Source organism: Haliotis rufescens, unplaced genomic scaffold, assembly GCF_023055435.1.
Source record: "Haliotis rufescens isolate VD_foot unplaced genomic scaffold, xgHalRufe1.0.p SCAF_1, whole genome shotgun sequence".
In the NCBI taxonomy this organism is placed as follows: Eukaryota; Metazoa; Mollusca; class Gastropoda; order Lepetellida; family Haliotidae; genus Haliotis; species Haliotis rufescens.
In genome coordinates, this window is record NW_025963779.1 from 57283754 (window position 1) to 57427293 (window position 143540).

Sequence of the window (143540 nt, forward strand, 5' to 3'; positions counted from 1 at the left end):
AATGGTTCGAGCCACTCCTTCATGTCGCTAGGATACCGTGTTTGTGCAAATGCTGAGCATTCACTGATAATGTGTTTGGCAGTCTCATTAAGTTCATTCCATCATCTACATTTCATATTTACATTTTGATGCAAAATCACTCATTGATGGTTTCGAGTGGGAAGTGACTGGTCCTGAGCAGCATAAAGAAAGCCTTCTGTTGCACTTATCAGGCCAGCCGACTTCATTCAAGCGATGTAATGTGCAGGGTTGTACGTCTCAACACACTGTACCTAAACTCGATGCAGTGGTCGTTCAGATAGCCTCTCCTTGAACAGCTCAGTCTGGGTTGATTTGATATGGCGCTTCGCTTGGTTGAATCTCAGTATAGAACCATCAACAAATTATGTTATGTCCCACATCCTTAGCTCGTTTAAGAAAACTGTTGAATGTCTTGTTCTCATCATGAGTCATGACATGCTTCACAAGAAAATCATCAGACAAATAAATGTGTCAAGAAGAGCCTCCACATTAATCTAACCACGCCAATTATAATTGGTAAATATACGCGATTGATGGGAGAGCGAGAGTGGTGGCAGCTATTGTCGGACATGATTTTTCGTGTGAGGTTGTCAAACCCTGAATCTTTTCTTTTGTCTAATCAACAACACCAAAAGAATACGAATACGGCGGGTACAGTATTTGTGGCTTTGACTTTATAGCGAACGTTCAGCTCTTAACTCCACATTTTTTACTCTGTACTACATTTGTACTCTGCCCAAAGTTTTCCTTGACATGGGTATTCTGAAGTTTGTCTCTAACCTGCATATTTAAGTCAGATGGTCACTAACTCTTCCTCGTAGTAAACTGACTGATGCTCCTAAATATGTATGTATGTATGTGTGTGTGTGTGTGTGTGTGTGTGTGTATGTGTGCGTGCGTGCGTGCGTGCGTGCGTGCGTGCGTGCGTGCGTGCGTGCGTGTGTGTGTGTGTGTGTGTGTGTGTGTGTGTGTGTTCACAAGGATAGCTTTAAACATGTATCGGTGTTTGGGGAATGTCTGGGGTTTTGGCCCATGTGTTTGCTTGGCGACCCAGCTTCACTTCCCATTCAGTGCAGGTTAGCGCCCTATCTTATGGACAAAGGAATATATCCCCAGTTTTGTTCAATGACATTTTTCCTTCCATGTCGGGGTAAGCACTTCCTTCTATTATACGATTGGGTTATCTACTACTGCAGGTCGATTTACTTAGGGCGACCATCGAATCTATTCATAACGGCCCCGTCTTTTTGACGCCATGCATGTTCGTAGAAGGAGCCGAAAGTATTAAGATGTATCTACTACAGTAAAATACGTTTATAACAAACACGCTTATAACGAACTGTCGGATATTACGAACTTAATTTTTGGTCCCGGCCATTTGCTGTATAGATGTATAGATGTGTATAACGAACTACGGTTATAACGAACTAAAATTAGTGGTCCATTTGAGTTCGTTATGAACGTAGTTTACTGTAACACGATACTTGTAAGCTCTTGCAAAAATAAGGGACATTGGTGTCTGGCAACAAGCGGGTATATTTTACACAAAAAAAGGAATGTGGTGAGTTAGCGATTCCTGTTAGATTGGTTATCTGTGTCCTGTCTATGTCGAGACATTAAGTAATAATCCGAACGTATGGCTCAGGGTAAGAATTAAGGTCTCCAGCAAGTTATATGCTTGTTGTAAGAGGACACTAAATAGATCGTGTTTTCAGGTTCTCTAATCTGGTTGATGCATGCCATCGTATCCAAGTTGCGTAGATCGCTGCACGCGATTATTTACAGACTGTCAAACCACACACAAATGCACACATGAACGACATGCCAGCATGATTTAGCAAATATGTAACTGAATAAGAATACTTTGCTCAAATGCGTTTTGTTACAAATCGTGTTGATTGTGTTATTGACTAGAATATACCATCAGCCTGGACACATAGGAAAGTGATATTTTGTACAAGTGGATAATTGTAGGTACAGCCAACTACGGTTATACCGAACTCAAATGGACCACTAGTTTTAGTTCGTTATAACCGTATATACAACATCTATACAGCAAATGGCCGGGACAAAAAATTAAGTTCGTAATATCCGTCAGTTCGTTATAAACGTATTTTACTGTAGTTTTAATAGGTAGTTCCCCTGAACCCGATACAAGTGTTTTCCAACTTGAGTTGCAATGTATGTATGTTTTCGCCTATATATCTACCAGTTTATGAATGTTATCGATCCCAATTTGCGTGGTTCGATGCTCATGATATCAATCACTGGATTGTCTAGTCCAGACTCGATTATTTACCGGCCGCCGTCATATAGATGGAACGTTGCTGAGTGCGGCGTAAAACAACCTACCAAATAACCAACCAGTTTGTGGAGAGTGTTGGTAAGGAAAGTTATTCTGTATCAGCCATTGATTGCACTGTCGATCATTCATACCCACCTACAGTGAGGCTGATAACAAATTAAACAGGAACTTTAATCCCCTGGTAATTTAAGTAGGTCAGACAGGGTTGACAGATAGTGGTCGCGACATAAGACGACGGAGTCGGATACTTGTAGCTAGTCCCTATAGGTTGCATGTGTAAGTGTTGTGACATTGCTTTGGGGATCGTGTCGGTTATTGGACATATGTATACGTCCTAGTGTTATATGCAGTCTTGTATTGTGTTGACTTTAGGACAAAAGAACAAACAGTGTCATTGAGGTAAGAAACATGGTTTATACTTCCTCGTGTCTGAAAATGATATTTCTTTGATATTATGTGTTGTTATATGAGGTTCTTATTATGAGGTTGTTTTCATATCATTTATTTGTGTACATACCATGCTCATTGGCGCGACAGTCATGCTAAGATAATGTCACAGGAACTCGTTATTAGTCAGCAAATACAAATATGCACCCCCATATACAAGTAGAGAAAAGGAGCGTCACTCGATCGCCATCTTGCCGTGTGTTTTATATCGACAACCAGGTCTTTTATCGACAACCATTTTTCATTTGTTCATGTAAAAACATTTCTGGCCGTAGATCGATAAATTTCTACACGTGTACAAGCCATCTAATGGATTAATGTCCATTTCTTTCCGAAATATCAAAATTGTAGACTTCTGCAGCGGGCAGAATCGAACGAGTCATCTCATTCGATGACCTATTTCAATACAATCAGTATCAAAACAACAACACTCATCCGACCCGTGTTTTATAATGATAGTCAAACAATGATATGATAATGACAAACAGGTGTCTCCATGGGATTTGAAAAAAGATGGATATAAAAATCTAATCATTGGCCAGGCTGGCACAGGACAAACTGTTCTCATTAAGGAAATAGCGGAGCGATAAAGGAGAAATTGAAAAAGGATCTCGACAAGCACTTGCATGGCTTCTAAAAGTATGGCCTGACGCCGCTTTTAACAGTATTTGAGTTATATCACGGCGCTTCAGCTTAAAGTGGGAAGAACTCTTCGTGATTGGGATAGGTTTGGTGATGGACGATACAAAAGTCCTGACTTATATACTGAACAGCATTGAAAACGCATCAGCAATAAATCTTGAAATATTACAAAAACAACTTGAGCAATGACCGATTTTGATTAGAACAGACATAAACGGATAATAAAGAAAGACGACAAAGGAAACAGGAATATCACACAGCAAGTACAATTACATCATCAGTGTAAGGAAGACACATAGGGTTAAAATGAAAAGTCAATATCTGGTATGTCCGCCATTGACAGCAACACACTCCATGCAACGTCTTCTCATTAATCGAATAAGTCTGCGAATAGTGTTCTTGGGCATTCCACTCTTGACGTAGTGTATCTTCAAGTTCTCTCAGGTTCTGTACTTGCGGACGACGTGACAGGGCTGGCCATGGAAACAGAGGCACATTATTGTTCGCTAGGTACTGTGTTGAAACACGTGCTGTGTGCGCTCTTGCATTCTCTTGCTGGAAGATGTGCATATCCTGGTGCTGATGAAAGAATGGGATGACGTGATTTGCCAAAATGTTATTCCTGTAGTAAAGGGCATTAACTCTTAACACGACAAACATTGAGCTCTGTTCGATGGTTATGTCTGATGCCGCCCAACACCATGACACCAACGCCAGACAGGGTAACAACAAGTACCATCTTTAAACATATTTGGGTATGACGCTGCCGGGGATCGAACCCCGACCTTCCGCTCTCCGGGTGTACGCTCTACCGCTAGACCACGGAGGGGGTCTTATCGTTGATGAGATGCGCTTGACTGGTATATGTATTAATAATCTAATTTAAGGCATCTTTGCAATTCCATCACATAAACATAATGTTAAGACACCGGACATTCAATAATCAAAGGATACCGTTAACATGTTAATTGGTAGGAATTATTCTGAAGAATATCTTGATGTACCAACAGTCACAAGATTAATTCACTTTTAAATCTTAAAGTTGTATTCTCTGAAACAATTATTTTTTTAAGTGTGATATCATTACAGTTATAGACTGGCGCAATACAAAATAATCTTTTGGTAACTTTTTGACGTATTGCTGCAACTTCAATATTTGGAATTTTTTCACTTCTCTCTTTGATGCCACGGTAAGCTGTTATATTTTTGGTCGAAATACTAGCTTTTCTGTGCCTGGTTGTTGTACTATCTTTGACACATCTTCCAACAACACTTCACCTCCAACATCTATCACCAAAGTTGTCAAATCCGTATGTGTAATATCTTGTACTTGAACAGTGCCTTCTCTATCTTCAGTACAATTTTCATGTAACCAGTAATGATGTTTTAAGAAATTAAAATTGCTGCATATGGATTTATTGTAAAATCATAATCACGATCATTTGAAAGAATAAAGAAAAGTTCATATTGCAATTATCATAAGTGCAGATGCTAGGATTGGGAAGGGTCTAGGAGGCCCATATGATCCTGTCATGGGTTTTTTTAGTTTATAAGAATATGCGGCATAATTTTATGTTACAAACTCGGTGTCCAATTTGTGTTTATCGATGTTCATGATGTCAATCACTGTCCAGAATGTCTGGTTTAAACTCACTTGTTTACAGACCGCACTCATTTAGCTTGAATATCGCAACATAATAAACAATATTAACATATAAACAACCAACAAATAACAATTTAACAAACAAACAATATAATTTCAGCTACCACGACAGTGATGGCGTCAATAGTAAGCAACCAAACTATCCCTGCCTGTGCGGACATCATTGATGTATGGGCATTCCAACATTACATCAACCTCCTTGCGGTGAGTTCAGCAATACCTACAGCATCCAAGGCAGGGCGGGACAACTTCAGAATGGCCAGCAGTCCGAACTTGAACACACAGAAGGAAGCGAGCTACAAAAACATATTTTATATCACTGGAAAGATCTCGAGGAGATACATAATCTGTGTCCCAGTGTGTTCACATGTTCATAAGCTCAAAAAATGGCTCAGAAAATTCATCACTGCAGAAAAAATTCTGGCAGAATTTCTTTTCTGGAGAAAAATCGGGCAGAAGTCTTTTTCTGCAGAAATAACTGGCAGAACTTTTTTTCTGCAGGACCAACTGGCAGAACTTTTTTTTTTGCACGAATATCTGGCATAATTATTTCAATTCAGGAGAAATTAGGTTCAATCATTTGGATTTGCTTTAAATGACCTCTTTTTCCCAAAAAACTTTTTAGTTTAAATGATTACAAGCAAAAAATATATAAATGAGTGCAAATAGTCTGCTTTACTTACCTTTTCTTTTACAATATGAATTTTTTTTTTTTATCTGGTCATTGAAGGGCTATGTGCACATATTCTGAAACGATATGAAAAACACATTAAAATTCTTTTCACTGAAGTAATAAACACATTCCACATGCTTTAGAAACATGAACAATGTAAGATAGATTTAATCAATTTGAATCCTAGCATATTTAAAGTTCTAGGTCACATAGCATACTTACAATATATGAGCTTTATAGGTTATGAGCTATTTAAATATTCTTAGAATTACCTCCATCAATGCACTCCACACAAGCAGGGTACCGATCTGCTCTATGCTCCAGCCATTGGGCCTCAACTTCGTCATCTTTCTATAACTAAATCAGATATACATGTATATTAATTCTTGTAACATGTACATTAATTATTGTAGGCTTAAAAAAAGTCAATGGCAATGCAAATATGTATAAAGTGATCAGCTCTGAAGATAAATGAGATGTAAAATTTCAGATTAAAAGCTATGAGAAATACAATTTGTATTGATGGTAAGTAAGAAAATCATCAATCGTGTTTTTTGTAATCTGTGTGGAAATTATTATAACTGATTATGTTGATGCTGTATCTTTGTATGCTCTAAGAAAAAGATTCTCCTTACCTCCAACCTGATCTTGTTTGTTGATAGCCTTTCATCAAAGTTATAGCCAGTCCAATGTATGTTTACCTTCTAATTTGGGACAGATAATACTTTGGCTTTATACGTGTATTTTTGTATTAAAGATTAATCATGATTTAGGCAAAAAATGAAGGCTAAAATGAATTTCTATTTGTACTGTTTTGTAAATAATTTTAAACATGCTCCACTGACGTTTTCCAATAATCGACCATTAGCAGACAGAAAACACATCAGTACCAGAATACAAAGCGTATACAAGTTCTCAACTCATACCACTATGCACTTCCTGCCCGAAAACATTTAACTGCAACCTAATGTCGATAATACAATATCAAGTACTTAATACTTACAATAACCATAACCATAAACTGGGCTTCAATAGAGAATATCGAATTACAAGAGGTCCATAGGGCCGGTATCGCTCACCTGGATATTTACGCAATCGTGACAAAATATATATCTGCATTGTATACGTGTATAATACTGTAAATATTTCGTAATTTTAACTCTGTGAGCATTTAAAAGGAGTGGATGGCAAATCTGAACATGTATTTTTCCAGAAACAAATGTAGTATAAAGATCTGAACCGTTTCCACGTGATGATCCAGGATTTATCACATAAAGGGTATTATTCTCTTCATAACAAACAAATGTATGCAATGTATCTGATTATTATAGGGTGGGGATAATATCGGTTGCATGTTATGGTCAAGGTTATGGTCAACTCCTTTGGGAGTGCCGGACAGATGAACAGAAGGCCTGGTAGCATATGTGCATTCCTCTCATTATACTCAGCAGTTGTACATATGGTTATACGGTTATAAACTCTTTTTGGACCCGCCCCTCAGTCCCCGGGGGTGGGGGTGGGGTTCAACTCCTCCATTTCTCCAGTTTTAATCCCCACCAATGGAGAATGCTTCCAACCAAATATAGTTGATATCTATCTCTTAGTTCCAGAGAAGAAGTCGTTTAAAACGATAACGCAAAATTACCCCTTTCCCTCGGCCCCTTGGTGGGTCAGACCCTCCATTTGTACAATTTTGAATCCGCACCACCGGAGCATGCCTCCAACCAAATATGGTTCATATCTATCTCTTAGTTCCAGAGAAGAAGTCGTTTAAAACGATAATGCCAAATTACCCCTATCCCTCAGCCCCTTGGGGGGTCAGACCCTCCATTTGTACAATGTTGAATCCTCACCTCCGGAGCATGCTTCCAACTAAATATGGTTGATATCTAACACTTAGTTCCAGAGAAGAAGTCGCTAAAAGCAATATAGCCCAATTACCCCTATTTGGCCCCGCCCCTCAGCCCCTTGGGGGAAACAGCCCAACATTTGTAAAAGTTTTGAATCCTCACTACCTAGGGATGTTTCCAACCAAGTGGTTGATATCTATCTCTTAGTTCCTGAGAAGAAGTCGCTTAAAACAATATAGCCCAATTACCCCTATTTGGCCCCGCCCCTCAGTCCCTTGGCGGAAACAGCCCAACATTTGTAAAATATTTGAATCCTCACCACCTAGGGATGTTTCTAACCAAGTGGTTGATATCTATCTCTTAGTTCCAGAGAAGAAGTCGCTTAAAGCAATATAGCCAAATTACCCCTATTTGGCCCCGCCCCCCAGCCCCTTTAGGGGTCAGCCCCTCCATTTGTAAACGTTTTCGATCCTCACCACCTAGGGATGTTTCCAACCAAATATGGTTGCCATGTATCTCTTAGTTCCAGAGAAGAAGTCGCTAAAAGCAATATAGCCCAATTACCCCTTTTTGGCCCCGCCCCTCAGCCCCTTGGGGGAATCAGCCCCACCATTTGTAAAAGTTTTTAATCCTCACAGCCCGAGAATGCTTCCAACCAAATATGGTTGATATCTATCTCTTAGTTCCAGAGAAGAAATGTTTAAAGCAGTGTAGCCAAATTACCCCTAATTGTCCCCGCCGCTCAGCCCCTTGGGGGAATCAGCCCAACCATTTGTACAATTTTAAATGTTCTCCACCCGAGAATGCTTCCAACCAAATATGGTTGATATCTATCTCTAAGTTGCAGAGAAGAAGTTGTTTAAAGTAATACAACCATATTACCCCTATTTGGCCCCGCCCCTCAGCCCCTTTGGGGTCAGCCCCCTCCATTTGTACAATGTTGAATCCTCACCTCCGGAGAATGCTTCCAACCAAATATGGTTGATATCTACGTCTTAGTTCCAGAGAAGAAGTCGCTAAAAGCAATATAGCCCAATTACCCCTATTTGGCCCCGCCCCTCAGCCCCTTGGGGGAATCAGCCCCACCATTTGTAAAAGTTTTTAATCCTCACAACCCGAGAATGCTTCCAACCAAATATGGTTGATATCTATCTCTAAGTTGCAGAGAAGAAGTTGTTTAAAGTAATACAACCATATTACCCCTATTTGGCCCCGCCCCTCAGCCCCTTTGGGGTCAGCCCCCTCCATTTGTACAATGTTGAATCCTCACCTCCGGAGAATGCTTCCAACCAAATATGGTTGATATCTACGTCTTAGTTCCAGAGAAGAAGTCGCTAAAAGCAATATAGCCCAATTACCCCTATTTGGTCCCGCCCCTCAGCCCCTTGGGGGATCAGCCCAACCATTTGTACAATTCTGAATCCCCACCTAATCCCAACACGTATGCGTTTCCCCCACCAACCTTGATCCCACGGATACTACAAAGATCCTAAACACGAGCTGTTGGTAGAATCTTCTGACCGACAAGAACTTATATTCCAGATCTCGGCAAACAAACAGGGATTCCACTACTAAAGACTTCCAAACTGGTCACATCTACTGCTACATCCTCCCTCCAATCAGGTCCACCCAAGACCAGAATTATACGAACTTCGCATATGGAGCAAATCAAGAGCAGTTTCGTGTTTAAGAGGATATTCTACAGAGCAGCTAAGGCAGTCTACTTAGCACTTCGTCAATCAACGAAAATCTCTATGACGAAAAATGGAAAAGTTTTCACCAGTTCGCGAGATCCAAGGTTCTCCGCAGCCAAGCTACTTTACCACAAGTAGCAGATAACCTATCACTAATGAAGTACAACGCATCTTAAGGTTCTACACTTGGCACTTACTGGGCAGCGATCAGTTCTGTACCGACTACTCACTAATGGGAAATATTATATAGTTCCCGAACCTATAGACCTCTCAGACTGCGAGTAGTTCAGGTGTTACCATGACTTCGGGCTCCAAGATTTCCGCTGTCGTTGACCTTCGGACATTGATTCGATCATACCGCCTTATGAACCAATCTTCCAGACTTTGCCCTCCAGCATGGGATCTCACCGTATTCTTACGTCACTTCTTTTGGCTGAGTATGAACCACTTGTGGATGAGACCTCGAACTCTTACGTTCATGTCAGTCTTCCTCCTTACGCTGGCTCTTGCAACTCGTGTCCGGTTCCAGCGTCTTCAGCAAGGTAAGTATTCAAGGACAACCGGGTCGTCTTTTCATCCTCCGGCGCTCTCTGTGATTGGAAGCTGATGCCGTGGAAGACGTCTCACTTTACCCAGCCCGAGCCTTCAAGATCTTCTTGAAGGCATCTCAGACCATCCAACTTTGTCGCAAGCATATTTTTCATCCACTTGTTGAGGCTGCAACTTCTGTGGTATCTCGGAAAAAAACATCTCCACTGGCTGCATTCTATCATCCTCAGGGTCTACACCGTTGAGGGACTACCACCCCAGCTGCTTCCAATCCTCATGAGACGAGGGCAGTGACTTCCACCTTGGCGTTGCATAGTATTGGACACTTTCAGCCATCATGGAGGGATGTTTCGGGCGTTCTGATATAGTCTTTGCCTTCTACTTCTACTCGGAATCTCAGTCACCGACGTCCAAGGTCATAGCAGCCACAAAGCGCAGCCCAGCGGACTTCAAGTCCCAAGTCTGGTTTCCTGTATATAGTGCAATAATTCCATTTATATTGCTTATGTTAATCGGGTCCCACAGACAAGCTCCCAGAAGGAGGGTATATAAGCTTGTATGTTTGGACTTCGGTCTACGTCAATAGAAGTCACCATCCGGTGCGTCCATTGGTTAAATGATGTCCAAATCTTCTACCTTCTCACCTCTGTCTTTTGCGCATGTGATGTCTCAATAGTTGATTGAAGACCTGTGTGAAAAACGGGTATCATCATTCGTTTCCTCTTCTCGTTCTCACTTTATTCAATCTCAGCGTGAGTTTGATAGGTTGACGAAGCGAAAAAGGAGATGCCAAGCTGGTCCGCCTTACGTCCTTGGGAGCGTATGCGTGAGTTCTGTCTTGTAGAACCTGCTGGCCGGGGACGGGGTGTTTGTACAAAACACCTCCTCCTATCCGGGGTGAGGTTGAAGTCGTGACCGAGAAAGTTTAACCTGGCTCTTAGTTACGCGGTCGTTTCTTGGAACGGCGTCCTGTGTGAAACCATGGAACACATGATTCCCCGATGTCATGATGTTATCTCTTGGTAGCAAAAAAAGTTTTTTTTGTTAGCAACCCTTACACGAGTTTTTCACTAATCCTTGTTAAATCCTTTGAATTTTTCCTGATTTGTTCCAACTTCCTCGTGTACGTCTCACGGTTGCAGTCCTTACAGGCTAGGATATCTGCGCCCCACCATCCATCCGTGGTATAAATGCATAGTGTGAGATAGGATAAGTTTAAATATTTGTAAATTTTCTAATAAAGTGTATATTATTTATATACTTATCCTATCTCACACGCTAAATGCCCACCCAACCATCCCCGCATCACAGTTACACCAGCCTGTACGCTCTTGATTGACGATGAGGGTGCTGGATATGTCAGGCGATCAGGTCGCTGGGGTCGTGTCACACGGGATTTTAGTGGTGCGTAAACCATGATCACAGTGGTGATTTGGTGATGTATGGGATGTGTTGGGGTGATTGATGTTTTTTTAAGCTGGAAACTTTGTTCTTGGACGTTTCACGCCAAGATCGAAGAATAAGAAGAAATGCATAGGATAAGTATATAAATATACAATTTTGTGCAAAGAGATTTATTTTCAAAGTGATAATACTAGTTTAAATTTTATTTTTTTAGGTGAAAACACGCATGAAGATGTGGATCAACTGTTCATTGTTTTTGCAAGGAGAATTAGACAGAATCCTGCAACAACCCAAGATGTCCTCCTTCAAGACAGTGCCAGTAGAAATGACACAAGACCGACAACAACTGCACTGGAAGGTGTTTGGCGCACTAGACAATTCTTTGTGGACTCGGATTCCCCAAAAGGCAACAAGGAGGCACATGTAGTTGTGTTTAGGATTGATGGATTCGAGGTCTTCATGTTTTATAGAGATTAGCCATTGGAAGTGAACACTACAGGAAGGTAATATTAGATGTCAATGTGGACCCATCAACACTGACACCAGTCAGACTGGACAGGGAAAGATAGACGACTCCATGGAAATAGACTAGGCCAAATGGTTGTTGTCTACCAGGTTGTCAGCAGAGGATAAACGTGTGGTGGATGTCCTACCTTAGAAAGATGGGGGACAGTCGGACACGATCAAGCTATCAGACTTCAAGCCCTTCATGCCTGCCGCGGGGAGGTCGGCTAGCCTAGTAGTTAAAGCGTTCGCTCGTCACGCCGAAGACCCTGGTTCGATTCCCGACATGGGTACAATGTGCGAAGCCTATTTCTGGTGTCCCCCGCCGTGATATTGCTGGAATATTCCTAAAAGCGGCCGAAAACCACTCACTCACTCATGCCTGCCACAAGGGAAGGGACAATCCTTCATTACTTTCATATTTCACTGACAAAGCACCGCAAGACAAGCCTCCGTATCATAACAATAAAGAAGGAGCAGCAAGTATTAATAACATGTGGAGTGTTGCGGAAATGTACATATTTTATGTCTGAGCAAGATTATGTGCACAGTCGCTGTGTGGCTGAGATATTGCCGATTCTTATGCAATGGGGGCGTTTTGTACTTTGTATGTATATTTTTGTATGTAAGTAAAGCTGTGTATTTAGAATTGTACGATGAGTAACTGTAATGTGGACTATGAAATTTATGAAACAATATATGCAGTCATGTTATAAAATCTTGGTTGTGTTATATTTTTATTCCATATCTTTCAGTTATGAGTATATCTCATTTTGGTTGTTTCTTTGAATTCCAACCAGGTTTGGTTAGCCCCATGAAAATAATTATGAAATTTATTTTTTGAGAATCACATTAACGTCAATGTTGTACACTATAAAGTGGTAAAAGGGCCATTAAAGATGGTCACTGAAATTCGCACTCTGAAAGTAATTAAGATTTAAGCTCAAAGTTCAAGGATTTGCATCTGTCTGGAATGCAAAGGTATGAGACCAATTTATTGTTCCATTGTCTATTAGCAGTAGATATAATACCCACAGAAAAAATGTCTTCTGTTGCTGAATAATCTCTCCAAAGATTGACGATGGATATTGCTGCAGAAAAAAATATTTCTGCCAGTTATTTCTGCAGAAAAACAATTCTGCCAGAATTTTCTGCAGAAAAGCTATTCTGCCAGAATTTTCTGCAGAAAAACAATTCTGCCAGAATTTTCTGCAGAAAAACAATTCTGAGCCAATTTTGAACCAGTTACTGTTACTTATGGACATGTGAACACACTGGGACGCACACAATTTAGACAAAATATGTTTTTGTAGTTTGCTTCCTTCTTTGTGGTCAAGTTCGGACTGCTGGCCATTACGAAGTTGTCCCACGATGCCTTATCCCCGTATGGAAAGTGGTTAACCGATTTACTTATAGCAGTAATTCATTTAATTAATTCAGTATTCATTGAATGATATTAGTTATGTTCTACTGATATCAAGACATTAATTATTATCAGTAACTGTGTAATGTTATCGTGAAATAAATTGATAATATAAATCAAAACATTAATGATATTCAAAAAATAAATAATATTTTGCAGTGTATCAATGATTTCAGTTACTGTTACCATACTTACAATGAATAATGATATCGTTTATCCAGTAACTGATACAATTAAACCAGTCAACAAAATACTAACACTGAATTATTGATATCAATAAATGAAATTAATATCTCAGTTAATAAATAACTGATATCATAAACATGAAAACATTACTTCAAATCATAATTTCAAATTATACATTGTTATACAAAACCGTGTAAATGCTCTAGAAAAATAATTTCAAACTCGGATATCATGAAAATATATTCGGGATATCAATAAATAGGGTTTATCAGTAATGATATGAGCTGTGTTTATGGTATTAATGATATCAATAACCTTAAACCCTTTTTCTGAGGGAAGGGTCGAAATGAAATGCTTTAAGAGATTTTTTTTAATAAATTCTCATTGAACAGTTCTCATTGACTTTTTCAAAGTCGACTGTAATGATCAATCCAGGAATTTGATTAAAATAGCAATGATTCAACAAATTCTGCTATTATCACCTAAAACTCTGTTTTTCAAAAACCCTGTTTGAGTTTATTATACCGGTTAATACTTGTTAGACTCAATTCCCCCGGAGGCGATTGTATAATCGACGTTGAACAGACGTAATGGTCGCAAATTCTTCGTAAATCTTCTTCACGGTCATCTTTTGGGATACATATTACTATTGAATGGCTTTGAAATCGTCTCAACCCCGTTACGTTGACCGTGTCCACCATTTTGACACTGTACTTTAAGTAAATATATATCACGACGCATTGTCACTGTCACAAAGTCACTGAGGTAAGTTCTTAACGGACATTGCTCATCGAATGATCATAGTATTTAGATCTATTCGTTGCAATCAAACCTAAAAATATGTTACTGTAAAGCAATTTGAGCATACAATCTTTCATGTCATCTCTTTTCCCCCCGCGATACCGTTTGTTGTTGTTTGTCGGTCTGTGTAAACATGTAGTCACACGTGCAAACTGAAGTTAATCGAGGAACAAAATAAGGATATAAAAAATATGAAATTTTGTGTGAGTTCATTTGGGTATGAACCTTTATAGAGTGAGGGCCAAACTGTATGAACGTCGGAGATTTCGACGACGTTCACAACATATCTGGCCCTGGCTCTATGAAGATTCATACTCCAACTGACTTCACACAAAGTAAATCTCAATTCTCAATGCATTTAAGAAACAAGAAGCATTTCGTTCCAGGCTGGCATGATCTTCATTCTAGCGCTTCTGCAGAAGCGAAGATTCCGACCCGAGGTATGCGGAGGGAGACCGGCATTGATTGTGTGAGTACCATTAACTGTGCTGCTCTGTGTATATATCATCTTCATCACACATATACATGTATAATTGCAGAATGTAATGACTAAAACTATCAACACAAGGCCATCTCTTAGGATTAATGGTGTTTGGGGCCTGGAACTAGGGCACCCCATGGGTAGTATCAAGTTATGTGATGAAGTGCTTACCTTACATGTCTGTTTTAAGGATTAGAGAGGACCCATTAGTCCAATATATTGGTATTTTGTCTTTCCAGTCCTCTTCCTCTACTAGATGGCTACGACAACCGTGTCTCATACGCCGCAGCCTTCGGGGCCGTCACCAACATCGTCACAAATTTGATTTTGAACTTGGATGCACCCAACTACATCAACGTTCCTTTCTGGGCTAGGAGTAGGTCTCCCCAATAAGTTTCTTTATGTACAGGTAGATCCCGGGAAGTGTGGCGGCTCTTCTGGCCTCTCATACCCGTCATCATTTCCCGGTATGGAGCTTACATTAGCAGTCAATTCGTAACATTCAAAATCATAAGTTGTCAAAATAACAAGCACAATCGCATCGGCGTGACAACATAAAGCAGTCATATGACACAAGAAGCACATCGATATGACGGCAATAGGACAGCGGCATGAGAACCAGAAGCACAATGACATGACGGCGAGAAGCAATGCCATAAGGGCTAGCGTACTAGTATTATGACAGGAAAAAGCACAGTGGCATCGAATGAGGTTATTATAGCGGCACGGATCACTTAATTATGACTATGTACAGAAAGTAACTGTCTCACATAATATGGAAGCACCAAACAACACAATGCCACGATAGTAAAGAAAAAGAAGAATGGCATGACAACGAGAAGCACAATGAAATTGCAACGAAAGGAAAACTATCATGACAAAAAGAAGCACAATTCCATAACTGTAAGAGTGTCAATGTCATGACATCAAGATTCACATGAAACATAAAACATATAGAGTCATAATGCAATGCTCACTATGGCACCTGCCTCAACTGTCATCCCACGTACGTTTATCATCTATTTTGTTATGATACTATTGAACTTTTCGGACGTTCAGTAAAAGCTTATAGTGTATGGATCTGTTCAATTCCAGCACTGGTGCTGCAGTTTCGAATTCTGGAGGCCTGCATCACATGTTTTCCACTGTTCGCCTGTATTTCGACACGACACAAGCTGGCTGGGGCAGTTCTCGGTGTCACATATAGTTCGATAATGTAAGTTATCTGTTGTTAACATCCGTCGATGTGCTGAAATCACAAGATATATCCCCTGAACACTTTATACTGATCTACTGATAAATGTGAACCATAAATTGTAGAAACCTGTTTTAAGATAAATGCAATTAAGTACTATCCATGAAGCCCTAAAGATCTAGCTCTTAGTATGTATGTATGTATGTGTGTGTGTGTGTGTGTGTGTGTGTGTGTGTGTGTGTGTGTGTGTTTGTGTGTGGTTTTGTGTGTGTATGTATGGTTTCGTGTGTGTGTATGTGTGTGTGTATGTATGTGTGTATGTATGTAAGTATAATAATACTTATCATCTTCACCATCAACATCACCGTCGTCGTCGTCGTCATCATCGTTGCCATTATCATCATATAGATTATAAGAGATAATTGTAGCAACGATCAGGTCTAACTGGCACAGTCAGGCTGATAAGGCTCATCGTCATCTCAGGGTGCAAGATTCCTCTACACGCAGCCAAGACAGACCAAGAAGCGCTGCCTAGTCGAACCCACCAAGAGTTTTTCGGAGATTCCCTATCACTTCACCCTTCTGCATTACCCAGAGTGTTGGAAGGGATGTGTCAATCACATTGGTGTTAAAAGGGACGGAGAATTCAATGATACAAATGATTTCATTGGATTTATCAAAAAGAGCAAAGGTCACCACCATCATGTGCTGCATGGCTCACACACTTGTTTACTATTGCAGCTTAGGCAGTACGTTCGCTAAGGCCGTACAGTACTACTGCCAGGTTTCACAGTACAGTGCTACTGACCCAGCACTAACGGTAAGAATCATACCGATTTGCAAACAAATCACGATTGTCCAAGTGTCATGTTCATATAATATTCAGATTAGTTACATACCCGTGTCCTTAGATTTAACCAAGTCAAATGTGTTACTTTACCAACCAGATTAAGCATATATGCCATGCGAAACGATATGCTGTTGACACGTTAACAATAACCCAAAGGCTGAAAGTCATGTAGTTAAAACTACCTCTACAAAAACTTGATGGAACAAACCTCTAAAACCCATCGACTATTTTAAGTCTCGTTTGGCATAAAGCAGCGCCTTGAACGAATGATCGATGACTGACTTTAAACCCTACGTCACTCTATAGCAAAAATGACTTGTCACGAATATCAGATACATCTTTAAATAACTGGCATCGTTTAAAGGTATTTCGAGCGGTATCGGTTCTCACCTACATCCCGGTTGTGCTGTGCTTCTTCTATCTTATCTTCAAGTTCCTTCTTACCATCACGAAGTGCATCAGGTCAAGCACATACGTCATAACAGTGAGTACTATTGGATTTTCCATTAACTCTATATAATACCTGGGGCTTTTAAGCGTCCGGCGTTAGGTTATACCACTACCAGCAGGCAAGTGAATAAAACCCAACAAGCGACGCATAAACCCTATGTACCTCGAGTGATCCTCCTACAACGAATGTATGTTACCGACATGTTTTTATATGACATTGTAAAAGAATAAAAATAAATTCGAATTTAATAGAAAAGAGCTGTCCGATTGAGCTGAGTTTAACTTGTGCTATGTCGCGTCATTGTCGCGTCATTGATTCGGAAAAAGCATGCAGCTCTTTGCTTCGAAGCGAGGTATGAGGGAATTATTCTGGCTCTCATAAATCCACGTGCAGCCTGATTTAATAACGTAGTTTAACTGAACGTTCATCGGCTGTCGGTGAACGAATTGCAAATTCAATTTCTTTAAATATTCCTTTAAAAATGTCGATATTATTAAGCATTTCGGTGTGATTATGCTATTAGCAAAACTATTTTATATACTTACTTCAAAAGGAGCCGCTGAAACGGGTGTACACTCACCAGCAGCAGTATGTGCGTCTAGTTCTACACAGAGGCTATGACCCAAGGTATCGTAATGTTGGGAAGAACACATACACGGAGCGGCATGCAGGATACTACATAGTCAGCGATGTGGTTGCATGGAGACTTGTAGAATCCTCTTTGAAGAGTAATTCCTCCACTATAGTAGGGCGAAACTGTAGTATTATAAAGGCATGGTAAACTGTAATATTATTATGGCATGTAGGACCGTAGCATTGTAGTTACATAATGAACTTATAGCAACATGTAGGATTGAAGCACGATAGTTGCATGTTGGACTGTAGCATTTTGGGAACCATGTGTGACTTGTAGGACTGATTACAGTGACATGTAGTAATGTAGCATTATAATAACACGTAGGACTGTGGCATATAGGGCTTTATCAGTATAGTGGCATGTATGACTAGCATGATAGTGACATGTATGACTGAAGCATTATCGAATCATGTATATGACAAGCATTATAATGGGATGTTGGTAGCAGTATATTGACATGTAAGACTGTAGCGTTATAATGGTACGTAGGACTGGCATTAGAGTGAAATAAAGGACTGTATCCTTACTATATAATGGCATGCATGACTGTAGCACTTTTGTGGTATGTAGGACTGTAGCATTATATTGGTACGAAGGACGGTAGCATTATATTATTGTGGCATGTAAGACTGTAGCATTATAGTGGCATGTAGGGCTTAACAGTATCGTGGCATGTAGGACTGTAGCAGCATAGTGGCATGTGCTAGCATTATAGTGACACGTAGGACTGTAGCATTAAATGTAGTGACATGTAGGACTGTAGCAATATAGTAACATTATGTGACATTATAGTGTTACATACGTGTATAACTGTAGCATAGTGCCATGTAGGAGCATATAGCTAGCATAGTGGCATTATAGCATGTGGAACTGTAGCACTGTAGTGAACTTAATAAATCTGTTGTAGCATGATAGTAACAAGCAGAACTGAAGGTTTATCAAACTTCATCATTTAGTGGCAAGCAAAACTACTACCGTAGCATAATCCATAACACACATATCTGTGGTATCTATTAGCATCGTAGCCTTTGGCAGTTTTAATTTGGTTTCCTTATTGAAAAAGGATATTCAATGTATTTCATATGTATGCTTATAACATTCAAACTTCCATGATTATGCACACCGTACAACACTGTATTTCAGCAAAGAGACAACAACCTGTGACAAACTTATCTACAGATCCATGCCCGCATTCAAGTACCCAGTGCGAATTATATCTGTGGTCTTTATACTGCTCCTACTTCTATACAGAGTAAGTAGGATGCGGTTATTTTGAGCCCATATTCATTTTGATTATACAACGTCTATCGAATTAAAACCTCATTGTACCAGTAGAACAGTGGAAGTTGAAACCAAGTAATACTACACTAAATCACACACGTGTTGCCCTTAAAAGCATATCGTACAACGTAATGGTAATAGTAAACGAGCGGGTGACATTATTCACAATCATAGTGACAAACGGTTGGATGTTGATACAGTAGTGTATCACATCTAGTTACGCACGAGTGAATGTTTCGACATTCTTGTTAATGACCTGTCGTGATTGTTTCATCCCAATTTCCCCCAGTGTACCTAATTAAGGTGTGCTAGTCAGTGAATTCCAATTTGAGCCCTGGCTTTTTTAGTGTAGTATCATACGTCAACAGACGCTGGTCAGGCTATCGTCGACAGTCATTAACTCCCACTTACTGCAGACATCACATGGCTTGGGACATGGCGGGCAAGACGTCTAGGGCGCAGCAATTCGTTATGTGGAGTTTAGGCGTGACAGGGATCCTGTGGTCGGGAGTTCGATTACTACATAAAGATTCACCCTGATTATGATTTTTTGCAACAGCAACACATACAACTCACTGGTTTCCCCAATGTGTTAAACCCCACAGATCTGCACCACTTCATGCATTCTTCCCACATTATAATGAAATAACAGAAATTCTGTTCAAAGTGGAGTTAAACCAAACCTTCTATCATTCCACGGCGGCAATGCCACCGTAGTCTATTTGTAATAGTTCTGTAAACGTCTGCTGGCAGATGGGGGCTTATGAGTAATTGTATCAGAAACTCAGGCAGTTCAAATTTTGCCTTCAATTGTCTGTGACAATTCAGCTTTAGTACATGTGTTTTATACTTTCCCGGTATGTTGTTAGTTGTACAGTTTTATTGCTAAAGAAGCCCCTCAATTCATACGTGTTGGAAAATGTGTTAAAGGGAGGCCCTGAATAATCTACTGCGCTTATTCCGCGGGGTTCCAACGCTGTAAATTTAATATAATAGTGGAACTAAAGAACAGATATTGTATTCGAACGAGTATTATTTTTGTTGTAAATGTGTCTGTGTTGATATAACATTCTAAAGGACTTTTCTATTTGTAACAGTTTTGTAAAACGTCTATGGAACTTATGGGTAATTGAAATATGTTCTTATGGGTAATTGAATACCCATGCATGAAAAGTACACGCATAACATCACAATTTGTCTAGTATTTCTTAAATTTCTCTATATTGTGTTAGTTGTGCAGTTTTGGTTTTATTTAAACCCTGAAATGTATGACATTTGTCAGAGGTGTACTGCACTGAGAGGGGGACAGTGAGGCTACTAACCCCCTTTTGGTACGCGGGATTCAGGGGTATATTTAGAGGATATTAGGTACTCAGCAGTGTGGTCGCCGGGACGCGAAAACAAATCGTATTTGGTACACAGATTTAACATTTATTTTATTACCCTGACTTTCCACTTTGAATTTCCGTAAATATTCAATGCTGATATTTATACGACAGCGCCCTTTCAGTGGACAACATGCTAGAGCAAGGGTTTCCTTTTTCAAATTTCTAAATAATTCGTATGAATATCTTGATTAAATATTTGGGGGAAATTATCTTATTGTAAATATAATTTAACTAACAAAGAGTTTGCCGACGTGTTGATGCACCGCATCAAACACATCGCACCGCATCAAACGTTTTCGAGTCACATGTTAGGGTAGATGAGTTGGAATAACGCCATGTTGTCGGCACACGGGAAATAGAGATGTAATACTTTAACTAAGTTCCGTTTCACAATGCTGTGAACGTGCAGGTTACATTGACAAAACAAGATTGATTTTTTTCCAGATTGGATTGGCCCTGATTCTGGCAGGTGCTCAAATTGTTACGGCGATGGCAACTTATTCCGGCCGACAGCACTTCCCTGGAACTAAGTTTATTTTATTGACGCCAGTGGCTGTTGATCTATTTGCAGGTATGACACTATAAGAAGTGGCCTATTCGGTCGCCTTTTTTAATGTTTTTCATTTTCATTTTTGTACTGGATCAATACAATAACACATGATGTATAATACTCACAGCGTGCACAATTATCAACAAGGTAAGAGATGATTTCTGACAATCACAACAGTTTGAGATCAGATGGTATTGAGTTAGGTGTTTTGGGATTGCCTGGAGAGTTGGAATGAATTGAACACGTTATGTTTATAATATACCGATATATGATGCATATACATGTAGACAATGAAATGATACATGGCAATAATTTAGATTTAGAAACACTTCATTATGGCGAGGATGCGGTTTAAAAGAGTGGCAGTAATAAAGTGTTTGCCAACCCGTGAAGATGCAGGTTAGAATTGGTCTTCAGTATTCCGTGTTTGTCGAAAGAGTCGACAAACGGGATCGGGTGGTCAGGCTGAAGTGGCTAATGCATGTCATCGTATCACATCAATGTTCATGATGCCAATCACTGAATTTTGTGGTGTAGACTTCATTATTAAGAGAGAGCCGTCATATAGCTGAATATTGCTGTGGTGGGGTAAAACAACATACAAAGTAACCGTTAGCTTTAAATCTCAGGGGAATCGTAAACTTTGTCACGTTTCGTGACTCTGACTAGTACTTGGCTTTCCAAAGTATACCGACACCAGATCCTCACAAAGCAGTGTAAAACTTTGAGTAATCATTATTTTCCCTGAGTGAAATCGGTTGATGACGTGAACCGGGTTTCACCGTGTCTGTAATAGGTAAACATCAGAAATATATGTACACGACGATGCACGTGTCCATCATAGAATTGAAGGAACCAGCAAAGACATCACCATAATGAAGCAAATAAAAGATACATTCGAACCTCGTTGTGTCGATCTCGTGGTGAGTTCAAGTTCAAATTATCCGGGGTTCGAGGCAACCATCCAGGTGAGTTTTCAAAAACAAAACATCATGTTATGGGACATTATTACCAGTCATATCATTGATCTCACTGTCCCCATCTAGGAATTCGATACATCCAAGTTCGACACAACCAGGCTCGAATGCAGTGGGAAGTCAAACCCAAATGGACCGCCTGCATCAGAAAGGGAGAATATTCACCATTCAAGATTTTACGACTCAAAATCACCTCAAAATTGTTTGTCATATGAACACTAAATGAACCATTCGTTTCACAGAGGTTAATGGAAGTGCCTGAAAGTAGTTTCCAGGGGATTTGTTCCTTTCTTAATACACCACATAATATCTTTCTTCCTCTACCAAGGAAATATTTGGGTGAGATATTTTCCTCCGCTCAGAACGTTGGGTTTTATTTAACTGTCGCCTAATGCGCACGTATAATATCCGCCGTAGAAGGTTTATGTGTGTGGTGGCTGGTCCCATTGGCGATACCTTTATATGATTAAAACACGCTTTCGGTGGTAAAGCGTAGTGGTAAATGTATAGAGGATACTTCAACTGGTCAGTGTTTATGGTAGAAACAAGTTTTACAAAATAGTTTATATCAGTACATTTAGTGGTAGATGCTACCGGTAGAGCAGCACACGCTTACCCGGTAAGGGATGACCAGATGTTGTCACTGATTTTCAGTGATTCATAAATATAGTTGGACATTTACTTCCTTATAAAATCTGTTGCGGCAGATTATAGAGACTGATTATTCTCTCGGGCTGATCATACGATACATATTGTCTTCATCCTCAACGGAGAAGCACATAAATGACTTAGTCTCTTTGATTTTCGTGGGTTTTTTTTATTTTCGACCACCTGTCTTCATTATCTTAGGGCTAAACATAAAACAAGTTTCTTTTGGAGTTTCTTCGGTTTAAATGGACAATACTTTCCCCCTTCTGACAAAGATTTATGCACTTTAAGCAACACATTTCTTGAGGTTGAAGTCATTTTAGAATTCCACTTTTGTACACAAATACGTGTATTAACTCATCCTGTATATCTAAAAAAATAACTATTAATGACCATGTTCTACGTCCAATATTATTCAGTCAAAGTAAGAGTATTTTAAGCCTTTTAGGGAAACGGTTATCGTGCATCCTGATTAATTTCAGTCAGTATTTTTACCTCTTTAACTTTAGCGTTTATATGAAAAGGAATAATAGTTTGTGTTTGCATTCAAACGATTGCACCCAATACTTGAAGCATCATATAGAGGTATCGATGTCAACTATTATACAAGTCGGTCACCTTTGAAATTGTATTCTCCACAAGAGCACGCTTAGCCTAGTGACTCAATCAAGTGTGTATATGTTAAAGGAAGATAGAAAGGAGTACAAGAAAGTCTTATCTCTTCAATGTTAACAGCGTTTAAAGTCATGTTTCCTTAAAAATAATGAAAGCCATGTTTCCTTACAAATAATGAAGGGTGACCAGGTAATCTAACTACAAATACGTTTGTTTTGTCTGGATTAACCGTCAAAACCAAGAACGTCATTACAGTTTATTGAGAACATTAGTTTTCTTTGCTTTATATATACTAGCCACATAAAGAAACTGTGCACGGAGAAAATATAGATATAAGGGCACACCGTCCATATATGAAATATAGGTTTGAACACAGCAATTATTGGAGACATTCAAACGCTCATGCACATGCCATGCGATATGACGTCATTTATGGGGGCCTATGAACGTGCAATGTGTTACTGCACGTGCATCCTGTTCAGCTGTACACAGCATGTGCAACTCAAAATTCGCTGTCACTTTGGAAAGCATGATCTGGGGTCATTCAAAAATTCAAAATTTCTCAGGCGCAGACACAAGCATATCACAAGCAAATCATGCCAAGATTGACAGCTGCACAGCGTCATGAAGCCATTGGAATGATCCGAGCGGGAATGAGGCAACAACAAGTGGCAACACATTTCCAATGCCATCGTAACACGATATCGGCATTGGTGAGGCGTTATCAGAACACAAATGACGTTGCCGACCACCCACGTTCAGGACGTCCCCGAGTAACGACGCCAAGACAGGACAGATGGATTCGAGTTACACATCTCCGACACAGGTTCCAAACGGCAGTAACGACGTCCCAGACAATTCCTGGACTGCGCCGTATCCATCCCAACACTGTCAGGAATCGTTTACGTCAGTACGGGATTGGACCACGACGCCCTGCCATACGTCCCATCCTGACACACCGTCATCGCGTCAACCGTCTAAGATGGTGTCGAAATCATGTTCGCCAACCTCGAATATGGTGGAGAAATGTTGTCTTTACAGATGAATCGAGGTTCAACATTTCCCACAGTGACGGGCGCCAACGTGTCTACCGGCGTTTGGGAGAACGTTATGCACGCAACTGTATTGTGGAGAGGAATCGTTTTGGAGGTGGCTCTGTGATGATTTGGGGTGGGATAACAGCACGGCACCGAACCCCTTTGGTGGTTGTTCAGGGCAATCTCACCGGTGTTGGCTACAGAGATCAGATTCTGAGGCCTGTGGTCATTCCTTTCCGGCAACGTCATGGCCCGGGATTGACATTTCAACAGGACAATGCTCGTCCTCACACGGCTAGGGTCGCAATGGATTTCCTTCACCATAACAATGTCATGTTACTGCCATGGCCTGCAGTTTCTCCAGATCTCTACCCAATAGAGCATGTGTTGGATGAAATGGAGCGCCGTCTGCGTCGTCTTCCACATCCTCCAGATAACGTCCGTGACTTTGCACAGGATTTGAGGAGTATATGGCAGGCCAATCCCCAGGCCTTCCATGCCCATTTGGTGGACTCCATGCGTCGCCGATGCACTGCTGTGATTCACGCACATGGTGGTCATACCCGTTATTGACTTTGTGACTTTGTCGTATGACCCCCTACTCCATTTTGATCTTCTGACGTCATCGTAACAGATGTTGTTCAGGTCCCGTTGACATTTTCTTATGGTCCGATCATTCAGCTGCTACAGCGTCTGCATCATTTTGTTCTTGCTGTGTTGTATTTCAATCAAGAATATATTTTCTCCGTGCACAGTTTCTTTTCACACATATGATTACTTCGGAGGAAGATGCGCCTTTTTCGGAAGCTTAGTAATCCATGATTATCTCCATAATGCGAATTTGACACAATTTGTTTCTTTTGTTGCAGCCGTGTACTTCATTACCGCGATTGTATGTGTGATAGTCACTTCATTCAACATCTACCTGTTTATGAAGAGTTACAGGTAAGCGATGCGTTCTTGTCGATCCAATTCAACTGATTAAGCTGTCATTGAGGCATTGGAAAACCACCATGATCCTGTTCTTTTTTCAGACGTCATTTGCTGCGCATGTTTCGGGGAAACAAGAGTTTCATTCTCGATCAACTGCCGAAACCACATATAATGATGGTATGTATATTAACATTATACCTACTGAGATAGATGGTCGCAACTGAAAACATGCCTGTACCTGTGTTCAGTGAGAAGTATTACCCTGCCAGTATGCTCACGAGAGCATTTGGGGTAAAAGGCGAAACAGCGATGATAATTATGGAAATGGTTCCTCAACTTTGATCATACATGACAGCCGGGTAAATGAAGCGTGGGAATGTTTTGCCCACGGGATATGCATTATTCAAGAAAATTTAATTATTGTCAATTATTAAGTTATTGGATGTGTTGATATCAGTGAGAATCAAACGTTATTCACTTCAATACTTGCAAGTTATTGGATTCATAACACTACTAAAATAAATGAAAAGATGAGACAAAGGATGTCAAAAGGGTTGGTTTTAGATGTTTTCGGGATGTATTTTTCCGATAATTGAGAATGGGCAAAGCTTTGCACTAAGGTGTTTTTCTTTGGAGTTGTTCATGAACAAGCAGTACAAACATAATTTTTTATATTGATCATAGGTACAGTTACCCCTCATGTATTTCATCATGTTAGAAGGTCCAAATTTGCACAAAAGTAATGTTAAAAGAGATAAAACCCTTTCCATATTCATAAGAAATCTTTGCCAAAAGCAGAGTCGGTTATACGAATCCGACTATCCCATAAGCATGTGTTAATGAACCATTATTAAATAGTGAAAATACCAAGTTTCGCGAAAAGGTGAGCGTATCCTTTCTCGCCGGTGGCATCCGTCGTAAACACACGCAAAGGCAAGGCAATTATGCACCCGAGAAAACACGGGAAATTAATGGTTTGTTGTCAACTATTTGAACATGTCTGATATTTTTCAACTCTCCACTGGACGATAAAACACCCTTATCCAAACTCATCCATTTCTCAACAGAAGTAACCCTTTGGTTGTGGTGTCCAGATTAATGGGCCTTGGTTATATTAACGTGTTTTACGCAAAGGTATATTAACAAACAAGAATGTATATATACCTTATCTACTTTCAGGTCAATAGCATGCGCTTTCCTGGATATCAAGTTGCATACATGTTATGGGGTAACAGCTTTAAAATATTTCAAACATTTACATGATTTTCTTAAACGTTACGTAGCCTTATCGGATGAAGAAGATCTAAATGTAAGGTAAATGAAATGACATGCGGTTTCAAATTACTGTTTGTAAAAGTTTGATTTCAAAATGTCTGTTTGATCAGAAATTAGGCGTATATCAGATTCTCCCTTTTGCCCTGATGAAACAAACGCGAACCCTTTTGTGATACCTTCAACTATGAAAGATGTAGCATCGATTGGGACTCATATTTCCTTTTTTGTTAAATGTATCAGTTTATGTATCAATTACGATCTGTTTTAGTCCAGTGAAATCCCTGCCTACGTACAGTGAAACCCCGTTAATCAATAGCGTGCACAGATATTTTGTCCTGATTAACAAAATTCCAGATTAACGAATCATTTGAACTGTATATCATTGTCGTTTGTAATATAAGTCATGCAACCGTTCCCAACACGATGTTCCAGAGTTTTCAGGATTAACGGGGTCCGGACTAGCGAGGTTTCACTGTATATGTTTCCTGTCATCAACATGGACACAAAAAATCATTTCCTCCATAAAACTTACATTGTAAATCACCTCACCTGAAGGGGTTAAAAGGCGTCTAAGTGCAAATATCTTGTAAACAATTACACGCACCACTACGAGAAAATGAACAGACTTTGAAACGTTTACACTCAAAATGTATACCTTTAGTTACTTGTAAATCCAGTCATTACGAGGTTAAATGAGTGTTGCCAATAGTATTTACAAGTCTAAAACATACATTTACATAACTTTATGTTTAAATGTTCATACATTTACGTAAATGCATATCTACATTTACATACATACATATTTATTTGTAAATACCAAAAACGACGAAACTTTATTATTCAACTTTTATTAGATATATCTCATGATCTCTTCAGAATGCGGGATTCTGACATGATATCAAATCTTAAGTTTGGTTGGTATTCGCACTTCACGTACTCATGTTCCATTTTGTTGCTATTTCCTCAATAATTTAGTGAATTCTATTTTGCAGGGTTTTTCATGCTGTTTCTTGAGCTTTTCGTCATGGGTTCCATACTCACCTATGTGATCTACGTGATTATCATCAATAACCGCCTGACAGATGCACTAACATCGCTGTTACGAACATTAAGGTACATCTCGTTATGTGATCAGTACCGTGTTATTATTGCTATTTCAAAGAATAAGGTAGTTTATTATAATGGCAGTTATAAAGAACAATGTATGTTAAAGGCCCCTTGGAGCCTCTGCCTATTTTATATCTGCATAATTCAGGACATAAACATTATATTTAGAAATCCTTGTGTTTGTTTGTTGTTCAAGCCCGCAATAAGCAATATTCAAACCATTTGATGGCGGCCTGCTATGAACTCGAGTGTGGACCCTCAATGACATTGTGAGCAACGATCTATACAGTCGGGGTACGATGTCACACTATCAATCAAATCACCGGGCCTCACCACCCGATCCATTTGATCGCCTCTAACGACCAGCATAGGCTGCTAGAGACCTACCCCAACACGAATTCCCTGGGGAAAAATCGATGTGAAAGTTATGACATGTGTTCATATGAATGATGATTATGCTCTTTTCAATCTCAAATACATATTGGTAAAATGCATAATATACAGCATGTATATGAATTATTACCTTTCTGTATACTTCAAGCATCACCACAAAAAATCGCTAAGAGCGTTGTCACAATAGACACTAAAGAGACATTAAAACATCATCGCAAATTCTGAAATATGAAACAATGTAATTCCGTTTTTGTCAATCAATGTATGTATTCCTCAAAATGGAAATGGCCATCCAACAAACATATGACTTATGATGGGGTAGGAATCTGCTAAGTGGCTCTTTACAAAATAATAATTGTAAACATTCAGGTACTATTTTCATACTTCCAGAAGTTTTGTTTTATTGAAATGGATCGAAAATTGATTTTGTACAAGTGTTCCAGCCACGGCGTTGCTGTGGTTCTATCTACAAGTTGCCCTGGTCAAGCGCGTGCTCATGCAAGAGAGGATCAAGGTTACAGATGATACACCTCCTCTAAGTGTGGACAACAGGTACTGTAACTGTTTCAGTCTCAATTGTAATCTCAACCTTACTGTTCAGAGCCCCTGTGGAGATTCAGGTACAACAAAACAAATTATTGAGGATCGGGTGGACACAAAGTGTGACCTGGATGTATGTGCTTAGGCTGTATGTATGTATGACCTGGATGTATGTGCTTAGACTGTCACCGACTGAAATATTGAGTTGTCTGTTTAGCTCAAACTCTTACCCCTGTGACTGCCTAAGTTGGACTTTTGGGTAGCCTAGCGTTCGCTCGTCATGTCGAAAGGACGGGTTCGATTCCTCACATGGATAAAATGTGTAAAACGCATTTCCGGCGTCCACCGCCGTGCTATTGCTGAAATATTGCTCAATCGATTTGGAAGTGATAGGTTCAATAACAATAATCAAAACATACAATGACAACGTGTGTTTTAGGGCCGACACAGTGTTTCCAATAACCTGATCATGAACAGATCCAATTACAGATCATTAAATCACATGTTGAAGATAACTTTCATAAAAGTTCAATATAATTTCAGGCGCTTTTATGAATGCTTTAATTACTACGCCTTGTTCGGAAATCTGGCCATTGGAATATTTTCGTGTTTCTGGAGAATTCTACAAGGGCTCATTCTTGGTGTCTTTATGGTTGGTCGACTGGATCACAGCATATATTCAAGGAGCTGGGAACACAGAGACAAAGGTATGTCAAGGGTGTTGTTTAACCTATATATTATTAATGGTTATCGTTTATAGCATCTGTATATATGCTATCGTTATGGCATTTGAACGGTATTTCAGTAATAGGACGACGTGAGAAAGCCCTGTGATGAAGGAAGCACAGGTCACAGGATGGTAATGTGGAGGAATTTGGCTTTAAATCCATACCCAGCAGATCCATGCTCGGCTATGAAGGTAATGCTTCACATTGACTTGTGTCGCCGTTGGCCTCCACCATGCTCCCAATACATCTTCTTAGGTACGAATGGCCCAATCGTCTAATTCCCTATGCAGAGTACAAACAAGGGATCGAATTCTAAATCTCTCACATAATTTTTCAAATACGGTTTGGCATACCCGTGGTCACTTCGGGATTTCCTCCCACAAAAAGATTACACGTACTGATAATATTTATTATTTAGTAATTGTACAAATGGCGTTAAACTCAACTCGCTCACTTTTAAGAAGGAATATTTGTAGATATATAACATCACCTCCAGAGAACAACATGTCATTATTATCCGCCGAAACATATTCCCATGGGCGTAAAAGATAATAAGCCGTGAAAATTATATGCATGGGTCACTGAAAATCAGTCATGACACCAGGTGTTCGCGAATAGGGTGATCAAGTAAAACTCTGTTTCCATTTCTGTTTCCAAGACATTACTAGTTGATGATTGCCGTCGCTCATAAAATTGTAATATAACAAACGAATATATCTAGACGAAGGAAACGTAACCTCACTAGCCAAAAGTATTGATCGTATCCAGTATAAGTTCCGACATAATTTATACACATGAACGCATCTGATTTACGGATAAAAAGGCAATGCCAGTTTAACGTCACAATTAGTCGTGGACATGAAGTCCTTGCATTCAAGCTCTGTCAGTGATATAATAAAGATGTAGGGCACCACAAGCCTTGATTACATGTTGCTTGTTTGGGTTTTGACACTGACGTAATATTCCGACACTTGATCTGATTATTTTTCATGAAAACTCAGAAAATTAAACCCACCATAGCATTATTTCAATTATTATCCTATATGTCTTTCAATATCGGCCACGGTGGTTATCGAGGAGCAGCATTTGTCATGTTTCTATCTCACTGCAATCTTGCAACTTCTGCATGTCACTGACGATATGGCCACATTTTACATATAATTAAAGATGATAAACCCGACGGTTCGGCGTGGTTACGTTGCCGTTGACGCCTCATTGAACTTTCTCTTAGTAGAGCTGTATATATTGTCCATATGAACTTGTGTGGGCGACCATATATCAGGTTCAGCGTCATATTTAGATTTGGTACAGTACCAAACACGTGCACGTAGATAAAGTAATGCCATTTTCTTTTTACAATCTCCTAGCCCTATCAATACAACACATTCACGTTTAGAATCGAACTCGGATCTTCTGTGCGACGCGCGAATACCACTGCCGTATCTCGTTTACATATATGTGAACATATTCATGTACATATACATGTACAATTATGTTAAAACCTTGGGATAAAGCGATATATCGAATCGTGCCCGTGGCCGGAACAGGAACATATCAAATCGTGCACGTGACTGGAACAGGAACACATCGAATCGTGCTCGTGACTGGAACAGGAACACATCGAATCGTGCTCGTGACTGGAACAGGAACACATCAAATCGTGCTCGTGACTGGAACAGGAACACATCGAATCGTGCTCGTGACTGGAACAGGAACACATCGAATCGTGATCGTGACTGGAACAGGAACACATCGAATCGTGCTCGTGACTGGAACAGGAACACATCAAATCGTGCTCGTGACTGGAACAGGAACACATCGAATCGTGCTCGTGACTGGAACAGGAACACATCGAATCGTGATCGTGACTGGAACAGGAACACATCCAATTGTGATCGTGACAGGTCTATTGAGCTGTGATAGAGGTCGCAACGCAAACAAAGGGAATTGTGATCGCACCTTGACAGCGAAGATATCGCATCGAGATCTGAAATGTTTGTACCTTTAGTTTGTGCCTCAATCGCGATGGGGATTTTTATAGACGAGTTTTTGTCGGCCACTGCTTCAAGATACCATGTACAGTGAAAGGGGAAGACAAATAGTTATTTCACATTATAAATTCTATTACCTATTTAATTTTTAAAACTATTGTGGGAGCGTAAACCTGAGGTACCTTCTCTCTAGTAGTAACCACTCTCATGCACGCCAGTACACATCATTAATAACGGTTTCTTCTCACATATAGGCTATCTGTCGTACATCTCCATGCTGCACGTGGATAACGCACTCAACCACCCGATGTTGAGAGTCTTCTGTGACCTGTTACTTACAGCTCTGGATAAGGATGGACATCAGCACATATTTCAGACACCGGGTACGTTATATTTACTCATGTTGCCGTTTTATTCGTGTGTGGGTATCAATAAACACTATAATACGGGTCACATTATTTGTGTCATGTGGACTATTGGTATATGGGAGCAGAAAGTATGGTTTTATATATATACACCACATTGGAGTGGAATCCTTCCATGTCACGGCGAGGTACACTGAGAATGGATTTCACACATTTTATGTGGAGTGTTGAACCCGAATATTTAGTGTTTCGAGTCAACCACCATGCGACAATACCAATACACGGTAACACTGCGCCTGTCAGTAATGCTGCAGCTACATGTAAGGAGTCAGAATCGCTGCAGCGAAACTAGTAGTAAAACCGTTACCTGTCAATCATCAGATCTTGTAGAGCAACCATAATGCTGTTTCTACTGACATGTTTTTTTCAGGCGATAACTTTACTTGCCTTTGCATGTGCTTGTGACGAGTGCCATCGTCACCTTTATGTGAACACCTGGTACCAACACTTTTTGATAGGCATTCATAAACTCATGATCATGATAAAGTCGAGATCGTACAATGGATTTCTTATGAAATAGGGAAAGGCTTTTGTCCCTTTTATTACCATATTGCCAACACTTGCCTATATATATATATATATATATATATATATATATATATATATATATATATATATATATATATATATATATATATATATGACGTCGAACATAACTTAGCTCTAGATCAATATCTAGTGTCCACGCATCTTAATAATGAATATTTATTGTTCAAATATTGTAATACATCGGTAAACAATGCATATTTACGGAAACTACAAGTAAGGTGAAAGTTATCCATAATTATTTACATCGTGAAACAAAGAGAACCGGATACAATAATATTTATTCTTTGACAATTTATTCGGCTTTCATTGCATGTTGTATAAAGTCAAAAGGCAATATGACAATATAACTATGTTCTTGAAGTGTTACTATAGCATTCAGTTTGTTCGACCTTTGTGTATTCTACTAGTATCTTTTTGAACCAGGAATGCTTAATAGTATGAAAACGTTCCTCTGATCTGATTTCAGTGAGAAGAAATACCAAAGCTATAAGAAGATGGCTTGTGGCTTACACGCTTATCAACAACCCAGAACTTGCTCAAAGAAGAAAAAGTGTAAGCAACAACAAAAGTCAGTTATCCAGAATTCCTGAGGCTGAACTGGAATGTGCTGTTGACTGGCCCATTGATGGCGGAATCAGTTCCTCTGTGGAATTTGCTTCGAGTGGAAGGAATGTTTTGGTATATCAAGCATCCCCACAAGACCATTCGGATCTGTGATTGAACAATGCTTGTGACTGATCAGTGCTCGTTATTGGACAGTGTCTGTGATTGGGACAGTGCTTTTGGGACAGTGCATGTGATGGGATAGTGTCTGACTGAACAGTGCTTTTAGTGGGACAGTGCTCGTGAGTGGACATCGCTTGTGATTGGGACAGTGTTTTTGATGGGACAGTGCTTATGGGACAGTGCTGGTGATTTGATAGTGTCTGACTGAACAGTGCTTTTGGTGGGACAGTGCTCGTAAGTGGGCAGTGCTTGTGATTAGGACAGTGCTTGTGATGGGATAGTGTCTGTAATTGGGACAGTGCATGTGATGGGATAGTGTTTGACTGAACAGTGCTTTTGATGGGACAGTGCTCGTGAGTGGACAATGCCTGTGATTGGGACATTGTTTGTGATGGGACAGTGCATGTTATGGAATAGTGTCTGACTGAACAGTGCTTTTGGTGGGACAGTGCTCGTGAGTGGACAGTGCTTGTGATTAGGACAGTGCTGGTGATGGGATAGGGTCTGTAATTGGGACAGTGCACGTGTTTGTGGTGGGACATGTTTACAGTGCTCTTTGGTGGACAGTGCTTGTGATTAGGACAGTGCTTGTGATGGGACAGTGCATGTGATGGGGAAGTGCCTGGAATTAGGACAGTGCATGTGATGGGACCATACTTATGACTGAGCAATGTTTTTTATTGGACAGTACTTGTGACTGGACAGTTTTTGTGATCATGACATTCAGACCATGTCTTAAAATTACTATTACTTGCTTTACGGCTCCGGCCTCTGAATTACTACATGTATGTGTGGTATAAAATGTTATGTTTAGAACAGTTTGAAACATATTTTGATCAATATTCGAAAGGAAACTTTTTCACTTGCCATTCACAGTAACAGTTCAAACATCTACTCTTATAACTGTATTAATTCACGCTCCAATTCATGTTCGAAAGTCAGTAATATTGGACAATAATAGCAAGGTCACACGGTAGATGACAATGGCTGTATTATAACTTACTTGTACATGTATATCAGGTACTTACCAATAATACAGTTGTCACTTGTACACGCAGTAGACATGTTAAGATGGATAACCAACCAATGCACTGATGCATTTGACTAAATGTGGTATTCAGATTGTGCATTTAGGAACACAGACCGAGTTCGAAAAGTAGGTTGTTGTCAACCTAATCAGAGTCCACGTAAAACTGACTAGACCTGTCAGAAACATGTTCCCGTGTTTTATCAGTTGTTATTATTGATGGATTAAATCGCATTTGATGTGTAGAACAATTCAAATTTAAACATACATGTAGGTCAAATCAGTCAATACTGACGAGGTCAACTTTCGCTGGATAACGACTAAAACTGACTTGTGTTACCACGTAGATCAGATATAAGTTACCACATGTAAATTCAGAATAGGGTAAGTAGTCGTAACTTGACAAATTAGTCAATATCATGAAGTGAGTGAGTGAGTATTGTTTTACCCCGCTTTTATCAATATTCGAGCTTTATCACGGCGGGCACACCTAAATGGGTTTAATACATTGAACACATATGGGGAAGCGAGCTCAGAGCTTCGGTGTCATGAGCGAACGCTTTGACAACTAGACTACCCCACCGCCCCAGATATCATCGAAACCACAGGTCAATGTTAATTGCCTAACGCAATGTAGGAGCCACACTCATACCCACGTGTGTACAAGTCCAAACACATGTTTGGCCACTGCCACTTCTCATTTTCTAGATCTGTTGTTCAAATACAGACATCAAGTCTTTAGCTTCTCACAAATTCAACCCAATATATGGTCATTCATATATGTGTAATGTATATTCATAAAAAAGTGTGTATTATAGACTGATTTCATATCTATATAACAGCCACATTTTAGCAACTGTAAATCAAGGATGAAATAATAAAAGCTCACTTCTTTTAGGGAATGATCGATTATTTAACTCATTACTTTTTTGTTCTCTTTTGTAATTTGTTACATTGTGTAGATGTGGATATTCATTCTTTAAAGTGTGAAAACATGTATCTCAGCATGTCGTGTTTTACATGTCACTTTACACCCCGCCCCGTAGAGGCATAATTCCTGCATATATTTAACTTATGCACTTCAACCTGACTAAGATTGATTTAATGTTATAAGTTCAGGCATGAAGTGGAAAACAATCAAGAAAATGCTGTCAAAACAACAAAGGAAATTTAATGTTACTTACGTCGCAGATACATTTCTTGAGTTTTCATTTTATATGTGTCGCATTTTGAAATATCAAGATGTAGTGTGCACATATCATAAATAATAATTAGTATGATTGTGGTAACAATAGGTGACTTATAAAGAGCAAGGCCGGGGCAAGGGTTCGCTCAAAGCGCATATTTATATTACTGTTATATTACCCTGATCAGTTCCCAGGGGAGTATAAAATATCACAGACCATCAGCTGTAATCTCAGTATTATATTGTGTCAGTATTCAGCTCTATGTTTTCCGTATAATCTGTCCTTTAGCACAAGTGTCTGGTGTTCATGATTAAATAGATTATTGATTTACAACACAAGTACTTTTACTTCAACGTTTTAAGGTCAATGTTTGTGTGTTTGATTGATTATTAAACTCGTTACTTTTATTATGTTCGTTTGGACTTTGTTATATTGAACATATGTTAATGTTGACGCTTTAAAATCTACAAACATGTATTCAGCATGTTGTGTTTTATCGCTCTTTTACATATCTCTATACGCCTCGTCTGCTGTGAAAAATATAGTGTCAATATTCCATTTTATGGAGTTTTCTCTCTGTAAGATCTGTCATTTCTACTCCAGCATTGATGTACACTTCTGTGTTTTTAATAAATTTATGAATTATTTGGGTGTTTGATTGATTATAAAACTCGTTACATTTATGATGTTCTTTTGGACTTTGTTATATTGTACAGATGTTAATGTTGACGCTTTAAAGTGTGCAAACATGTATTCAGCATGTTATGTTTTATCGCTCTTTTACATATCTCTGTGCATCCCTTCTGCTGTGAAAAATATGGTGTCAGTATTCCATTTTGGGGGGTTTTCTTTCTGTCATTTCTACTCCAGCATTGATGTACACTTCTGTGCTTTTAATGAATATATTAATTATTTGTGTGTTTGATTTATTATAAAACTCGTTACTTTTATTATGTTCTTTTGGACTTTGTTATATTGTACAGATGTTAATGTTGACGCTTGAAAGTGATCAAACATGTATTCAGCATGTTGTGTTTTATCAATCTTTTACATATCTCTATACACCCCGTGCTGTGAAAAATATGGTGTCAATATTCCATTTTATGGTGGTTTCTCTCTGTAAGATCTGTCAGCATTGATGTAAACTTATTTGCTTTTTAATAAATTTATTAATTATAAATGTGTTGCTTGTTGATTTTCAGAGATGCCGTTCAATATGTGTACCGATGTTTACAGATGCAGTAAGGGTGTCGATGGTAAACCAGTACTTATAATTATATGTAATTTAGTATGTTTCTTAATGCATAATTTACTTGCATTGCTTAATCTTTTTATGTGTCACCTTCTTGAAATAAGGACCTCAGAAAGTGGATTGTCGAAGTATGAAGATATATACACCCAAGACAAAAGTAGGCGAGAACATTTATGTACATTTATGTACATTTTTCTTACATAAAGGAAGCCGTGGAGCAATACACAAAGGCTGGAAGACATAGATTAACACGTGACTTATGTTACTGTGGAATTCCCATTATACACACGACACTAGCGTTATTGCTATTAGTAAGGGTAGAAAACACATTGCCTCTAAAAATAGGATAATGATGTAAGCATCGTCGGGGGATTAAGCAACGTTTTATGGCTACCTTTAGCCAATTACTAAATACCACATGTACACGAAACGCACATACAACAGTTACTGCAACACACATCCTGATGGGTTGTTCTCCAAGCAGTATTCCCACCAACATATAAATGCCCCACTTGATCAAATATCGTCTTTTTTGTACAGAATATTTTTGTCTTGACTGTAGATACATGAACTTTCATAAATATATTTATTGTGCACGTACCAACGTGCTCATTCGAATGAAGACGGGTGCATATGTTTGGTTTAACACTTGTGTGGACTATATGTAAGCCATGTAACAATTGGTTGCCCAGATTTTCATGGATTATGTTTCCAGTCTTCTCAGCACCATACTCGAGCTCCTGGGTTTCAGTGGGAACTGGTGACCCTGCATTCGACTAACGCTGTAATTCGCTGTGCAAAAGTGTTGGTGAGCGATTATTGCTCAGCTGTATTCCAGCATGTCACAGCGAGGGACACATAGAACGGACTTCGTACATTGTGCCCATGAATCAAACCCACCACTGTTAAAAAGAATGATTCCTGTGATGTTGGTGTGAGAAAGAAACGTATATATTCCCCAAGTGCAGGGCCACCATCAAGTCGATTTAAAACCTCTTCAAATACTTTCTAAGAAGCCTTTTCCATTCAGTGATCACCACGAATTTCATATAATCTTTAACTGACAGGGCTGATATGTCCTCATTTTTTAATGTATTCCTTCTCAAAAGAGCCAGACTCGCAAATAACATCACCAGTGGCAGAATTGCTGGGTTGTTCAGGGTGGCTTCAGAACACTTCTTCCTGACTGGAATTGAAAAGCTTTACTATCGGTGTGAGAAGTGTATGGAAAAGCCGGGAGTTTATGTTGAAAAATAAAATTAAAAACACTTTCATTTGTTAGGCTTAAACCTTTTGACCAGTCCTCGTACTTGCATGAGGACATTATGTTATCACGCAGAGCACTGGCATTATGTTATCACGCACAGCACTGACATTATGTTATCACGCAGAGCACTAACATTGTTATCACGCTGAGAAGTGGAATTATGTTATCACGCAGATCACTGACATTATGTTATCACGCAGAGCACTTACACTATGTATTCACACAGATCATTGACATTATGTTATCAAGTAGAGCACTGAAATTATGTTATCATGCAGAGCACTAACATTTTGTGATCACACAGAGAACCGACATTATGTTTTAACACAGATCACTGACATTATGTTATCACACAGAGCACTGACATTGTGGTATAACGCAGAGCAAAAACATTCTTTTATCACACAGAGCAATGGCATTGTGTTATCACACAGATCACTGACGTTATGTTATTACGCAGAGCACTGACATTATATTATCATGCAGAGCACTAACATTTAGTTATCACACAGAACACTGACATTATGTTTTCACGCAGAACACTAACATTATGTTTTCACGCAGAGCACTAACATTATGTTTTCAAGCAGAGCACTAACATTATGTAATCCCTCAGAGCAATGACATTGTGTTATGACACAGATCACTGACATTATGTTATCACACAGAGCACTGGCATTATGTTATCACATAGAGCAATGGCATTGTGTTATCACACAGATCACTGACATTATATTATCACACAGAGCAATGGTATTGTGTTATCACACAGATCACTGAAATAATGTTTTCACGCAGAGGACTAACATTATGTTTTCACGCAGTGCAGTCATTATGTTATCACGCAGAGCACTAACTTTATGTTATCAAACAGAGCACTAACATTATGTTATCACACACGACATTAACGTTATGTTATCACGCAGAGCACTGACATTATGTTATCATGCAAAGCAAAGACATTGTGTTACAGACCAGTTCCAGAAAGTGCTGAAAATAAAACTTTTATATCTAAATAAATTATAATAGCTTGTTCCCTGGATTTCACGGTACAGAGTTGTTGCGTCCTGTATACAATTGTTTGGTTCCTATTTTCAGGCCAATATAATGTTGTGTCTTGAAGTAGTGAAAACATACTCTGTCTCTTTATGGTCAGTTCGTTTTCTTGTATGTAAAAGCAAAGATCGCATGTTCCCATCCCCTTGTAACTGTTATGAGATCATGCTGTAGCAACAAGCAAAGGGAACTAAGTTTAATACTTAGTTTACTGTGTTTACTGTGACACCGTGTTTTAAATACACACTGATTCACAGTCTTCTTATGTTTCTAAGAAGAGAAAGAGAGAAATCTGTCAAAGCCGGACTAATACTTGTATATAACATCAATAACATATTGTGATGACTTCCTTCACTTCCGGACTCAAATTGGGGGACAAAGTTCCAATTTATCTTGTAAATGAATGTATGGAGACGTACAGGTGCAAAAATGCATTGTTATTATTTATTCATACAATGTTTGCATGATTAAAGAAATGTTCTTTTTATAGAGATTCTTGCGTAGGTGTCGAATTTCCCAAGGTCATTTGTCCTTATGAAGACATAGCATGTATTACCACATGCCCTATTCCAGTGCTAAAACTATCTGATACCGAGTTGTAAAGGACTTATATTCGACAGATTATTTATTCGTGCGTTAAAACGTATCGTGGGATTTATGTATTTAGATATTTCTTTCACATTTACGTCAAAAAGCAGACAACATACTAGTTATGTACTGCAACCTTTATCGGAGGCGTAGATATATCGTAATATAAATATCATAAGAATCCACTTTGAACATAAGTGTAGGCGTCATGTGATTTACGTTTCACGCCGCTTTGAACGGAATATCAGTTATACAACGACATATCAGATTTAAAGTTCAAAGAAGGTCATTGTGTCCTTGACAAGTATGGGAATGTTCCTGACAAACAAAAGAACAAACTCAATGAGAATTTTGTTTAAAACCACAATCAGCTGATTGTGACGCAACTGCTCAGACTGAATTACTTCGCTTTAGCATACAGGGTCAATACCATAATAATATTATATAATAGTAACTGCTCCTTGTGATGTGAATGAAAAAACTTATGATTAAATTCTTAATAATTAATTATGAACAACGTTTTATAAAAAGGTAATAATTAACAAGGGATATATTCATAGAACTGTATCCTTCCTAACCAACTAAAAGAAGGTTACAGATGTTACAGATGGTTCGTATGCATTCAGAAAACAGAACTTTATATTTCAACTTGATATGAGTTTCATGAGTTATTTACGAGTTTATAACGAAGTTTGACAAAATGTTATCACTTGAATAAGATAGAACAATATTTAACTACATAGGATACCTTTTAATGAACTGAGGATTAAGGTTAAAATGTTTCGTAGTTTAACCGTGATTCCAACATTCAATATAGCTCCAGCATTTATATTCGGTGTGTCTGGAGAAGGAACGATGCAGACAATAGATCAAGGGTGAAGATGTGTCTTGCGATTATCCACAGCAATGTTCTTTTCCAGTGAATGAGCATACATGGTCAGACTTTTTAGCGTCATAGGCTACATGTACATGCAAGTGTATGCATAATTTGCATGCAGCTATTCTCAAAGGTAATTATTTAGAAAGTTAAAGCAACAGAACAGTTGTTTTTATTTGATACTTTACTGAATTAAAATCCTTTTAAACAACATCAAATTGGAGTACTGTTTTTGAAATATCTTTAATCTGATCTGGAGCCCGTGAATACATTGACAACACACAAAACATTTAAATATACATGTTAATGAATGTGCAGGTACCTTTAAATAGATAAATGAATACAATGTATGGGTATTACTTCAAATTATTAGATCATGTATATTCATCCTTGACAGACAAAAACACTTGGGAAGTACACATTACTTCCATCACTTTTCATACAAGTAATTTCAGCACTAAATGTTGAAATCATCAACATGCTCTAACAATCTTTTCTCAGAGTTTTTTCGGAGGTCTGAGTTAAAAATGAAAGTCTAACTCTTAGATAATGATCATATTTCAGATACCTCAGAATGGATCTTAGATTTAACTTACCTATTTGAAGAATAACACTAGGACAAATATGCAGCAAAATGTGGCAGCTGTGACTCATACTTTAAAAATATGCTGAATTCAAACGACCAAATATTCGTTTGTGATACTGTACATTCAGGAGGAAAACTGCATAATAATACGACCTACCCATGCAGTTAATCAAATACTTTATATATTCTCATCATACTTAAATGCTAGTAATGACAATTAACCTGGCAGTTGTTAAAATAAATCCAATTCAACTGAAATTTACTCCTGCAATAATATTATGGCAGGTTAATGAGTGGTCAAGAATATTGTTTTCATAATTCTTCATAAGAAGTCAGTGAGACAAAGTGTAAGATCATCCAAAAAGTCAGAAATCGTAAATTTCACACTTTATTAACCTCAAAATGAACAAAGAATTCCTTCCATTACAATTCACTGTCCTTCTGTGTCAACTGCAGCCGTAAACTCGAGCCTTCAAAGAGTTTATAATTGGGAATACTGTCGTGATTCAAAGTAACGATATCGAAGGATCAGATTTCTATGTCAGTCGGAGGTATTACAGTTAATGGGATGGGCAGATGCTGCTGTAAAGGGCATGTAAGGCTTTGAACTTGGGATATGCTACGGAAAGTCAATTTGACATAGTTGCAGTTTTAGGGGTGTTTTGGTCATAAACTATTCATTGGTGTGTCATTTAGAGGAACAATCTAAATTGGCTGTTTTGTGTGTTGTCAATGTATTCACGCGCTCCAGATCAGATTAAAGGTATTATTGAACTGGTTGAGTGGTGAACATATGCAAGTAGCAAGAGCTGGTAGTTGGCAATATAAAGCAGACAACAACTAATTATAAGTCAAAGCACGTCTGGTAGATGTCATGACTAAAGCTACAACGGCAAGTCAACTGTTCACGTGAATATACTCGGGAACGTATGGTACAAATGAAATAGGGAATTGCATAGGACATAATTATTGTCACTGATGCGTCAATTTTGGAAATGTCCTCCCCATATGTGCCATAAGAATTTTTGAAAGCTTTATTGAGGCCTTCAATGAAACATTTACTCTTTTATGCAAATTGTGCGTGTGGCAGGACATGCTTACTACGGGTACACCTGGTGTCATCACTGATTTTAAGTGATCCATTCAATTCATAAAATTTTCATCGCTATTTTGCTTTTTACGCTTAATGGAATCTGTTTCGGCGGAACAATATATATACCCAACAACAAAAGTTCCTGTGACACCAATATTTAAGTGTATTTTTTAAACAAGTAAAGTTTGGTTTTAAATAGCGTAGTACATGTATGGAATCAAGTCACAAAAACGCAACTGCTACAGAAGAGCATGCATTCCATGCAAAAGTTGACTTTTATACAACCCCCATGCATTTCACTACCCAAGAATGGGTATAAAAGCATGTGTGTTAACGGGATTCCATATGCATTGTTTAGCATCGTGCTGACAACAACCACTCAGAAAAAACAACAAAATTACGCAATTATTAAAGATTACGAAATTCCACACCTGTCCGAAAATGAGCGTCTGCGAGATATTGGTATGCTTGAAGCAGGATCTAGTCAACGTGATGTTGCAAGACAATTTAACGTCCACAGAAACACCATTTGGTGTTTATGGCAACGTTGGCAACAGACGAATGCAGTCAGAGACCATCCTCGGAGTGGGAGCGCACGCGTAACCAATAATCGACAAGACAACTGGATTCGAACAACACATCTACGAAATTGATTCCAGCCAGCAACAGTGACTGAAAGAAGCATCCCTGGCCTTCGACGAATATCTTCACAAACCGTACGTCGTCGCCTCAGATGTGCAGTGATTGTCGCCAGAAGACCCGCCAGACGTCCCATTTTGACAGGAAACCACCGTCAAGCACATCTACAGTGGTGCAGATAGCGCCTGCGCTGGACGGCCATGCAGTGGGGACAAGTTCTATTCACTGACGAGTCTCGTTTTCACCTCAGCCACAGCGATGGACGGATTCGAGTGTACCGACGTCGAGGTGAACGTTACGTCAATCATTGTGTCATGGAAGAAGATCGGTTCGGGGGCGGCAGCGTTATGGTATGGGGTGGGATTACAGCAAGATAGAGGAACCGTTTGATAGTGGTAGAGGGAAATCTCAATGGACAGCGCTACCGCGACCAGATCATCGTTGTTCTACCGTTTTTGCGTGGTCATGGCCCAGGCATTACCTTTCAACCTGACAACGCCCGGCCTCATACTGCTCGACTTGTTCAGAGTTCCCTTCAACAAAACAACGTAAATGTCATCCCCTGGCCGGCTCGCTCCCCTGATCTCTCACCAATGGGATGAGATGGATCGGCGCCTTCGACGTCAACCACGTGTTCCACAGACACTCCAGGAACTTCGAAACATGCTCCAGCAGATATGGACAGATATCCCACAGGACTTTGTGCGACGCCCCCTTCACTTGAGCCAGCAATGTTGCATGTCAATTAAAGTTTATTACCGAACACATAATATTATCATTTAACTGAATAGTTTAGAGATTATGGCCTAAATAGTTTTACTATATTTTGTTGTCTAAATCATAAACAAATTATTGCGGGGATCACCTTTTTCCTACTCTTATTTAATGCTGACAATAAACTTTGCAATAAAACTTAGCTTGGAATAAAATAAGGTTGTGTTTAGTCACGATTAACACTTAGGATGATTTCACTAGGAACGGTACCGTCCGGATAGACGAGGTTTCACTGTATCATGCACTGTCAATGATCACTTGAAGCTCCACGAGCAAGATACACGATAACGAACTGAATATGAGTACGTGTTGTGCATCGATATCCACGGACGAGTATTTTTGTTGGGGATCCTTTTTCTGATCTGCGACTGTGAAATTGTTCACTTCACAAAGCTCTATTTCCAGCTCTTCTTTGCGCTTCGCTGAACTCTATTTCCAATGCAACAAAGGTTCTTTCGAAGAAGAGCAAGAAAACTGTTCCGCTACATTTGACGTGAATGTCACAAAGTTATTGAATCAAGTGGCTCAATACCAGGTTCAAATGGGTATGTCAAACGCTTTGAGAAAATATGCAGATGTTACGAGCCCGCGGGGAATCAAATTAGAATAGATCCCCCAGTACCCGATTGCTGGTGGAAAGAGGCTACCCCCAGTACCGGATTGCTGGTGGAAAGAGGCTACCCTCAGTACCCGATTGCTGATGGAAAGAGGCTACCCCCAGTACCGAATTGCTGGTGGAAAGAGGCTACCCCCAGTACCCGATTGCTGGTGGAAAGAGGCTACCACCAGTACCCGATTGCTGGTGCAAAGAGGCTACCCCCAGTACCCGATTGCTGGTGGAAAGAGGCTACCCCCAGTACCGGATTGTTGGTGGAAAGAGGCTACCCCCAGTACCCGATTGTTGGTGGAAAGAGGCTACCCCCAGTACCGGATTGTTGGTGGAAAGAGGCTACCCCCAGTACCCGATTGTTGGTGGAAAGAGGCTACCACCAGTACCGGATTGCTGGTGGAAAGAGGCTACCCCCAGTACCGGATTGCTGGTGGAAAGAGGCTACCCCCAGTACCCGATTGTTGGTGGAAAGAGGCTACCACCAGTACCGGATTGCTGGTGGAAAGAGGCTACCACCAGTACCGGATTGCTGGTGGAAAGAGGCTACCCCCAGTACCCGATTGCTGGTGGAAAGAGGCTACCACCAGTACCCGATTGTTGGTGGAAAGAGGCTACCACCAGTACCGGATTGCTGGTGGAAAGAGGCAACCCACAGTACCCGATTGCTTGTGGAAAGAGGCTACACCCAGGACCCGATTGTTGGTGGAAAGAGGCTACCACCAGTACCCGATTGCTGGTGGAAAGAGGCTACCCCAAGTACCTGATTGCTGGTGGAAAGAGGCTACCCCCAGTACCCTATTGCTGGTGGAAAGAGGCTACCCCCAGTACCTGATTGCTGGTGGAAAGAGGCTACTGAATGGGATCGGCTGTCCCGGCTCTGTAACTTGGCTATTTGTTTTTCTTGAAGCAATCGTTGCTCATGTTTTCAGTCAATTGTATTCACTATGATATAGCTGGCTGTTTCTTAACATTCAATCACTTACACTAGGGCATCTCTGCTTCATCTTACCAAAATAGCGACGATTATTTTTTTATCAGCTGAATTGAGTAGCTCTCACAATATTGCAATCTTCAAAAAAAAACAAATCTGCAGTGCATTGTATGCATACTCATGAAGACCATTTCCAAACATTAGGATGACATCAAAAGTTTGGCATTATGTGGTTCGTTAAAAGGTTCCAACACCTTTTATTACAAACATTTCGATAATGCACAGATTCTTAGGTCTGTTACATGTTTAATGACGGTACCTCCCTACCAAGCATTAAAGATTTACTGACGTTGTGTGGAATTTTGAGTCTTTTCTTAAAATTGGAGTTTTATGAACATGTGTTTTGTAAATCCATTCAAGCTCTTCTTCGCTCTCCTCGCATGGGAATAAACAATGTTATCTTCTCATCTACACAGATTAAGCTCTCTTCGTTGAGACTAAAAACTACATATTGTCTGTTTTGCAATGTATACAGCGGTCATATGATGCCTATTGTTATCATTTGATTTATAGATTTTACTTTTTCAAATTGTAAAAAAATGTTAAAAAAGATGACAAATTGTCTGTCTCTCTATCAACAATTTTGGTTTCAAAAACCCGAAATTGAAGAGGCAATTTAAAATAAGAACCCTAGAAGTCATATTGTGAGAATTGTGCCACCAACAAGGCTCATACTTAGATTTCTGATGATCACTTGGAGCTTAATATCGCTCACTATATTTTAACAATAGAACACTATGCGGTTAGCTGAGCAGCAGCTTTCATCCTAGTTTCTGACAGTGAAGCGTCGCGTTCAAGATTAGTGTACTCATATAGCGACGTGCACGCTCGTGTGTTTATAGCTGCTTGTACTAGTCCGGAATAATATCGATAATATAGTGGTACCCTACTGAGATACCATGTCACAGTTTAACAAGAATGCAAATTTAGATACAGTATTCACCATGACATATGCAGACTCCGAGCCGACCAGTCCTTGTTTTAGCCCCTTTATGCCGAGTGCCAGACAGGGTAACCAGACAGGGTAACAACAAGTACCATCTTTTAACGGCTTTTGGTATGATGCGGCAGAGGATCGAACCCCCGCCCTTCCGCTTTCCGAGGAGACGTTCTACCTAGAGACCATGGAGGAGGTCTCTGTTGTATTTGATACCATACATACATAACAGATATTTTTGCTACGTGGATGTAATATAATGAACAAAGGCAATTATATTAAATGGTGTGCCTAAACAGTATCGAGCAATTGGTATCTTGGCAATCATGCGATAATTCTCACAGACAGTTCAAGACCATAGTGAGTGAGTGAGTGAGTAACGATCTGGGGATGGACAGCCGGGGCTTCGGCATGAAGAGCCAACGCCTAAATCACCAGGGTACCCCTATCGTCCATTGAAGACGTAGTGAGGTGGGGTGGGGGGAGAAAGGGGGTTTAACTTCTCGTTCAAGATTATTGTACTTATATAGCGACGTGCATGCACGTATTTGTGTGTGTGGTGAGTGTGAGTGAGTGAATCCGGGGCTTCGGCAAGATGAGCGAACGCCTTAATCACCAGGCTACCCCATCGCCCAACCCTTACAGAGACACAGAGAACTGACTCAGAGCCGACCAGTTCTTGTTATTATTATTGTTATATTATTCCTTAATGCCGATCTTTTGGTGAGACGCTGCCGGGGATCGAACCACCGACCTTACGTATCTACGAAGAGACGCTCTTTCCACTATTCTACGGAGGCGGTGAAGTGAGTGAGTGTGTTTGATTTTCCGCCACTTATAGCAATATTCCAGCAATATCACGGGGGGGGGGGGGGGGGGGCAGCAGGAATGGGCTTCACACATTGTACCCATGTCTGGAATCGACCCCGACTTTTCGGTGTGACGAGCGAACGCTTTAACCACTAGGCTACCCGACCGCCCCGGATGCGGTGAAGACAATAGTGTACACAGGTAGCTGAGACACATTGATTTCGTCAATCAATTATTTTCATAATATATTACTGATACATGTATGCCCATTATTGAACACTCAACTAAATACTGACTAAGGAACGATTTTCATACACAAATCCCTCCAAAAATACTACCCAAGGTCTTTATAAAAAATTTGTCAAAACTATAGCTGAAAATTACCAAATTACTCCAACGATGCATTTAATTGGCTGGGGTAATGTGGCGCGGCAATTACTAGAGGTCGAGGCTTCAGTTTCCGGATTAAGTTCGAAGTGTGATAAAGATGATATAAGTTCAAAGGACGCAATCGTTTCTGTTTTATATTCTAGTGTTGTGATTTAATCAGAATTTAATGTGACTTCACAGGTTGCAGATGAATTTAAATCATGACCACAAGATCAAAGCCGGACATATTCATAACGACAGCTTGGAATGAGGAAAGACTTTTAACTCTATCCACAAGTTATTAGCTGTCGACAAACTCAAATTTGGTATCATTCAGCTCACACATTACATACTTCAATAGCTCAGTGGTCACCTTGCCATTGTATAAAGATGTTTAATCGGCCATTGCTATAACAGAAAGATATAATGTTCCATCCATGCAGTATGCCCAGTCATCTAAGGCGCCGAAATTCGCTGTGCAGAACAGCGTCCCTTGGGTACACCAGAAACGTACATGTATGATCGTGGGTTCGAATCCCGAGATCATGTGGCAGTTTGGTATCGATTCCGTAGATGCACCAATCAAATATGACTGTCTTGTTGCGTGACGTATACGACCGGTCCGGTCATGAGTGTTGCCTTGCTGTAGATAACGTCTCCAAAGAGATGATATTGTGTTTTGATGAACATGAAAATGTCTGGCAACTTCGTTGTGCGCGATTGCTGTTTGCAGCAAACCCTTAGGGCTCAGGCATTGATTTTCAGTAAGCCGTGACATTGCGTAAGCGTTTTGTACAGCTAAACGAAAGAATTTGTATGAGCACCTAATAGCTTAACAATCATTGTTTGCTGTTCACATTACAAAAACACGTCTGTGGGTGTCATGCTCCCAACAAACTCGCAAACATCAAAATTGTGGGCCGTGAATTCAGATGCACGTGCTAAATGAGATCATAAGTTTTTGTCGAGGAGAGGTCTTCATGGACATGTATAATTGAAAGAAGTATTATTTAATTTCAGAAAGAAATTTATTTATTGAACTTTACATGATGCACAGTTACTTTTTCCGTTTGGTGACAACTAATCTTATGGTTGCATGTAATGAAAAGTGATTGAAGTTTACGCCGGTTTTAGCACCATTACAGCACAAATACGACAGGGGATGCCACGACTGACCTCACACATTGTGTCGCATTTAGTATTCGAAAGCGGTTGTTCACCTTGACAACTGATCGCTTTTACCCTTCGCCTCCATGTCAATGAAGATCTATAGTGCACCTTAAAGTTTGGTCAGTAACATGAATGCCACCGGAGAGATGCCAGTGGGTACAGATGGCCCTGTCGACCAAGGCCCCGTAATTCGCTGTTGCAGAGTTGTGTTCCTTAGGCGTACCAGAAACCTATGCCCATGGGTTCGAATCCCGGTTCGCCCTGGTTTTGATTCTTGGTTTGTTAGCACCATGCCCATGGTCGTGGTTTACCCAAACTGATAAATGTCTTAGGCCTGCATAACTTTGGGCTACCCTCCCACATTAACCAGACACGCCATGCCATAACTGAAATGTCGTTATAAGCAGCGTTAAACATCCCACTCTCTCATAATTTCACAATGACTGCATGTATTTTTAAAGAATTAACATCAAACAATGCATGGCCAATGTCAAACTAATTCAGTTTGTTGAAAATGATAGGAAACAAAAACATTCAATGTTTTATTTCAACAAACACAGCACATATACAACCAAAACAATATTTAGCAAATGTGTAACAAAACAATAACACTCTCCACGTCTCCTAAATAATAATAGCTAGCAATCATTCTAAAACTTTGACATGGCGGCCATCAGGATTTGAGATAACACGACTGACAAAAAATACGTCCCCTCAATAGCGAACATTACGAGAATCTCCGTGCCACGGACGCAACCCTGGGACATTTATGCATGCATCACTTGTCAAAAGTTGCGATCGAGGAGACTTTAGTTGTGGAAATCATTATTAGTTTTAATCAAATCGCAACAACGGATCCCCTCCGGAAAGGAAAAAGAATCAAACAAATGGATACAAAAAATATCTACATTTTGAAATTCATACTTTCCGTGTTGTCACTGATAAAAAAATTCAAGCGTACCAAAGAGAATTGTGTTATCACATTTGTCACGTAAGAATTGTCGTATCCAACTTAAACTAGTTTCGTTCACGACTTTAATGCTGATATAATAATCGAAGCAGGCAAACCCAAACACAATAAATTTAACATATTAATTGCTATTTAACTTAACTAATAAAGGACATCAACACTATTGCAGGTTCTACTGACATATGTAGGAATTTAACACCATTGGCACGTTTCACAACCAGTAAAAACAATAAAGATCTTCCAAACAACATTTGTAAATATCCAACTCTCTATTGATACAATCTTATGCAGTCCTCGTATTGACAACACACTTTGTTCTGTTCATGAGTATCCACTACTATTCGGGGCGAGGACAACAAATTAGTGTGATGGAAATATACCAACTAATGTAGCAAGTGCCTACACGGGCCGCCACAGTTAGAGGACAATCCCTCAAAATGTGACAGTGTGTGGATAACAACGGGATTTGTATGGAGATGCTGTCTAACAACAGGAAATTAAATCACGTTTTCCGCAGCACCTCACTGTCAGGGTAAACGAACTGATCGTTAGTGTGAGATCTCTCTAGAGAATTAGTCTTGCGTATCACATCAGACTTTTGAAACCACCACTGTAGCTCTATCGGGACGTTCCCAACATTGAATTAACAAAACAACACAAAATGTAATTTCCATATTCACAATGACGATTCCCGGTCAAAGTACACATAAAATCACCAGAACCTTATGGAACTACACATTGACCAAACAATGTTCGTGTCATTAGTCCAAGGACAGCTCTGCCTTCGTTCTGGTTGGTAAAATGGTGGCAACCATTAGATGTCAAATATTCTACAAATGAGTATTTAAATGTCATATATTAATTCAAGATATATAGGTAATCATGCCAAATGTAGTTGATAATATAAAAGTAAATTGGTTTTCATTTTCAAAGTAATAGAATAGCTGTATGATTTAAATAACACATATATACTACAAGGTATACGGACATGTTTGCCGATGTTTCAAACAATGATATTTGAAATTTCCACAGTCATGAATATGTAAATGTTATGCACTTACTGTAATCATGTACATATATACATGTATAGAGTTATTACAAAATATACTATTGACATATATAACAATATCAGTCACCAGCCTGTTACCTTGAAATGTACATCAACTACAGTTTTCCTGAATCCATGTTTTTCAATAAATAACCAGAAACATGACATTATTAAAAATACAAGCGACAGAAAACATTTCAATGATCATAAGACATCTCTACTAAAGGCAGAGTTCATTGCACAATTCCATGAGCATGTGTTTATTAATCACAATCAAATAGTGATGATAGCAAGTGTTCGAGAATAGGTGTGCACCCATCACAAACACATGCAAAGGCAAGTCAATTGTTCGCCTGAAAATACTCGGGAACATATGGTACAAGTCAAAAATAGAGAATTGCATCAGACATCATTTTGGTCATTGATGTGTCAAATTTTGAAATGCCATCCACATGTCCACCGTAAAACATTTTGGAAAGCTTTGCTGAGGCCCTCAATGCTGTAACCCTGATGGGAACTTTTGCGCAAGAGTCGAATGAGACGCTTGATATCTTTAAAATGTTCGAAAGAGCATGCTCGATTGTACCTCAAAAGTTGTGGAATGTCGACACCAAAGGCTGGAGCTGCTTGACCACGTCTCGTCATAAAATGAAATTTGAATATTTGAAAGTAGAAGTCATCCCTCAGTCTTGTGGAGTGGTTTTGTCACTCTGAATATTTAAGCATAGATCTAAATATGAATCAGATGGAGCGGCCTCTTTTATTCCTCGTTCAGGTGGGTAAAGCAGTGGAAGGGAATTGGCCATTTGACTATTATTGAATGATATCAAATCATAGATACACCTATGGCCAAATTCCTTCGTTTTGATTTTAACAATCCGAACAGAACCTCATATGCATTAAGAAACAGATGAGCAAGAAGGGGAGCACAATTGGATGTCCACTTCCTGCCTGGATGTCTAAATGTCTCAACGAAACGAACATACAGTTTCTTCATCATTATTTTCAAAACGGATGTGAATTTTCTTATTCTAATTTACATAATGACATTCAAATAAGCAAAGCTACATCATGAAAATTCAAATGAGCAAGGTGACATATCACAAGAATCATTTTCTGACAGGACAGACTATATTTACAAAATAATACATCATTAGTCCACCCACACAGACCCGCCCTTTGATGTAGTTTGTATGGAATTATGATTTATTGCACTATCAGCTCGAGTAAGACCTTTTACAGTTTTCAGGTTTTATCTTGAGTCTCACGAAGCAGTGAACCTTCTGCATGTCCATCACGTGGAGAATACGACGTGACGTGGTGATGTGACACGGCGTCTACATTGTCTGCACACAGTTGTACTCCTTCTCATGGGTCATGGTGTATACGTAAACCTTAGATGGATTATGGATCCGGGAGAAGCAAGAGAAGTACCAGATCTCTTCGTCATCATACAAAAATATCGGTTTTAACTGATAACACACGCAGAAGTAGTATGACAGATAAATGTGGAACAGACCACAAAATGTCCAGTTGAGTTAAAAGACTCGTTAACGTCTCATTAATCAGTCTGAACACATAAATAAGCCGGTTTCTTTCAATAGCCATATTTTCCTCATCAACATACAATATCATAATCATGATTCCAAATATGTCAATGTTAATTTAGTGACAATGGGCCGTACGTTTCCAGGATGAACTGACGTATACAAAAAAGGTGTTGAGCTCCCAACAATAGTTATGATCACATATGATGAGGTTTAAACGGTTGCTGCTCTCCATCACCCAATGTGCGTATTAATGTTATGTCTTCAGACACTGACACCTTGTAACTTATAACAGGAATGAAGAACTGCCGGTGTATCGAAAGCGCCAACGTTGACTGCAGCATTGCCCTATTTTCATTTTGAAGTAATCCATCTGTGTATTGCCTTCTCCTGGCAGTCTGGCCCGGTAACTACAAACTGTAGGTACAGCTCACATTGTTAGTGTGGTACACAACTTTATGTTATTCAGGGGCATTCTCCAACCATTGCAAAATAACACATTAGCATGGCACATCGAATCACATGCGCAGTTTTCAGTTCCAGTATGTTATCCCAAAAAGGTTCACTTCCCTGTCCTCGACTGTCACAGCAACACGATTCTTACGAGCAGCTATCGTATTCGACACTTGATAGACTTCCTTCCTGTTAAACCAAGCAACAATAGCTTTCGTTTATCAACAACTACACCCTCACAATAAGAGCCACATATAGTCACTAATTCCACATCTGCCCGAGGCAAGGGAGTTAACTGACTAAAAGTCCAGTTTCCACCCTTGCCGAACTATGCTGGATTTTCTGGGCTCGTTCATAGCACCACCAGTGGCTATTATGGCCCTTCTATGGCCCTCCTATTGATCAATCAGATTCCACTTCTCATATCACTTGCATTTGCTTCAAACAAAATGGCGGCGCCCAGTCAAGACGATGTGATCGATAATCAAGATCTATATTGTGAAAAAAACGGGTCTTTGCATCAAATCACGTGAGCATTAAAATCATGAGAGTGTTTGGAAAATATCTGTTGACGCCGAGATAGCGGTACACATACTTACAAATCCTGCAATCGCCTGAAATCTGCACGGCAGCTGACGAACCAGATGTCGATTTTGTTACGTGAATTTGATTGGACTATGCATAGACTCGTTAGTCCAGCCAAAATATATCTCCATAATTCCAGCTTAGTTCGGCAAGAGTGGAAACTTGACTTATACTGTCATTTAACTCCCTAGCCTCGGGAAGATGCTATTTCTATAATATTGTCATTGATCGGATGTTCATCTTGGTTCATCAAAATACCATAACACACATTTATGGACGCTGTTCAGATCAAGATCTTCCAATGAAATGTCAAGATTTAATGGACTCGAACAGTCGACATCTCGTACGTATCAGACGCAGTAATCGGAGTTCCTCTAGCATAACCTGTTGAATATTCTGATCTGGTACTGGCTGTTGAATACATGAAGCTTCTCTTTGTGGCCTCTGTCTGCATTGGGCACAGCTTCAGGCCCCGGACACATTGCCAGTTGGCGTTAAAGAGCAGGAACACAAACGGATTGGCGCACGAGTTGGCAGCTGCGATGCCTCCAAGTATTCCGTAAATATTTTTTTCCAAAATTTTGAAATTGCCATAGGACATTATCATCTCCGCAACAAAATACGGCAGCCCGCAGATGATGTAAGCAGCCACGATTACGACTGTCATTTTCAGAGTTTTGATCTTTGCTTTCGGAAGAGACGTGTTTCCGGTACTTGTAAGGTGGATTTTCCCAGGTTTAAAGCTTTGTCGTCGTGATGTCTTGTTTTCCGAGGCTTTTTGAGCAATTTTTGTAAAGATTCGTACATAGCAGACTACCAAGATGATGAGAGGTAGCAAAAATACAAATATGGCAGCGTAAGTTATGAAGGCCTGTCTGTGCCATGGAGCCTTGCCTCGGAAAATATTTTCACATTTCATCATATTTTCATGCTCGTTGAATTTCAGGTGAAAGACGAACATCATAGGAATGGACAGAACCGCAGCAGCACCCCAACCCCATCCAGTCATCATCCACACCTGGAATGAAAAGATGACATTTCATAGTTACTTATGTCAAGGTGAACTGAGCGACTTATAATTTTACATTGCATCGGCAATATGACAGCTATTTTGCGATCCAAGGTAAATTGGACAGTCTCACTCTTGTGAAGCTGACGATTGAGTTAGTGAGCCCAAAGTGAGTAGGGGGTATTATGGAGGGTGGATGGGAGGAAAGTCTTAGACGTCTTTGATGAATACACAAGCACGGGTATGGTGCTAACAAACCATGCATTTTAATAAGAACGAATCTCGGATTCGAAACCACGAGTACAGAATCTGATACTCCCAAGGCACGATTTGTGGCGCCTTAATTGAGGGCATCCAAGATGGGTTTGTTTGTTTGTTTCAGCAATATTCAAGCTATATGACGGCGGTCTGTAAATAATCTAGTCTGGACCAGACAATCCAGTGATTAACATCATGCGCATCGATCCACGCAATTGGGATACGATGACATGTATGAACCAAGTCAGCGAGCCTGACCACCCGATCCCGTTATTCTCTCTTACGACATGCACAGTCGCCTTTTACAGTAAGCATGGGTTGCTGAAGACCTACTCATCCCCCGGATCTTCTCAGGTCCACACATGGGTAAATAGATCAACTATCACAGAACACAGGTCGTGAAAAACACAATAGCTAACCATCAATTATATTACTGTCGGTTCAAAATAATATTTAGAACAAATATATGTGGGTTTTTTTAAACGAATGAGCAAATCACCCTCTGTAGACACATAGTTGATAAAAGTGGGGTTTTTTCTGCACCCCGAACTTCGACATGGCTTTACTTGAGTTACTTCTGTTAGTTAAGTTTTTCACGGTGACAGTTCTGTTTACAAACTGCATGAACCCAGAGGACAATCCCGATCTGTATTTATGTTTGCTGCTGTAATCTAGTGCTTGTGCAGTGTATCAGTGAGTGACAGCACAAATGATAATGTCCCCATATAGAACGTACATGTTCCCATACAGAACGTACATGTGAAGACTTCTACACTGGGTTATCCATTGTCATACGCAGTGATATTTAGGCTATCGATAGATGATTGATGTATTAAGGTGAAAAGGTTTGTTAATTTTGAGCTAATAGATTGTTATTATTCGTGGTGGTGGGAGATTGTAAGTGTGTGTATATTTGAGAAAGATGAATGTTTTCAGTCAGAGAACTTTTAACAGAAGTCAAACATATTGTTTTACCTACACAACGTCCAGCTTGGCTATGGAACGATTTACCTTAGGTGTTAAAACCTAAGGAAATGATTTTCTCATCATTTTCGGTAACAGGTTTTTTCTTCTACTGCTACGGCCACCGCCACCCCTGCTACTCCTGCTGCTATTGCTTACTACAGTCACATAAAATCGTTTCGTTTAATTACACTTTTACAAACAGGTATTACTTCTACTACAATGCCAGTAGTGACGTTCACATAACTGGTACTACGATGATATGGGACTGGCCTGTAAAAACCCTGAAACTTAATGTAGGCTGAACATTTACCAGGGGTAAACTGATACAGCTTAGTGGAAAATAGAGGAGATGGTTGAACTTACTTTGCGTGGTTCCCTCAGAGGTGCCCGTATTGCTTGATGCCTGTCCAACGCAATGATGACAAGCATGTTGGCTGAAGCGAACAAAGCAAAGCTTTGCATGAATTTGACAAGTCTGCACATTACTTCCCCTGCCATCCACTCTCGCTCAACATACTCCCATACGAGTTGGGGAAGCAGAGCGAAGAAAACAACACACAAGTCGCTCACGCATAGGTTCAAGATCAGAGCGTTAACACGGGACCTTTGTCGTCGGTTGTGCCACATCCACAGAATGACGAGGAAGCCCCCGATAGCCCCGAGGATAATCTGGAGGAAGAGGACAATACGACGGATGTTGAAATCGTACGTGATGTCGTGGACGCTCTGCACGTACTCCGGTGTAGTTGTGTCGTTGAAAGATGCCGTGTAGTTGGTCATGTTGCTAGCCGCAATAGATGAGCTGTTAGAATGTTCCATGGAGGATTGTTGAATCAAGTTGTCTCCCCTTGTGATGGAATCACGCGTGACGCTGATCGCTGTCGATGTCATGTTTGTGGAAGGATTGCACTGTAAGACAAATGACATTTTGGTTTTAAGTCATGGAGCTCAAAATCACTATTCGCGTGTGATACGGTCCCCACTTCACTGCTTGGTTTACGAATAGGTGGAACAGTGAGTGAATGCGTTTTACGCCGCTTTTAACATATCACGACGGGCGATATCAGAACATATCAAACATATGGGGAGCGAACGATTAAACCGTTAGCTAGGCTACCCAACCGCCTCATCAGTCGAACAGAAAAGAATCACAAAAGTGGAATATCTAAAAAATAGAAAACGTGTATGTTTTTTCTACCCGCCGTGCTTGTTGACATACTTCGGGAGGGATAAACTTAGCACGTTTCGTCCATTCATATTTATTTTATATTTCACCAGCCATGCTTTAAACTGTATTTTTGCAATTATATTACTTTATCATTTTTGCGTTGAGCAAGGATAAGATAGAAAATTCTTTAAAGATTGAATGTGTACTGAATGTTTATCAGCTAATGAAGGTACTGACACAATACATTCTGATGGAACTGGACTAATCAGGTTATGTCTTGTGACCACAGTATCCTCATTTTTACTCTTACAACTAGAATGGGGCGCTGGGCACTAATATTTGTGCTGTACCGGATTGCCCCAAAATGTTTATTGCAAAACATTATATCACTAACAAACTGACCCGTGAAGATTCGGGGTAGAATAGGTCTTCAGCAACCCATGCTTGCCGTAAAAGGCGACTATGCTTGTCGTAAGAGGCTACTGACGAGGTCGGGTGGTCAGGCTCGCTGACTTGGTTGATGCATGTCATCTTATCCCAATTGCGTAGATCGATGCTCATGATGCCAATCACTGGATTGTCTGGCCCGGACTCAAATATTTACAGACCGCCGTCATATAGCATGGCCCACTTGCACAAAGAGATCTTAGCGCTAAGATGATCTTAACTCCCATACTTTAACATAGGCTTACAATAGTTTTAGTGCCCACGTTTTGTGCAAGTGGGCCCTGGAATATTGGGTAGTGCAGCGTAAAACAAAACAAAAAGGAAACAAAACTCACAATGTTTAGAACACCCTTAGTAACAACGTTCCGACGTCTCAAAAAGAGTTGCCAATATAGGGATACGTACAATGTGTTCTTTTTCACTCACTGATGTACACATGTATGTAATTACAATTGAACCAAGCCCGTGAAGATCCGGGTTAGAACTGGTCTTCAACAATCGGGACTGGTTTGTCTGGTTCGCTGTCAGTCACCAGATAGTCTGGTCCAGATTCGATTATTTACAGTCCGCCATCATATAGCTGGACTATCGCTGGGTGCGTCTTTAAACAACAAACAAACAAAACTTTTATGAAAATGAGGTGTGCTTTAGTCCATATAGCCCGGACCCTAGAACTAACAGCCTCCAATGAATGGGCAATCTTTGGAGAGCCGGACAACGGTAGGTGAACCTCACTATGAGCCGGTAATATAGATGATAATTATAACCAGCAGGATAACTCGTTTAAACCTCTCTATGATGTTAACCGGATTACTATTGATTTTGCCCGCGGTGAGATGAGACATGATCTTATAGAACGCCCGACTCCTACATTGCATCACCATTTATGTAGAGATTTACTGAAGGAACTGTGTTGCTTCTATTAACACATCTGATGACCTTTGCGTGTCGGTGACTCTGGTAGGTTTATGATGATTTGAACTATGTAAAGTTCAATAACGCTAGGAAGGGTTGTCTCTCTCGAAAGATGGAACAGACAAGCCGGATTGATTGATGCGCGTGTTTGTTTTGTTTACAAAGTTAATACTTGGCTACAATCAACGATCGAGTGCAGAACAGCCCTGACACATCCGACAAATGTACATGGTCATGGGGACAGGGGTTTACTATGTTATAGAACATAACTATTGACTTAGTACGATAACACTATCCAAATCAATACATTAAACTAATGGACGAGGTAGGGTGACGGTCTATTTAACCCACTCGACATGTCAAATTTTACGGTTGCGGAAACGCTGAATTATAATTGCTTTGATAATTATCAGACATGTAGAAATGGCTGACAACTATCCTTCTTTTCCTTTCTTACATTTGCATGTTTTTGGACCTACTGCTCCAAGACACAGGGACGATTAAATCAATGAAACACGACGATCTGTCGAAAGATAATCTGATAATGAGAATGCCCGTGACCAAAGGTAATCTTGTAACAATATATATGGTAAAAAATATTTTTATACTGGGTTTGATAAATTATGTATCCCAATGTGTTTAATGTGTCCGACATTATGATTAAACAACTTAATATTTAGTGGCATGTAGTCACAATCGGTTAAGCAACGCCAAGCAACGTTGGCGGCGAAGTGTAGCGGGAGGGTGCGTTCGGCAAGCTTTACACCTGAGGGTTTTAGGCCACTGTCTTGCCCCGCGGGCAAGTGACCTTGATCGAAAATGACTTTGTAACAAGCTGGATGAGATGATAAGGCCAAATGAGAACCTTCTAACCCAGTGTGGGTTGTACATGTTCATGTATAATCCACAGGGAGCTGAGGAAGCAATTGACTGTACAACTAATCCGTTGATCATGATGAGAATGAAGCACTTTCAGCACGCCTTAGGGGTGGGTACCGAGCAATATGAATATGAATCGTTGTTATCATTATATTTATGCTACGATTACAAATGTATAACAATATCTCAGGAATATAATACACGTATGTTATTTAGACGATGACGTGTTAGTGAGAGACTATGGTTTTACGCTGCTTTCAGCATTATTCCAGCCATGTCGCGGAGAAGGACACCAGAGCTTTGTTGCTTCCATTAACATATCTGATAACTTTTGCGTTTCGCTGGCTATCGTACATGTATGATTATGTTGATTTGAACAGTGTACGGTTCAATAACGCTAAGAAAGATAGTCTCTCTGGAATGATGGGACAGGCAACCCGGACTGATTGATGCGCGTGTCTGCTTCGTTTACAAAATTAATACTTAGATACAATCAACGATGGTTTTACGCGGCTTTTGGCAATATTTAAATCATGTCGCGATGGTGGACACCAGAATGGCCTTCACGTATTGTATCAATGGGGGGAATCGAACCGGGACTTTCGGCGTGACGAGCGAACACTTTTACCACTGGGCCACCCCATCGCCTCGATGTCAACCATACCTACCTACATGCAACTATAAATATAACTACGTCGAGACAAGAATGAAGGTTAAATGTGTCAATAAATCTTCACTGGACATATCTTCGTATTATGGGTTTTCGAGCCCCAAAGAAGTATTTCTCATTACATGTCTAATAACAATCCCCATAAATTACGTCTAACTTTTGAGAACATCTTGTTACCGTCACATGATCACGAGCTTCTCCCTTACAGTCAAGTTACATTAGGGGGCACGGGTGGCCCAGTCGTCTAAGGCGCCGCGATTCGCTGTGCAGAGTTGCGTCCCTTGGGCATGCCAGGAACCTCTGATTGTAGGTTCGAATCCCGGTTCGCCCCGATTATGTTTCTAGGTTTGTCAGCCCCATACCCGCGCTCGTGGGTTTCACCGAAGTGGTAAACGTCTGAGACCTGCATCACTTCGGGCTTTCCTCCCACATTAAGCTGACACGCCGTGATATAACTCGAAAACTGTTAAAAGCGGCGTTAAACCAAACTCACTCACTCACTCACTCAAGTTACATTACATTGTCAGTGACATGGCATTGCAGTCAGGACGTTTACAAACATCAGCCGATACATAATCGGTGCATACGATTGTGCTGATGCAAAATTATCATCAGATCAAGTTTCATTAAAATTTGTGTCAGTGAAAAGGTAAGTTCTGAGGTATGTTTTCGTTACTTATTGAATAACAATCGCAACATAACTTCAGGTGCTATCTGTAGTGGGCCTTGAAGCGTCTACTCTGATCACATCATGGAGCGTGTGGTCACGTATCGTTGAAGATCTCGCAAAAACGGGTCGAAAACGTATGCCTTGGGCATATATTAATCTGGTTATCTCAGTACAATATAACCACGTTGACCAATGTTTAATGTCTCATTATTAATCTACGTCTCTAAACTTAGCCCGAATGCAGAATAAGTGACTCAGACAGATTCACCAGAAATCAAACCGATGAAGGTTTTCTCCAGATGCAATATCTTAATAAGAACCATCACGATCGTTGGTTAAATAATCCGCTGTGACGTCATAAGGTTTTCTAGAACGTGATACCAACGGATAGAACATTGAAACGAGACTGTCAAGATATCATGTTCATGTCGCGTGTAAGCGATGTACAGCAGCCGAAGGTAGAATTTCTGCCGTCGCAGCCAAGCACACAAGACCTTACGGCACTTTATAACTACAACTTTAATGTCTATCCAGGTCAGATGCTAAAGGTAATGTATACTCGTAATGGTCGTATATTAAATTTAGCCCGTTCAAATATTCGCCTACGTGAATGCGTCACAGAAAAATGTAATTATGGCTCGTTGGATTTTTTTCTCAAAGTTTGGTTAAAATATTGGTGGTATACTGTAGAATCGAGATGTATTTTTTCAAATTATTATAAGGTATGATAGTATTTATACCCTAGGGAAACTTGTGCGTCGATACTATTATTATCGATAATCGACATTTAATGGCAAAAATTGAATAATATAAAATATAACATTTAAAAAGTGTCAATCTTTGAAAGTTACCAATTCAAAACATTCACATGTGTTTCAGTTGTCCCCTAATTTTATTATAAAAGAACTAGAATTTGGACTTTATGTAATTCCGAGTGACCACATTCTCTGCAATCGTGGTTGCTTTTGCTGACATATTCCTGATTATCAGCTGTGAATATGCTGATAAAACACACTTTTGTTATCAAATTGTACCGGGCTTTAGAGTAGCAAAGTGGTTAAAGCCCGGGTTTGATTCCCAACGTGGGTACAATATGTACATGAATTTTGGCGTCCCCACCGTGATACGATTCTCTTAAAAACACTCACTCACTCACTGTCCTATAGACAATGGCCCAGAAAGCCTTTGACAATAAGGTTCAGCGAACCTTCTGGTTGGGTATCACTAATTGGGTTCTTATTGAGACCATTTAACTTTGTTTCATCGGCTTATGGCTTGTTCCTGCTTTTGAAATATGTTATACCGTTCCATTGGTGATGAAAATTGTTCCAACTTTGGCTGTTAACACAACACGATACACGGGGGATAAGCGATATGACGTCTACGTCCTCATAAAATTTCTGATGTTTACTGTGCTTTTAGGATACTGAATATAATGCAAATACCACTCAATCATGTGATAAATGAAACAGCTGAGAATGTGTTTCGATTCCTGATGTAATTCTTTTCACACAGGATCATGGCATTGGCTACAGTTTACAGATCTGCTCTCGACAACGTCAGCGATAAGTAGACGTTTTGAAATTGTTCCATAGATATTTATTTTCTGATAAATACAGACGTGATTTCACAATTCCATGAAATAATGCTTAGCGCCTAAAGTGCAGGGGAAGCCATCCTCAAACAGTGTCTTTATTCTAAAAATGACCACGACATCGGCTTAGTAGGGATAAATTTGTGGATAACTGCCCGGAGGGTGCCAATAACAGATGTTCAAAGCAAGCATAACGACATCGACTCATGATTGTCAGACAAGATTTTATCATGCCATCTTTGTATAAATTTAAAGGTGGACAGACGCCATAGCATAGAGAGATAAATCACCACAGATTCACATGAAATGGAATGTTGTGGAATATGATTGTTGGTTGTTTAACTCCTCAATCTACAATATTCAAGACAAAGCAATCTGATATTATCAGAGACGCCATAGCGCAGGGAGGTAAATCACCACAGATACACTTGAAATGCAGTGGTGTGTCCACACGGAATACCAAATCGCAAAATGTATATCACTCCGGATACATACTTTCAATCACATATAAATTAATAACTTTATGTTTTGTTTGTTTGTTGTTTAACGCCTCACTTAGCAATAGTAAACAACAAACAAACTTAACTTTATGTGGCCTATAAAGACACGACCGTTATCACTCAGTATAAAAGGGAAAAAGAGGGATCACAGGGAACTGATCGAGGAAGAGACTAAGTAAACGTTTGAAGGTGTCTGTAAGCAATATTACATATATGTTACGGCGTCCTGTAAATATTCAAGTCTGAAAAAGGACACCCAGAGAGTAAACGCAAGAGTGATCCGCTCCATCAGTTCTCGAAGACCCCTTTCAGCCACAGAGTCTACAGCGCACAAACCATTTTTTGAATTGGCATAAGGTACTAGGCACATATTCTGACCAACATGATCGTAAGGTGATGGTTTATACCATGCCAATGTTAACAAAATATTTAAATAGTATTTAATCATGAATCTCAGATTGACAAAATAGGAATTTCAGATGTCTGCAAAAACTCTAAATATATTTTAACAGACAGATACGGACATAAGATCGCATTAAATGGAACAAATGTGTCTACATTCAAGAATCCTATACGGTTTTTATACTATCTAATTTTACATAGTCCCAATCCTACATATAATCGGTATACATTCTCAGTCTTGATTCAAAGCCACCCAAGCCAAAAAAAACCTATATGTCCCTCTTGAGGGATCAGGAAGAACATTTCCTAAACACGGATAATCCGAATGAAACACCACTATATCAGGTCTCGTCAAAGTTACAATTCCCTCATGATTTCATAGAGACGCAGAGAAATCTTTTAATCAGAAGGTGATGAGTTTACAAGCATATAATGGGCATTATTACCTATGAAATATCAGTCGTCTTTATTTATGGTTGTTATGTGGCTTAAAGCGAACTGGAATGGCGGACAACTAGCTGTTCCGAATAGCCGATTGGGATTTGAGTGAGACGAAATCAAATTTATAGATGTAAAGAACCCCCATGCTATCTCATCTCTGCTCGTCAGGGGGGGCACGGGTGGCCCAGTCGTCTAAGGCGCCGCGATTCGCTGTGCAGAGTTGCGTCCCTTGGCCAGAAACCTATGATTGTGGGTTCGAATCCCGGTTCGCCCCGATTATGTTTCTAGGTTTGTCAGCACCATACCCGTGCTCGTGGGTTTCCAAAAGATGTGTTTGAAAAAGATGGCTACTGACTTAATAGTAAGTATGTACATCATTTGAGTTGAGTAAATTGTACATAACTTGGTGATTTACGTATGTATTTTCTAAATGTGGCCAATATTTCTTTCCCTGTGAAGCAAAGGTACCGCAGATAAACAGAACATGAAACTCGTCTTCAATGGACCCAGATTATCAATATGTACACATAATATTGAATAGTCTGTGTCTTTGGTCTTTTGGTCTTCTTGTATTTTTAAACAATGTAAAGAGATTCTAAACTAGGGATTTATCATTTAAAGTCAAATATTTCTCAGTTTCAAACACAGATTTAATGAAAGTATAAGGTAAAATAAAGTGAGAGGATCTAACATTTTCCGACCAATCTTGAACAGAAATATCAACATGTTTTTTGTTTAAAGGTAGAAACAAATGATAACTTATCCCCCAACATCTTAGGGAATCGAAATATAGAAGAAACCACAAGCAAATAATAGTGTTCTGACATCAGATGCCCATGTATGTTTGCCATTTTTATCTAAAGATACTAGAAACCGGTAATTCTAGTAAGGGGAACGATAATGTGGCATACGTATAAGTTTAATCCAATATTTGATTACTTTCATCTGAGTTTGGATAAATATAGTTTAGCGCCAAGTCTCGCCTAGTATATCTTTATTTCAAGCAAGAAATCTTTGAAAATATGAGGCATGAACCTTTACATACATCGGTATATAATGTCACAAAGAAATAAAATATGTTTATAAGCATTTTAAAGATGAGGACACTGTGATTTGTGTATGACGTTCGTAATTTGCGTTTAAGTAAAGAGGCATCATTTCTAGCTTTTAAATTAATGTTTTCAGTAATTCGCAATCGTGATATGTAATAAACGTCTGAGTGACCGAGTCGTAGATGAATCATTATTTACCTTTCCGAAACTGTTCAGTTATCAGGTGTACATCATCTTTGAAATGAAATTGCATCCGTTCCTGTGTCACCTGCTTTGCTGATCTGTTTTCTGTATATGACTTTCTGCTCGGATTGAGAAAATCCAAACACCTGAATTTGACCTGGAAGGTTCCAACTAAGCTTCGCATATATCGATAATCTGATATTGTTCATAGGTCAAGTAGAAAATACCCTTCCACTGTTTTATACACCGGAACTAGAATAAAAGAGATCAGTGAAACCGCCTCATTTGTTTCATATTGAGATCTATGTATACAGATTCTGAGTGACAAAAACTACCCACAAGACAAGAGCAATGTCTTCAACCTTCCAACAGTCAACACTCCGTTGTATGTCCAGCAGCTCCAGCCTTTAGTGTCTACATTTCTCAACAAACGAGCATGCTCTTTCTATAAAGATTTCAGAGAGCGCCAAAAGTTGTTTGATCAGGGTTACAGCATGCAAGGCCATAGTAAGGCTTCAAAAGTTTCATGTTTGTTCATGATCAGGTGAACACACGATTTGCCTCTGTTGTGATTGTGACGATAATTACGCTCCCCTTTTCGCGAACACTTGGTGTCATCACCAGTTGATAGTGATGATACATGTTAACACATACGTATGATATAGTCGGAATCATACAATGGATCATACAACAGCAGAGATTTCTTTTGATTATGGAATTGGTTTAGTGGCTCTCATTTATTGTAGACACTGTACCTTTTACAGACATCAACACCTTTTGGGATTCCGGGTTAGAAGATGCAGCCAGAGAACTACATGTATGCCTGTCACAAGTGATCGGTGATATGGTTGATTGAGCGTCATCGTACCCCAACGGCGATCACTGTATTGTCAGGCAAAAAACATATATTCTTTATGCAAATTGTGTAAGTGGCGGGTGCTCTCAGTAGGGCAGGACATGATTACCCTTTTAATGGGAACACCTGGTTTCATGAGTTACTCTCAGGTGTCCATTCATATATTTTTCACCGCTATTTTGCCTTTTATGCCAAATGGAATCTGTTTTGTCAGATGATAGAGGTTTAATATTGTCTGATCCTGAGTTGATTATTTCGAGGCCGTCGTCTTGTAGCTGTAATACTGCTGCGTGCGGCGATAAGCAACAAGGAAATAAACAAGCATCTTAAAAAACATGGGAGAATTGTTCATATACATTGAACTTCAGACGGATGTACCACGTTTCACCCCCCTGTATGATGAAACATGAAGTAGCGAAAAGTCTCATTCACCTTCTCACCGCAACAAATACCGTTCTTTCACAATATGATGTGTAATAGGGAAATGACTTGAGAGAAAATAGACCATAGCCTATAAATACGTAGCATCTTCATCTTTTCTAATATAACTCGTAAACTGTTGTGTACATCCATTTTGGAGAAGGCAAATTACTGATACACAGACGTAATGACGTAAGATTCGTCTAGTGACAGTAAACATGATACCCACGCTATACTGTGGAGTAATCCTCTTACCGACAACTTCCCGCATAAAGACAAGACATGAAAAGCAGGGTCCTAACCTATAAAGCTGTCTTAGCATTGCGACGTGGGTAACGAAAATACATCTGCTGACGACAGACGCCGCACGAAGACAACACTTTGGTGAACTGGCCCCAGTGACGCAAGGTCATCTGTCTATCATAATATGGAACTGTGCCCAACGAGTAAGAATGCCTAATATAGTATCTAATTTTTCATCTTCAAATTGCGTATCCCATCCGATAGTCTTACTTCAAACGATCCTAAAACCATCCACGAAAACATTGCAGTATTTAACTACGAACAGCTTGGACGACATAATACTTCTGAAATCGTGCTATCTTGAAGCTAATGCCACATTTCTCTGTCAACAATCAAATATTTTGGTGGATAACCACATTTTTAATGCATCTATTTTTATTTCCTTTATTCATGGCTATGTCAAAACATATTTGTTCAGTTTCACCAGTTTCATGAAGAAACATTATGTACTTTTTACTAGAAGCGACATGGTTCTTTAGAGCTGCACATGGTATTCATGTGAGTGAGCGAATAGTGTTTGACGGCACACTCAAGGCTGCCTGTGCCTAGACCTTGTCTAGACGTATAGAGAATGGACAAACGATCCAGTCGCAGTCGTCATACATTGTGACCCACCGATACTCCTTCAATCCAGCATATGAGACAAGCATGGGACATCATCGATTATCCACGCTATTATGTATCCATTCTATTATCATAAATAGTTTGGAATCATTCGCTGCCTTGGCTTCTTTTGGGAAATTAAATCAACATATCTGTCTCTCCTATGCTATATATAACCAAGCGAGTTTATTGTAATTGTACTGGGCGTTATTTCGCGACATTCGGATTATGATAGGTAGCTATGGGTCCGGGTGTTTGTTATCATTGAATAGAAATGTACCTGAAACTCGAAGATGGAAACTCACAATTGTACCAAACATTCATCCAAGGTTTCAGAACTTCCCAATCCTGGGAATCCCCAATTTGATTTGTGAACACATCAAGGATTTTGCTGGCCATCAGAACTGGATACATGGAAAAGTTCAACTTAGGAATGGAAATATTACTCAAACTGGAACCTATAAATATATAAACTTCAGTGTCGGGCCGGTAGTTAGGGTTGATTTGTGATAAGAAGCAGTAAGTATTTAATGCAGCCTTAGTAGTGTTAACAGGATACCAATAGGGACATATAAAATGAATTTGAAAACGTCAACGCCAGAGAAACATAATGTTGACAAGCGAAATGTCATGTTTCCTTAATTCATCTGTTAACCATTAAATTTCTGGAAGGACTTAACCAGACCTCTGGTAATGAAACCTTGATTGATCACTTTTAAAGCTGTAAGCATACTGTGTCGTACCATGAAATTTGAATGCAATGTATATGCCATTTGATAAAGCTAGTGGTATATTATTGATGGGGAAATTCACGTACAGGTTTGTACAGAGTCTGGCATCATTTTAATTTCTGTGCACAGATTCAACAGGTTTCTCAGAGGAAAGACTGTTTACTGTCTTTTCTTCTAATTCACTGAAGTAGTAAACAAATCCGATTCGTACGCAAAGAGAAACAGATCATCTATGAGAAGGGAACCTGCTTGTCCGAAAGTTTTATCCATAGAACACATGTAGATATAATACACACACACACACGCACACAGACACACACACACAGACACACACACACACACACACACACACACACACACACACACACACACAGACAGACACACGCACACACAGACACACACACACGCACACACACACACACGCAAACACACACACAAACACTGTGTACTAACTTTTCCCTCCATTGAATAAGTGTTTGAAAATCAAATACCTCAGTTTTTATGTGGGTAAACCGATGTTTTCATAACAACCCATTATCGTGCACAACATGTGAACTTAGACACGTTAACATTTAATGCCCAGGGCCTATATTGTTATTGTTGCACAGGACATGATTGTTTTTTGTCATCGAGACTCGTCAAATCACTCCTCTTCATAGCTTTGCTTCTCAAAGGCAGATCATCGTAGTGATGCTATCCTTATTTAGTGTTCTCTGAATTTTGCTCAATTTCTTTCATGACCACTTGGCAACATTACAGAAAGGGCGCACACATTCGCTATATAATTGAATAGGATGTGTACTAGCACGTTCGACATCAAGAACTACTTGAAACGTCTTTTTGTAACTCCGTGTTTGAGAACATCACACAGAAATGGTTTTAACGTTGACGCTTGTTAAGGTTTTTTACCCACGATCGTGGCATTAAGTGCAACGGATACTTTATTAAGTTTGTCTGCTTTCATTCAAAGATTCAATTTATGTACAAAGTTTTGACAAAATGACTATCGAAAGCGTTGATGTTTGCGAGCACTGAACTTTCGGAAATGCGTACGGTAAATGTCATTACGTAGAGAATCATTGACCTTATACATTGCTCGAGACGATGTAGCTCATTGACCCTTATTTATCATTAGAACTTCACGATCATCACATGCATTTGTTTTCGGAAAAATATAAATCCTTAAAACTGTCTAGTTGTATTTCTTTCATTGGCGGAGACGTGGGAAGTCCAGTTGCATAGGCCCTGTACGGTCGTTAGTTCAGTCAGGAAACGATGCCTCAAGGTAAGACTCCCTGATTCGCCCTTGGTTTTGTTTGTAAGCACAAGTCCGCAATTTTCACCAACGTGTTAAAAATCTACGACCTGCAGTCACTATTAACCTTCTTACATGATATACTTAATATATATAAATGTAAACATTTGGTTCTTATTCCGTGGGTGATGCAACTGCGGATGATACGGGGTTTTTTACATTTCAAGATCTAAATTGAGATATAGAGAGTTAACCGAGAGCCGAGAAGTGATGGAACCAACCCATTCCATAAAAATAAAATAAACTTCTTGCAAATAACAAATACATATTAATTAAACACGACAAAATACAGTTCCAAAATCATAAGAAATATCCACCAAAAGATGAGTCCATTACGCACAAGTAGACAGATATTTACAAAGATTTAAAGAAAAGAATATTTAGAAAGAAATAGGAATGGGATACACATTCAAATAAAATAAATAATAACAGTTTCTTACTATTTTATATGAACACTTCAGTTATTGTTAAATTAGCATTTATTGGTTAACTTGAACTGTTTCTTGTACACGAAATCTTGCTTTGAGTAAAGAAGAGCCAGACTCCGTAAGAGAAGATGGATTTCACATCACTAAATTATATGTTTCGAGAATACAATCTACTGGTATACATTATAAACTTCTATCTTTTGGAGGTCAGATTTGTGTTGAAGATGGTTGTCTTCATCTAGCGTTTCCGTACAGAACGATACGTCGCTAACTACAATATCCAGCATCGCTTTTGAGGCGGGATAAGGGATAAGGTGATCATGCCGATTGATCTGCTGATTGTGTTTCATTCTGGACCGACGAAGTGGATCATTTATCAGGCTACATATCTATCGTTTGTCTGATCTGAACTCGAGTATTTACAGACTATCGTGACAAAGGTATTATTTGCTGACTGCCATGCATCTTTACACTTCTAGCCCATTTCAAGCAACACAATAATTCCGATCGAAAGTAAGGATAACTTTAGACTTCCCCACATCTCAAGAATCATGTTCCGCCTTCCCTTTGGACCTTTATGCTCCAGCATACTTGCATATACATACCATTTTATATAACCCCAGCCTCCATATTATGCCTCCAGTTAATCTGTCATTGCTGGTGGGTATTGCAACACACAACCTACCAAGAGTGGGTGTTCTTTAACTTGTTTTTGTTTTAGGTTGTGTACAGTTCTGTGTTCTAAACAGTATCCACCAGAAATAGGGGTCTACAGATGAACGGGGTCCGGAATAACGCGGTTCCACTACATCACGTGATCATCCTTCCAATACAAGCGGCGTCTCAATGTCATTTTTGTACGTATTCAAACATGTTTAACTTACTAATAGTGAAGAACTTCAAATTAGATGATGAAATATTCTTGACAAGAAAGCACACAATTTTGTATTCAAATGCATACTACAGCGTATATATATATAACTGAAATGAAAAACAGGAGTTTTGCTTCATTGTCAGTATTCATATTTTGTTTGTGCTCAAGAAACTCGATACGACTTAAATCTATTCATTGTCCGCTATAAGATTTTAATCTGTCATTTACAAACATCAACCAAGACAGCAAAATCGATAAATTGTAATAAATATGCAGCGTGTGTCATTTAACACTATGTGTTTTCAATATCAAAGGGTACGGACAGCAAATTTTTACAATGATAGTATCAAGGTAGCAGCCATGTATCTGTGCCTTTACTATAAGTTACATACAATACAGGCATAACAATATGTGTTCTGTAAAGATGAGACATAGGAAAATCATGCGAGGTTGCTTGAACGAATTCACTAATAATAAGCAACAATGTTCTCATTCACAAAACTATACGTAACGAGACGAAGATCTTAATCAGTATGACGTTTAGAAAAGAAACTGTAGGGTCGATGAATGTTCCCTGGTTTCACATGAAATAACTTTAAGACCGAGTTTATGTACCAGTACAAACGTGTCAACTTTAGGGAATCTTGTGGACAATGTGCGGTGTTATGTGTTCAAACATATGTCGAACTCAATTATCGTCTAAGGAGATATTGATCATGTACACATTTTTGAACTTAACTGTACAATGTATGCCAATACAGAAATTTCTAAACCATTTTTAAACTTAAGAAAAGTACAAGTATTCACAAAAAAAGCCTAGTTGGCACATTCAGTTCCCAATAGAGATGCCCATATTCGGTGTCCCTGCCATGTTAAGACTGCAATGATGCTAAATTCGGCTTAAAACCATACTCATTCAATCACATGTATTTATCTGACATCATTATACCGACAGAAATGTAAAGCGGAAAATGATAAATATGGGTAATTTATAAAGATGGTTATAGTACCCTCATGTCACATAAAATGACACATCAAGTGTCAAGTGACCGTTTACGTCATTGCAGCTAAGTACAGAATACTTTTAGAAACTAAATTTCAAGCCTCGCCCTTACCTTGCTTTCAATAGAGCCACACAATTTCCCGTGATTGGAATTTCCCAACACCAAGTCTATGAACTGTAACCATCTGGCCGCTGGCTTAGAGACTTCAGTGTGCTTAGATAGCACGCCAAGGTAGCAAGCGCTCGCTCGTGTGGCGACGTGGAATCTGACTATAGCATCTCAGATAGTAGTATCGCTCACAGCTCAAGCCACATCTCAATCACGATGCCTGCAGCATGCCATTGGTCGCCTGCCAATTTCTATAGGTGCCGTCATACCGCCCATGAGCCTGTGATAGCTGACACTGGAGACTGTTCCATAACTATTGTGAGTGTCTGCTTTCCTTGGCGTGATGTGGAATGAAATGCTTTTAATATCATGAAATCATGAAAGAATGGCCTCAGTGTCCCTTGCAGGATCACACTGTGCATATCTATTGATACAGTGTATACACTTATCTCTTAATATACCGTGTTATATTTGTTTTTTCACATGGACAGTCTGACATATCTGTATTTTACTTATAGATTTACTTATTCACTTCCGTTGTTCAACAATCTGTATGTATTTATGTATGTATAGCAGCATACGTTACGACAATACTCCTTTATACAGACACAATTACCCGCGGCGTAGTTTCATCTTAGTCTCAGGGTTTCCCGTACGGATGAACCTTTCGCTATAGTAGCCCACTATCGTTTTTCAAAAGTTGGATGTCTTATTTTACATGAAAATTCCTATCCAGGCAAGCAGAGATATTTGTCAAGGACTCTTATACAATCAAATAAGAAGCAGTATTAACTTGATTAATTCAGCTTAACTCCATTTTACGTAATCACGGTTTTTCAAGGCTGTACGTTGATATGTATATCTGGTATCGTAAATCAACTGACTTTGCCAATGATAAATATCCGTTGCACGCTAAATATTAATAGTGTCTCTTGTGAAAAACGTGAATTTTTTTTTAATCTTATGACAGTGTTACAATGTAGTACTTAGTATATGATATAATTTTTAGAAACTGCATGAGAATATTCTTTTTGTCAAAGTGTAATGCCTCTTTTGTTTCACATTTGAATAATGTATTTGTTGCTAATTGAAAAAGGCATTCTTAAAGCAAACTAAACGACAAATAGAGTTGTGCATGTAAATCGAGACAAGCGGAGTACCGATATTTGATCATTGTGTAAAACCCTAAACTTTCTTCATCTTCAATAATATTTCGAATGACAAGGTTAAAGGAGAAATGTGGTTTCAATGTAAAAGTTCTTATATAGATATCACACAAAGAAAATTCCATTGGGTGTAAACAATTAAACATAATCCAATCGAGGAAATTGTATTGTGTCTGACGTCATACCGAATATCACAAAACAAACAATTTCGTATCTGTTCCAATTATTAAAGATCACACGAAATAGATCTAAAATACTCGTTTAAAACATCAATAATATTTTTTTCTTCGAACTAATTTGGAAAGTTCTAAGACCAAGTGAGGGATAGATGCAGCTTAATGACGACAGTGTTCTCGGATAGTTAATGTATATCTTCATGTAAGACATAAGTATTAAGATAAATGACGGATACAACTGCAGCAGTACCAAAATAACATGCATGCATTCAGATATCACTACTGTATAATGTTATATCGAATCTATTTAGGATTTTCATTATAATATAACACGGCTTCGAACGTATCATTGATTGTCTGGTATTAGGGGAATGACATCGTCTCGGTACAGGTGCGATAATATATTGTCTTAAGGACTCAAGTGGTATAATAGCGTTCTAAATCCAACGAGTCTTATTTAAAGTAGAGTATCATAACATGTATGGGTAACCAAGATTATCTCAATTAACGTACTGTGAAGATTCATAAGAATATATTACTCAAGTTAGGTCAACATGCGCCAGACTTCAACGAGCTCGTTTATTGTCTCTCAATGATGATCAAAAAAGTGTTTTTTAATCCTGCACAGTTAAATCTAGTTAATCCACTCCTCGCCTTCTGGACGATTACTTCACGTGTATTGATAAACAAAGAATATCACAACGTATATGTATCGATCATTAGATAATTCAGACACTGGCCAATTCGGACGATTTTCTTGGGAAAACTACCGACGGGATTAACAGGATTTCGCTGTGCACGTACACTGCAGGACAAAAGAAAGCTTACACTCATGTTTCATGGTAGCTAAAAATGAAAAAAAAACATAAAATGGTTATGCGATGGTGATGTATTTGATACGGGTATCATAGTTGTGTTTTGTACGTTACGTTTGCAGTGTTTCGGCGACTGTTTTGAGATTAGTAATGTTTTGATAACGTTTATCAAATTTTCATCAAATCCAATTTTCGAGGACATACTTTCTTTTTTCCCAGTAGTTTAGTTCACTTGTATCAAGTTCATTTGTATCAAGAATCTGACATTTCGTACTTTTAAATACATGCTTCTTCACAAGGATATCACGAAGATATGGTCTCATAATGTCGTACATACATTTTGTACGCAGTTAAAATTTCAAATTCATGCAGCAAAAATCAATGAATCATGAATCGTTTGAATTTATATACCTTTGTCTCTTTGAAATTGTTCCATATTGAGGATATAGAAATGTCAAATCTAGGATCGCTTACAACAGTTCACGGAGTATAGAGCGACATCATACTGATCTTGAAAAAACATCGTCGGTGTGATTAAACGCCACCTGCCTTGTTCTGTTGCAATATATTTCTTATAATCATGACGTGTCATCGTTGTAAAGTCAAATACGTTTTTTTGTCTTAATTTACATGTTCCAGTCTTGTCAGGCTGCACCGCAATTACCAGGACTGATTTTAATCCGTCTTCCACTTCTTTCATGGGCAACAGAAATTGTCTACAGAAATATAACGTAATTCTTAGTAAATGGAACTAATAGCATAAACACATTACGTTGTAAACAAGAAGTATCTATTTCAAAGTCTTGCTCTAATCCTTCAGTTTGTTCTACGTTTATTTAATATTAGGATGAGTAATGTTATATAATTCCAGACATTGTTACATAGTTTTGTTTGTTTGTTGTTTAACGCTGCACTCAGCAATATTCCCGCTATATGGTGCGGACTGTAAATAATGTAGTCTAGACCAGATAATCCAATGATTGACATCATGAACATCGATCTACGCAACTGGGATACGATGACATGCATCAACAAAGTTCATCTGATCTCTTACGGCAAGCATTGGTTGCTGGTTTTTTTAGCCTATAACGTTTTGATAACGGTTGTAATTTTTGGGTCAATTCCAATTTTCAAGTGTATGCTTTCTATCGCCCGGCGGTTTAGATACATATTACGTTAAGGGGCGATCGGGTAGCCTAGTGGTTAAAGCGTTCGCTCGTCACGCCGAAGACCCGGGTTTGATTCCCGACATGGGTACAATGTGTTGAGCCCATTTCTGGTGTCCCCCGCCGTGATATGCTTTCTTTCGCCCGGCGGTTTAGATACATATTACGTTAAGGGGCGATCGGGTAGCCTAGTGGTTAAAGCGTTCGCTCGTCACGCCGGGTTCGATTCCCGACATGGGTACATTGTATGAAGCCTATTTATGGTGTCCCCCGCCGTGATATTGCTGGAATATTGCTAAAAGCGGCGTCAAACCATACTCACTCACTCACTCACTCACTCACTCACTCACTCATGCATGCATAGACGTGTGTATGTTTGTGATTCTACATCACTACCATTTGGCTTATCCTGATGCTGAATTGGCTAATTGCAATTTTATCATATATTTCCTTCATGTAGAATGTACACGGGATATAGTTTTTAATATGTAAACCTATCATAATTGACGTCATATGGTGGCATGTACATGTGTGAACAAGACACTATTAAACATACATACTATTGGGGGAAAAAACTAGAAATTAAGGTAAGTTGCATTTGTCAAAAGTTCAAAGACACTTTCGATTTTTTCCATTTAGCCAGAGCCCTTAGATGTAGTATTTCATATAGGAAGAGATTACAGGTTACATAAGGTATAAAATGAGAGTTTTATTTACATTATTCTTGCAGTACAGGCGACAAAACCATCTCCGTTATTAAAAGAAATGTCTGCTAAGGCAGAGTTCATTTCCTGATTCAGACTTTACCATAAGCATGTGCGCATGAATCACTATCAAATAGTGATGATACCAGGTATTCGCGTAAAGATGAGCGTGTCCTGCCCCACCCGTCACAAACACATGCAAAGGCAAGTCACTAGTCAATTGGAAGAAACAAATAAAGTAAATATGTGTACATGATTGCTTCTGCCGTCAATGAGTGCTGTAAGATCGACAGGTATAGGCATGTGTTTGGAATAACGCTTAGTGACAAATACACATTTTTCTTTTAACATATCATGTACGTTGTACAGTTTACGCCATACATGTCTTCAATAAAAAGTCCAACAATGATCCTGATAGAAATACCCTGTTTTTTAGGTTGAAAGCCAAGAATAGTTGTTAACTTGTGAATTAGTGCGTTAAGCAACATTTACCAGTGAGTGAGCTTAGATTAAGGCCGGTTAAAACATTATTTTAATTTGGATCATGACGTGTCAAATTAATGTTAAGGAAAACCCGAAACCAAGCAGGCATTTTCAGACATTTACTACTACTGGATGAAAACTGGAACATGGGTATTGTGTTGACCAACCTAGAAACATAATCAGGGCGAAGAGATTTGAAACCATGGTCAGGTGTCCGGCACGCACGCACGCACGCAACGCCCATTCTTGATGACACCTCCGGAATATAACCAACATCGACGTGGAACCATAATTTATAAAACAAGTGATTGTGCTGAGGTTATGAGTGAGTGAGTATGGTTTTAGGCCGCTTTTAACACTATTCCAGCAATATCATGGGGTGGTGGTGGTGTGTGTGTGTGTGTGTGTGGGGGGGGGGGGGGGGGGGGGGGGGGAGGGGGGCGCACTACGTATGGGATTTTTACATATTGTACCCCTGTAAGGAATCGAACCAGGGTCTTCGGCGTGTCGAGCGAACGCTTTATCCACTTGGCTATCCCACCGCACGCCTAGGTTATGACTGAATGTTAATATAGTCTGGGCCGACATTTAGCTTACGAACACTTGGTGTCTCACTGGTGTCCCTGTAGTGTAACACGCCACAATTCACTGTGCAGAGTTACGTCCCTTGGACGTGGGTCGAATCCGAAATTCGCCCAAATTCTGTTTCTCAGCCAAACCCGTGCTAGCTGGTTTCACTGACGTGGTACACTTCTTCGGGCTTTCCTCACACATCAAGGTGACAGTCCGTGATATATCTGGAATAACTCATTTGGCATTAAAAGGTTAAAATAAGGATTGGTCGACTCGGAGTCAGTGTGCTCTCTCTGAGTGGGGTGTCTATGTCACACAGCGGCATGGCATCTCAGTGGGCTAGCATTATGCAACCGGCATTAATCGAGACCAGTACAAACAGCCACAGACACACGTTCATGCACGTCGCTATATAAATGCAATAATCTTTCACACAACGTTAAACCCCATTTCATATCACCTCGCCACATAACTATATTGAGATTATTTAAGTATGGTCATATAATCACTAGTACAGTGAATCCTCGTTAACCCGAACCCCGCTAATACGGAAACCCCGTATTCCGTTCGATTAATGTTGGTAACGCCCAGATATATGCAAAATACACTACCTCAAACTGAGGATTCGTTAATCTGGAAAATTGTTAAAGCGGACTTCACAGGCACGATGTCATCAAGAATATAGGCTGTTTCTGAACAGTTATTCGTATTGTATAAGTTATCTTCACGTCAGATACCATGTACATAATTCTCGTTCATGTCATGCTAGAGAATGGCAGCCGTATTGGGTTAATTCACAGCTGCTGCAATCGATGGTTACAAACGAGTAAGGTTCAAATGGCACGCTTGGTGTGTCGAAAGGTTTTTGATGTCAAGTCGTGGATTTAGTAAGTGAAAGAACGGGGAGTTTTTCCTATTGTCAATTGTGGAGGCTACATTGAAAGATTTGACAGAATCAGCTGATCAATATTCCCAGCAAATAGCCAGCGCAATTCATTGCTATTAAGGGTGTTGATTTAGATTGTCGCCACTGCAATCAATCAGAATAGGGATGTCGATATCAGCGGGGCCAAATTAGGAGCTAATACCGATTCTTTCAACTTCTATAGTTATTTACCGGAATTAGCTAACATTCCATTTATTTTGCGGGATTGCTACTTGGAAATCCTTACCGACCCCACTAATCCATGCTTCAAATACGGGATTAAATCTGCTGCACTTGTGAGAGAGATTACAAGACAGATTGTCAGCACATTAGATAGTATACTGACAAAACGACAGCTATAAGAGTCACATTTGTACAAACTGTGAGATGCCAAAATGTTGTAAATAAAACGAAAAAGCCCTCACTATATTCATAAAAAAATATCTGCCAGTCGAATTGTGTTTTATTCATGTTGAACCTGCAGTGAGGTGATTGGTTACAATCTAGTTGTTTTTTCAAAGATTCAGCAATAAAGTGCCTCAATGGAAACTGTATACTGCACACGTGTGAATTTCAAATCTAGACAAACTTCTTGAACAGAAAACAAGAAAAGTGACTTTAAGAAAACACTGGTTATTATACCCATCATATTAATGACATGTCAGCTGGATACATATTTCTACAGTTCAGTAAAGTTCAAATGGATGTTTAATTGAAACAGTTACAGTTGCACAGTCGATGTCTTAAGGTTGTCTACAGGTTGTCTGCGCATCTCGATCTGTCGTGCATGAGAGTGTATTAACGACATAAGTATATCATCTGAAGCGATAAAGCAGAGACCAGTCGACTTAAGGTCATACCGTCAAAGATAAGGGTTATATACCAAACAAAGCGGGAATTCATTCTTTTCTTCGCTGTTTTTACCCTACCTGGCGCTCGGCCTTGAGGCGATAAAACACGGACTGGTCGGCTCGGAGTCAGTATACTGAATGGGGTATCCATGTTAAACTACGGCATATCTCGGTGGGCTAGCACTATCACCAGCATTCGCCCAGACTTGTAAAAATAGCCACACACACGTGCAGCCACATCGCTATACAAGTGCAATAATCTTGAGCACAATGTTAAACCCCATTTCACCTCACCTCCCAATTTTCGACAGGGCACGTGTTCATTACGGCTGAAGGCGAATCTAAGTAATGATGAAACGTTTTTAAAACTATGACGTCTCTGCATTGAGAGCTCACAGCCCTGTTAGACGTCGTCCGTGTCTTTGTACGTTAGACATCTTAAAAGACCATTAAAGATGCTTTAACACTGTTAACTATTAGCACGTTGAATTGTTTCCCTGTATGCAATATGTGAATCTTTCGTTGCAGACAAGAAACAGGTGGGGTTTTTTTTATTTGGATTGTCGGATTAAATAATATTGATGTAAGATATACCTTGATATTTTATTAAGGGAGTACAAAGCCTCGTCGAGATAGACACCTACAGTGTGTCGGGGCTACGTATGCAATGTTAGTATGGAAGCGGGAACGTCATGCCGGTATATATTTAGAACTAGCAGTGGGTTTTAAGGAGGTACTTAAAAAAACGTGGTCTCGGAGTCCCACTTGTTGTTTTTTAAGTAAGTATTACACGTTCATTAGCCCATTTAAGTACAAGAAGTGTCCCCTTAGTCATATTCGAATCTCAGAAATACTTCGGGATATATCCATAAGCACGATGGTAGAGTATTTCTTGAGATTCATGTTAAGCCTCTATCCTCGATAGGAAAATTCATGAATTCAAGGACTAACTGGTAATATAAATCAACGAGGCACAAATTCTATGAATACATTAGTATAAGCAGCGTATCTGTCGACGATCTTCCTCATACAAAGATTTGTCTGCAAGTGGATGATTATTAATTGCAACTGATATAGCCAATCAGTGTATCCTCTTCCAAGTTATCATCCAGAGTCGTGGCCTAAGTACCATGTGTCCGTAGTGAACCTTACAATAAATGATGATACCCGAAACATTGGGTGATGAAGCTAATGGGACAGTGGATGTTGTATCGATACCCTGCATCCCTGGATTCTTAATACACATGAACGAAACAAAAACCCATACGGGGCCAATGCTATGATTACAGCCAGAAGATTGTATGCATAGTCGTGTTTCCCCTTCAAGGAATAAGGGTTGTCTTCAATGAGCGATGAGATCGCCTAGTGGTTCAAGCGTTCGCTCGTCACGCCGAAGACCCGGGTTCGATTCCCCACATGGATACTATTTCGGGTGTTTTCCGCCGTGCTATTGCTTGAATATTGCTAATACCCCTGTATGAAGGCAAAGTTTCCAAAATTGTTAATCGTCTAAGGCAAAACGTCATTCATATTAATGTAAGATTTATTTTTGTCAGAAAAAGCATTTTGCAGATATCCTCGCAATTGTTAATAAAAGCTGTACAATTAAAATGCCGTCATTTTTTTCGGTCTCACACGACTGTTTTTTTATTGATCTAAAGAAAACGTCATTCATATTAATGTAAGATGTATTTTTCTTTTAAAGAATCATACAGTAGATATCGTCGCAATTGTTAATCAAAGCTGTATAATTAAAATGCCGTCATTTTTCGGCCTTACACGTCTGGGTTTTTTTCAAAATATGTATTGCCCTAATAATGTAATAATCTCAGTATATATTTCCGTTCACCTTTCCGACTTGAAACATCCATTGACTTTAAAAAACAAACATAGAGACTGGTTGCAGACATTGGATAATTATGTTTGGCTCTTAGTTCGGGCTGTACATCACGTCAAGACGGTGCAGACTTAAGTAAATATATGATCGAATACAGAGCTCCTTCGCCAAACAGTTCAAGAATGTACGAGAATGTCTGTCCTGTCTAATTTAGCCTTTAATTACATGTGGTTAACCACAACGACCTTCTCACTAGTATACGTCATTCACAACATACCAATGCCTGCTTCTATGGTCGAGTAGATACAGCTGCAAGCAAATGCGGTTCGTGACGTCTTACATCTTCATTGTGACGTCATAGTGGTAATTACATCATGTTCCATCACATGATATAACTTGGTGTCCAAAGAAGACAAAAGCAACACACGTCTTCATCTGTATGTGCTCGGCACCACTGATCATGGACTTCCGCTTCCTCACACGTGCCCTATTACATGAAGCATATTTGCATGATTCAGCATAGAAATTGCAGTGGATTTTGTCGGTAACCTTTCCAATCGTTGTAGACCCGAGTAATTGATGGATAGCCAAATCAGTGTGATGTCTGTGCCTGTGTTAGTATAATGAGCTCGTGGCAAACCCGGCTCAAGTGTCGAGGAGCCTGACACAGGAAGAACTACCACTCTCGTCTCAATGAGATGACAGCCAACCTCCCAGTCTCAAGAGAGTTCTCACATGTAGAAAGTTCGGTTAACAGCCTAGTACAGGCTGCATTCGTGTTACAAAATACCATTAAGCAATGTTTATAAATATTTTTTGGCAAATAGGATAAAAACATTTGCATACATATACGTTAGTTAATGAGTACATTGAGCCCTTATGACTTATTACCGCAAGATTATTTTCTTAGAGAGATAACTTTCGCCGTTATTTCTTCAAAGTGAGTGAGTGAGTATGGCTGTACGCCGCTTTTAGCAATATTTCAGCAATATCACGGCGGGGGACACCGGAAAATGGGTTTCTCAAAATATACCCATGTCGGGAATCGAACCCGGGTCTTCGGCGTGACGAGATAACGCTTTAACCTCTAGGCTATCCCATCGTATTGTTGATAATGGAATACTAGTATACATGTATTTCTTGTCCGTCATGATGATTCCATGCTGTGTTATGTTTCCTTTAAGAAATGATTATTTTCAAATATATATAACGTCACCCGGTGACATGTTAATCAATATTAATACATGACAATGACATACACAATGTACGTGATAGACCCAGATATACTCACCACTAGTTTGTCTTTTACGCCCAGTCTCATTTGGCAGATAATCGGTTATTCTCTCGCGTTGACGTTTTATATTCTCTTTCTTCGATATATGGCAACTGATCGATGTCAGACAGTCAGTCTCTGTTATTCTCCAGGTGTGACTATCTCTGAGTTGAGTCTGTTCACGTTCTATCTTAAGTTGTGGTTCTCCAGGTGGGACAATCTCTGAGTGGAATCTGTGAATTCAAATTCTATCTTAAGTTGTGGTTCTCCAGGTGTAACAATCTGAGTGGAGTCTGTCAATTCAAGTTCTATCTTAAGTTGTAGTTCTCCAGGTGTAACAATGTCTGAGTTGAGTCTGTTCAATTTCTTTCTTAAGTTGTGGTTCTCCAGGTGTGACATTTTCTGAGTGGAATCTGTGAATTCAAGTTCTATCTTAAGTTGTGGTTCTCCAGGTGTGATAATCTCTGAGTGGAGTCTGTCAATTCAAGTTCTATCTTAAGTTGTGGTTCTCCAGGTGTGACTATCTCTGAGTTGAGTCTGTTCAAGTTGTATCTTAAGTTGTGGTTCTCCAGGTGTAACAATCTGAGTGGAGTCTGTCAGTTCAAGTTCTATCTTAAGTTGTGGTTCTCCAGGTGTGACAATCTCTGAGTGGAGTCTGTCAGTTCAAGTAGTATCTTAAGTTGTGGTTCCCCAGGTGTAACAGTCTCTGAGTTGAGTCTGTCTTTTCAATTCTATCTTAAGTTGCAGTTACGGAACAACCAACCTCTGAATGCATAACGAATCCATAGTAATGCCTCATTAACTATATATTACGTCTTTCCACCTTAACAGGGTGCACGCCGAAGAGGTTTCACAGTTCATATTACGTCACGTCACGTTATAAGGGCGTCACGTTATAAGATGGTACTTGTTGTTACCCTGTCTGGCGCTCGGCATTAAGGGGCTAAAACAAGGACTGGTCGGCTCGGAGTCAGTATACTGTGTCTGAGTGGGGCATTCATGTTAAACTGCGGCATGATATCTCAGTGAGCTAGCACTATAAATCAGTCCGGACTAGTACAAGCAGTCACACAAACACACACACGTACATGCACGTCGCTATATAAGTGCAATAATCGTGGACGCGACGTTAAACCCCATTTCACCTCACCTTGTTACTCAGTGCTCCGCTGTTTCTCATTGGACTATATTACCAGTGGATCGGGACTGTATTTCTCTTGAACCTCTGGTACAGTTGCTCGGGATGATCAGTCTTAATCAAAATATGTCCTTTGTTGACGAAGAAAAAAATCTCTCATCACTCTAAGCAGGTTCAATGAAAAAGTAAAGGACGATAGCTGCACCGATCCATTTAAACCCATGAGAAATTGAACGCCTTACACAATGTCCGTGAACAAATGCTCTCCAACCATTCATCAATTTACGTGAACTGGAAGGACTGTGAAATATCTATTTGGTGATAATAAACAGAAATTGCTATTCCGACTGATCAAAACAGAAATTACATCACTTCTTATTCTATCTTTGACAGCAAATTATTATGGCTCCACGACTCTTTTAGCAATATTCCAGCAACATCACGGAGGGGAACACCAGAAATGGGCTTCACTCACTAAACCCACGTGGGGACGAGGACGAATGCGAGCTTGGATGTGAAAAATGAACGTTGAAGTGTCCCCACAGTCCCAGGATTAATAGTGTTCTTATGCATGGATATGTGCACGTTTTGCAACATTCTGTCTTAAGGGCCGATACATTTGTTAAATTAGAAACGGTCATTTATGTTCACGTGACACGAGCTATAAAATAGTATTCGTTTTGCATTAATACACTGTATGTATATCATGGCAAGCTCAAATCACACATTATTTGCCTGGCAAAACAATGTGTACACTTGAAAATAGGATTCGATCACTAAACTACAAACGCTGTCAAAACGTTAAAAGGCTGAAGACACAACTCCAAAACATTAGTATGATTCCAGGATCAAATGCATCAAAATCGAATAACCTTTTCTTTTCCTTTTCAATCACCATAAACCATGTATATATATTTCCTTTTGCCGACAGTTTATCAGACATTCAAACAAATAGACAGAAAAGGGTTTCATAGGTAATGAAGTTGTAGTCTGGAAATGGACACTCGAACGTGTAGTTCGAACGTATAGTTCGAGGGCTCATATTCCAGACTACAACTTGAGTTTTAATTAGTGGCGTGTGTCAATGTGAGATTTCGTGTCAATGTAATTAGGTAATCATTAACGTCTAGGTTGAGTTTACTGACAATCAAATTGCTTCCCGAATGTATGAAACAAACTTGCTGGGACCACTAATTGACTTGAGACATCTTCCCCTTTCTATTCGACGCTGCGTTGGTAGCCTAGCGGTTAAAGCGTTCGCTCGTCACACCGAAGACCCGAGTTCAATCCCCATATGGGTACACTGTGTGAAGCCCATTTCGTAATTTGTCGTCTGTGTACAGGTTCGAGCAAGAGGACCTGGTGTATAATCTTTGAAATGTTTAGTCCTCGGAATTTTAAAACAACATTTAAACGATTAGACCCCCGACCCTCGGGCTCAAGCCTATTTAAAACATGACCTAGATACAAAGAGCCTTGGCTCCTAAAATGTATAGCCAATAAATCACAAAGAACCCCGTTCCAAAACGGCTTCATCATGACTATCAGTTGCGATGTTAGTAAATATGTTATAAGTAATATTTTTCATGACGCCTTGGCAGAAGACTACATTCGTTAGCCTTCGGTATGGACTTCTCGGGTTCGAATCCCGCTGGCGACTCGCTTTTCGTGAAAGTGTTTTATCATCAAGTTAAATTAAAAGGAAACAGAAGATCTGTCATTGCCAAGCGATGTTTCACTAACAATTCGGTTGGTAAATGCAGGGTCAAAGACAAATAGTTAAAAGGTGATTAGTGAGTTATCTAATAGCTGATTGTGATTGTACCCTATACTATATATAGCAAAGACATATTATCCTAACATAAGAATACCTGCAATAACACTCCAAAAATAAGACCCGGATTCCAGCAGCATCTCATCTCCTTTTGTCACAGACATTCAACCGGATGAACCAGTCGTTTAGGTTGGAAATAGGGCGGCTGAGACTATTGCCTGACAGTTGTAATGTTGTATCTTGTTCACGACGCTAGAAATATTCCAACGACATGACTGAGGATCGCAGTGAGACATATCAACTGACCACGATGTAATAGACCTGATTTATTGCTTTTTCTTGCAAATTGACACACGTTACTGTACATTATTGGACAGTTAGTACAATTCTAATGTCATCGCTCTGTGTGGTTGTTATTCACAAGGTAATATTGTCAAAATAAGGATATCAAGAGGGTGCCAACCCCCCTTTTGGTGTGCGGGATTTGGGGCATATTAAAAGGGTATTTGGTACGTATGGTTCGCTGGACGTAATATAATCCGATTTGGTACGCAGATTCAACTTTCAAAACAATAATTGTGTATGTAAACATTTCCTTTATTGATGACGCTAATCGTTGCTCTTGCGTCAACCTCTGGTCTGCCTGTTCCAGACTCGATTATTTAGATTTGTCATACAGCTGTAATATTACTGAGTGCTGTGTAAAAAAACATTCACTCACTCACTCAGTTTTTCATGTATTACTGTAGTTTTTTTCATTTTCCTGATTAACAGACATGATCATTGTTGTTACTGAACAACTACAGTTCACGAAAACCATATAAGAAATGAAACACGTAGCTGATTAAAATGTCTCAATTGGATAATTTATGGATGACACACACCCTACAAATACCAGCCCTGCACTTCATTTTTGTTTGTTTGTTTGTTTGTTTATTGTTTAACGCCGCACTCGGCAATATTCCAGCTAGAAATTTATCGAGTCTGAACCAGAGAATCCAGTGATTGATATTATGAGCATCGATCCACCCAATTGGATCACGATGACATGTATCAACCAAGTCAGCGAGCCTGACCACCCGATCCCGTTAGTAGCCTCTCACGACAAGCATAGTCGCCTTTTCAGCAAGCTCGCGTTGCCGAAGACTTATTCTATCCTGGATCTTCACGAGTTGCATACACTACAGATTCACTCATAAATTTCAATACTTAGTGCTAAATATTTACAAAAATGTAATTTTAGCGTATTTACGTCCTAAACGATCCATGATGTATTGAAAACACCTTAGGAAGGCCAGCTACATGCAAACAACCAGGCTTCCTAATTGTTGGTGAACACAGCTATTACACAATTTTGCCTGAGGAAAATATGATACTGTTACATCTAATTGCCGGCTCAACTGGAACGCTAGTTGGTTTGTAAAACACATGGGGCTGTGACAAGAATATAAATAACAACCAATCGATTACAAGTCATCATTCCTCCACAAATTTTGTGACATCAATATAAGGACATGATACCTTGGATCCAGAGAATCAAAACGGCGAATGAAATTTTGAAGCATTTTTGATGCAAGTACCTATACTGCCATTAAGGGCCCATCTGTAACCCAGAAGATACAAAAAATTGTAATTCGCATGTGGTACCTTCAGAATCAGGAATAAGAATATGGCACTTTTCATTTTAAATATTAATGTACTATAAAGTAGAAACATATTATGAAAACAAAACAAGTCATATGTTTTCACAGTGACTTCCAGAAACTTATGTTCTTGTTTTCAAGGAACATGGGGTATTTAGTTGACACAATCATAGCAGTATACATAATAATGTTGCGTTGATATATCTACAGTGGTAAAGATATTAATATTTTTCATAAATGATATTTTCAAAGTAATAGCTACAATTTTGTAAGATTAATTTATAATGAGGTTGATCTGCACATTGAGACATTGTTGAAATTAAAACAAAGTTGTGGGTGCGTTTGTTATTTTTAACCATGAAGCATACTTATCTATGAGAGTTACCTACCTAATGGTAGATGTTTACTCCTGTAACATGACACGTTAATTATCCACACTGTCCAAAAGTGCTAATACCTCGCTTCACGGAAATTGGGTCATCGTTTCCCACATAGCGATATGCTATTGGCCTGTTCCCGACCCTCTCGACAGACAGACCCGCTTCACAGAAATGGGCCAACGTTTCATCGCGTCGAAATGCTGTTTGGGGAAATAGGTCGGATAGGGCTAGACTAGTACCCTGCCCTTCGCCTCCAAGCGGCTGCAGGCAAGGAGCGCAAGCGCTCTTGGGCAGGTAAACCGGTCTAGTAAAGGACGTGGCTCCTTGTTTTAATTATTGCCGAATAACATAAACATGTTTAGTGTAATAATTTACTATAAGGAATGTTTTGAAAAATATTTTCATATTTTTTTATGTATTATATGTACGCATATTATTATACACATTTGAGATAAAGATAAAGTTTCTTTTACAAGTTTGGCTTCATCTTTCCAACGATAACTCATTCCCATGGCCCAGGTCCCTATGTAATTTTCTTAAACCCATAAAAACAATTATGTCACATGCAATAAAACATAGAAACCGTTATGGACAAGACAGCTCTCTGCTAGACTACAATAAAAAGTGCATTTATATCGACGAATGGGTACCAGGCAACTGCCAATATACATATTATTACGTAAGGCGTCATAGGTTTTGTGAATATAATCATGAACGCATATTTTTATCTTCAAACAACAAAATCAATTTTTTGTTTCAACATCATGAGCATCGATCAACGCAAATGGGATACGATGACATGCATCAAGCAAGTCACCGAGTATGACCGCCCGAACCCGTTAGTCGCCTCTTACGACAAGCATAGTCGCCTTTCACAGCAAGCATGGGTTGCTGAAGACCTATCCTACCCCGTATCTTCACGGGTTTTATAAATATGAACTTCACTTTTTAAAGTAAGGCATTTCGATGAATGTCACTAACATATTATGAAAGATAAATGTACAGAATCTCATCTGTTGGAAGTTCTTTTTTATACGGTAACGATCTGTGTGATGGAATATTTAGATAAGGTGAAATGGGGTTTAACGTCGCGTTCAAGATTATTGCATTTATATTGCGTGTGTGTGTGGCTGACAGTCCTTGTTTTAGGGTAACACAAATACCATCCTTTAAATTCTTTTGGTATTACGCGGCCGGGATCGAATCCCGGATTTTCCGCTGTCCGGGCGGACGCACTACCACTAGACCACGGAGGCAGTGAACTGTGATATGACATGTGTTATGTAATGACATGCTCCGTTTCATACACAAAAGGATGGCGAAAGGTCTGTGACTGTGGATGTTTGCATTTAATTATAGGGTATTTTCCCATTAAAACCATGGATTTGTAAGAGACAACATATCCAATGGAGAGTCAAAAATGTATTATTAAATTCCAGTTAAGGTGAATTCAGTCACAGGTCTAGAACACTCCTGACGTTTCAAGGGAACGGTCGCTTAATAGATTAAGTGTGATATTACGGCGTGGAAGCGTAGATAAATGAATTGAAATCCTGAGTATCATAAAGGGTACTTTGCCGCACCAGTGAGCAGAGGGGGGGGGGGTTTAATATTGTTTTCAACAAGGTTTCACCCACACATGAGAAATTCGCATAAACACGATTTAATGCATGTCAAAGTGAAGTGCTTTTGGAATGTTTCACCCATATCACAGGTGTTCAAGAACGTTCTATCACTGTGCGTTTCAGAGTGAATGAGTTTACGCCTCTTTAAGCGCCATCGGGGACACCAGGAACTGGCTTTATAGATTACGTAATGCATAAAAAAATCGGGTTTTTTTTCTGCAACACAAGTGACATACAATATGCAGGAGTCAAGCTGCACACACCTGAAACATGATGTGTGCCAAACCAGTTCTGCTGAATATTGAAGCAACCAATCAAAATGGCGAATAGTTGACGATGGGCAGAACTACAACTTAATACTGTCTTGACTAATGCGATGTAGCTAAACAGATTCATATAGACATGTGCTAATCAAATGTTTATCTACTAAACAGCGTTTGGGTGTTCTAAGCGGAATGTTTTCAGCCTGAAGGAACGAAGGACGAATAAATACTAAACAAATACTCATTAGCATGCCAATATTACAGTGGTCTGATCAATGTTAAAATAAATAAACCTACTCTTGTAGAGTTTTCAAAATTATTCAATACAGTAACCCTTTAATGGCGGAATAAGCTCCATGTACTGGTGCCTATTTCCACCAACGATCTAGACATTATATATATAACCTTGAATTGTGTGATTCTGTGGCATTTAATTTGAGTATTAGGGCAACTCTCTTAGCCTTTGTAATGATGAACATAAACCCACTTCAGTCAGCAGACAACTGTTTTGAATGTGACGTTCGAAGAACTAAACTTTCAATGGCTGTCAATATTTCAGTGACAAACGCTTAATTCGCACGGACACGTTACAAATTGCTTTACATTTTCAGTCATTGTCAATAAAACTTCAATGATTTATTAACAATTCGACTGGTCTACTTGCCATGTAATGGCATTAAATCGCAAAAGGTTGACAATATTTGGTAAACTAAATAACACGAGTAAAATATACTTGGTAAAACAGTAACACAAGGTAATTAACACGCTTTTTAATTTATAAGGATTAACAAAATCTATTAATCTTTCATTTTGGAACATTTTAGATTTGATTGACATCTGCTGTGGTTGCCAGATGTTGGTGCTGCAGAAAAGGTTGCATGCAGGTCCTCTCTGTCGTCTTCTGGGATCAGCATCAAATAAGCCCTCATTGTTTCCTCACCAGACACAATTCAAGTTTAACTGAGATATATAATTATCAAGGTGTCTCGGCTTACCAAGAATCTTCAGAAGATAAGACCACATCGTATTGAGTACTGTAACTGTGATTACATATCAACTCTACAGCGTTCAAGGAGGTGCCATTGTCTGTTAGATTAATTCTTGCAGGAAGAATCTTCTTGTGTTTAATTTTAGTAGAGAACCCAAACTTTGTCAAAATAATGGAGTTTGCATGCGAGTTCCTCTTACTCAGTTACTATTCATTAAAGAACGCTTCAACTAGTGCTGTACTACACAAGGGAATTACATGTTGCATAGGGTAGGCTGTTCCTTTCATATCATACGACAACCTAAATTGGATGCCAATCACTTTTAAATGTTAAAATTAATAGTCAGTCTTCTATTGATTTATGTTCTTGTGAAAGGCTGACTGTCTCCAATTCTGTTTTGTCATCCATTGTAAAACATAGTCGTTTATAAATGAAAGTAGACACGTAGCCATGCTTATTCAAATGTGTTTGTTTTGATATTTGTCAGTCTTCGAAATAATGATATTTGTTTCAGTCATTTTGTACAGTACATGTATCTGAGTGAATCAAGCAATCTGGAAACTGACTGAGATTTTCAGTCATTTCATAAATTGACTGACTTTGACGGTAACATATATAAGCACACCGAAGGTTAAATGTGATTAGGGTACGAACCAAGCGTCTTCCGTGTCGTGGATTCTTGGACACGACAAAGCATATGAACGAGTATCTCCACAAATACCGCGCAATAAAGATAAATTCAATCTAGGAATCGGGTTTCGCGGTTGTGTAAACTCAAATTCATACTATGACCGTACTGCCATATAATTCCCGAATGCATTGCTGTTTCAATGAAAAACGACTCGATAGATCCGAATAGGTTGTATGCTTTTACGTGATCGCATATCACTCCAGGGTCCACTTGCACAAAGCGATCTTAGCGCTACAACTATTGTTAACCTATGTTAAAGTATGGGAGTTACGATCATCTTAGCGCTAAGATCGCTTTGTGCAAGTGGGCCCTGGTGTTTTTAGCATCATATTTATACATATAGGTGGGGTGAGAATAAAAAGACGAATACCTTTCACAGGTTTCATCACTCGGAAGACGCCCGTGCTTTAACCCACTGACCACAGACAGGTCCACTCTAGGGAACCGAGTGCCTTCTATGAGTTTTCCTGTTGTTGACCCTACAGAGGACAGTGTGGAACTAATAACCATGGTTAACCTGCGAGACACTTTAATCTGCCTCGCTGACTTTTATTACTCGCTCGGTCATCCTAGCAGTACAGAACGGTATCAAATGATCTAAATGTAAATACGTGGAGTCAACGTTTCTCCACAGGTCGTGATAGAATGGACTATGCTCGGTATCGTCATTGGTGATCATTGATGCCAAGGTACACTCTTCTGCCTCACTGATCTCCGGTGTCTTCGTGTCCGTATTTGGTTTGGTCATCTATAGTGGACAACGGTCAGTTTCATTACAATATTCATTACGTGACAGTTTCGATTTCACAGTCCATGTTAGATGAATACTATAAATACGAAATGAGTTTATGGCTAAAACTGTCACAGCGTGAGGCCCCCGTGTTGGACCAGGAATTTAGTGAGATAGCCAATATAATTCTGCGCCAGAATAACTAAATGCCGAGGTGGTGCGAATAGACCATTTGGGCCATTCAGAGTCAAATGTGACGAATGAAATCCTTCAGCTGCAGATGTTTAGACCTTTCATGAAATGAATGTTTTTTGGCTTCCAATATGATCAGTGTGAGCCACATTTTACTGCTGGCCGCATTACTAAATACGGCTTCATGTGGTATACTATGACTCTTTGACGATGATTCTGGTTGAGCATTTGTGTGCGTCGCTTACATTCTTAGGAATTTGCAAAAATGGTGTTGGTTTCCGACGCGAAGTCATGATCTAATCATATTTGTATTTCGAAGAAAGGAAGATGCATTTCTAAGAATTCCATGTAATGTGTAATGCAATACTGGCCAAATGTACCACATACACATTGGGTAAACTTAGGTTGAAGGAATTTGAGCTTTGTTCAATAACACTCAATTATCAAATACTCAAATTGTCTAATATTAAACAACACGGTTCTTGCAAATCTCACGACTCATTTTGAGCGGATTATGAGAATAATATTTATGTAACAGTGTGAAATCGTCGTCTATTGAAAACGTTATGGTATTTGACGAAACGTCATGTCAACTGTTTAAACGAAGATTGTCATCATCATGCATCACGTTGTGGTTCTTGTTCAAGTTACAACTGATGTCCGATTGTTGAAAGATAGTCAGGGTAGATGAAGCGTCTTGTCAAAGATCGGACATTTGACTGTTCTAATTTTAAGTACAATTAGAAGTGAAGTTACGTAAGACTATGAGGATGACCATGTGTCGACAACCCAGTGGAAGGGGAGTTTGACATACTTTAGAGGGATCTCATTATCCTCATTGATAATAAATGTACATGTCTATGCCTTGATCGTTCGGGCGAATCCCATTCGGCACAAGGTAGACAGTACTAGCATTTGCCTAATCGGGTAACAGGGGCAGTAACACACTGTTGCATTAGAGGTGAGGTGAGGTGAAATGGGGTTTAACGTCGCGTCCAAGATTATTGCACTTATATAGCGACGGACATGCACGTGTGTGTGTGTGTGTGTGTGTGTGTGTTTGGCTGCTTGTACTAGCCCGGACTGATGCCGATTGATAGTGCTAGCTCACTGAGATACCATGCCGCAGTTTAACATGAATACCCCACTCAGACACAGTTTACTGACTCCGAGCCGACCAGTCCTTGTTTTAGCCCCTTAATGTCGAGCGCCAGGCAGGGTAACAACAAGTACCATCTTTTAAGTCTTTTGGTATGACGCGGTCGGGGATCGAACCCCGGGCCTTCCGCTCTCCGGGCGGACGCTCTACCACTAGACCACGGAGACGGCCCTGTTGCATTAGAAGCAAAACTACCTCTTTGTTTCAGGCTGCGGGCGGTCCAGTTGTCTGAGCTAGGCTTCTCCCTGAGTATGATCCTTGATTTTTCTGCACCAAACTCACGCTTATGTTTCCCCAAATGGTAAATCACTTTCCTTGCACATTTGTACTGTTAAAAGCGGCGCCAAGTAAAACTCACTCACTCATTCCGTTGTCTATGAGATTCTGTCATCACAAGCTTAAATCGGATATTCCATCAAGCAGATGTACAAGTAAATGTAGTCACGTATTCATAGAACTAATACATCCCAAATGTGTGATGTCGCATGCACACAATGTGACAGCATCCATTCATCCTCAGCATAATACGAAAATACGCACATCGACTATGTGTTGAGAGCGATGTCTGTGTAGAGGGGGCAAGGGCCCTAGGCTGATGATGAGCCTAACAAGCCCAACTGTACCAGGATCACCCAAACCCTCTTTGCTGCGTTTTGAATTTTAATCAGTAAATAATAATAATAATAATAATGATAATCAGCAGCAGCAGCAGCAGCAGCAGCAGCATCACTGTTTCCTCTCCTAAATTATTCCTTATGGTAGAAATGTGCTTATTTATTATTAGTTTCCCCATACCTTTTGGACAGAATATTAAACAATTAAACGGTTTTACGAAAATACATTTTTTCCTTGAAACTCATCCGAAGTATCCTTCCTGTCGGTTGTGCATTATCACCTGCAACATCGTTTCCGTTTTGTTGTATTGTTACCGTTCGTTCAATACACATATAACATTGGGTGTGTTCGTTCTTGTCTAAAATTTCAACATCTGAAAATAACAACCACAAATAAAATACATTAGACATTAAACAGGGTTATTGTAGAGTTTGTGTTGTGTTAGTTCAAACCTTAAATACTTTACCCAACCTACGAACTAACTTTGTATTGATAGCAGTTAATACCCCGATGTGACAGGAATAAGCCAGCAAAACAAGTTTATAATGGAGTAGCATAAACGTAACCCACACGACCACATAACTTTGATTGTATGGCCATGCAACCAAATCCTTAATCACACGTTCAGATGATCCAGTGAAGCCGGGGACATCACAAACGTCCGCGGAGCACCACGTCCCATCTGTCATACTCTGCTCAGCCAGTCGCCTTCAGGCTGAAATGTCTCTGGCTGACGAGGGTGCGAGAACAACTGCTTTCTCCACATGCTTATAGTGTCGGCAGTTATCAGAACCTCTGGCCCCTATTAAGGACATTTGATCCCAAATGAGACACGTATTGACATTTACATTTTTCGCATGAAGACCACTGTTCTTGGGGGTTATCTTTAAAGCATGGCTGTTGACAGTTCTTCTAAATGACGTAAGGTTTTCATGTACACCAATTTTATTCGAAACACGTTAAGTGTGCCTTTAGGTCTCTTTTAGGATCATTCAGCTTTTTCTAAGACACGTATTTTAAAAGTAGATGATTTACAGTTGAAAAGGGAAGGGAGTGTCTGTTCATTATATGACCTCCGTGGTCTAGTGGTGGAGCGTCTGCGTGGAGAGCGGAAGGTAGGGGGTTCATACCAAAAGACGTTAAAAGATGGTACGTGTTGTTACCCTGCCTTGCGCCCAGCGTTAAGTGGCTAAAATAAAGGACTGGTCGGCTCGGAGTCAGTATTCTGTGTCTGAGTGGGGTATTCATGTTAAACTGCGACATGGTTTCTCAGTGGGCTAGCACCATAAATCGTCATTATTCCGGACAAGTACAAGCAGCCACACACACGAGCGCATTCACGTCGCTATATAAGTGCAATAATCTTGAAAGCGAGGTTAAACCCCATTGCACCTCATGTCATTCTATTGCGCCAAGCTCACTCAACTACCGCGCCAAATCAGTTTACCATAGGGGATTCACTCACAATGTTCATGGTTTTGCAAACATTTATCATTGCTAGCATTTAACTCTTCAAGTACTTTAACCAGATATGGATTCAACCTTCGTCGACTTGCAGGAGCACTCCATTGATGACGTCATATAGTGCTATAATGTCAAAAATCGATGACATTTTAAAATAGGGTTCCCAAGTAATGTCCATAGTCACAACTAAATGTCACTTCAAACATACGAGTTTCGAAAGAAAATGTATAGACATCTTCAAAGTCAGTAACTGAGGTATTCTTTTAATTCAGCTGACAACGTACAATGTACGTGTACATAACGTCGGGATATAACTGGAATACTGTTCAAGTGGGGTAATCCAAATATTGATACGTTTTTCAAGATCTGTTCCGGAAACGACATCTTGCATGGACGGACGGTGTTTATTACAATACTGCTCGCAAAACGGGATAATGAGCTCAGATAAACGCCGGCTGGGTTCGATGACACGCAATCACCCGACCCATTCGCCTCTTACAACCTTTTATTTTGCCTGTACCTTTTGTTATAAGGGATCCCCACGGAGCGTAACCTACCGGCTGTCATGAGGTAGTGGAAGATTTCTTTTCTCATATGGGGTTATAGATACATTTCCAACCGTGGGCCAGACACCGGCATAGAAGGCAACGATCATTTGGGACATTATAGGAACATAAACTCGTATGCTCTCAGATACACGTTCATGGTTGCAGTCACAACCTGTAAATTTTCGCCATACTCTCTTTCAAAACATATCATGGTCGGTTTGAAACATTCTTCAAATATATCAAAGAAACGGTTCATCGAATAAGAGCTTTGACACGGGCTTTCAAAGACGTCTGTATAATTTCAGAATAATTTTTAGCTTTAGTGATACTTCTCCAACTCTCGAAAACCTCAAAGGGGCACAGTTTAAATAATATCTCTGTGTTAAGTCACGTCATTTCTAACTCACAAAATAATATTTTTATATTAAGTGATTAATATGTTTCAAACATCAATGTGGAGTGTTTACAAGTTTGCTCTCCCGACATGATATGGGACTGTTGGACTGCACAAGTTCAAAGTAGGAACAAACGAGGAGATTCATCCTTCTCACATCTGTGATCTCAAACCTCAAACCAAACAAAAAACGCATCCTGAATTCTAACATTTATATTGTCAAATGTTGGTCGTTTTATGCAAACCGACTTTGAGTCCTTTTGAGTGATGTAATCGTGACTGGAAATTGAGAACATATTTCATGGTGTTACTCTCAAAACCGTTCTCTCGTCCATCAAAAAAACTGAATCATTATTGAACTTTAGTTAGAATAATTAAATAAGGAATACCTAGCGACTCATTGAAATATACATATATCAATCTAGGACAAAATTATACTTATAATGTAAATGAAACATACAGGTAAGATTCAATTCCTGATGAGCCTTCATTGCTGATCTATTTCGGATTGGCAAAATCAAAACAAGGGGACTTTAATGAGCTTCAGGTATGTCGATGATCTGAAATCATTCAATTTTGGTCAAATGGCCAATTCCTTTCCACTAAACTAGATATAGAGGACACCAGTGAAACCAGTTTCAACTATCCACAAAAGTGTCTGCCAAGATAGGGATGACTTAAATTTTCCAATAGTCAAAATTCCCTTCATGTCGAGCAATATTCCAGCAACTCTAGACTTTGATGTTTATATTTCACAACTTTTGAGGTATTATTGAGCATTCTTTTCTTAGAAGATTTTAAAGAATGTTTGATCAAGGTTACAACATCCAAGACTTCAGTAAAGCTTTCAAAACGTTTTATGGTAGATATGTGGAGGACATTTCCAAATTTGACGCATGAGTGACAAAAATTATGTCCGATTTTCAAGGTGAACAATTGACATGGCTTTGCATGTGTTTGTGGTTGGGCAGGATACGCTCACCTTTTTCGCGAACACCTGGTGTCATCATTGTTTGACAGTGATTCATGAACAAATGTTCATGATGCAGTCGGAATCGTACAATCGACTTTGGTGTTAGCAGTGATGTATTGATGCTATGGAAAGGGTTTTGTCGTTTTTGCTTATCATTATAAAAAGGATTTAATCCCATATATTTTACTCCTCTTTTAATCATCTCACCAGGACCTTTGATTATATATACGTTAGGTAAAAATGTTAGTGTTTAAAGGGAAAATACTTTATTCGCATTACTGTGAACATATGTGATAAATGTTTAAACAAATTCTAAAGGTTACTCAATTCGAATATGTGCGCAGATATTGTGGACCAAAGAGGGCCCAAAAACGCCTTGTTCTTCACAATTGGTAACAGTATATTTATATTAAATTCAGGCAATAACACTTTGAATTAGTTTAGAAATTATAAGATATTTTGTTTTACAATAATGGAATTAAGATTCTAAAATCTCATAATTTACACCGTATGTAGAGTTGTGACTAAAATATGACGAACAGGCTGATTTTAATAACAAGGCAACGCCCTCTGAATGTCTAATTCGTTCATTAATCGGTATCGGCGTTCTTTAATAACAAGGCAACGCCCTCTGAATGTCTAATTCGTTCATTAATCGGTATCGGCGATCTTTAAGCGGTGCAAGTAGAAATATTTGTGGTTTGAAACGAAGCGAAAAACACCATTCACCAGACTGATCATGGTAAGAACAACCCCAAAGAGAAGCATCAGTGTGTTTATGTGTCATTGCTTACATCTGACAGAAATTATCTCTTACGCCGTTTGTATTTCTTTATGAACCTTTAAATCTATATGTCTACAAACGAGATTGACATGATGCCCGGCGATTTATTGAACACATACCTAAGAAACTGTAATTTCGCAAGATTATTTCGATTTTTCTTCTGGTGGGCAATATTTGTCGCAGACATAGTGCTCAATTTTGGAGGTCGTTGTCTCTTGCCTGTGTAACAAGGCTGAGAAAAGAAGTAAATATGTCTCGTAAATAACGTTTTCGGTTTTAATAATGTCAAACATGTCTACAGGGTGGAAATTCTTCCTTCGGAACAGTCGTGAACCGCTTTATTGGTATTCTTGATTTTCATCTGAAGATGCACAGACGCGTAATTATCGAAAAGGTCAGAAAATGGAATATGGCACATTCTCGACAAAAAGACCTGACATTTACTAGACAGTATTTGTGAAATGTATTTGAAATGTTGTTTCAACATTACGGTCCAATCATGCGGACATCTTGTCAGTTTGTCAGTCAATGTGTTGTGTAAATAGCACGACCAAAACGTTTCATGATTATATCTAGAAGAAATGCATGTGTTTCCAATTTCTCTTATAAAATTTGTCTGTTTCAATTACTCGGTTTCAGTGAAGACTTAAAGCAGTAAACCATTATTAGAGATTCGACGTGATCAGTGGTGAAGATCCATGTAAAAACTCATTTCATTAGTTTCTTGAATGGCATCTGTATGCTCGCCAACGCAACGAGTTGTTAACAAGTTTCAGTACAATGCTTGTGAACCAATTTCCGTTAGATATCAAATTTGTTTGGTTATGAAATGCAGATCTCTCAATGACAAATCATATTTATTGCTATTAAGTAATACATACAAAAGGATTCAATGCTTTGTAGTAATATATCATGAATATTCTATTCTGCTTTTCTATCCTTTCTTTCTGCCTAGTTTACATATTGTAATTGCATGTTGTAATTATTATGAAGAGGATGTTCTTATGAAGTTGGACAACAAACCTTAAAGAAACAAATGAATAAAACTAATAACAAACGTAATGTTTTGAGAAAGTGTAAGACATCGTCACTTTGTGCAAACATTTTGTAAAGAAGTATTCCTAATTTATTCTAAATATTTTTTGTTTGTTTTGTTTGTTTGTTGTTTAACGCCGCACTCAGCAATATTCCAGCTTCATGTATATGACGGCGGTCTGTAAAATAATAGAGTCCAAGTCAGCGAGCCTGACCACCCGATCCCGTAGTCGCCTTTAACGACAAGCATAGTCGCCTTTTACGGCAAGGATGGGTTGCTGAAGACCTTTTCACCTCTAAATATTTAAGCCTGTATAACAAATGGAGGTAATATATACTGGACAAAAAAGGAAGGGATCCTGCATATTTTGTAGTGGGGACTGAGCACACAATTTCATGAAAACATCCCTAAATATTCATCATGACTAACTGCTTTTCTTGCTTTATATTATGTTTGTAGTACTATGAATGTAATCTCTTTTCTTGTGACTTGAAAATGGTATGATAATTTCACACAGTGAAAAATATTACAGACAGGGTCTAATACCAGCCATTTGAACATGTCTTAGTGTGACAAGTTAATAGGGTCTCACCATGTTAGAACTCTTGGTATTGTGTCAAAATGCCTTACATCTCTGAAACGGTATCCCCATAGGATAAATGGGCAGTTGACACAAATCGTTTTCATGATTGTTCATGTAGGCATTACGATATGAAATAGAGCTTTCACAATTTTAAAGTTGTCATTTTATCACAAAATATTCTCTCATGGGGCAACAGTTACATTAGCCCTTCTGCTGTTGTGTCTTCTTAATGGCTGCAGGAACGATTAAGCCTAACATGGTTAATATGTTTGACGTGAGATTTACTGAGTTTGTCCATTGGTTTTTAGTTTTTATATCGTGTGTCACAGGGTTATCTAGTCCATCATTTGATGGCCTATTCAAACCTTGATAGTTTACAGGTCGCGATGTACGGCAGGCGTACTGCTGTGTGGCGTCAGGTAACAAACACTAATGTCTTACATTTTCATGTAAGTGAGTGGCTTACCCTTTTCCGAACACGATATAAGTTCAGTTCCATTTTGCCTTTTACGCCCAATGAAATCTGTTTCGCCAGATAACGGAGACAACTTATTCTCTGACGTTGACGTTTAATTTATATTAATTTTTAATTTATTTATTATTTTCCCAGTCATGTGCCCGAGGTTTTATCAAATTCATGTACTTGCATGTATAGGACATACACAACGACTGACCAACACAACGGTCATGATTTACAGTCAAGAAAAGTTTACATTTCTACTGATTATACGTCGGTAATGGTGTTGAGTGGAAATAAGAAACAACAGTACGTATAAGTCCTACCTATACTTGAATCAGGACCACCAAATTATCGCGCTGCCCTACGATATTGTCAATAAAAATAATAAACGAATAGCTGATTCTATGTGAATGGGTTGCTGAAGACCTATTCTAACCCGGACCTTTAAGAGTTGTCTTGTCATTATGATAGAATATTGTTGATCAACAAGGAGAGTGAGAGAGTACATGTCGTTGTTGTTTAATGTCTAGGTATATCACGGATAACCGGGTCTGGACCAGGCATACGAGTGACCAAAAACACGAGCAACGATTATGGCCATCGGGTCACTGTGACGTACATTTAGCAAAGATCATGACTACTCAAACTATTTAACTCGAATCTTACGACAAGCATACACATGTACAGTGTAGGTGACTGGGGACCAAGTTACAAATAATCCCGATAGGGTACACTATTAGGTTCTACCTTTACTGCAGTCATATCGTGGTACCATAGAAAGCTCTTGATTAAAAAATGAATATGTTACCTTTAATGCAATGTCAAACACTAGTGTGTATCTTCAGAACAATGTTCTTCACCTTTGTTTGTATCTTAATGGTCTAATACGAAGTGATGTGACCGGATTGTAAGGCCCTTGCCACACTATTTGTTATCTTCAGAGCGAGACACTGACACGACAGGAAACTGTCTCAAAGGCTCCAAAGGACCTGTTTCGCGATCAATACCATCACATGTGTAACATAGTCATCCAACACAATACTGAAACGGCCGCTTTCTTCCCACTCTGTTTTGGTAATGGAACATGTACAAAGTATGAATATTCTAGATTGGTTTTCTGATTAAATGCAGCATTTATTTTCTATGTTATTTAGAATATGCTGCATGAATACATTATTCATGTCTCACGTACAAAGCTGTGTGTTTTTTATATGTTTAGATCGAAAGAAATATACAAAGTATTCATACGCAGTTTACGGTTATGCGGCTTAATATACCACTCAGGATGGTCTTCAACCAAGCAGATTGTCCACACCTACGTATACCATATAGTCTTTCAACGATCGATCAGTTTGTGTAAAGGTTTCGTGCTTAACATTCACAGAGTAAAATTCGGATATAATAATATTACTTGATATTTTTTAAGTTTAGCGTTACCTTTATGTTTTGTTTCTGAACATTAAACTATGTACACTTTCGGTGCGACTACAATTGTGAATAATTACGTTTTTATTAATTGTTATTTGTTTGATATTAAATGAGTATCGTGGCTTTACGCGGTGTTTGGCAAGATCCAGCTATTTAACGCCGTGTGACACTTAGAATGGATTTCAAACATTGAACCCTTGTAGATGAACTCCGTCGTGACAAGCCAACCACTCCTCATCACCGCCGGCCCAATGATTTGTGCATATACACCCGATACACATATTAGCTCGAAGTTACTTTAAAATCTTTAAACGGTTTAACTTTAACATGCTGCAGTGACTAAAGTTTTCGTTCTCTGTACACGTGCATATGTTATGACCGATATATCCCTGGTAACATTTCAATTACCATTAGCCATTTACGACATTTTCAATATAAAAACGATTGTGTTGTATCACGTTTGTTAACGTATAAAACTAACTTCAAATTCTTCAGAGTAGCCTGACAAGTCGGTGGTTGTGTGCTTACGACATCGCTAATGCCATACCCGCTCTATCGTTACATTTACTTCATAGTTTGGGTCATTTGTTAATGTATATGATCGCAGTTACTTTTCACTAGTAAATACAAAACAGCATCTGTGCCTGTATCTAACGCACGTGAAATATGAAGTACATGTAAGAGAAAACACTTTTCCAGTTTCACAAGGAGAATTCGATAAGTATTAGACATTGGACGCTGGGATCGATGCGTCTTTTTATTATGTGTGCAGTGTGTATGATGCCAACTCGAAAAAGAGATAACTCGATATCTAACGCACGTGAAATATGAAGTATATGTAATAGAAAACACTTTTCCAGTTTCACAAGGAGAATTCGATAAGTATTAGACATTGGACGCTGGGATGGATGCGTCGTTTTATTATGTGTGCAATGTGTGTGATGCCAACTCGAAAACGAGATAACTCGATAACAATCAATCATTAATTGACAGTGGAATGAATGTAATGTCAGATGACAGTTATAGTTCGCTTCATTTAATCCTAAGACCCGTGAAGATCCGGGGTAGAGCAGGGCTCCAGCAACCCATACTTGCCGTAAAAGGCGACTATGCTTGTCGTAAGAGGCGAATGACGGGATTGGGTTGACTTGGTTGATGCATGTCATCGTATCCCAATTGCGTGGATCGATGCTCATGATGTCAATCACTGGACTGTCTGGTCCAGACTCGATTATTTACAGACCGCCGTCATATAGCTGGAATATTGCTGAGTGTGGCGTTAAACAACAAACAAACAAAGAAAACATTTAATCCTAAATTGTTTCAAACATTCATCTCCTTTACTTAGCTGGTTCTAGTACATTCATATGGAACACAATATGAATAACTTTCTTAAGACATGAAGATGTATTAAGAATGATCGACAATTGCTGATTGTGTGTATTTCGTCGGAAATGATGACAAGTGTATGACTACTGATCACATCTTCTCTACAAGTGTTTTCTACACACACAAAACTACATAATCAGGGCATTTCTAATCATGAAAGGACTAAAGGATGACTCATTTCTCAAGGGCGAGAACGCAACGAAAGCAAGTGATTTGGGAAATCGCGCTTCCAACGCATCACCTGCGTGACCCATTTAGTAAAAGAAATAACAAATAAAAACTGCTTCAAGAGCATGCAGAGTGGACTATGATCCCTGTGGGCATCATGGAAGAAGACACTATTGTCAGCACCCAGGCAGTCAACAGTATTTATCGCTTTTATAATGGTTCCTCGCCTTACCATCTAATGTTAATGGTTTGAACTGTGTGTTTTTACCTTGATGTGGCCTCGTCAAGAGCCATCTGCTGGCATACAGAACCCGTAAGCACTCTTTTTTTAGCTTTTAGTTGGGGCACAATGTGTTTAACTAGTGATTAGTTTGTAGGTGGAAAAGAGGATTTAATGAAGAATGAAGAGGTTTCAATTGGTGAAACTACTGTAATAGTAATGACGAAACGGGGATGAAAGGATCTTGATTAGTGTACATGTAAACATAACGCTTGGAATATAGTCATACCCGTGTCCAAAGTTCTAGCATAATGCAGAATATGAATAGCGTGATTATATATCAATAATATTAATTATAAAAACAACAACAAAAACAAAAACAAAAAAATACTAATAATAATAAATTAATAATTATGGGAGGACGTGGTTTGATTAACGTTGGGGCTCTTCATGATAGAATTGTTTTGTGCACTTTTGCACACATTTACTTGTCTGATGATCCTCTTGTGAAGCATGTCAAGACTCATGATGAAAACAAGGCATTTCACTGTTTTCTAAAACGAGCCAAGGATGTGGGACATAATCTCAATGTCGGTGTTGATTATGTTGATGGTTCTGTACTGCTGGACGGTACAGAAATGAGTGTCAACCAAGCGAAGTGCCATTGATGATATCAAGTAGGCCCAGACTCTGTTTTTAAAGGAGAGGCTATCTGAACGACCACTGTATCGAGTTTTGCGCAATGCGTTGAGATGATCAGCAATCCTGCAGAGTCAAAATGTAAATATGAAATGTAAATTATGTAATGAATTTAATGAGACTGTCCAACACATTGTCAGTGGATGCCCAGCTTTGGCACAAACACAGTATCTTAAACGACATGATGGTGTAGCTCGATTATTTCATTACCGTCTTCGCCATGCTTGTGGTTTTGACACAGAGGTCCATCCATGGTACGACCCGGAATATGTAGAGGGCGTCATGGAAAATGATAAATCCCATTCGCTGTCTGGGCTGCGTGTAGAGGGGGCAAGGGCCCTGGGCTGATGATGAGCCTAACCAGCCTGACTGTGCCAGGATCACCCAAACCCTCTTTGCTGCATTTGTAATTTTAATCTGTAAATAATAATCATAATAATCATAATAATAATAATAGTTGTTATTTTTTTACCGCTATATGTTTCGACAGATAGACAAGACTGGCGTTATTACGACGCGTTGACGCTATGCATTAATATGTTTTATATTTTCTTATTATCCCTTACATTTATTAGAGACTAAACATGCTGAGTCTTGCTACATCAAGTCCCGATACCATATGCGAAATCAAACTTTGGCGGAACGAGTATTCATGTATAACCTTCGTTATCAGTGAGCTGAATCCAGGAAACCTAACTTTCAAATGAACGATTATTGAAAATTAATTGTTACATCATATCTATAATATATATATATATATATATAAATATATATATATATAAATATATATATATATATATATATATATATATATATATATATATATATATATATATATATATATATATATATATATATGCTGCATCTCTGTCGTTTGACAACTCACACGAAAAAACAATACCTATAGCTTTACAGTTTTCATAGAATGGATTCGTAATTAGCCTAATTCTCTAAGGTAAACTCAGAAAATGGATCGTACTGCGTCATCGCAATTGCGACAAACAGGCATGAAATGATACATATATTTCAAAATGAGATAAGATGTATCATGTTGAAATGAAGGTGATGGATATTGCTCTTATACTCTTAATCTCCATTTTGTTTTAATGTCCATAATCCCCACTGAATAGTTTTTGTTAGTAGGGTGTCTGTATTGAAGTTGTCATTTTCACGACAATATTACAATATAGGACCATCTATAGTCGGTTGGATTGAAGCTTAAATATTGACCTCCACACATGGTCTTTTTTTAATCAGCAGACCATCAGGCTAATGTCATTCATCTTGTGTAGTTGATGAGATGTTCAAATAATGGACGTTTTGGCAGCGGTGACATATTCTGGAAATCAGCTGTTGATAAGAAACAGTCAATACTTCTTCAGCCTGTAGGGCAAGTCACACTGTGGCGTGAACATTTCCGAAGACGTGAACATTGCTATACCAAAAAGATTTTCCGATTGTCCAGCTAGCCGTTAATCAAGCTGATGCCATAATAGGAAGCCTTATATGTTTAATGACTGAAGTCAGAAAGTGGCAAATAAGCACAAATACTTCATTTTTCCCCACATTTGGTCGGCCGGCCAGACGTTGCCAGTTCCATTGTGTAGGGATTCCTATTACAGGCCTAACTATTTTCTCATTTCCAGTCGACAGAGTCGATTTTTTATTTGATGTGTAGTCCCTATTGACCTGAAATGGGAGGCTTTTTAACTTAGCTGGTCTGTTATTTAGAGCTTTAATCGAAGGGTGCGAGGTTCAGGAGTTTGGAGCCATACGTTTTCAATCACATGGTGCGATTACGAGTGCTGACAGCTTACGTTTCTATTCTTAAACTCACTTTGACGCCCCTCAAACGTTAATACGTGTTTACCATCACGAAAAGACTCGCACTTGTAATCCAACGTGCAGTCACACTCCCTGTTACATTGACATACATTCTCCGGCTCACATTTAACATCATATTCAGTAGTATAGGTAATGGGGGTTCTGGCTCACTTCCACTGGAGCCGGATTCATATACCTATACTGCTACTACAGATGGAATTTTTTATGCCAAAATGATTATGTGATTTAATGATAGTCATGAGATTGGCTCTAGCTCACCAATACCTGGGGCCAATCAATGCTTCTATTAGTATAAAAATGATGATGTGATTCAACGAAAGTCGTTTTAAAAGAAATATCAATATTAATTAATAATGGATAAAATTTACTATAGCCCACGAGGATATTGGAAAGGTGTAGGAGCAATAAAAAAATTAGCCACCGCGGCTAATGTATCTTAAGATGTGGCCAAGGATTGGTTAAAGAAACAAGCGATGTGGCAAATATATTTACCGGCACCGCGTTATATACCGAGGAAGAAGTTTGATATTTTTACAACGAATGAAGTTCATCAGGCTGACCTCTTGTTTCTTCCCCACGATAAGGTAAAACGCAAAACGTATAAATACGCTTTAACCGTTGTGGATGTGGCTAGTCGATACAAAGAGGCTGAGCCATTAACATCGAAAGAATCAACAGAGGTAGCTAATGCACTGAGTCGCATATATAAACGCGGACCGCTAAAATGGCCTAAGCTATTTCAAGTAGATCCCGGTCGCGAGTTTATGGGATCGGTAACTAAACTGTTAACAAAGAACGATGTCAAAATCGGCCGTGGTGAAAGAGAGGCCCACCGCAGTCAAGCTATTGTCGAAAGATTTAACAGGACATTAGCGGAACGTTTGTTTGGCTATCAGTATGGGATCGAAATGAAATCCGAGCGATTGAGATCAACCGAATGGGTGACACGATTATCAGCTGTTGTATCAGCGCTGAATAATGAAGTGACGAGATTAATAGGGAAGAAACCATCCGATGCGATTAAAATGAAATCCGTGACTTCCGAATCTTCAGCACCGAGGAGAGGCAAAGAACGAAAACTTCCGGATAGAGTAAGGGTAAGATATTTATACCAGCCCGGTGAACTCGAAGGAGGCCTACGTCGCGCAACCGATCCCATATGGTCCCTTAAGACGTATAACATTAGTCGATTGGTTACGAAAGAAGGAGAGCCTATTCTTTATTATCTTCAAGATGGACCGGGTAGGGCATTTGTACAAGAAGAGTTGTTCATAGTTCCCGACGGTACAGTATTACCACCATAACCATAAGCATAGGTATTTACACCATCATTATCAATCCATCTCTTTGTATCTAAGGGGGATAATGATGTCTTGTTCATTCTTAATCCATATATCCTATGATTGTAACTTCTTAAAGAGTTCATCTCGTGTTTGAACGTTCTACCGTTAAATAATTATTCTTTATACTGTTCGTGTTTGATATGCTTTTTTACAACATACTTCTTAACACCCTTAGCTTTTCTTATCTCTCCATTATCGGACTTCTTTATAGAATACATCTTAGGTCTTAATCCTACATACTCCGCTATAGGGGTCCCAGCACATTCATCCTTCATCTTACCTAACACCTTTTTATTTACAACGCTGTGCAGTGGATTATCTTTTGGGTAATCGCTCGTGTCGTACATATCTATTTTTTCTGCCATATCTTTATACACATCCTCGGTTTGTATTTCCATCAACAAAGAATCTGTGTCGGTATATAACACCTCGCATCTATCACCGTATTGCTTCTTAAGTTCGTTGTAATAAAAGTCATACATTAAGTGTTTTGACAAGTCGAGAATACTCATACCGACGTACACCGGTCTGTTGAATTTTATATTACTCTTCTGCATATGCAACGCGGCTAAGTCGTTATCGAATATCTTGCTTCTGTTAAAAGCCGGACTGGCTATAAGTTTCCTGAGTCTTTCTTCCTCATTAGATCTGACTAATTTAACATCAACACGCTTCCTTAGATTCTCCATAGTTTTACCAAATACCGAGTTATTCATGAGCTTATACAGATTCTTTTCGAAATCGCTGGTAGCTATCTTTCTTAAATCTGTGTTCAACCTTATATAGGGCTCCATCCAAGGGCTTTGATCGAACTTTAGAACTCTGTGTATTTTCTTAAGTTTCATACCTAACGATAGATACAACTGGAGATTTCTGAAGTGAACTATATATTTTGTTTTATCCATCAAATTTGGTACGAGTTTTTCTACGTTAGCTAACCTACTATTACCCATCAAGGAGCGTTGATATTCCGACATCCAATCTTTATTAACCATTAATCTTTCGGGAGCTAGCGGATAACTGTTATGATCTTTATGTAACGAACTTGGATATTCCAAGTCAACTTCTAGTATGTACCCTTTATTCGCATCATTATTATGAATATTATCGATATCATTACCTTCGACCCATTCAAAACCACCCGTGGGTAAAGGTTGACTCATAGCCCATCCGTACAAATTGTTAGCGTCGAGATATAATATGTGCGTGTCGGGTTTACTGGGATCGTATCCTTCCACTAATTTATTATTAGCCTTAGAATACCTTTTAGCTGCCATCGATATACCACCTCTTAATCCTTTCTCAATAAACAAGTGCATATCGTAATCTGAGAGTAGTTTTAGTTCTACACCGGTCTTCTTCAACAATGCATCCCACGATAGTCCGGGACTGGAATAGTACCATGACGGGTCCAAGCCGTATTGTTTTAAACATGTCTTTCTAAATATCTCGAATATATCGGCGAGTAACAGCACATCGGTTTTTAAGTACAGATCGTGATAATCGCCTAAATTCTTACAACCTAATTTATCCCAGACCGTCAGAGCGTGTTCATAATCGACATCTGTTATTCTAGATTCTGTTAAGTTACTAAAGAATGATTCGAGGGTTGGTAATTCAGTTTCTTCGAATCTAGACCAATCAACCATATATTCGTAAGGATATACACCTTTTCTCAGCAACAAATGACGTGTTATCTTATCGGTATATTTATTTGTTATCGCGAAGTCATCGGGATTGTTCGCATTAGCTAAATTGTCCAGGGAAGATAACAGAAACTGTACGGAGTCTATGAATCTAAGCCCATTACTTTGCTTTGTTCTAGATTTCCCATCCTTGTCCCTATAATGTATAGGTTTAGTCAACGAGAACGATATGTATTTTTCCATATTATTAGGAATGCACGTTAAACCGCCGTCGGTCTTCGAGATAGCTTGCATAATGAGATGTGAATCGTATCCCCTAAGGTTATGAAACACAACGGGGATGGGTATTGTTTGAGAGTTCATTTTTAGTTTCAAGTTACACTCGTTATGAGCGGCTCCCCGATAATTACCCGTGACGTGACAATGATCTCTTGCGGAATCCCCATCCAGGGGTTTATTACAAACGTGACAACTCGTTGACTTCTTATGGGCCCTCCAATCATCCCTCGTCATACGCATGGGTTTCTTACACGATAATTTTTCCCTGATTATTCTCTCTTCATTTTGTAGATATTCTAGGAACTTTCCCGCTGCATCGGGACCTCTGTAAATCACGGGCGGGTTTGTTTTCCCATCATACCTTACAACTATATATCCAAACCCACAAGGAATATGTTCTTGAGTTTTGTAGGTAAAACTACTATCTTGATTACTATCTTGATTATTTTCTATGGGTTTGATAAGCGCTTCGAAGTCGGCGTAAATTACGTACGGTACTGGCATTTGATTACAATAATGTTCAAATTTTAATATATTTTTTCCCTCTTTAGGCATATCGATCCTGATAGCATTCTGTCCAACACCTCTACAGTCTTCTTTATGCGCTTCTAATAGATCTTGTCTGCTGTACCCATGCAGGCATCTTTCACAGAAATATTTCTTTACTTTATGTTTTGTTTGATCGTATAATAGCCTGTTTAAACTCTTTATCCACGTATAATAATATTTACCATCTTTTTCGATCAGAAATGAATTGATTCTGGGGATATTTTCCGGGGCGGAGCTTATCCTGTGTACAACAATTCCTTTAGAATGTCCGAAAACATTTATAGCTAAATTATTTTGCTTTTCCACCTTATCAATTTGTGATATTGGTGTAGGTTCGTCTATACCATCGAAGTTGAGTCCATCGTTTTGGGGATAGCTAGAAGGTCTATCCGGATTTTTGTCTACGGGGAACAATGCAGATCTTATCATCATTCTTAAACAGTCATCGGATTTATTTTTTACGTTAATTATGGCTTTTTTCTTCTTATAATACGGAGGTAAATCTATATAAGATCCACCTTTGAAAGGCATATAATTTGCTATATCTAAATATAAACTATCGATTTTATCAACACCCCAACCCGAACCTCTATTAGTCCAGCATTCTAAAGTTTCCTGTATCCTCTGAATTGATGTATCTAATGATGAGTTTATAGTATCGGATTCGGTTATAACTTCTTGATTGCTACGGAAATATGGTTCGGTATATTCGGTGCTATCATCTGTGTTACTTTTACTCAATGTCATTTTAATCATCAGCTGGTATTTTATACTATGTAAATCATCTAATTCCTCGTTAATTTTACTCGATATGATGGGCTTAATATCGTTAACATCCATGTTGGAATTAATATCCATCTTCCAACCTCTTAGATATTTACCAACGCCGGCGGATGTGGGTACAAATATTAATTCTTGTTGTTGATTATCATCATCATTATCAACATTATCAATATCAACATTATCATTAGGTTGATTATTATCTAGTAAAGCGATCAATTCAGCTCTTCTCATTCGAGAATAACCTCTCAGCCCACTGTTTCTCGCTCGAACTTTGAGTTCTCTAACAGTCTGGGGTCTGTTGTATTCCAAACCGAGTAAATCCATCAATTCAGCTTTTCTCATACGAGAATATCCACGCAGTCCACTTTGCTTTGCCATAGCTTTTAATTCTCTGACAAAAACCATTGTGGTTGAATGGTATATGCAAAATGAGACAAATGTCTAATTGGTTGTTTTCATATATCTAAATACATATTCTCCCCAACCTATTCCTCTCATTGATGTAATCTCTCTTCCTAGCATAAATAATCTGGTTCCTGACCCTATCAGCACCGTGTTCCTTACATAAACAATAACGACCTTTGACCCCTATCCCGCATACAGAACACGTATAGTTAATGTTTCCGCGCCTGATGTAATAATTGTGTATGCCGCAGTAAAAAAAATCAACACAGCGTCGGTTACAAAGGGTAGTCTTTCCCATGAGTGTAAACTTGCAGTTATTCATGGTATATACATCTATCATATCATTTGTCTAAATGCAAATCACAGCTACACTGTGAGATATTGATTATGCTATTTATAGATCGCTCTAAACTAGGTCACTCTGACTTATGCATGGTATAGCTGAAAATCAATAGAGAAGTCAATCCAATAATAATAAATGTGACCTCTCGGTTCTTTTGTTCCTCTGACGGTGTATAAAACTGACTCATTGTTGGTCTTGGTATTGGGTCTAGTTTTTTCCCATAAACGAGGAAGTATTCGTGCATGGCAGATTCGACATCTTTAAACGTTTGAATTGAATGTCCTTCCTTAATCAGTTGTTCATGAATAAAGTCTAATCTCTTCATTCTCTGCTGTGTATATTGTAACTGGGCTGCTTGGTATTGTTCTAAAGCTTCGTTATGTCGTTTACGCTCCTCTTCAACTTCTTTAGCGTTTGATTCCCTCATACTGGAAAATAAATAATTACTCCCCGAAAAAGCTAGAGCATTAACAACAGCTCCACCGACCATCATCGCAATTGATGCCATATTCAAATCTTTATATGAATATAAATATTCAAATGTTTAATTACTTCATTATGTCTTCCGGGATAAGTCCTTGTTTGATGAGCATATCCTTCGTTGCCATAGCTAATCCAATATCCAGAACCATCATTGGTATGTCATATCCATTAAAATCTAGCTTGGGAGGTGTGGCTTTAGTAATCATTTTAGCCATACGGGCATAGCCAATGGCCAAGCCGGTGACCACCGCTGAATGATACGTCGCGTTTACCAACATTTTACCGTCTGTAGCTGGAGTAGTCATGCTTCTTATAGCATTATATGAGGACTACCCTCTAATTGAACTTGTTGTTGCGGCGGGGGTGACGTTTTCTCTTCTCCGGTCTTATAAAAGAACCATACAACCGCTATACCAGCAACTCCTACTAGTGCCCATGTTTTAATCGGATTAATATTTGAATTATTTATTAATTTCGCTTTGCGCGCCAGCCCACCCTTTCTTCCTGCAGCTATTTTCAAAGGATTCTTAGTAACTCTGGGTTGTTTTTTTGTTTTCTCATTCACTGGTGGTGTTTTCTCCTTCACTGGTGGTGGTTCCTCATTCACTCGTTGTTCCGCAATCTGTTGTGGTTCCTCTTTCACAATCTGTTGTGGTTCCTCTTTCAGAATCTGTTGTGGTGTCATCTGTTGTGATTGTGTCTCCATTTATATTATTAAGTGGGCACGTATGTTTAAATTGACAATACCTAGCCGTTATTAAAGCTGTGGTGAACGGAGCTAAGAACATTCCGAATCTATGATAAAACTCACAGCTCACCGCGCTTATAGCGTGTTCGATGAATGGGTCTTTCTCTAGAGATTCGCATTAATACAGGCGATGTTCTGCCGGGATGGGGAGAAACGTACTAGCTACGGCTGTGTATAGTTGTAATATAGAAGACCCTATCGTTTTAGTCATGGTAGCTCTCAGTCTAGATTCGTAACGCGCGTACAGTTTTTTAATTTCTTCGTCGGTCATGTTATCAATTTTTTCGATGGTATAATTTTCTCCCAAATATTGGGAACATTTTCCACCGGCTACCAAAGCCGCGAGTCTTTCTCTATGTTTATCTAAAGATTTATCAGCATGTTGATGTGTTTTTTGATCTGCATCAGATTCTTTGAGCATTTGTTCGATGAGTTCGTCGCATTCCATAATGTAATACCTAAGGAGATATTTAAGTCTAACATAATATAATATGACATATCCAATACAACCCGTAATAATGAACTGTTGCGAAAGAATGAGGGTTTCGAACCACATTTTATGTAATATTAACCGCTAATGTTCAATTTGCTACATTTTGCTACATTTTTGCTACATTTTGCTATAATTTTGCTACATTTTTGCTATAATTTTGCTACATTTTGCTAAGCAATTGCATAAGCAGCTGGTTGATCGGTTTTTAATACGAGTTTACAGTGCTTCGTTGCCGCTAACACTTTTCTGACTTTGTCTCGTTCGCCCTTGGTATAAATGACATCATTTTCGCGTAAACATTCCTCGAATGAATCTCGATCTTTGCAATGAAAAAGCGCTACCCATTTGGTCTGCTCTCTGAGATCTTTCAGGACAGAGTTGTATTTTTGAGTAAGTACCCAAACGCTATGTTGAGTATGCCGACCGGAGAATGCTAAATACGAAAGCATATCTTTCTTTTTTGTTAGTTCTTTACTCGCGCTGCAGTCGTCTATTACGAAAAGGGTCGATTGTCCTTTGTATCTTTCGTGACATACTCGGAGGCAGTCTTGTAAACGATCGCCCGGATCGACTCTGTGTACCCCGTCGTCATTCGTTACCCAAACTCTAGATAGGTAGGTTTTATTAACGCTTATAGTCGGGCACAGAATAATAATATGATCGAAAACGTCTCGATAATGACTTTCTAAAATATCTAGAATAAAAGCTGTTTTTCCGCAGCCCGTTTGCCCGCATATGATAGCGCAGTGCGGATCTTTAGGTAAAAGATTATCAATAGATTGCTTGCACGAATCTCCCATTCTGTATATTAAGTTGCGCATCCATAATCACGTACAAATATATGTTTAATTTACCAGCCGCTTCCTGCAGCTTCGTTATCTGTATGGTGGCACCCTCGCTAGCATTTTCTATTCTCCTCCCACTGCTGTGTAATTGGTCATCGTCCGTTGTTCGCATGTCGAGCCATAGCGCGTACTTCGTGGTGAGGTATTCACCCATCGATACACTCCCGAGAGACAGATCTTTCACAACCGCGTTAACTTCCGGAGAACGTTTTATAGAAGGAAGTTTTTTAATCTCATCCCACTGGTGATACGCTAGCATTCCTTGGCTATATAGTTGATTAGGAACGCCCTCGATAGTCAATTCTACTTTTGTAATCTTGGGATTGTAGAACTTCTCGGTATTTCTTTTAAACGCATCGGAGGGGTCCTCGAACAACATTAAAATACCCTTCAGCGACCTCGTGGGGACGTTTAGATTGATATTCCACATCGTATCTTTTTTGTCCCTCGTGATCTTTCGGTGTCGCAGCACGCGATCGTACAAAATGGCTAAACTTCCCGAATACTGGTTACGAATTTGTCTGGCTAATTCGGGATCCGTTATCATATCGTACTCCAGAGAGATATTATCAATGGAATAGCTAGCATCATCATTAGCAGATCTGATTACTCTACCGTAGTCATTAAAAGTGAGTTCGTATTCTAACCTATCGCCTAGGGATGCTTGATAAAAGGGCATGTGGGAATCTAGTAATTCAAAGTCTAAGGGAACATAGAATCTGTTACCTAATGCGTCGGCAACGGCCTTATCTTTTTCGTTGGTATCAACACCATTTTCAGCGCCCACGCGCAGTCTCAATGTGTTCTTATTACAAATACCTTGGTACTGTAAGTTTTCCCGCTCTTTATCCGTTCTCCAGAGATCCATGTAGCAATAGTATACATCGCTATCATCGATACTCAAAACCTCATTACCGCTAATTTTAATAGCGATTTTCTTAACGATAGCACGACCTATGTTCTGAACGGGCTCTCTGTTAACATCTGTAGAAGTCAAACTAATCGTAAATGCTAGTCGGACAGTTCCCGGAACTAACACATCGTGTGCGCCGAGATTAGGAAAGCGAACCAGAAGCGTTTGATTCTGATCGATGGTACTAGGGTTATTAGTTATAGTTACAGACTGACGAATTGCCTTGACCCCTAATGGATCTCGAAGTCTACGTTGTGGGTTTAACTTGCGTCCGTATTGTGAAGACATTGTTTATATTGAAATTATGTACCCTATGTTTAATATAAAAATGGCTGATTTTGATATTAATGACTTTGATCTAAGTACCTTTGATGATCCGAATCCAATCGAAGAGGGTACTGATGAAACCAGGTTTAGTAGTCTTAACGATGAACTTTTACAATCGTCCGTCAATGATTATTACGATGCATTAAAAGATGATAAAAATTATGTTATCCCAATAGGTCGTGACTATTCAAAGTTTATGCTAGATAGTAAAGGAATATTACGACTGCGTGACTCTCCACATATTGATCTTATGCATTATAGTACTCGTAAGCCCCTAGCCTTGTCTACTATAGCTGGTAAACATAGCCGCGAGTTTGTTCGTGATAAATTAGGTTTTGTAGAATACGGACGAGCAAAACTTCCCACGAAGACTACTAAGGTTCTTCAAACCGTGCGTACTGAACTTGTTAATACAGATAATTTGGAAGAAGCCTCTAACGTGGCCTCGAACGGACTCGGAGAAATCTTAGATACCTATTACGATAATTCCACGGTCAGTGTATCACCATATTCAGAGTTCAGTATTAGGGAATTACGAGGTCTTGACAAGGCAATGCGAACAATGCGGGGAGAACTCATCAATAATATAGCCAAGATATCCGAAATCGACAAGCATATAGCTAAAGAGAAAACAAAACTCGAACAGGCGGGCGATGAGTTCAGTAGACACCGCGTAGCGGAAAGATTGCGTAACTTAGAAGACGAAAGATCGGCCCGCCTCGAAGCAGCTTCCAGTAATAGAAAGGCACTTCGTTCGCAAATCAGTCGTATTCGAGAAACTATCGATCAAGCCCTCAACGATGACACTACACTGGCCGATAAAATTAAAACATTGTTCAGAGAACAGGGAATAACCATTGTCAGTATTTTAACCGCGTTGGGATTTATTATATCGACTTTGACTCTCTCGTTAACAGGTGGTAGTACAGGTGGAGGCGGATCACCTCCTAGCGATAAAAATGGTATAAAAGAGTGGATAAAAAAGCATTTAAAAGCATTAGGTTCAGCACTGGGAAAGCTCGCTGAGAAAGCCGCGGCCGCACTTCCCGGTATAATAGGGAGTGTTGTTTCCTGGCTATTGAATTTATTAGCTAAGACCACCACTTGGCTTAGTCAAAATTTGTGGGGGCTGATCGTAGCAATTGCAGGGCTGTTGTACGTGTTCGCTAAGAACTATTTAACCACCAAATCATGAGTAAGCCAACCGAGACTCCACCCACTACGAGCGCTGTTTTTTCATCGATATGTTGTTGATTTTTAGCCTCAATATGTGGTGGTACTTGTGCGTTAGTAGATGGTTGTGCATTAGTAGAAGTTTTAGCGATAGTTGGTGTTTGCGGCTTGACTATTCCCTTTTCGCCCGTGATCGTTTGCGTTATAAATTCGACGTTAATATCTGAATTTATACCTGGTTTTTGTTGATCGGTAGCGATAACAATTTTATTATTATAACCTATCACTTGACCGATCTTAAGTTCCATATTACTCGGAGACATGTATAGTCCCGGCGCATAAACGAAGTCCACTTTGGATTGAGCGTACTGTAATGCATCTTGAAAACGCTTTATAGACGATGGTATGTCAACTGGTGAATTAATGGCGTCCTCCACGTTTGAGACAAACTGTTTTTGCGCATCGAACGCCGTCCCAGTACCAATAATGGATGTTCGTGTTTGCGATTGTGCTCCGAGAATTGCCCATACATAAGTTCTTATCGATTCATTAACTCTTTCAAATCCTGGGTTAGTAAAATTATTTTCCGTTTTATCATTAAGAAATTCATTCCAAGCATCTGTTGTATCGTTTGGATGCACAAACTTTGTTATAAGATAAGGAATGCCACTCTCAAAGTTCATACGATCTGCTCTAAACTGTTTATCTGAGAGAGCAAAGCCTGAAGGGATCACACCCGCTTTAATTAAATAATCGCTTTTATCTTTAATAGTTCTTTGTCCATTGTACGGAATACCTAGACCATGGCTAGGTCCACTAATGCGCCAATCTTTACTCGTAGAAACATTAAATTCATTACAAATACGTTCGAAGGCCCTCTTATTATAATGATTATTTGCATGATTCCATGCTGGATCCATCGGTAATGGAGCACTAATTTCTTTAAGTATACGTCTAATCTGATAGTACACGTGAAATAATATAACAGACTTATATAGTTTAAATCCTGGGGCATTAACAGATACGCCACATCCCGTTGTGGCACACCATACGGCAAAGTTTAACTGATTCTGCCAAAATTGCATCGGACGGTTAAACCAATCGTCTATCATTTTATCGTTAGTTGCCGTGAAACTGTATTTTTCAAAGATATCGTGGAATTTAATGGTAAACTCAGCACCGGAGGCAGTTACTATAATCGATTGATAAGTAATGTGAGTCGATTTCATATTTAAGTTATTATATAGTATCATTGTATATTTAATATGTATGTTACACTACCTGGAATAACAAATGGTCAGGCTATTGAACTGCTTCATACTATCGATAACTGGGATGGACAACTCGAAGTAGCTCTATGCGATGTAACGTATTACCCGCGGTGGACCAATATAAGTGCTGCGAAAGATAATAATAAGATACATATAATAGGTGAAAACAATGGTATTGACAGAGCCATTACTACTATACCTGATGGGTATTACAGCGTATGCTCACTCAATGATGAAATTTTTAAGCCTAATGGAATGAGTCTCACACAAAATGAGTCGAATGGGACAGTGAAAATCGACTCTGGAGAAAACACTGTAATTCTTATCCCATACTTAGAAGTTACACTTGGATTTCATCATAGAATAGGAATTATAAATTCTAACAAACCACGACAGGGAATTAAATTACCCGATTTAGTTCCCTATAAAGAGTTGTTCATCCATCTTGATCAAATAAGCACGACGGATAATATTCAACTAGAAAGTCCTTCAACTCTGCTCAGAAGTGTTCCAGTGAAAAATGAAAAATACAATAGCGGTAGAACGGAATCTTTCTCGTCACTACAATATAAAAAATTAAAGCGGGGAATTATTTCAGACCTCAAAATTTCTGTATTAGATGTAAAACACCAACCAGTACATATAGGATACTTAAGTGTAACACTCCATATTATATAATGGTTAATTCCATATTTAAGTTATGATATAGTATCATTGTATATTTGATATGTATGTTACACTCCTGGGAATAACAAATGGTCAGTCTATTCAACTGCTTCGTACTATCGATAACTCGGATGGACAACTCGAAGTCGCTCTATGCGATGTAACGTATTACCCACTGTGGACCAATATAAGTGCTGTGAGAGGTAATAATAAGATATGGATATTAGATGAACAAAATATTATTGAAAAATTCATTATTATACCTGATGGGTATTACAGCGTATGCTCACTCAATGATGAAATTTTTAAGTCTAATGGAATTAGTCTAACACAAAATGAGTCCAATGGAATGTTGAAATTCGACACTGGAGAAAAAGGTGTACGGATTGTAGGGAACTTATCAGCCACACTTGGATTTACACGCGGAATTTTATCAATATTCAAGGCAACATTTGATGGAGAGACATTGTCCGATTTAGTTCCCTATAAAGAGTTGTGTATCCATCTTGATCAAATCAGTACGACAAATAATATTCAACTAGAAAGTCCTTCAACTTTGCTCAGAAGTGTTCCAGTGAAAAATGAAAAATACAATAGCGGTAGAACTGAATCTTTCTCGTCATTACAATACAAAAAATTGAAGCGTGGTATTATTTCAGACCTCAAAATTTCTGTATTAGATGTAAAACATCAACCTGTACATATAGGATACTTAAGTGTAACACTCCATATTAAAAATAATGGTTGATGCATCAGGCCCTGGAACAGTAAGACAATGTAATACAATTGCGCTTTCCGATCTCGGAGATACGGAAGGATTCGGTAAACCCGGCACCGATGGTAAGTTATACGCTTTACACTTACACGATAATGTATACAATCGGAAAGAAGTCACATTCACGGGTAATCTAGGAGATTTAAGCGATGTCGATGTTAGTAGACTCCTTAAAAACACTTCGTACAATATTACTCACAACGACGATAATAAATGGACTATGGTTGAAGCAAACATCGAGTGGCTACTGAATATCGTCATTACCCCACCTTATGTGATGATGGGTAAGGGACATAATTTAATTAAGATAATAAATAGTGGCATCGTACTCGCGGCTTATATCCCATCAAAACGAAAAAGTGTGTTAGTTACCCCCTTGCCAGAAAACCCAGGTCATATGATATATAGTCGTCCGGCCTTAAAAAATGTTACTTTAAATTTGGTTACTGAATTCGAAGATATTAAAGATAACTTGAATGCAATACCTAATCTTTCTACGCTTATTATTGAAGTCTTGTTCGGAGATGCACCGGAAGATGCCTTCAATATATTACCAGGTCTATCGATTAAATGGCAAAAGAAACACCAACGTCAACGTTGCAGTATTATTCATATCGGAGCATCGCCCGTTGCAACCCTCGAGGGGGTCCAAATTATTAAAAGTGGCAGTATTTCTCTTTCTAAGATATTCTTGCCGTATAATATACATTTGATAAGATTGATGTATAGTCTCAAAACATTTAAGCAAGACCAATTAAAGACTATTATATGATCGTAATATACACTATGAGTTTATATCCGGCGCTCGGTGAAGCATTTGAAAAGATGGAAACTGTTGATGGATTTCGATTACATCAAATAAGCGACATAAAATATCGAATAGGGAAGGATAGGGAGTTGAGACTTGGATTGTATAAAAAGTATCGCAGAGCCGTGAATGCTCTGGACGGAGGTGACACCGTGCTTTTAGTATCTGGCATGGGACTCGGTGTAGCGGGTATCGGTTTACTATCAACTATAATCGCCGCGCCTATCGTGCTCGGCATGGAAATAACAGCTGGAGTCTCAGGACTGGCAGGAATAGCGATAAAATTCATTTCTCGTAGGTTACAAAAGAAAGCATTAAAACACGATAGTATTCGGATACTCGCCGAAGCAAAGTTGAACAGCATTGAGGATCATATTTCGACAGCAATGGCCGATTGTAAGATATCCGAAGATGAGTTTCGTTTAGTGCTGTCGGAACTCACCAAATACAATAAAATGAAGCAGGAGATTCGATCAAAATCTCGTAAGACCAGTGGTATTAGCGAAGACGAGAAAAAAAAGTTCATAGAACAGGGGAGGCAACAAGCGCGTCAATTATTCCGTGCCAAAACCAAAGAACTGGTTGGAGATTAAAAATAGATTGCTTACTATCGTGTGATTACATTTAGACAAATGCTAACATAAATATATAATAATGGAGAAAGCTATTCAATGGAAAGAATTACCACAAGGTTTTTATTATATCAGTGATGCCAAACCAACCAAATACGGTTATCAATTGTTTCCTATCAATTTACAAAAAGAGTGTAGTTATATAGTCTGGTCTCCTAGTAAAATGAACGAAGAACTTAATAAAAATGTTGAATATCGCTTTATCGATAAAAATAATAAAGAATATTTTTATTACCATTTAGACTCATCTAAAGCATTGATTGGCCCCAGGTATTGGTGAGCTAGAGCCAATCTCATGACTATCATTAAATCACATAATCATTTTGGCATAAAAAATTCCATCTGTAGTAGCAGTATAGGTATATGAATCCGGCTCCAGTGGAAGTGAGCCAGAACCCCCATTACCTATACTACTTATTCAGATAGTCACATTGTCACTCCTAATCGCTCCCAGTCGCATTTGCAGTCACATTCAGTTTCTCAAACTCGCAATTACAGTCCCATTCATACTGACAGTCACATTTACAGCTCCGTTGATACTGGCTCTCTCATTTACAGTCCCATTCATACTGACAGTCACACACATTTACAGTCCCGTTCATACTGACACTCACATGCACTCCTCAGAGTCACAGTCCCTCTCGTACTCACATTCACGCCACAGTCGGTCCCTCTCGTAATCACATTCACCCCTCAGTCCCTCTCGTACTCACATTCACTCCTCAGAGTCAGTCCTTCTCGTACTCACATTCACGCCACAATCAGTTTTTTTCTCAGAGTCAGTCCTTCTCGTACTCACATTCACCCCTCAGTCCCTCTCGTACTCACATTCACTCCTCAGAGTCAGTCCTTCTCGTACTCACATTCACGCCACAGTCAGTTCTTTTCTCAGAGTCAGTCCTTCTCGTACTCACATTCACTCCTCAGTCCCTCTCGTACTCACATTCACTCCTCAGAGTCAGTCCTTCTCGTACTCACATTCACGCCACGGTCAGTTCTTGTTCTCACATGCACTCCTCAGAGTCACAGTCCCTCTCGTACTCACATTTACTCCTCAGAGCCTCTTGTACTCACATTCACGCCACAGTCGGTCCCTCTCGTACTCACATTCACTCCTCAGTCCCTCTCGTACTCACATTCACTCCTCAGAGTCAGTCCTTCCCGTACTCACATTCACGCCACAATCAGTTCTTTTCTCAGAGTCAGTCCTTCTCGTACTCACATTCACCCCTCAGTCCCTCTCGTACTCACATTCACTCCTCAGAGTCAGTCCTTCTCGTACTCACATTCACGCCACAGTCAGTTCTTTTCTCAGAGTCAGTCCTTCTCGTACTCACATTCACTCCTCAGTCCCTCTCGTACTCACATTCACTCCTCAGAGTCAGTCCTTCTCGTACTCACATTCACGCCACGGTCAGTTCTTGTTCTCACATGCACTCCTCAGAGTCACAGTCCCTCTCGTACTCACATTTACTCCTCAGAGCCTCTTGTACTCACATTCATGCCACAGTCGGTCCCTCTCGTACTCACATTCACTCCTAAGTCCCTCTCGTACTCACATTCACTCCTCAAAGTCAGTCCTTCTCGTACTCACATTCACGCCACAATCAGTTCTTTTCTCACATTCACACTTCAGAGTCAGTCCCTCTCGTACTCACGTTCACTCCTCAGTCAGTCCCTATCGTACTCACATTCACTCCTCAGAGTTACAGTCCCTCTCGTACTCACATTCACGATACAGTCAGTCCCTCTCCAACTCACATGCACTCCTTATTGACTCCTTGTACTCACATTTACGCCACATCCAGTCCCTCTCGTGCTCACATTCACTCCTCAGAGTCAGTCCTCTCGTGCTCACATTCACGCCACAGTCAGTTCCTCTCGTACTCACATGCACTCCTTAGAGTCAGTCCTCTCGTACTCACATTCACTCCTCAGAGTCTGCCCTTCTTGTACTCACATTCACTCCTCAGGGTCAGTCCTTCTTGTACTCACATTGTCGCCACAGTAAGTCCCTCTCCTACTTACATTGACGCCACAGTCAGTCCCTCTCGTACTCATATTCACTCCATAGAGTCAGTCCTTCTCGTACTCACATTCACTCCACAGTCCCTCTCGTACTCACATTCACTCATCAGAGTCAGTCCCTATCGTACTCACATTCACGCTACAGTCCCTCTCGTACTCCAATCACTCCTCAGAGTCAGTCCCTATCGTACTCACATTCACGCTACAGTCAGTTCTTGTTCTCACATTCACTCTTCAGAGTCAGTCCGTCTCGTACTCACGTTCACTCCTCGGAGTCAGTCCTTGTACTCACATTCGCGCTAGATCCAGTCCCTCTCGTGCTCACATTGACGCCACAGAAAGTCCCTCTCGTACTCTAATGCAGGTCCCAGACGTTAACCATTTTGGTGAAATCCACGAGCACGGGGATGGTGCTGACAAACCTAGAAACATAATCGCTTCACACAGTCAATCCCATTCGTACTTAAATTCACTCCCTTGAGTCAACGACTCTCGTATTCACTTACGCCCGGCTGCATCAATAACATGAACAGCCCTGGAATAATCAGGAAAATGAAACAGGGCAGAATCCTTTTTTTTAATTTTTGAAGGTTTCAATCACTTAAGATTATATCACCGTGTGTCACGAGCAGCCATATTTCAATTTATAAACTATTTTTGAGTGAAATTTCAAATTATTGATCATGTATTCTTTTGAACAAAAGTCTAAAAACAATGCCTCAAACTTTCAATTTATAAACTTTCTGCATCAAACCGAGCGACGATTTGCTAATGAGATATTAAAATAGCTCCTCCCAAAGTAATACCAGGGGCAGCAGTTCAAAACCAAGCAATTACAAGCCATCATCAATTGATATCACAGTTGCATGTACCGAATTTAAACATGTCGTCATGGTCCCGATAATAACCTATTTCTTAGACACCTCACAAATATATAGAGAACACTACATTCATTCTCTTTAGATACCATAGAATGATCACGAATTTCGTAAAAATGGTATCTGACGAGAATGAGTGTTGTATTTAATTTATTACCCATGTTGAATATATATTTAAGTGTAAATACATAACAACTTTCGTTCGTTGACAGACCAAACTGAAACTGTAACAAAATCTGATTGCGCATGAATATTGACATATGCCCAACTATGGGCATTGTTGACATTTCTATGCATACGCATTGACAATATGCGCCTGTAGTTGTGTTTGCAAAATAGGAAGAAGCTCTTCAACTTATGGTAATTCAAGCGCCATGTTGTTTGTACGCAGGACACGTATACATGTACGAAAATTTGAAAAGTCACATTAGCGCCGCGCTTTGAATATGGGACCAACAGTCGGTCACTCGTACTGCCGGGGTCCCCTCTGTGCAATCAAAATGGTTTGGTTTCCTTGATCTATCAGCTGAATTTATATCCTGTCCGTATCATTTTGGAAGAGGGTAATCAGAGTGTTCGCCAAAGACATTCGTGTTAACTGTACCACCCTATATTGAAGACGTGCAAATCAACAAACTCTAGTCTGCTTGGACCGCCTCCGTGGTCTAGTGGTAGAGCGTCCGCCCGGAGAGCGGAAGGTCCGGGGTTCGATCCCCGGCCGCCTCATACCAAAAGAAGTTAAAAGATGGTACTTGTTGTTACCCTGTCTGGCGCTCGGCATTAAGGGGCTAAAACAAGGACTGGTCGGCTCGGAGTCAGTATACTGTGTCTGAGTGGGGTATTCATGTTAAACTGCGGCATGGTATCTCAGTGGGCTAGCACTATAAATCGGCATCGTCCGGACTAGTACACACACACACACACACACACACACACACACACACACACACACACACGTGCATGCACGTCGCTATATAAGTGCAATAATCCATTTGGTATAGAAAACTTCTTTCTGGTGATGTACAATGTCCCCCACATTAGAAATAACGCCAGCATCATTTGCATAATGCTTGCCAGACAGTTCTTTCTTCATGTTGGGAAAAGGCGGATATTTGACGGTGCCAGTTCTTGTGAATACGCGCACACACACACACACACACACACACACATACACACACACACACACACACACACACACACACACACGTGCATGCACGTCGCTATATAAGTGCAATAATCTTGTACGCGACGTTAAACCCAATTTCACCTTCATCTAGTCTTCTTGCATGTCAGTGACAGCTTCGAACGAAGGGAAAGGTCACCACCGGAATAAGAAAAGACAATCGTGATCTCCCCACAGCGTTTTACGATAGAGATAGAAATGTATTGTTCACATTTGGGATAATTTGGGCCACATAATCAGAAGTCAGTCACACTTCTACGGATCGGAAATGTTCTCTTTGAGTGATTTGGTTGGGCAGTCATGAACATACAACTCCCGAAACAGTGCCACAAAATACCCTTCGAAGGGACCACTGATGGCACAACCGGATCATTCCAAGTAAGTCTAGATATCTGCACGGATAGTTTAAACTGACTTCATTTCACCACGCTTTTCCTTTTATGTTAAATCAAATTGAAAGTTGCGAAAGTGGTCGGGTGCATTACATTCATCCGGACCCTCGATCTATTGATCGGTAGTCGTACATTGTAAATGGATATAGCTCGATTATATAATGTCTGTAGAAGCTCTATGCATAACGTACATAGAATGCAAACCGAATTTGATGGTGTAACTATCTTGTTTGGTTTATTAAGTGTTTGTAAATGTCTCTCGCTTTCATGCGATTCCTTCAGTTCTGCCTTGTAGTTACAAAAGAGAATGACGTCTCATGATTTTTTATGAATGAAAAAAGTAGTTCCGGTGTGACAGGGGTCACGGTTATCCAATTAAAACGAATAAAACTAAGTCAACCTTGTACGACACACGTGTGACGTACGGATTTGGTATGTTACTACCTGTATCTTCACCACGTGGGTAATAAATAAGACATTATCAACAAATAGGCTAGAATAATCATAGGCTTTAATAGTCAAAACACAGATAATTCAATTTAACAAGAGTCAACGCAATTTCAACAGTCTGCTCACAGCATCTAATACAGTATCAGGTAATTCGAGCTGTACCGCTCGGATGGCAGCCATTTCAAAATCTGTCTGGATGTTAGGTGAAGAGATTGGCCCACAATGCCCTGAACAATCCGCCTTGAGGTGACTCAGGAGACGACGACAGGCATCAATGGTACGGCTGGACATTAGGGCACACAGAAGAGGATAACATGATGATCCTACTCTGGTATGAATGATATGAAGTTGATTCCAAATCAGGACTTGCAGTGAAAGTCCCATCCATGAAGATAACTTCTGCTTTCTGTAGAGAGAAGCTGGGAACTGTGGAGAACTTACAAATTCAAGTTGTTTTCATGAACAAATGTAACTGTTTGGTTGGCATTCTAGAAGTTGGCAAATAATGAAGGAACTCGTACAACTTTATGGATAACATGTCTGGTTTACTGCACAAAGCGACGTTTCGATGAAGATTCTTACACCGGTATCAAGCTGGAGTGACAACAACCAAGTGATGAGAGGTGTATATGCATGACATCAACCTCACAGTGTATAATCCTATTGTATCTGAGTACATCAATTATTAGCATTTACTTCAAATGACTTTGTTTACTAGATCTTAATTAAAAACTGGATTAAGTCTATTAGGACTGGTCCATTACCACAACAGGCGAATCTCATATTTTTCATCTCTAAGTCATCTCTACTCCACTGGCTCACAACTGGGTTGTCTGACAAATGGGGTATGACCCCTGTCTGTACGTTCATTGTTAGAGAATTGTGAGCCGTAAATTCTGTTCTCTAGCTGTATAATCGCATACTTTCATCATGTATTGATTTGATATTCTCATATATGTTTAAATGTTACCTTATTCATATATTGAAAATGTTTCTGTAACTTTCATTTTCACGCAGAAGCGTGATTATCTAGTACTGGTAGCTTTATATCATGAATTTATGGTAATTTTGCCCTCTCAATAATTGTACATATCTGGTTGTAAATATTTAATGGTACCGTTGGATAGCTTATGTTCAGCGCTTTAGTGTGGTACCCACGTCTTCCGTCTTGGTGTAGTAATAGTTTGCTATTCGAGTTTTCCCTATGTTTGAAAAGACATTTTGTTTACCTCACCAGTCTTTAGGATTCCCCCAGCTGACCCAGAGAGGTTGGTTTCTCCGAGGTCCGCGTGTCTCGTATAAAACTCTTGGCGAAATTGCTAAGGCAGCGGGATCCATATCCACAGCTCCAAACCCCAATTCGGTTCGTCTGCCTGAAGGTCAGTCAGTATTCACTGCTGAATTGGAGGCAATTCATCATGCACTCCAACTCATACCGGAACTTCCGAAAGCAAAGGTAATCGTCCTATCAGACTCGCTAAGTGCACTTCAAGCCATCAGTGGCAGGAACTCAAATTCCAGGCCAAACACAGTTAACAATATTCTATACGAATATACAAAACTAGCGGACCAAGGGCAGCAGGTGGAGCTGTGTTGGATCCCCTCTCACATAGATATTCATGGAAATGAAAAAGCAGACACACTGGAGAAGCTGGCTCTAGACAAAGCGGAGATACAGCATATTTCCTTTAGTAAACTAGAGATATAAAGCAAAAGCAAAGCCTCTATAGCTCAAAGATGACACGCCCAGTGAGACGCAAGTAAGATCGGTAGATGGCTATACAAAATTCAACCCAAGATCCAACAAAAGCCAAACTCATACTCAAATGAAAGGAAAGTTGAAATTGCCATCTCTCGCCTCAGGCTCGGTCACAAAAAGCCCTTTGATAAGGTTTGTTCATCTTGCAATCAGGCTTATTCCATTGCTCACTTGTTACTGGAATGTCAAGACCGTATCCCTGCCCGGGCTCGGTTAAAACAAGAATTGCAGTTACGTCCGCTATCTGTCATAGATCTTCTAAAGCCAAGAGATGCAAAAGCGAAGGCCAAACTAACCCTTCATGAGAGAATACCAAACTCACAATAGATATGTGTACCCAACTCACACACATGAGTTCTAAAGAGTTACAGGTCAGACTAAGTTGCTAAGGCAGAAGGCGACCTCTTAAACACTTAAAGCAACAACAACAACAACAACATGTGTCTTCACCCCAAGATATCGCTTGACCTTTTACCGGTCGTCTTGCTTCTGGTTTCGTCAAGTCGAAACTTCGTTAGTAATTAATGGGGCAGTTTTCTCTCTGATACTGACTTACTCTGGTAGAATTGAGCTAAAACCTATTAGCTAGGCTTTTATATTTCGTACCCCGGTCTTCTATTAATCCTTGGATAACCAACTTTCTAGTGATTGGTGAGTTTAGGTCAAGTACCTATTTACGACTTTTTGTCAAATACCTTTCTTAATGATTGTGAGTCTAGATACTCGGTAGGTCAAGTACCTTGTATTTTGGGGAAGTCTAGTATTTCCTTGACCTGTCGCAGTGACTGTATATAAGACTATAAGTCTAGTTTGCTATTCAGACGTTTTTCGTCTATTTTATCTCCAAAAGACTTGCTTTAGGGATAAATCACTAGATTGCTGCCCCAGATGCACATTTCTTATTCTAATAACATATTAAATTTCAAAACAATCAGTCCTTTTATGAAAAAGCCTATAAGACCAATTTGTAAGAATCACCTATTGTGGTATAAATTACATGTTCCGGTATGGCATTGGTAGCATTATCAGAATGATAAAGGGAAGTTGAATCCGTCATGTCGCAGAGAGGCGCACCACAGTTTCTTCTAGATGGACATCTATACAGCCGAAATCGAGAAATACAGACCTGCAACCTCTGGAGATGAGTCGTTAAGACCTGCACTGGTAGATGTACCACAAGTGGCGACTTCCTCCGTAACCAAACTGAGCACAACCACTAACCAGAACACGTGAGTGACAGTGACACACAAAGAGGATCCGCCAGTGAGACAGTGGATTAGGAGGGCAGCTGGATTGGCACTTCTTCCTACAAACCAAGTGCAAGATGTGTGTCTGGACGTAATGACCTCTTCACCTGATGGTCAGCGCATTGAGAACTTCAAGGACTACATGGTCATCAACTGGGTCGACGACGACGCGAGATTCCCTTTGCCTGTTGGAACCACCATGCAACTGAAGGTCCGCGCACCAACAACAACCTGGATCGCTTGAACCTATCCCTGCCTCATCGCCATCCCAACATCGTCCGTTTTACCGAAGTTATCAGACGCATTGAACATGCAGAAAGAAGTAAATTCCTCTAGCTCGACTTTGGAGCCTTACCACCAAGCCGTATGTGTGTCTACCGCATGCGTGTCAACCGAATTGCCAGGCTGAAAGATCAGCTTCACTACGGTCAGAAAATCCCAATCCTGTTTCTGGATGCTCTTTGTAATCTCCTAAGACTTGGTTAGAGACCATGGACCAAAACACAGTGCCGATTATTAATATGATGGTGGTTAAATATTGATATGAGAAGATCACTTTTTTATTATACAGAATATTTGATATTTATATTCTGTACATTTTGTAGAGCTATGGATGATATTAACATTGTCTGACGAGATGAGATGAGACCTATCAAATATAAAGAATATTTAACAGGTCATTCCATTATTCATCTGAGGTAAAAGTAGGATACCTTGCTGTGCACTCAACCAGAAAGGTTGTTGTTTTAAGGTGTCTAACTGGCTGTCTAACAAATGGGAGGTTACCTGATTTTCTCCACACTAGCCCCGTTGAGGTTATTCACTCACTTGAGTGTTGAGTTAATTAACTCTTAGTTCTTAACTGATCGCAACCGACTTAACTGGCTGTCTATACATCTTGCCAATTATCTTGTCAAAGCGTTAATTTACCTACTCCCTCTTTTTTTTATTACTGTTATACAGCTGCTTAGCTGATCAGCTCGTATAGTTGCTCTGATTTAATTAATCATTGATCATTGTCAGCATAAATTGGGTTTTGATCCTTTATATTATCTATTGATATAATTATCTGATAGTAATAAAACACGTTTTTAATTATTACTTTATTCTTGTTTAATGACACTCTGGTCTCTGGAGCACAGCTCCGCGACAAAACCCTATCGATCTATTATAAAGATGCAGTTACCTATATCTTTAAATGGGCGATGACATGAATAGTAAACATGGTATATTATATACTAGTATATAGGATAAGTCAGAGCAAGGCAGGTACTTTTTAATGCTTTTGTGCATGTCCAATGTTCCATGTTTAATGTGTATGTCAAATCTTTTCATCCTTTTCTATGGCTGGTATTCGTGCTTTTTCCCCTAACCTCCAATAAAGCGACACATTTCATGAGCCACGCAACATTCCATTCATACCTGCTGATGTGGATAGGACGCAATTGGAAATTAAGCCTGAATCCTGTGATTCAAATTTGATCAAGTGGAAAAAATTATTGGACGGGGCCATTCCCTTAGAAGGATTTCTTGATTGAAAAGTCTATCAAGTTGGTAAGAGAGAAACACAATAACCATGCAGTTCCTGATTAGTCAAAGTGGAATCAAATTCTGCCTACGGTTTTATTTCTGTTTCAATGGATTAAAAATCTATTCCGCATCGTTTACTATTTCAAATGTGAACATTTACCATGATTTCATCTTTGTACCATGAAAATACAAAACAAGCTACAGCTTGTGTGAGTTTTGTTTGACGCCGCCTTGAACAGAATTGCAGTCACATCGCGCATATCAGCTTAGTGTTGAGAAAAGACGGATGCGACACGTCTTTTAAAACCTTTTCGATCAAGGGTATCGTGCTTGAAAACAGCTGTTGGATCCCGACACATCCGAGGGATGCAAATCTGTATAGTAGTTCCATGGCTTAATGCCCTAATCAGCAACTTAAAATGGATATCAGTGACTATAAGTGGGATGAACTTAAACATGCGTACAAGTAATAATCACACTGTCAACTTATCAAATATGCAATAATAGTTTTATTACATCTTATAATTAAACTGCTAATTAAACAAAATATCATGAACTTAGAGATTGATTGTGATCATGAATATAAGGAAAAGTTTTAAATTGACTGGGTAGAAGAATATCTTTTTACTAACTTTCATATTATTTTTGGTACGAGCATTAATGTATTCTTTTGTAATGTAATAACCTATAAAATATAATGTTTTTCTTCATCAATTTTGGTGGTGAATAATATCCATAGTATACACAATCTTCATGTTTCACATCCAATAAACCCACACGAACCTCTTTGTCAGCTATAGGTATGAATATTTCATATGTTGTCTGTCAATTAAGAGCATATTTCAACGCAATAAATGTCTGGGGGCTTGTCGATTATCGTAATCTGGCGAGGATGATGTGATACTCGTTATTGTGTAACACATCACCTACAGGAAATGGAGAAAGCCCAGATGAGCTAACATAGTTTCCCTACAGTGTGTGTGATATGTAACTTGTGAATTATCTGTGACAGAACCACTTGTGCCTGTTTTCTCTCACGGCAGCGGCTGATATGACGGCAGGGGACATTGTACATACAGCAGGCCATCGGGTGTGAATGGCACAACTTAGAGATTATGAACAAATAAGATTACAATCAGGAAACATCTAAAGACCATCTGATATGGCTGTAAAATTGCCGACGAGAAATACTCATGATTCCATATTTTCTTTAATATCGAGCTGGGGTATGTTTGTGGGCATGAGACCTGTAGGATTGGGACACAGAGTTTCGTCCCTAAGGCGGAATATTTACCCTGCTTATGTTGGTTCGCAAGCACAATCATTGAATCATATAAGGCTTTCCTGAGTTCTTTTTTTCCCTTCCTTATTCATCTCAGGATGTACAGCATTTATATATACACGTCATGGTAATACACTTGTGGTACGTGATATTCAAGAAGTGTACATCTTTTCATACATATAAATTCTTGCCTGTAAAGTCAACGTACTGTATCAGTGTGTCTTACAAATTAGTTTTTAAACAGAGTTTGAAGGAAGACCAGAAACTAAAAAAGTTTACAATTTGTAAATGACATTACCTTTGTCGCATTGTAATAACTAATTATCTCATGCTGTATGTGTTCAAAATGTGACATTAATCCATTCCTACATTGTCTGTATATTACTTGTTTTGTTATTAAAAGTACAATATTCAACGGGATGTTGTGTTTGCCTTGAAATCCAAACAAAACATGTTCTCAGTATAAATTAATAGTTCCTTCCACAACGGATTTTATCCAAATACAGTTTACAGTTTCGCCCAAATCTTTCTTACATGTTCACAATCATACAATAAATGGATTATAGTTTCAGGTTGATTCGTACAGAAAGTACACATAAGAGAATCAACATATCCAATTTTATATAAATATTTGTTAGTTGTAAGAATATAGTGAATGATCTTTAACTGAAACCATCTGATATCCTCACTTTGAGTGCATCTTTTTGCCATCAATATATGTTATTGACAATTTGTTTCACTAAATGTCCTACATGTAAGTTCTTAATTATTCTGATACGCCTCTGTATCATTGACGTGTTCAAAGCGGCGTTAAACTCATTCATTCATTCACATTAACATGGGCAGCAATGATTTTAGTTCGTGTTGACGTGTATTCATACACGTCGGGTTAATAATGCGTATTTCTTTCAGCAAATGGTCCTCAGTACATAAATCATCATGTTTGTCGTAAGAGGCACAAAGGGAATCGGGTAGTCATGATCATGCTGATTGAATGTCAACGAACCCCGATGGTGTTGATCGGTGCTTTCATGTATAGGCCGTCGTGATCACGCAGTCAATCACTCACATTCAGCACGGGAAATCAGTCATTTACATGTACGTCTAAAGAAAACCTAAATGGTAAGGAGACAAAAATATACACGGAACAAACCTGCAATGGCATCTCGTTTGTGTTAGGAAAGCTGACCCTGTCCGATGTACGTAGAGGACAAACATACAACTCTTTAACCATTTTTGTGAAGTAAGAGTGGGATCTAAGCACGCTCAAGAGATCGACGTCAGTGTCGCACTTTTCAACCTCATGCAACGTGCTCTAGGCTATAATATCATGTATCTTTGCCTCATAAGTTGACAATACTTCAGATGAACGTTCATGCCAGGAAAGTTACATTCTACTCGTTCAAAAGCTTTTACGCCATTGGTATGAGAACACGCGGCTTTTTGTAAAATGTTATGACGTCACAATCGGATTAAGATCTCTCTGTTGTCCATAAAGTTAAGTGCTTAAATATTTTGTTTCTTTTCAATTGTTTGTCAATGCAAAACATTAGATCAATTTGTTATTGTATCCTTGATCACGTCACCAATGCGAACGATACGTGTTGGCTCTGCCTGAAATCAGTAACATCGATCGTGATACAATACTCCCAGACTTGTATCAGAGAAGCATAGAATAATTATTCTATACAATAGGTTCCGATAGTTGCAATTGTTGCGCTGTCAATATAATTGCATATTGTTTCGATGTTTAAACATTATATGCTAATATCTGATTACCCTTGGTCTATGAGCCAATTAGTAACGTCAAACGAACCGAGTAAATGGGGATCTGTCTACCAATTGTGTGCCTGGTCTATATTACTCACAAATCGACGTATCAGGCGTAAAACCACAAAGCATATTTATATATTCCGAAGACCAGAACACCAACGATGGTATATGAGAGAACATATTTACACATTCTTCTAAAATATACAAACCACTCACTTTCTGTATCACCTCATTCAACCCATGCTTGTCGTAAGAGGCGACTAACGGGAACGGGTGGTCAAGCTCGCTGACTTGGTTGATGCATGTCATCGTATCCAAATTGGATGGATCGATGCTCATGATGTCAATCACTGGACAGTCTGGTCCAGATTCGATCATTTACAGACCGCCGTCATGTAGCTGTAATGTTGCTAAGTGCCGCGTCAAACAACAAACAAAAGAAAAAGAAAAGTATCGCATCATTACGGACGAGGGTGAGACATGTGCCAGGGCACCCCATTGCAAGAGGCAACTAATTCAGATCGGGTACACAGCTGCAGGGTCGGTGACTTGGCTCTGCGTGTCATCGTCATCCGATGTCGTTGGCCGTTGTTCATATTTTCAGTCACTGGTTTGTCTGGTCAAGAGTCGATTGTTTACAATCCGTCCTGATATGGCTGAAATATTGCTGCTTTAACACCTTTCACTCAAGCATTATAACTTGATATGCATCAGTAAGCAAAGTCAAGCCATAACATTGCGAGGTATACGAGGAATGGATGGATCATGTGTGATCAGATATATATGAATTACACTTTTACAAGGAAAACATTCTCTCGGAAAAAACCCAAACAATCAATTTGGTCATAGAGGGCTTTAATATCCGCTGATCATGCTTCAGCGACCACTACGTGGTTATTACGTCACGTACTAATGCCGTCATTCCGTGACAAGCGGCTGTGAATCACGGTCCGAATAACAAGGTGACGGAAGGAGCAGGGGCGAAACGAGGTGGAAATTTGATGAGATTGGCATTAATTCTCAGCATTAACTAACAATGTCTGGGTTGAGATTCCCTGGAAGGTCCGTATTGTCTCCGTAGAAGCTGGAACTTCTTGACCTTAGTATCAGCAATACATTAAACAAAGCCGTGCGCTGTCTGGCTGGGGAGTAATTAGTATTCTTCACAATTTTAGATTAATACCAAACAGACATTAATCATGAAGTAAGAATCGAGTCCAATTCACATTTAATTTTTTTCCAATACCTGAAATAATTGTATTTATGCAATGAAACGTACCTTCTTTGAAGCAATGCTTGAAAGGTCGACGCTGTTTGTTTCAAATCTCTATATCATATGATGTGGTAATGTTAAAACCGTGTAATACTGAAAGAAACAAAACAAAGAGTCCGAAGCGCGTGTCAGAGAGACGGTTTCTGACGGTACCTAATTAACAGTGACGTTCACAACCCACAGAAGCTTTTCCTATGGTCACCCTATTGTCCTAGACTAAGGGGATCGCCTATTCCAAATAAAAGCTTCTCTCTGTGCGTAGACACAAGCTATGAGTCCATTTGCGGGGATTGTCTGTGTGTTCAGTGACACGCAGTTCCTTTCAACAAGCCTCAGAATGATAGTGACTTTTGGATTATAGTTTAAGTATTCGAGGACGGAGCACGGGCAGAAATATTCTGACACCGCAAGGTAGTTAAATGTAGGGATTGTGCATGATATATTTTCATTAATTCTAAATTCATGTCAACATGGGCAAAGTTTGAGTAAAGATATTAGGGTATTGATCGGAGATCACATATCACTAGTGGAGTGTTTGGGAAGTGTCTGACAGTGAGGAAAAGATGTAAATGTGTATTATTTCTTGGAAGCTAAATGGTGCACAACGTCTCCAAATATTGATCGAAGGTATGGAAAGTCACGAACGTCATATTGACTCACAAACAGGGGTATCGTTTTTATTGTCTGCAGAGTAGAAGGTGTATTATCAGGCAATGACGAGTTATTGTAAACACTTTCTCATTTATGTACAAACAGTATTACACAACTATGTAAATCCATGTAATCGGAAGTAAATGAACATGTGTAGTTTCAAAGTAAGGAAAAGTATTTATGGATGAACAACTTCTTTATTACACTCGTCACGATATGGCTGAAATATTGCCCATGTGACGTTAAATAATAACTCACTCACTCTTTATTACATTTAAGAGCGACGTTTCGGTGTAGGTTCTAACACCGTTATCAAGTGATATACAGAGTATGGTTGACGCCTACACCGAAACGTCGCTCGGGTAATAAAGAGGTTGTTCATCCATAAATTCTTATTCTTACTTAGTACTCCAGCTCCTAAATGCCTATCAAAGAAGTTATGTGTACTTTCGTGATGGAATGACATAAGCAATGGTGGATGACATCGGTTTCAGATGCAGTTGCATTGACATGAGAAATTCCCATGACTGCGACACATTTTAACCCAAGCGATATTGACTTCTATACTAGAGTTTGTTCTTAAAGATAAACAAGAATTACAAAGTATGTAGTTATTTTTGTATCTGGGTTGAATGAATGAATCTGTGTTTGTTCTGCGTTGAATTAGCATACTTTGCAGCCACAAATATAAAAATATTACACTGTGAACTTTCCTTTGCAACTCTAATCTTGGACTTTAAACAATCTAAAGCAATGTTCTAGCGTTTCATCATTCTTGTTTCATTCCCTTCGCGTTGCCAGGATCCGCTGGTCACAGGTTCGAATCTCAATTTTGCCCTAATTGTGATCCTTTGTCATCATTTTAAATTAGTAATCATTTAGCTTAACAAACTTCACGTTTGGTAAGTATAGTGTTACCTCCTCCGTGGAGCAGTGAATAGAACGTCTACCAGAGGAGATAAAGCTCAATGGTTCGATCATACCAAACGATGTTCAAATATGGTACTTGCTGTTACCCTGCCTTGCGATTGTCTTGACGGAGTCGGAATAATTAGTCTGAGCGAGGTATCTCAGTGGGCCAGCACTTCAAGCCAGCACTAGTACGAACAGCGACACACACACGTGCATGCACGTCGCTATATGTGAACACATCTTGAAAACCTACCCCACATCACCTCATTCGTGATTCCTGCACATAGGGCTTGGGAATTTTCGCTTCGGAATCCATTTTGTTAGGGTTAGAGATAGGTCCTTTTCTTGTATCAGAGAAACGGATATGAATACCCACGTCGCTATGTAAATGAACAAATCTTGAAAATTCACCTCGCATCACCTCATCCGTGATTACTACACATTGTTCTTGGGAATTTTCGTTTTGGAATCCATTTTGTCAGGGTTAAAGATAGGTCCTTTTCTTGTATCAGAAACACGAATATGAATACCCCCCCAAAAGTAGAAATAATTAATCATGAACTTACAATTCACGTGAAACCATCTCGGCCTTGTGATATACGGGTACATGTGATTCAATGTTGTGTTACACAGTAATCAGCATGATGAAATCCTGTTGGGATTCATAATATAATATACCAATCTAAATACTAGTTGTTGTGTACCGTTACCCTGGCATGCGCTCACCGGATGCCTTTTGTGTAAATCCTATTCTTTGAATCACTTTGTTATATACTTGTTACAACTGCTGCTCAATAAACCGTGTTTGTGTTTATATTCATGTTGGTATTTACGCTATCCAAAGTGTGCAATGAGGCCGTCTTATGGTTGATGGTCCTTTTTGAGAGATAATGCGAGGTCATATTTAGGCGAACAAAGACCACTCTCATTTTTCGCATTTAACATACGCTCGCGTTAATTTCAAGATTTACAGTTTATTGTTGATTTTCAGCGATAATCACAAGACCAAATAGCGTCCATTCCAATTTGGAATGATCGTTGGATTTCTTTGGAAAGATCGCTCATTCCAACATTTCCAAAGCTTGGAAAGATCGATCTTTCCAAAAAATCCAAAATTGGAATGGCAACATTTCCAAGCATATTTCCAAAATTGGAAATGTTTGGAATGGCTTGGAATGGTTTGGAATGGTTTGGAAATATGGTTAGAAGGAAAAAGTTAAAATATGTTTTATCAGTAATTTGGACAATAACAACAGTTATTTATTGAGTTTAAACTATATAATAATATATTTATCTCAAACATTCACTACTTGTCTGTGTAGCGAGGGGCTTTTACAGTCTCAGTCCCTAAGGTGGGAGAGAGACCCGCACTTGACTCGACAAGACCCTAATAGGTCTCAAGATTAAGTATTCGGCTGGATGGCAGCTGCCATTTAATGACAAAACAGACGGTCGTCTAGACGGCTCACATGTAAGTGCGCCGACATGTGCCTAAGATCATAGAATGGACAATCTTTAGTAACATCCAATTGATTGTTGTCTCAGGCCAGAGCTGTGAATAATTCTGTTCATTGAACAATTGGAATTCAGGAAGTTATCAATAATTGTTTTATTTAACATGTTTACGACATAATATTATGACATCAGGACGTACTACAGACAGAACCATATATTTTAAAATCAGTTTGCAATCAGTTTAAACTCTTTAACCGCGGGAAACGAACACTGAATTATTTATGAATGCTTCAATAGAATACAAAACATGTTTTTGTTATCCTTATTACAAACAAAAAATAATAATTCCAAACCGACAGATTTCAGATAACCTGAAATTACGCTTCGTGAACAAGTCGGGCGTCCTTATAGACGTGTATTTATGTCATATAATGAGAGACTATGATTTCCAAGTCCCGATTATCATGTCAATGATATATCAGTTTTACCACATGTGCACAGACCGCCTATACTTTTGCATAACTATTCTCAACTGAAAGTCCTATCCTCTTATCAAATATTCTGTGAGAGTAATCATCATTAATATAAGAAAACTCATTCTCATCAAAGAATACAGAACAAATGACTCAGATGCATACATTTATTACCATGCTTCATTCATCACGAAGCAGATTTACATAATTTGTGAACAGCCCTTGAACTGTGATTATGAATTTTACCATTGTCCATATTAACATAATAATATATACATATATACAAAACAGGTCAAGTTTGGAATTTTGAAATATGCCATAAAAGGTAGAAGGAGGGGGGGGGGGGGGGGGGGGATTCCGTCAAACAACTGTCAAACCATTTATTGCCATGTACGTACTTGCACACAGGGAAGTCAGCGCTGTCTGGGGCTCCAGGTAAATAAACATCGTGGTTTTATGACGGGAGATCAGACGAACCGTGAACCAGAGGCATGCGACGTAATTACACCAGGGTATTGTCTCTTGAACTGGCTAATTGACTTCATATAATTGGTAAATATATTCGTTTTGACGACCGTGATTCATGCGCATCCCGGCTCATTAAGTGGGCTCCAGGCCATAAAAACAAAACCACAAAAAACGCCCCAAACTAATACAACAGATAAAAGCGCCAACAATCTACGTAAACTAGGTAAAGACATAGAAATAGTTTGGATCCCTGCCCACGTTGGGGTGTTTGGCAACGAACATGTAGACAAAGCAGCCAAATCAGCACTAAAATTAGAAGAAGTAAGCATCCCAAGCATCAACCTACCAAAATAAAAAAAAAGAAGTTAAAAGTATCTCAAAGGAAAATAGCGGCAAAATAACAATCAGAAATATGATTGCAAACTAAAACGCCACTCAAAAAAACATATCCATCATAAAACCAAAAACATTGACAGAGTAATAACCAAACTACAAACAGGCCACACTAAGTTAAGCTCTCACCTACACCTAATTAAAAAAACCACCAAACCGGTAAATACCCCCACTGCAACTTAAAAAGAAACGCCCGAACACGTATTATTCCCGTGTGACATTTACATTTAGAGCGCCCTATTCAATACTTTATGGAACACATTACCAGCAACACAGACCAAACAACACTCCAATCCTCACTAAATTGCAACAATCACATGACTGTACTGAACCCCCTACATGACTTTAAACCTTTGAAGCACTAAGCATATATCTAATCAAACCAGGCCTACTTGGCCGCATTTAAAAAAAAGGACAAAAAACAAGCTGCCAATAAACCCTAAAATTCCTAACCTATAAAAACACCCCTTTTAGTAAGTAAGTAAGCATGTTCTGATGAGGATATGAATGATGATGATTCTAAACTACTCCATGGTATGTCAGTGCTGAGCTGACCCAGCTGTCTTCTTTCTGCAACCAGGCAGGAGGTGGTGCAAATGACGAGACACCTGTAATTCGTCTCGTCCGTGGTACGATGGACGCTGCTGTCTTGGTTGTTTTACTAAATGTCTCGTCGGCCACTTTTTTAGCGGCCCTCATTTCATGACTCTCCCAGTCCCTCCTTCTCACATTGAAGACCCGGTTGCCATCCTCGTCGACCGAACTCTCTTCTGACGACATGAGCTGCGTTTTTTTCATTACTCGAATGTACTTGGTCCTTGTGTGATGAGGTAGTTCGGATTTTTCAATGCCAGTTACACGGTTTCTGCTTTTCTGAAAGCAAAACCGTTCACTTTATAACACCCACCTTTCTTAAACACGAAATAAAACGAAGACAAAACAGAAATGTGCCCATTACTTCAGTAGAATAGTTTTTCCTGAGCATGTTGTGTTTAGAGTCACTATAAATCGAAATTCTGTAAATGGGAAGAAATATATATCTAAATCTATAAAAAGAAGTCTACAGATAATCTTCAAGTTTCAGTAACATTAACTTACAACTCATAGTACATATTATTTGCAGTTGAACTCCTAAAGTAAAACTCACTGCGTACAAGCAGGAGTTATTTAAGACGTTTTAATGCAGGAATAACAAACATGAAACATTTTATTCTCATTTCAGAGAAGCAATTGCAGCAACTATAGTTATACGCATCGTTAGATTCCTAACTATCTATCTGGTACTTGGTGTGAATATTAGTCACTCCCCACAGAGTATGAAACATGAAACATTTCGTAGTATAGATAAATATACTACCAAAAGACATGTTACAACAATGATCTGAAGGTATGATTGGATTTATATACGTTTTAAAATGACACGACATTTCTAACAACATTGGAACATATCGCAAGTAAGGGAGATATGTCAGTTACGATTCCGATATTCTGGTTTTGTTTATCAGAACAATTTAAGAAAAATCTCTGTGGAATGGCTGGGCAGCTGAGTGGTGATCTGCTCGAGGCTAATTTGTGTCGATTTAACATGTTTGACAACCCAAGTCCGGATCGATAGTAATGTAACTCATCAATATAGAATATTTGGTAACGGAAAGAATTGGATAGTACATAGTACATTTAGATAAGAACGTAGTGAAATAAATGGCTACAAATTTGATAGATTTGCTCCTCATAATTTATCTTCTAGTTGTGGTTACTTTTATCAGGGTAATGTTCATTATCTGTTTCAGTACCCAAGGTACAGTCCTCTGAGATGCAATAGTAAATTATGTGGAAGGAATTTGTCTGGAGGGAACTTCATATAGGCATTGTCTGTTGGCCTTCTTTATTTGAGATAAACCATTCTTTAAATCATTAAAAACAAATGCTTCCTAATTTATCATATTCTGAGAGTTTCTGTAATTGTATTTGTGGCATATCTACCTCTAACCAATTTTCTATGTGCATATACATGCGGCCGCGGGTGACAGATTTATTAGGGTCATTGGGTGACGCTCAGGGTTTCTATAAAGGTAGAAAGATGGCGTTATGTACCTTTTTATGGCGGAAAGTGTTATTTGTGTAACATTAGTTATTTAGGAAATGATTTCAACTATTTGAATATATTGACAACACATTTACATTGAGGGTGCAATGTAAATTCGTCAAGTAACATTTAAAAGAAACTATTAATTTCTTGCAACGACAATAATAACTACCAAGAAATGGTAAGATTTAAACCTTACCTAACAACGTTTATACAATTCAATATTACTGAGACCGGGCAAAACCCTGCTGTTAAAAGAGAAATTCATACGCATATAATAGCAAGCCAATGATTTTTTTAAATTTTGTTGCTAAATCGTATTGCTCAACACAAAATAGTATTGAGGACAACAGGCAACCTTGCCTTACTAGGCTTGGTAATGGAAACATATCCGTCGGATGGGCATTAATGGATACACATGACCTATTATTTCATATATTGACAACTGCTCAAAAATCCGTTTCAGTAATACCTAATTTTAACAACAGAACAGTCACGGTTTACTTTATAAAATGTTTCGAGGCGTGATGTTGACAAACAAAAAGTAGTACGCCTCATAATATCCTTTGATCAATGACCGCTTAAAATGTATGCAGGTTCAGTCGTTTTACTCTTCTGTATATGAATTGATTCAAGCCAGGTAAATAGGAAATTCAATAAGTCAGAGCAAAGTTATACATGGAATATCAAAGATATCCCGAGTTGATTAGCGACACACCTCTTAATAAGTATTATGATGAGTTTATTTCACAGGTTAAAATACTGTGAAAGACTTAAAAAACGATATTATATATATTGACTGGATTCTATTATCTACTAATGTGCAAAACCACAAGCCCTAACCACTGACGTCAGTACCGGCAAAGCACTCGGGAGCATCGCTTGGAATCTTCTTCTTCTTATTATTTTCTAAACACGTTGTATGATGATATTGCATTTACATGAATTCATTTGCCAATGTCCTAGTTGACTCTCCGATGCATATGTGCATCAATGGACGCCCAAAATATTATTTCGAAGCTGTTATGCGAATACATGGAAGAATACCGGCAGAGATGTGCCCCACTTTTACTCTTATGTAGAAGACGAGCGAGTGGTAGCTAGACTGGCAAAAAGCTCTTGTAAAATATATACTTTCATATTAAAGGTTAAAAAAAAATCTCTTTCGCGCCTGTGGTTTATTACACCTCCACAAATGTTTTCTGAACAGTGATTGAAATTATAAACAAGTTACACAAGTCGTGTGTGTTGTCCCAGTCATTAGAAGACTGACTAAAATAGCTGAGCTACGCGTGTGTCGACTCTGGCGTTAACTAACAAGACAGAGACTGGGGGATAATAGAAATAGTCTGTCACGTAACACATTGAATATATACAGGTGTCGGGTGATGGTCGTGCCACTGTTCATAACAACATTTTCTCAGCACTAATTACAATGATATAATGACAAAGCAATATATTGACATGTTACAAAGGTGGGCATTATAGACAAGCTAATCAATGCTAGTCAAGTGATCACGGTTTGTTAACTCACGTTGATTGGACAGTCTAGACAACACATGACGGCCTTTCCGTCTTAGAATTGTAGTGTATACTTGTAAAATTACCTGGGGCACTATGTATATATATACACTCATAATATAAACAACAGAAAATTACCCGGGGTGTAAACTATATAAGGGTAAATAGGTAAATATTAAAAGCAGGCAATTTACCAATTTTTATACACCCCGGTTGTCCTAATAAAATTCTCTATTCTAATCTATCCTGCTGTTAATTCTGCAAAAAACATATGTATTCCAAATTCCACCTCTCCCTATAACCTTACTCCACTGGGCACCTTTTAATTATATATTAATAAGGCGCCACTCACCTCATTCTAAATTTCTCTTTTTTTTAACTCGGCGGCCATGGCCAACAGGCCTATATAAAGTCACACCTCAAACACTTCCAACAATTGGCCTTACTTTGCCCAAGTTAAGCTTCACTCAAAATTCATCTTCAATAATCCAAATTTTATATCCTAAGGGGGTATTTAATCCCTCCAGCAACACAAATCTTTCAACTTACCGTCAGTTTCCTTGAATTCTTTCTGGACGCGTCCGTGTGTTCTTTCTCTTTTCCGTTACGTGTTCGGGATAGCTTCTCTTTCTTCGTTAACATGATCCTGGTCATACCATCTGGAACATAATGTTTCTTTCCTTATTTGGATGTGAACTGCAACATACCGGTCTTTTTTCCTTATCTTCAAATAGTGTACAGCAAGTCTTTAACCATTAGTTTACCTGTGAATGCTGCATATAATTCTTTCCTGACAGACTAATGGGAATGTTACGCATCATAGATAAGTCATTTCAAAACACTGAAAAAAGGTTTAAATCTTTCCACTAGTAGGCATGTGTACCTTTGCATTGACTTATGGAATTGAAATGTTTTAAAAATGTACATGACGGACACATGCATTTGAAATACACTTAAATGATAAAAATACCTTTAAATTCCTGTTTTGTCATGCTTGGAGCTATCACCTTAGAAAAGTCCCAGATGTATTTGACAACTTGTCGATTCTGTGCGGACTCCAACCTGCAACAAATGTTTTACTTTTATTATATGACCAGAAATATACATATGCCAATAACTATTACATATAATCTTCTTTAACGACTTCAGCATGAACTTATTAACTTATTTTGAAGTAACTAAAAGAAGCAAGATTATTAGGTATAATTTCACTGCATAATTAAGACATATTCGTTTAGATTTGAGATATATTGGTGGTACAGTTTTCTGGTACAAAAATAACAAAAATATATATATTTATGTGACTGTCTCATATAATTTCCCATTACAAAGATTCCTAAGACTTTATTTATGACTATTTTCTACTGAAACGGGATTCATGGAAGAGAAGTAATCGTGGTGGTATTAAGAAAATATTATTTTTGCCAAAATTGCGTAACAGTCTTTTTCGGATGTACCTCCAATTTTATCAGAAAAACTTGAGGCACACAAAACTTTGCGACTCGTTCATTGATAATGCGATAAGATTTTAAAACAAGCCTATCTATTCATCTGAATAAAAAGTACTGTAATAAAAGTATAAGTGAAACAAAGATAAATTACATATGACTTTTGATAGTTTTGATTAACTTTTATCAGCGACAAACCTATAGGGGTTTAAAAAGAGATAAATAATTATATAGATTACATACTCGGTCTCACAGACGCAAAGATACACATATCAACAGAAATAGTGCTTACAATGCCACAGCGTTTTCCTGGTGTAAGTCGACTCCAAACAAATGGTTGTCAAGTATGGTAAAAATGATATTTTCGAATTATTTAAATGATTGTAACAGAATGAACATATCGTCCTTTCCAAAATGATCACTGCACACTACGATACTTACGTGAACATAGGCTCCATAGTCCACCCTTTCTCAGTTTCAGCATGGTCGATCGCTGCCTTCAATGCTGCCTAAGGAAGAAAATTGATAAAATATAGTTAACAGACAATAGAAAGAATCAATATTGGTGATTTTATCTGTGAGATAAATCTATCGAAACTTGATATTGTCTTATGAGAAACGCATCGATTACTGTAAATCGTGAAATTAATGCGATTGCTGAACCCAAGCTATTTAAAATAGATACACCTGGCCATTTAAAATTTTTTAAAAAATTACAATAAAATACAGTTGCATCCCACATCCACCTCTGTGGACACACCACAACATACCTACCTCACTCAGATACCTCCATGCACAAATTTACGTAACGTTCACACACATACACTCAAGACATAATTACTTTCATACTTTCATACCGGGGTACATACGAAACTCATACGCATTTACCATTCTGGACACAAACACAACGTTCACGCATACAAACACTTTCTCATCCAAACACACTCATCCAACATACAAAAACACTCTATGCTCCATGTCTACAATATACCGTACCACAACAGTAACAGGTCCATGCGTTGGTTTACAACTTGATTGTTTACAACTTGATTGTAAACAAAGTGGTGTTTTATCATTACACTAGTGCAATCTCCCCCATGCCAAATATTATTTTAGATAAAGAAAGTGAATGCTTTCAAGCCGAAAGTATCTGAATTGAACCTTAATCCGCTTATTAGTGCCGAGTACATCGGGAAAACAATCGTTATGGTGTTTTTCTTCCCAATAACAACACATAGTTTATGTTGATTGCCCTCGTTTAACGAGCTGTATAATCTCGGTCGCTAAACACGGTTTTCCACATATCCGCCGTTTTGATGTTTTGCTGGGATCTTACCCTTATGTTTGTACTGACTTTGCTGGATTTGGTCGAAGTTTGTGTTGGTTCCTGGACCCTGTTGTCCAAACGTGTAACTTTTGCAGTTAGGGCGGTAACCTGGAAATACAAATATAGTGAAAATTGACGGTGAAACGTATCATGGTATGCCCTACTAGTTCACTTACTGTTATATCGCATGATCCAACACTGGCTGGATGCAATTTTTAAAATCAATGTTTCCTTGTAATGACACGTAAATATATATTTAACTATAATTTTCCCCTTGAAACACGATAAATCATATCGAGGATGCATTTTAAACTGAATACAGTGTTGACTATCATCACTTACCTGTGTATTCTTTTCAGTAAGTTTGCTCTTGAGGTCTCTAACCTCGCTGTTTAAGTTTCCAATTTCCTTTTTAAGGTCGCCGACTTCGCCCTTCAAATCTGTAATGGCCCTGTGAGGTCGTCCTTCCATGACCCTCATGAGTTGGAGAAATTCCGCATAGGGGATTGACTTTCCTGTAATTAAGAGAAACATTAAATACTTACATAGCACCTGGATGACCGTTTTACGTTCTGGGAAAAATTCAAGTGCAACCTTCTCCAAAATATGCACTCAAATATCAAATTCAAAATATATTCGAGCCAAACAGAACTACCCCTCCTTGATATTCTTATTAAAAAGAGTAAGCTAATTTTGCCATCAACTGCAATCTGAAGTGTTATAAGCACTAGGTTGCAGTCATTTGAAATCCCGCTGGAATATAAGACAAGCCTCAGCGGCAAACATAAAAAGGATAGTT

At 39.1% G+C, this 143540-nt stretch overlaps 3 protein-coding genes across 5 annotated transcripts in view; 1 reads left to right on the forward strand and 2 right to left on the reverse strand.

The window, feature by feature from the left end:
• The first annotated feature begins 2368 nt into the window (after window positions 1-2368).
• LOC124131505 (stimulated by retinoic acid gene 6 protein-like) lies at window positions 2369-36280 on the forward strand. 3 transcript variants are annotated; one of them, XM_048398382.1, is made up of 18 exons: window positions 2369-2602; window positions 5179-5282; window positions 14549-14631; window positions 14883-15019; window positions 15739-15859; window positions 16580-16658; window positions 17053-17172; window positions 17693-17766; window positions 18920-19028; window positions 20890-21016; window positions 25142-25217; window positions 25307-25382; window positions 26385-26433; window positions 27473-27593; window positions 28416-28532; window positions 29064-29227; window positions 31494-31622; window positions 32680-36280. In XM_048398382.1, the coding sequence occupies exons 1-18, from the start codon at window positions 2599-2601 to the stop codon at window positions 32928-32930; spliced, it is 1941 nt and encodes a 646-aa protein (XP_048254339.1). In that variant the 5' UTR covers window positions 2369-2598; the 3' UTR covers window positions 32931-36280. The 3 variants fall into 3 exon arrangements, with proteins under 3 accessions (XP_048254339.1, XP_048254341.1, XP_048254346.1); XM_048398384.1 differs by having other exon boundaries at window positions 2527-2725; XM_048398389.1 differs by lacking the exon at window positions 5179-5282 and having other exon boundaries at window positions 2527-2725.
• A 16596-nt stretch (window positions 36281-52876) lies between these two features.
• On the reverse strand, window positions 52877-70710 carry LOC124131570 (vasopressin V1a receptor-like). Its single transcript, XM_046494923.2, has 3 exons — window positions 70575-70710; window positions 55372-55917; window positions 52877-53793 (listed from the first exon to the last, which is right to left on the reverse strand). The coding sequence occupies exons 2-3, from the start codon at window positions 55897-55899 to the stop codon at window positions 53092-53094; spliced, it is 1230 nt and encodes a 409-aa protein (XP_046350879.1). The 5' UTR covers window positions 55900-55917; window positions 70575-70710; the 3' UTR covers window positions 52877-53091.
• A 65502-nt stretch (window positions 70711-136212) lies between these two features.
• Window positions 136213-143540, reverse strand: part of LOC125381541 — a 10468-nt gene continuing 3140 nt past the window's right edge. Inside the window, exons 5-10 of the mRNA XM_048398423.1 lie at window positions 143084-143256; window positions 142751-142849; window positions 141856-141923; window positions 140937-141028; window positions 140516-140625; window positions 136213-137232 (exon numbers count right to left, since the gene is read on the reverse strand). Of these exons, the coding sequence (XP_048254380.1) occupies window positions 136879-137232; window positions 140516-140625; window positions 140937-141028; window positions 141856-141923; window positions 142751-142849; window positions 143084-143256 (896 nt within the window). The 3' untranslated portion in view covers window positions 136213-136878. The remainder of the gene's footprint in view (window positions 137233-140515; window positions 140626-140936; window positions 141029-141855; window positions 141924-142750; window positions 142850-143083; window positions 143257-143540) is intronic.

Bases quoted from the DNA above. Each gene is read 5' to 3' on its own strand.
- LOC124131570 (XM_046494923.2), bottom strand. From the start codon at position 55,899: ATGACATCGACAGCGATCAGCGTCACGCGTGATTCCATCACAAGGGGA. The intron at 53,794-55,371 runs GTAAGTTCAACC...TTTTCATTCCAG, and splicing joins CTCTGAGGGAACCACGCAAA to GTGTGGATGATGACTGGATG.
- LOC124131505 (XM_048398382.1), top strand. The intron at 17,173-17,692 runs GTGAGTACTATT...TTACTTCAAAAG, and splicing joins CAAGCACATACGTCATAACA to GAGCCGCTGAAACGGGTGTA. The intron at 26,434-27,472 runs GTAACAGCTTTA...TCTATTTTGCAG, and splicing joins AGTTGCATACATGTTATGGG to GGTTTTTCATGCTGTTTCTT.